Below are 133,271 nucleotides of genomic sequence, written 5' to 3'. Positions count from 1 at the left end.
AATGCATGAATGTGAAAAAACAATGACTTTATTGCCTCTGCAAGCGGTGCTCGAATTGGGGAGGGGAGGGTGGGGTGGGGTAGTTGGTTTACAGGGAAGTAGAGTGAACCGGGTCGGGGGGGGGGGTTTGGAGGGTTCATCAAGGAGAAACAAACAGAAGTTTCACACAGTAGCCTGGCCAGTCACAAAACTCGTTTTCAAAGCTTCTCTGATGCGCACCGCGCCCTGCTGTGCTCCTCTAACCGCCCTGGTGTCTGGCTGCGCGTAATCAGCGGCCAGGCGAGTTGCCTCAACCTCCCACCCCACCATAAAGGTCTCCCCCTTACTCTCACAGATATTGTGGAGCGCACAGCAAGCAGCAATAACAATGGGGATATTCTTTTCGCTGAGGTCTGAGCGAGGTCTGAGCGAGTCAGTAAGCTGCGCCAGCGTGCTTTTAAACGTCCAAATGCACATTCCACCACCATTCGGCACTTGCTCAGCCTGTAGTTGAACAGGTCCTGACTCCTGTCCAGGCTGCCTGTGTACGGCTTCATGAGTCCCTTCCTCCAGCTTTCGAAACAGAGCAGAGTTCCTGAAGACGCGAGCATCATGTACCTTTCCCGGCCATCCCACGTTGATGTTGGTGAAACGTCCCTTGTGATCCACCAGGGTTTGCAGCAGCATTGAAAAGTACCCCTTGCGGTTTACGTAGTCGGTGGCTTGGTGCTCCGGTGACAAGATAGGGATATGGGTTCCGTCTATGGCCCCGCCACAGTTTGGGAATCCCATTTCAGCAAAACCATCCACTATTGACTGCACGTTGCCCAGAGTCACTGCCCTTGCTATCACCAGGTCTTTCATTGCCCTGGCAAATTGGATCACAGAATGGTCCCCCCAAAGATTAAACTGAAAACCCTGGGCTTAGCAGGCCATTGATTTCACGGAGGAAGGGGAAGCAAATGAATACAGAACAAATCTATTTTTTACATCTTAAGCTGGCAGCCGACGGTGCAGCATGAGTGATAGCCTCTCCAGTACGATGATGGATACCAATCATAATATACCATCGTCTGCCAAAAGGCAAGGGGCTGCTGCTGTGTAGCAATGCAGCCCCACGTCTGCCAGCCCCACGTCCGCCAGCACACAGCATCGCCCTCGGCCTCTTCTGGGTGCTTAGCAGACAATACTGGGCAATTGGCAGAAAATAGTATATTACGATTGGTAGCCATCATCATCGAAACATGTCTGCCCAGGTGGCCATGATTGACAGCCACTCCAGTATGATGACGATGGGTACCAGTCATAATATACCATCGCCTACCAAAGGGCAAGGGGCTGGTGCAATGCAGCCCTACGGCTGCCAGCCCCACAGCTATCACTCATGCTACACCGTCTACCGCCAAAAGGCAGTTAGCAGCTGCTGCTGTGTAGCAATGCAGTCCCACGTCTGCCGGCACCCAGAGGACATATGGTGACGGTGAGCTCAGCTGAGCTGAGCGGGCTCCATGCTTGCCGTGGTATGTTGTCTGCACAGGTAACCCAGGTAAAAAGGCGCGAATCTATTGTCTGCCGTTGCTGTGACGAGGGGGGAGGGGCCTGACGACATGTACCCAGAACCGCCCGCGACACTGTTTTGCATCATCCGGGCATTGGGATCTCAACCCAGAATTCCAAGGGGCGGCAGAGACTGCGGGAACTGTGGGATAGCTGTCGGATAGCTACCCATAGTGCAATGCTCTGGAAGTCGACGCTAGCCTCGTACTGTGGACATCTCCCCTCTGAGGCCCCAGTTCAGGATTTAAGCATGAGATTAACCTTTAAGAACGTGCATAAGTCTCAGTGAAATCAATTCAATTTAAACATATGCTTAAGAGATGTTCTGAACACTATCTCAGATACACTACCACAAGCAGTCTCTCTCTGAAATGACTTAAAATTGGGTACACTGTATGGCTTTCATAAATAAACATGCTAGTTTTAGGTTCTCTCGGGAGACACTTGGCATCTTGCAGCTTTGGCTATTTGTTATTAACAGTAACATTACAAGAAAACTGGACAAGTTGTTACTGACATTGCTGTAGTGCTTAGGAGGCCTGGTCGTGGGCCAGAACCCCACTGTACGAACAGAACTAAAATATGGTCCCTGCCCCAAAGAGTTTGCAGTGGGATACAGATGGAAAGATTGGGGAGTAGACCATACAGGTCAGCATGACAGTCAGTGGTCTCAGCCCACAAGTAGCCTATTATGTTTTTTTGTAGGCATCCTGGCAAAGGAGAGCTTTAAGTTAGCTAAGAAGGTAGTTTTGCAGATGTTTATGGGGAGTACCTCTAAGGCATGATGGTCAGAATGAGAAAAAGCACAAAGGTGTTGTTTTGAAAACTCAACAAGTGGGTGATTGGATTCTGGCATCATGGGCAGATTAGAGGCAGGGAGTCAACATTTTGATACCAAGTATCAGGGGGTAGCCATGTTAATCTGTATCCACAAAAACAACGAGGAGTCCGGTGGCACCTTAAAGACTAATCGATTTATTTGGGCATAAGCTTTTGTGGGTAAAAAACCCCCTTCTTGATGGAAGTGGGTTTTTTACCCACAAAAGCTTATGCCCGAATAAATCGATTAGTCTTAAAGGTGCCACAGGAATCAACATCTTGATAGTGAGAGATAATAGGTAGGGTGGGATTAAGCCATAAAAGGCCTTGAAAGTGAAGATGAGCAGCTTATGTTTGTGATGGAGAAGGGGGAGGCAGTGGAGGAATTCGAAGAGAGGGGTGAGAGGGCTCTCATGGAAATTGTTGAGCCACCAGACGCTACAGGATGCCGTGAGGTGTGGTTTGTTTATAAGGATGTGAGTTTGGAATGGCTACATTAGTCACAAGAGGTAAAGAGCTCAACCAGCTGGGTGCGCCAACCCAAACAAGTACCAGTAAAACCTTTCTACTGCACCACAAGGGCCTCTATTTTTTAACCCCATATTTTATAGGGGGGGGGGAAAGTACATTTCAGACAGGTTTTAGAATCTCATCTGTTTCACCGGTATTAGCAGCATGCAAAAAGTGTCAGTCAAGCCAGGTGCTTTGCTGCTAAATCCAGTCAAACTGTTCATTTCAGTTTATTCCAGAAATGCATCCCTGCATTCGATTTGCAAATTGTCCACAAAGAGATCAAGCTGAATTTTGTTCATTATTCAGATATTTAACAACTGATTTTTAGAAACCTCTCTGAGCTATGGGTTGTTCACCAGCAGTTTGCAATGAGCCAGGAGGCACAGCATACAGCTACACCATAAAGTCTACAATAATATTACAGAAGAAAAAACAAGTAGACAGTGTTACAAGAGTCTGGCTAAGAACACCTCTATCATCAATGAGTACATCCGACCAATGTTGTAAACACTTATTGCTACTTACATAGGGACCAATTATGTACTTTGCTGGCAAGCCTTGGACTGAACAAACTTTCCTTTCAAAGTTGCTCTGAAAAGGCCAACCTCTGAGTTTAGACTCATATCAAATATAAACTTGTGTTTCTTTCATCAAAGCTGGAAATATTCCTTCAAGGGCTTTACCTTCCTCAAATCCTGACAATATTTATTAATGATGCAGCAGAAAATGTCAGCTGTGGGGTTGTTACACTTTTAAATTATACCAGAAGGAAAGAACATACATTAAAATTGCAGAAGGAGCTAGCAAGCTCAATGAAATGGGCAGATAATATAAAAATGTGATTTTAATATAGATAGAGGTAAGCTCTGGGGAGAAATAATTACTGGAGATACAAAATGGGGGACCGCTATTTAGAAAGTAGTAATGCAGATAAGCTGTGGGAAACTGTAGATAATCAATTAGATGCTGTGTGAGAAATTAGAGTGTGCTAGCTAAGATCTAGGCAGCACAGTGGGAGTTGGGGAGAGGAGAGTTTAAAAAAAACAACAACAAAAAACCCCAAACTCAAACATGTCAGTGGTGGGGAAGAGATGATTATGAATTACAGCCTGATTGCAAATGGGAGTAGACACATCAGTCATTGTATGTCTCCGCACTCTCGACATTTCCTCTAATACCAGGTGCTGGGATGGCTGTCACTACCAGGTGTCTGACATGGCACTTCCAACTGGCAAACAGCATTGGCTGCACCTGCCTTCACCGTCAATCTTTTCTCTCCAAAGTTAAAACACTGAGGCTGGTCACCGACCTATCTGAAGTGCTGATACAGATTCTACCTGCCTGACACCCATCCTGGCTTCTCTAACACATGCCTGGATAGTGACTGGATTGACAAAATGTATGTTATAAGAAGCCCTGTCTTTTTTTTCTGTCAGCAAAGAACATCTTGTGATAATTTTAACAGCTCATTTCGGAAAAGCATCACTGAGTGATGAAGTTAGTTTGGCCAAGTTCATCTTGGTGTAACCCCACTGAAACCAATGTCACTCCACAGGACTGAATGTGAACTAATACGTCCAAAGGACAAGACATTCTGTTCTCACAGACAAGGCCTGTTATGCTAGAGGAGGATGCTGGGAGGGGGCAGAGAGGGAGTAGGCAGGAAGAATATATGTCATGATGTGAAAACTCGGTAATCCTCTTATTCAATATATATATTTCAAGTCAAAGTCCTAGGCAGACTTTATTGGACCCCAGCCAAGATACATTTGCCTACTTGTATAGGTGCTGATGGCTGGAAATGCCATTTTTCACCAGCTTCATTATGACACATCCTACATTCACACCAAAAGATGTCCACTGGGGTGCGGGGAAGGAGGGCACTGTGCAAACGCCTGTCAGAAATTAGCTTTTCCTCTCCTGGAATTGACACCTCCTCATCTATTATTGGGAGTGGACTACATCCACCCTGATTGAATTGGCCCTGTCAACACTGGTTCTCCACTTGCGAAGTAACTTCCTTCTCTCCATGTGTCAGTATATAATGCCTGCATCTGTAACTTTCACTCTATGCATCTGAAGAAGTGAGGTTTTTACCCACGAAAGCTTATGCCCAAATAAATCTGTTAGTCTTTAAGGTGCCACCAGACTCCTTGTTGTTTTTGTCAGAAATTATGTGGTTTTTTTACCTTTCTCTTTGACCTTTTAGGGTTATAGACAATCCAATAGGGTTAAAACATGTTCTAACAGCCCTAGCCCTGTACAGGAGAATTCCATTAAGTCTGAACTGGGAAGATACCAACTCTTTTCCTCTGTCACAATGAAAATTGTTAATAGAATTCTAATATAAGATTTCATGGCCTGATTCACCACTGTATTACTCTAATTTTAAATCAGTGTCATTGCATTGGAATCTGTGGCGTTACATCAATGTAGAACTGGTGGAAAGCAGTGGTGGATTAGGCGCTCTATGGTATAGCTCTTGAAAAGGCAGACTCTTTCTGACGGTGAAACTTTTGGGGTATGTCTACACTGCAATTAGACACCTGCAGCTGGCCCATGCCCACTGGCTCAGGCTTGGACTAATGGGCGGTTTAACTGTTATGTAGACATTTGGGCTCAGACTGCAGCCTGAGCTCTGGGACTCTCCCACTTCCCAGAGTTTTAGAGCCTTGGCTCCAGCCTGAGCCTGAACATCTACACCACAATTAAACAGTCCCTTTGCCTCAGTCAGCCAGCACAGGCCAGCTGCGGGTTTTTAATTGCAGTGGAGTCCTACCCGGTAAGTCTATTCTTTCCAGCTTTTTCCCAGTCTAAATTACCCATCAACCACTCCAGGCTGAAAGTGCTAGTGGTAGGTGGACTTTGCTCAGAGACAGCCCCGCTGAGCTCACCAACATCGCTGCTACTTATCGGAAACGAAATCCGTGCCTTTTAAAATTAGAACTGGCCAACAATTCCAGGTTGCAGCAACATTCAAGGTCTCAAAATATGTTGTGGAGCAAAACCTTTCCAGTGTTTTTGTGAAAACAGAATCCTGTCCAAATGTCCATTTTCAGATTGACACCTGAGCTTTTCAATCTGGAATGAAGGTGTGTTTGTATGGGGGTGGCCTGATGGATAGAGCAGTGACCTTTGGTCTCTCATGTCTCAGGCTAGAGTGTGTGAGGGTTTCTGACCCACCTTCCCCATGAAAATGTTGTCCAAACTAATATGCGTGGACTCTGGTGAAACAGTAAGTTCCAATGAAAACTTCATTTCAGTGTTCCTGACAGCGCTACCTAAAATATCCCTGGGATTACGTAGCATTTAGAAGAACATAGCTACTACAGAACACTTGTAGACATTTTCCAACCATCAGCATTACTGCCCAAGTCCTATAAAAGATGACCTGGTGATTTACTTGGAAAAATTAAGCACCTTATATAACCATCTCCATTCACTACTTCTAAATCCTTGCTGAAATAATAGTTTTGTCTGTCAACAGAAAGTCCTGGAAGACAAAAGTCTAGAGCCATTTGTTTCTAATATTTAATTATTTTTATGTGATATGTTATCCACCATTGCTGACACACAAATGACCAAAAGAGAGTATAGAGATTCCACCACTGGCAAATAGATATGGCAGATTTTTTCAGTCCAATTTGAGAACTGTATGGATTATCAGTGTAATGTATAGACGGGTGTGTGTGTGAGAGAGAGATCTCTCATCTACATTATTTAGACAGATCAATTATAAGACAAAGGTGGCTATTAATGGCATTTCATTCTTGTTATCCAATAATTGGAATACTGAAGAAGTTATTATAAACTTATTATAAAATAGTATCAAATCTCTTGGAGACGGTACAAACTTGATTGAAAGTATTGACCTAGGAACATCCATGCTGGATCAGATTGCATCTAGTCCAGTAGCCTGTTCCCAACAGTGACCAACACCAGGTGCTCCAGAAGAAGGTGCAAGAAGCCCGGTAGATGGCAGTTACAGGATAACCTGCCTCCATGGAAAGTTTCTTTTTAATACCCATTAATTAGCTCTGATATGCCTTGAAGAAGTACGTGGGTTTATATCCTTCCCAAAACCTTTTGTAGTTTTGCTTAAGGTTTTTTTTTAAACCTTATTATTGTAATAGTAACTATAATTAATAGACTATAAGGATATAACATGAAGTGATTGAAAATAAATTCATATATATTGGCTTAAAAGACAAAATATGGTGGAATATGATACTAGTGTAAAAAATTTGATGTGTGAGGGGGGAATAGCTTCCACCCCCAACCCCGCCCCCGCCCCATACATGTGAGGGCTAAAACCAGGCTTGATATTCTTTAAAGTAAGGAAAGAAAAATTGAATTTAGGTAAGGGGAAAACGTCACTAGATTAAGTAATGGAATAAATTGCCTGGCAAGGTCACTGACTTACCATCAGAGGACAGCGGAGCAAGAATGATAAATCCTAGCAGCATTAGTGTAGAAGAAGAGCCTCTCCAGATGGACTGGGCGACCCTATCACCCATGCTTCTGTGTTTATCCTAATTCTGAAACAATGGAAAGTAACCTTCAGTTAACCTGCATGTTAGTAACACTTGATGCATGGTTCCTGAACATTCTCAGAAACCACGGCCCTCCATGTCATCCGTTAGCTAATGGGTTGGAAAAAAACAGACAGTACAGACGGGCTAAAAGTTACTTACTCGATGTTATGGCCATCATAAACTTTCCTAGTGAAAACACTGGGCTCTCAGTGCCATTGTCACATATCACAGTTTGCCGTTTATCCTAACTGGTTCTGAGCAGGTCAGCACATTTGTGTCATAGGTAATCCGATTGGATCACTTAATGGATAATAATATGACTAATACCAAGGCTTAGAACAAGAGGCTGTTTTGTTTTGTAGTTCTGCTTGCAAACATAAGGATTTGCTGATATATTTTTTTCTGTGTTTTCCCACTTTTGCAGAGGCATAACAGTTCATCCTTTGCCTTAACTTTCTTGAGTTAGTGTGTTTTACTGTATGTTTAAGGGAATGTTCTAACCTCCCTTATAGCACAGATTTCCTATTGATTTCATTAGGTGTAAAACACCTAATGAATCATGGAGGGGGGGGCAGGGTGTGGCTTCAGTAATAATAGCAGTAAATGTAATAGCTATGGGCCATATCCCAAAGTCCTTAGTTTCTACGCACTCTTTTACTCAGGCAAACTCCTCTAGTGCCACAAAGTGCTTTAGTTAAGTCTCTTAACACCCCTAGGTACTGTATGGAATATAAGGATAAATTTACCTGCCGCTAAGGTAAAATGGAGCACCTCTTTAACAGTGCATAGCAATCTACCCAGTGTTTAGGCTAGGAAGGGAAAAATATCACCTACAATTGAAACTACATGGAGAATTTAAACCGGCAGAATACAACTTCCCAGGTTGGTCATGGGAACATGAATGAGCACAAGGGGGAAGAGCCTGTTTGCTGTCTCATCCAAATATGCCCTCTGCCTACAGTGCTGTCCTTAAATTCAGTCAGTTCAGCTAAGATCATCTGATAAAACAAACATGAATGCAAAAGAAAAATTAGCAAATATGGGTGAGGTTTTTAAAATGTTGAGTGCTGTTGAAATTTCCACCCCAGACGTGTGTCTGTGTGGATCTGCAGTACGTCTGCACATATCTCGGTGTGTGTATGTTGGTATAGTGTGTAGGCTCATTTTTTTCCCCTCTAAACTGCTGAGCGTGCATCCTCTGAAAATCGGGCCCCTTTAAGGTGTCTGGAAATGGGCATCCAGAATCACTAGTCATTTTCTAAAACGTAGGCCATTTGTGTGTGTGTGTGTGTGTGTGTGTGTGTGTGTGTGTGTGTGTGTGTGTGTGTGTGTGTGCGCGAGCATGTGGTTACTATTTTTAAAAAAATTCAAAATTATGAAAATAGCTGGGCAGAAGATAAAGAATGAGGAGTTGTTGTTGGAAAACCAAAATGGGGAAGCTGCCATTCATTTACATTTGTGTCCCAGCCCAATGAAGTCTGATTCCTGATGGTAGAAGAGGGCAGAAAGAGTTAACGTACTTTCCAACATAATGGTAAAGATTCAGAAAAACAGAAAATTCTCAGAGGAGGAGTCCTGCACCCAACACTAGGTACAATGCAGAACTAATACGTTACAAAAGGGGAGGGGGGGAGAGGACTAAAAGACAAAATTTGCATATATTAAAGCTAGTCACTATTTAACAGAGCCACAAATTCTTTTTTTGTCAGGGAGGCTCAGATGTTTAGGCTGCAGATGGAAGGGGTTAGAAAACCTTTCCTCTTCTAATTGATAAGGCACTTTCTATGGTATCAATCAGGAAGGCAAAAGCCTTGTAGATCAGATGCATGTTTTCTCAAAAGTGGAAATCCTGTAATGAAGACAGCAGGATCCCAGTTTCTGTGTCACGATTTCACTAGTATGACTTGTGGGCTAAATATTTCAGGCCAGTGCAAAGCCTATGGCAAGAAGTTGGCAAATTACCACCAGGTAATTGACACACTGTTGTATGAGTGGGAGAGAGAATTTCCAGATGACAGTTTGCCAAATGATATATAAAATATACATTTCCATAACATGCATTCTTTTTGGGGAAGTATTGGGAATAAGGAAAATGGTCTGGGGTTGTACAGAATTTATTTTTCTCTGAATCATTCTAATATTTATTAATATTAGAGAGCTATCTTATAAGCTGCTCTTTAACTCCTTTTTTGATGGCACTGTCTGCTCTGAACACTGGTTGTTATGCTGAAAGAAAAAAAACTTTGATAAGAAAATGGATCCGTATCCAAATAAGATTTCAAAATTGAACATTTCCAACTGGTTTTGTGATAAGGAGAGTCTGCTAGAAATGGAGTAAATATATATGGAGAGGCGCACTGTCCATCAGGAAATGTTGACATAATATATTGTTATGTATAATACATCACTCCACTCTTCCATTGTAGCTGCGGAAAAAGAACCTATTTGTAGGTGTTTCAGACTCAGTTCTGTGCCAGTGAGAGAATGTTGGAGCTACCTAAAGTCACAAAGTCAGTCGCACAATAGTCATCACCTGTACACCACTGTGCCGCAGAGACTTTCTATTTTCAGCTTTTCACTCCTGTACAAGTGGTATATCAAAGCCTAAAGAGGACTTATTGTAGACTCTCATGACCTCTGTTGTGTATCTTTCCTGTTTATGCTGCTCTCATTATAAAAGGAATTTCACATACAGCTCAAGTGTGGTTTTTATGTTGCTAAACTTTTTAAACGTATAATTTTGCACCCTTTTCAGCAAAATTTTGATTCCTAATGTACAGAATCCAAGTTCCCATGATTACCTAGAAAATGTACCTCTCATAGATGGTAAATAGTGCCCTCCATACCAACCATTAGGCTGTTGCTTTCTAGTCAGATTCAGAATGAATGAACATTGAACGAACGGGCATATGATACAAGTACTTTGCAGCAAACATGTTGCCTTTGTTTAAAATTGTTACAGATTTTAACTTATAAATAATTACACTACATAAAATCAGGGCCATTATGCATGAGGATTTTATATAGAAAGGAAGAATAAATTTCCTGTCTAATAAGAAGTCAGCCAAAGAAACAGTAGACAATCAATGATGCCTAAACCTAGCGTGTCTCAAAAAATAATATAGTTGAGGATATTTTCAAAAGGACTGATGCCTGTAGTGGTCATTTGTGCCTGTAAAATTTGAGTCTCCTTGAGCAATATTTCTAGTCAGGCACACAGATTTGCACTCCCAATAAATGGCAGGCACTCTCAGGTATTGGACATCTAAATGCAGTGGTTTGCACTTGTCACTTATTTAAACTACAATTTTATAAATTTCCTAAATTAGAGGCCATTGAAAAATATTTGGCCATCCATGTCTGGTTAGTTAGCCCTGCATTTATATAACATATATTGCTTCAACCCTGTATCCCATATTAGCTCTTTCCCTTCTCCCCTTCATATTGAAATGAAGTGCCATCTGATGGAACCCACTGGGTGGTTGTTATGCCCTTATGATTTGCTTGTCTGTCCTCATGTATCCTTTTGCAAAACCCCAGTCTGTTCCTATAATTTGAAAAGCATCTTATCAACCAGTGTCACTCACCCTGGAGGAAGAGTCTCTAGATGGGAGGCCCATAAGTTAGACCTCCTGTATAAATAAACTTGGTCTGCACCTTGCTCCCCCACCCTTGCCAGCATTTGCATCTGCCACTCTTCTGGCCTGGGGTGGATGGGTACATAATGTATGTAGTAGCTATATCGATATCTTCCTTTTTTAAAAGGTTAGATTGCTTTTAACTTATCTACATTTTGTTGGGCATATTATTGCTGCTATTTTATGACACCAGACTTCCCTTTATTCTGACAGCAGTACAGAAATACCCATAAGCTACAACATGATTTAAGCTATTTGTGACTGTTATGGTTAGGGAGCTCTGTAGAAAATGTTGATTTCATTTCAATCCAAAGATTTAACATTTGTACAAATCTCTGGCTATGTGGAGAGGGGTTCTTTTATTTCCCCTGTCACGGTGATCTGAAAGACCATTATTAAACTCGAAGGCATAGGCGACAAATATAACAAGACGTATGTGATGTTATATTTTATTAAGACCTTTTACTGGCAGTGAAAAGAAACAGCATAGGAGACAGGGTATCTTTGCACTTGGAAACTGCAGTCAGAAAAATAATTGCCCATTGTGTGAGCTGCTATCCGTTAACATGACAAGCGATGTGCAAATCTCATAAAACTTGGAGTCTGGGTTCAGTTAGGAGAAGAACATAATCATTTGGACTAGAGATGGGCTCAAGCAGCAATATTCAGCTATGGAGCCAAATTTGGAGCTAACTAAATTTCAGGGAAGCTCTGACTGAGGTGTGTTAATCAGGTTATTACAAAGAGATGGGCTATTTGAAAAATCCAGACTCTCATGTTGAACTCTCCACAAGGTTTGAGATGTTCAGATCCAAGGGTTTGTTTCAGCCCCATCTTTATCTCGGAAATTCAAAGCTTCTCAGTATTATCCAAAATGGAGAAATAAGCAAAAAATGATTAAAAAGTCAATGGACATTGGGTACCTCCTCTTTATGTGTTTGAAAATCTTGCCCAACTTTTTTTTTTTTTTTAACAACTCAAAAGAGGTTTGGTTCAGTTAAAATTTTGTGAGAAGTGTCAGTTACCAGTAGTTCTTATCCCTGGACAGATTCATTAAAACCAGCACCTTGAATTGCACCCAGAAAACAGGTGGCAGCCAATGCAATCTAACACTGTACCCATAAAGGAGAATTTTATGGTTCACTTGTCCCCAGAAGGCTCATGAGACATTACTTTCTTCTCCATTCAGGCAATATATTCCTTTCACTAATCTGGTATATGAAATATCCTATAAGTAAGAACCAGTTATTTTCATTGCAAACTCAAAATACTACAGTTTAGTATCCAGGTGCTTCTTAATATATAGGGTGAAATATAAGGCCAGCTCCAAGTTTTACTGAAGTCAATGGAAAGGCTCCCACTGACTTTAATGGGAGTTGAATCAGACCCTTCATTGACTATCTCTTTACTGCTGATTAAGATGGCATCTTGCATAATAGGGTTTGACCATTACTTTCTTTACCTGGCTTTGACAGTTACAAGTAACAGAATATAAGGGTGGAAAGTCCATCTCTAATGGGCATGTTCTCCCATTTCAGTAGATATCTTCTAATACATTCATGTCTTAAACTTATTTGTGCCCTCTGTCTCCATCATCTTTATGACAGACTGTGACACATGTTGGGATCTATATGAGGTCTGAAACCCCTCCCAATGTCTCATCCAAACCTTTCCTCCTCCTCTTACTTCCAGTGATGACCATAAGTTTATATTCCTTCCTTGTTGTAAAACTGGCCCTTTCCTAAATCCTTGTATAACCTCTCGTCTCTTAGGCACTGAATACAGTGATAAAAATGCCTTCTTTCCAGAGTCTTCCCATCCCCCCAGGGATGAACACATTTAATTCAAGACACCCATTCATTCTAGTGCAACTCCTATGAAACTTATGGAGTTACATCAGGCACAGATTTAGCCCCACGGAGTTTTTCCTCATGAAACAATCTTTCCATGCCCTCAGACTAGTATTTTGCTTTATCTACATTTTCTTTAACACTTGATACACTTTCAGCCTAGGTTACTAATAGGGAGCATAGTACTCTGTACCATCCTCTGGGCTTTACAGCCATAATTTCTTTTGATTTATAATTTGTTCTCTTATTTATACAGCCTAATACCATGTTAGCTTTTCTTCCTACAGCTGTGCTCTGGGCCTCTTATCTTTATAGACTTGCACACTGCAGTCCTTAAATCTCTTTCATACTTTGTCTTTTTCATACAAATCTCCACAGCTGCATCGCTCTACATTTTCCTGGAATTTAACACCGACTTCTAGGCCTCTGACCATTTATCCAGTTTTCCCAGATCCTCCTGCAATCTCGTATCTTAACCTGTACCAATTGCTCCTCCTTATCTACAAATCTGGAGATTACATAAGTGGATCTTTTTAAAAGTCTCTTGTATCTAAATAGAATTCGTCTCACTTTTATAATGCCTCACTTTTTCTGACAGTTATTTTTTAGCCCAGGCTCTACCAGCAATTACCTACACTTGCTCATTAGCTTCTTGTGTGGCATTTTTTTCAAAAGCCTTACTGAAACCCAGGGGCGAAAAGTCTTCTTGCAGTGTGTACATTGCAGTGCATTCTGTCAGGGATCTGGTGAAACATTAAAACAATCTACCATCCTTCTTCCTATATAGAGTGATTCATTAAAGCCATATTTCTCTGCACCATCCTCATAGATTGCCCTGATATGCAGATGACCTGTGACCCAGGAAACTTGAAGAAAGGTGGATAGAAGCACAGTCCCATTCTGAACTCTACTGACTGCAGCATAAAGATTTTTTTGAAATTCTCCAGTCACTGCCGTACTAGAGGTAAAGAAGCTTTTCTATGCGTTTAGGAATATATAAGTGCTTCCTTGACAAGGAATACTTGTTCACTGATTGGTTTGTTTTTATGGGCGGGGGAGGGAGAGGGTGAGTAGGTGGGTGGTACGTGAGTGGGCAGCTGATGGTTTTTATGTCACAATCTTAATATAGAGTACAAAAAAAAAGAGAGCGATGTGGTTTAGTGGTCAACACATAGACCTAAGAAAAAGGTAGTCTTAAGTTCTAGTTTCTCCTCTCCTACCAACTTGCTGTGTGGCCTTTGGCAAGTCACTTAATCTCTCTGCCTCACTTCCCCAATTGTTGTAAAATTGGGGTTGTGAGAATTCATCAGTTAGTGTTGTGTTGTTGTTTAAGATGACAAATTACATTTTATGTATAATGACAATAAAAGGCTATTTATCCACACAGATAACTTAACTACTGTAAATGGGACTATACGGCACAATAACGGAAATGAAAGCTACTGCCTGTTCTTTCATCACATCTCCAGAGTGAATCCATACAGGGTGGGCCAATGCTTCAAGACCATTTCCATCGCTATTATACTAAATGTGATGACAGCACTGTATGTGCTAACGTTACAATGGAAAGTAGATATTCTTTAATTAAGCTGTAGCATAATTCATTCTGACCGAAAATGTTATATTCCTTACCAAAGCAATTTATATAAACCTATTGAGTATACATCATTAGCAACATGGAAGCAGACACTTTGCAGTATTTCTTCCAAGTGAATGTTAAGCCAAATTGGACATTTTATTTATGCTTTAATTAAATCATTGTGATGCTATTTGATCTTTTCAGATCAGAATTTGGTTTGAAATTTTCTTAAAGAACTTACCCTTGGATATGTAGTTTTAATAAATCTGCAGAAAGATCCTCTAAAATGCTCTCAGTGTTGAGATCCTTATTGTCTGATCTTTGTAAGTGTTGTGCAGTAGAACAGATGGCTCATTTTACAAATGATTGATGAGTAATACAACCACAGACTGACGCAACATAGACTGTTGGAGTTGTATTAATTGTACATAATAAAGAGAGTCTGCTGTGGGGACAGCCTAGTTCCATAACTACCAACAGTGACTGGGTTTTGATTGTGTGATCAACTTTTAAAAAATGTTTTCCAAAATCAAACCAAGCAAAAAGGATGGTCTTGTGGACAAAACAGATCTGGTTTCAACAGACCTGGTTTCATCGTATCGCTCTGCCACAGACTTTTGTGTGACCTTAGACAAGTCACTAGGACTCAGGAGATTTGGGTTGAATTCCCCATGCTACCACAGATTTCCTGTTTGAGATTGGGCAAGTCGCTTAACCTCTCTGTGCCTCAGTTCCCCATCTGTTGTGACGTGGCCATAATAGTACTTCTTTTGTCTACCTTTCTGGTTTGCTTTTATGCTGTTTGGAGCAGGGACTTTCTCTTACTATGTGTCTATGTGGTAGTTTGTAGAATGGGACCCTAGTCCCAGCTGGGACCTCTATTCACTAATGCAATACAAATAATAATTAAGAAATACCTGATAAGGAACACTGTGATAAGAGCAATGTTTTTGTGAGTAAGCGTGACCTTCCATGACTCATCATGAGTAGACCTGAGTGGAGAACGGTTTTCCCATCCTGCAAAAAAAAAAAAAAAAGCTGTGATTTTGCATTGAAAGTGGCACCTTTCAGAATTGTTTGCAAAAAAACAGGAAAAGAAACCCAGGTGGTTAGCAAAAACAACGCAGAGTTCTTGTGGCACCTTAGAGATTAACAAATTTATTTGGGCATAAGCTTTCATGGCTAAAACCCACTTTATCAGATGCATGGAGTGGAAAATACAGTAGCGAGGTATAAATACATAGCATATGAAAAGATGGGAGTTGCCTTACCAAGTGTGGGGGGGTCAGTGTTAATGAGCCATTTCAATTAAGGTGGAAGTCAGCTATTCTCAACAATCCCTTTTGTAGTGCTAATGAGGCCAATGTAATCAAGGCTAGGTCTACACTACGGGGGGGGAGGGTCGACCTAAGATACGCAACTTCAGCTACGCCAATAGCGTAGCAGAAGTTGCATATTTTAGGTCGACTTACCTGGCTGTGAGGATGGCAGCGAGTTGACCGCTGCCGCTCCCCTGTCGACTCCGCTTCCGCCTCTCACTGCGGTGGAGTTCCGGAGTCGACGGCACAGCGATCGGGGATCAATTTTATCGCGTCTACACTAGACGCGATAAATCAATCCCTGATAGATCAATCGGCGGGTAGTGAAGATGTGCCCCAAAGTGGCCCATTTCAAACAGTTGACAAGAAAGTGTGAGTATCAGCAGGGGGAAATTAGTTTTTGTAGTGACCCATCCACTCCCAGTCTTTATTCAGGTCTAATTTGATGGTTTGCAAATTAATTCCAGTTCTGCAGGTGGTTAGGATAGTCACCTAGGATGTGGGAGACCCAGCTTTGCATCCCTGCTCTAAATTAGGCAGATCAGGGCCTTGAACCGGAGTTTCTCACATTCCAGGTGAATGACTCTAACCCAGGCTATTCAGGGGAGGGTCTCTCTCTCTCTCTCTGTCAAGCAATTCCATCCTGGACTCGAGACTTTTTTTGGCAAAACTGACCCTTTCCTGGGAAGTTTTTTGTTTTGTTTTGGCGAATCAATATTTTCCAATGCTGCAATGTTTTTGTCAGAAAAATCCTGATCCTCTGTACATGAGGGTTGTGTGCAGCATAACTATGCGTACCTTGTGAAACGGAACATTCCAACTGAATGCAAGAGTCTCATATTGCACTACCACCATTATATATCTGTTTTATACAACGTTTTACATCAGTGTAAGATCAAAATCATTCCTAAGCTCCTCTTCCCTCTCACAGTCTAGAAGTGGACTTGATGAGATTTCAGTGTATTTCTTACATCCTTTCCCTGGAAAAGATATTTCACCCAACTGATTATTTTCTGCTTTAGTAATATGGAAAATAATATATTCCTAAACTGGAAGCATGCTGACCAGATTGTCCCTACACCCTTCAATTTGAGCATGATTTTCAGTGATTGGCTTTTTTCCTAATTTTTCCTCCTACAGTATTACATTTTTTTTTTCAAAAATCCAATGCCTTCTCTGAATAGATTTTTTTTTCTCCTACTCATCATGGCCTTAAAATTGCAAAACAATAGTCTCTTTTCTAAATAAAATGTAACACATCACTGTGTCTCCAGTTTCTTAGTTTTTGTTTTGCTTCAGTGAATTATCATCAATCATGTGCTATACAGCCTTGGTTTTGCAAAGTAATTTGAGGGGATTTCTAAATTAGTGACTTGATTTTTTTTGTTTGTCTATTGGCCTAGCAGTAATTTCTTATTGTTTTTATAATTTGGCTTGGAGACAAACTACAAACTAACTGACTACAGAAAGTTCCATCTAAGGATGGGCAAACCCATTCATGAAAAATGACCTTTGCTTATCTCACAAGTTTCCACTCAAACTTTTTCAAATTTAGATCAATATGGACAAGGACCCCCCTCCCACCCCCCCACCCCCCACACACACCCTCTACCCAGTTCCCACCATGACTGTGACTGGCTTCCTTCCTTGAAGCCTTAAAAGAGGCACCAAATTCTCTTTCTGTCTCCGTAAACCTTTTAGCACATCTCAGATCCCTTCTTCCTGCCCGTGATTTATGTACCACCACAGACTCAGAAAATCCTTTTGCAGGGCCTTTCTGGGGTGCTTGCTGAATTGAAATCTTGTCTTCTCTGTGGCAACTCCCAGCGCACACATTTTGAATTGACCAGGGAGGCTAATGGATCCAGCAACAAGGACTTCAAAGGCATTGGAGAAACAAGGGCTAATGTAGGATCATAAGTTGGGAAGAGAGGTTGAGAAAGGAGTGTAATAGGCATGGAGGGGTAAGTCAGTGATATTTGGAGAAGATAAGCCCCCAAAAGTTTGGATAGTCTTTGGAAGTTCAGCCATTGCTAATTGCTGAATGTCATACTCAGGTCTAACAAAAACAACGAGGAGTATTTGTGGCACCTTAGAGACTAACAAATTTATTTGGGCATAAGCTTTCGTGGGCTAAGACCCGCTTCATCAGATGCATGGAGTGGAAAATACAGTAGGAAGATATATATACACAGTACATGAAAAGATGGGAGTTGCCTTACCAATTAAATTAAAGTGGGCTAGTATCAAAAGGAGGAAAAATCACTTTTGTAGTGGTAATCAGGGTGGCCCATTTCAAACAGTTGACAAGAAGGTGTGAGTACTCAGGTCTGGCTATTTGGCCTCTTCCAATCAACTTGTTAGGCCACTGTTTGCTTTTATCTGTTGCTGTTTTCACTGAACTCTCCCATCAGGGGATGCAATGAGACGCCCTAACCTTAAATTTTCTGAAGTGTTAACTAGGCTCTTAGGCTGGAATCTCACCCATTTACATGTCTTCTGCTGCTGCCTGCTGGAACTTGCAGGGCTGTTTCACAGGCCCCATGAACTCCTCAGGGTTAAAGACTTCCACCTCCAGCAGTTGCTGTTTGTTGTGAAGGGAAGCGACAGTTCCATCTCTAATTCATTTATCAGGCTGCTGTGAACTGGGTCCTTTTCTGCTTTTTAACTGTTTCTGGCACTGTCTAGAGTATTCAAGGCTGTTTGAGCTGGTCCCTTTGGTGGCACATAGCACCTCCTATACAGAAACTCAGGGAAGGCCGTATCAGACAGCTAAAGTAGAGCAGCACACAGTGTAGTGTGATTTTTTCCCCGTCCTTGCTACAAAGTACTGTGGGTTGGAAAGAGTGGGCATTTCCAGTTTGCCTAGATGAGAAAAATCCCCCACAGCTGGTGCGGCAAAGAACTGTGCCATTGTTGTGACTGCTCTGTTCCGCGAAGGAACATAAGATCTTTTGATATTCATCTGGTCCTGCTGCACGGTCTGCCAGCATTTGCAAAGAACCGCCCAGTTCTCATCTGTTCAGAATATTGCTATTCTTTCTGAATGCTGATTACTTAAGCAGACAGCAAGGCAGTGCCGTGTGAGTTCCAAAGGCTGTGGCAATGGAATAGCAGTAGCACACTGAAGTGGAAATGACATCAAGTGGGACAGGCAGGTGGCTTGTGCTTCACACTGCCCAGAGAATGCCAGGGAACAGCAGAAGGTATAGGAAGAACTCATTTCACAGAAATCTGTTGACAGTCTTGCCGCTCACCTCAGCTGATGCAGCAGGAGTTGGAGGTAGAGGTCTCAACAGACTAACTCAGAGGCACTACAGACAAATGCTTTGGGCCCCAGATTCTGGAGTCCTGCTCTAACTTCAGAATCTCAGCTTTCTTTTTTAACCTAAAAAAATATATGTACATTTCTAGCTCTCATGGTTTGAAAGGAAACCTGACCTGAATGTAACTGGTGCAGTGATGTCTACCTCAGTCTGCAGACAGCCTGAAACAATGGCTTCTCTGAGAGGGATGAAGTGCTTTTTTCTTCTCAATGGAGTATTAATTCTGATGCCTGCTGTTCTTGGAGCCTCTGGCAACACCACCCCAGCAGGGGCTTTTGTGCGAGTGGGTCCTTACTGCTGTCACCCCACCATAGCTCTGTGGGTGGTGTCAGTGGCCAACAGAAACTCCGCTGCTTGGTTGGTTGGGATCAGAATCCTCCATCCTCTGGGATGGATCCAGCCTAGTTGACAGGGAATGTTGGTCCAGCAGCAGGGCCGGCTCCAGGCACCAGCTTCTCAAGCAGGTGCTTGGGGCGGCCGTTCCGGACAGGGGCGGCAGTTCCAGGTATTCGGCGGCAATTCGGCGGAGGGTCCGTCACTCCGCCTGGGAGTGAAGGACCTCCCGCCGAATTGCCGCCGCAGATCGCGATCGCGGCTTTCTTTAGATCGCGATCGCGGCTTTTTTTTTTTTTTTTTTGGTTTTGGCTGCTTGGGGCGGCCAGAACCCTGGAGCCGGCCCTGTCCAGCAGGGAGCCTGCCCAATGGATAGTGATGAGACCCTGCTTCAATCCTAGCAGATGTTGGGGATTCCTGCCACTGCCGCCCCAAGGAAGGATAGGCCCACAGTGACAGGGGCCTGGCCATAGCATAGAGATGCGACCACTACATGGGGGGTACGTGCCTAGGGCTCTGGTTTGCTTCAATCTGACCCTGCTGAACACTGAGAACAGGATTTGAGATGTAGTGGGCAGGGCCGGCTCCAGCTTTTTTGCCGCCCCAAGTGGCGAAGCAAAAAAAAAAAAAGCTGCGATTGGGAGCATTTCGGCTTCATTCTTCAGCGGCAATTCAGCGGCAGGTCCTTCCCTATGAGAGGGACTGAGGGACCCGCCGCCGGATTGCCGCCGAAGACCCGGACATGCCGCTCCTTGTCATTGGCCGCCCCAAGCACCTGCTTGGTTCACTGGTGCCTGGAGCCGGCCCTGCTAGTGGGTCCTTTGTAATCCCTACTGCAAGGTAAATGTCAACCCGGAACTAGAGGGCTGCCTCTGTAGGGGAAAAGGGGGAAAACTAGTTTGAGCCAGCCTCATGTACGTGAGTCACAGTGCTGCTCACCCATAGTTTCACGCACTGATTTGTTGCTTTAGTTGGAATTTGTCTATGGCCTGATTGTAGAAATGATAGTAGGCTGTTGGTGTGCCTGTACTCATGGAAGGGCATAGGAATTGTGCAAAATAGGCTCTGGGTCATCCTGAGCTTGTAAGTGGTGGACTCTGGTTCGGGAATGGGATTCATGTTCAGCATCCAAGGAGTGTATTCTAGAGCTTTCTCTCCAACATCAAGGACTTTGTGCAGGGGTCAGTTTTGCTCTGGCTTCCCTAGCTGGAGATTTTGAATGAATACTGTGTACGCAGTTTTGTGGGAATGGGCAAGCCTGGACTAGCAGCAGCATAGAGCTGACTTCACAGCAACGCCTGACCAGACTGGCAGAGCTGATATCATGGAGCTGGACCAGGTAGCTACAACTTGGAGCAGACCTTCGTGGTGCAGACTTCTCTGGACTGGAACAGACAGATGGAGGAGAGCCCCTATGATGCCTCCCATCTTGCCCCCTGCCACTGCTGTGGCTACCACTGAGTCTAACGGGGGTTTTAGATGAATGGGGATTGTTTTGTGATGAAGTCTTGGACCTCAATAAACTGGATAATTAGTACTTGGAAGCATAGGGTTGTCCATACTCCTGACATACTGGTTACCTTTTACTCTTGTTGTATGTAAGCATATACCATGGTCCTTTTACCTGGGTTTCTCCTTTCCCCCCTAAATTAAAAGGTATCTGTGGTTTGGTGTTCCCTAGGACTCCGGAGTGGTGCTGAACCACCTGCCAAGGAGCTCAGGGAGTGTCCAATCTCCTTTGTTTCCAAGAGCTTGAAGGAGATGTTTTATTCATATTAGAAAGGATCCCTACACTTATTATTAAACTTGGCCCTTGTTGCTGCCCTTGGCATCAGGCAGGAGGGCTACATAAACCATAATTATAATCAATAACAATACTTACACATACATGAACTGAACCTGTAGAACTATGCTCATGAGGCTGGAGTCCTTTCCATTGCTGCAGGGAGGTACAAATTACACCCCCTGCAGCTGCAGTAGTCATTGTGCTTAAGGGGAAATTCTGCTATGGGAAGGCAGATTTCAACTCTCACCAGAGGCTCCATTGTAACCTCACAAAAGAAGGTGCTGTTGGGAGATACACCAGATCAATACTATTTCCAGATGCCATGGCCATGCAGCACTACCCTGCTGAGACCGCGCTGGTTAAAAAACACCTAGCCACCCCCAAAAACTCATCTCTCAGAGATGAACCTTTCAGCAATGTTAAAGAAGCCCAGCCTAGCTCAAGACTCCTGACACTTGTAGTAGCTAGATAACATCTTATTTCTATGACACTATTTCCCTTCAAATTGAAGGCTATAATTATTGTCTGGTAGATGAGAGCAGGGAGTGATCAACTAACAGAAGATAAAATGGAGGTGAGGTCTGGAACCTGTAAATTTGCACAGTTTACAATAAATGAGAAACTATACAGAGAACATGTTTAAATGACCATGTGACTCTTTCATAGATATTAATGCATCACACATGTATATTTGATCATGTTGATCTGCAAACACTAATGGTCAGTTGCGCTCTACAGAGCTTGAAATTGGCTAACAAATGAATTGCCATATAAATAGTGACATTGTGGGTGAAATAGAAAGCAGAAGCTATCTTAGAGTTTCAGTATGTCATAAACAGACCACAGTAAGTTTCTCCTGTAGAAAATTCATAGGAGCTTTCAGTAAAATTTGGGAACATCCAGCAAATTTAATGCATAAGCATCTTGGAGATTAGAAGAAATGGTTTGTTTTTGGTTTCCCCCTCTTCCCCTCCCCCCCTTCCCATCCCAACCTTTTATTTTCATCTCCTGGCTAAGACCAAATACAATGTCAGTTCATATAAATCTTCTCTCAGGTGCCACATCTTACTTTGGCAGGGAGAGGGTTGGGTTGGGTGATCTCTGATACAGTGCAAGACTCTTCCATGTCCAACTTCTATGAGCCTAGACAAGCTAGATGGGGGATGGTGATAGTCCAGGAGCATGTGTTATTCTTGACAGTGTAGTGAACCAGGAAAGAGACATAGGGAGGTGGCCAGCAGCGATACTAGCAGAAACAAGCAATTTCTGATGGCATCAAGGAAAGTTGGAGCGTGGGACTTTTTAAATCTCATTCTACAATACGGCTAACTACAAAGAAGACAAGCCCACCTCTCCCCCCACCCAAAGCAGAGACAAACTGTAGACCAACTAGTGATAGTGGGAATGTGCAGTTTCTATCTTAGGGAACACAGAAGTTACACAGTAACGCTGATGGTCGTAAAGTGCATGGATATTTCACAATAGATATAATAATAATTAATGGAGATATCCTATCTCCTAGAACTGGAAGGGACCTTGAAAGGTCATCAAGTCCAGCCCCCTGCCTTCACTAGCAGGACCAAGTACTGATTTTGCCCCAGATCCCTAAGTGACTCTCTCAAGGATTGAACTCATCAACCCTGGGTTTAGTAGGCCAATGCTCAAACCACTGAGCTATCCCTCCCCCACATGATATGAAGTTATCCTCATTTATGGCCCTGACAGCGCAGCCAAACTATCCTTCATACCCATAGGAATAATGAATGCAGATTACATGTGTGGCCTCCACAGTTTGGTATATTCCCATTTGCTGGAGTTGAGGCTGTTAGCACATCCACAGCTTAAGGGCAAAAATCTTTGCCAATGTTTTTGCCTGGGACTTTCCTTACTTTTTTATAATGTTTCAAATATTCATGCTCCCTGGGCCCCCGTGCAGCAGAGAAGAGGTCAGGAGTCCTTTGCTTCCTGGATGCCCCTGCACAGGACCAGACTAGTATCCCAGAGATGGGAAAGGCCCCTCATACCTCAGGATCCCTTTGTTCCTATGCCCCACTCTGGTGATCCTTACAGAGTTGTTTGGATGCCTTTTCCCTTCCCCTCTCCAGTCCCACTTCCTTTTCCCTTCCCACCTCTCTAGGGTCCCCTCTGGTCCTTGCCTCCCCAGGGTTGGTTCTGCTCTCCAGTCCCCAGAATCATAGAAGATTAGGGTTGGAAGAGAGTTCAGGAGGCCATCTAGTCCAATCCCCTGCTCAAAGCAGGACCAACCCCAATTTAATCATCCCAGCCAGGGCTTTGCCAGGTTATTCTCCCACAGTGATATTCCCATATTACAGCATTTCCCTCACCTTGTACAATGGCTTTGGCTAGGGCAGGGGCAGTGGAGGTGTGTTGACTTCCCCGTTTACACAACACTGATTAGACCACTGAGGGTTTTCATGATTCTGCCAGGTGCTGAGTGACCGTAGAAGTCTAGGTATGCACTTGAATGTGGTCATCTCCTTTCTATTTTTATCCACCTGGCTGTTGTTCAGAGAAGAAGTCCTTACACGCCCCGAGGACCTTCGTGAGAACAGCACCTTCTTTATGTGATGCTTGTGACCCGTTCCAGTTTCTCAATGACTTCTGCTGCAGTTTGCTGTTCTTTCCCAGCAGTTCAGTGAATTCATCTTGCAAGCAACTGTTCACCTTTGCCCCAAGGCTTGCATTGCATCTCTGGCAGCGCTCAGTGCATAGCAGGGAAAGGAGACCATCCTGCTGCCCCCCATGACACCCCTCTTCCCGCCCCCGTATTACCCTTTTACTTTTAAAGAAGCAGTTCTGTGAGGGGTGGTTTCTTCCCTTTTAATGAGTTCATCCTCTTGTCCCTTTCCTTTCCCTTTTTGGGGAACCTCTGCTTTCTTTATGCTCCAGTCCAGTAGGGTTATTCTTGGGGAATACATATCTCCTCAGTCTTCCTTCCCCCACAAATCCTCTCCCATGAGCTTGATCCTCGCAGTACTGAGCTCTTTGGCCCTATCCAGCAAACTCACCCACCCTAACTCTAAGCATGTGATCAGCCTCAGTGATTTAAGCGCTTTGCTGGACAGGGGCCAGAGTGTTCAAGTCACTGCAGCTTCTCTTCACTCTCTTCCGCAGAGTAGTCAGGCTCCCATTGACCCTACAAGTCTTACTGTTCAGCTTCTCCTGCAAATTGGGGGTCTGCTCAACTTCAGGTTTCATGAATCCCACAATCTGGGTCTTCCCTTATGTTCCCTCTGTCAGTCCCTCCCCATTTGCCTTCTCACAACCATATAATGCCCCTTCACAATGCTATTTGCAACCAGTTGTGATAGACTTTTTAAAAGAGTTTTCATCTGGTGGGTTTTTTCACAATTTTTTCTCTTCCCCTCCTAGATCCAGATCAGGTACAACTATCTCCTTCCCTTGCCATGGTCCTTAGCTGGGCCCTGATCATGATCTCACATCACGGTACACTGAGAGTAACCCCACCAAAGCTAATGGAGTGACATTGGTACAAGTGAGAGGAGAATCAGGCCCCTGTGAACATGCAGAGCCAGTCCTTTGGCCTTCAACTCCACTTCCACTGTGAATCATACATTAAGATTTTAGGATTCCTGGAGTCAAGTATCATGGGGCAAAATTTCTCAGTAGTGTGCAAAGTGAATTAAAATGTAGAAGAGGTTGAGGTGTGAAATGTTGTGCTCCGTTCCAGTTGGGATCATCATGGAACTGGGCTTTATTTTTAGATACATGCACATAAAGAGTTATAGTGTATTATTTATCAAGAGACTTTGGAGAGGTCATAGCACCCTGAGCTCATGGCTACTCAAACACTTTAGCATATGCATTTTTCTTTTGCTTTGATTAAACCACGGTCCGCTAAGTCTGATTAATGCTGGCAGACTCCGAAAGCTTGATTTGCTAGTAAGGAACTTGATGCCATTATTTTATCCCTGAGGCACTTCAGATTGCCAGAAAACTCTCACATTTTAGTTTAGGAGGCAAGAACAAGCCAACTGATTAATTAGGAGAGGTGTTTGATGCATCAGGTTCCATTTTTTCAGATGTTAAGGGACAAAAAATAACCTGTTTCTGTGCCAGAAATGGGTGTGTTTGTTCATATTACTATCTTCTCTATGGGCAGCCTAGGTATTGAATGAATGGGAAGGATGTCGGGGGAGATTTTCAAAGGCACAAAGGGCAGTTAGGCATCAAACTACCATTGAAAGTTTAATAGTTCGCCATATGTGCCTTGGAAAATCTTCCCCATTCATTTTAGTGGGACACAGAGGAAGCAAAGCCACCTTAGCCTGGCCAACCAAATATACTGCGAAGGGCTGGATGCAATAAAAAAGTTGTATATCTTTCACACTGTGGGAGTCGATGGAAGACACTGGAAAACCCAAGATGGAGTTGGAGGACAGAAGATTTTTCAGAGCTTGTGCTGCCTTGCCCAGAAGGTGGAAGGCCCTATCTTATTTATAGACATTAGAGGGAAGCTGAAATTGTTTTTGCAGCCTTCTTCCCTAGCAACCTCAGTACAAGTGGTGAAGGTTAAATATGTAAAAGGCATATGAACATCCTTACTATTTCTCTAACACCAGCCTAATCCTTTGGGCCACTCTATGCTCCATTTCCCCATGGACAGAAGTTTTTAGCAAGCTTACAAGGCTATTATTTTCTCATTACAATGCATTGGTTTTAACACCACAGCAGAGCTACAACCACATGGATGACCACTGTTAGAGACATCCCTCTACATAATTTCCATGCTGAGTACTGTGGATGCTTTGGGTGTGGAAATCAGCAGAGGGGGAAAACATGTAAACAATACAGCACTATAGTAATTGAAAGTAGTGGGATATACAGCATTACATCAAAAGCAGCAGTATTTGTTCATTCTCAATAGAATGACTGCCATAAATGAAGTGCCTTCATAAAATGCAAATAATATATATTATACACATACAATGAATGAAAATCAACAATTTAAAAAGCCCCCAAAGGGAGGAAAATAGAAATAACAGTAAATAATAAGATCTCCTGGGCCAGGTTCTCAGCTGGTGTTCACACCTGCTCAGGCTTTGACCCAACAGATCTATGTCAATCTACTACTATATGACTTAATATAGCAATAGCTAAAACATGATTTAAAATTAAACAAATGGCTCTGTGCTGTGTTGAGGCTTAAAGATAGCAGACTAGGAAGTTGTAGACTCATGACAATGAAAAATAAATGCAGAAAAAATGGAACACCCACTCTCTTGGTCTACCAGCTTGGGAAAGTTGGTTTCCATTATATTACAGAAAGGCGTCCAAGTTCTAATAGTCCTAAGGCCTGAGTCTTCACTGCCTTGTCCTTGTGTAGTCATTTACTCCTGCACAACTTGGGTGTAAATCAGTACCAGCTAAGAATTCTCTCCTCACACTAGTGATATCATTTTACACCCACTTTGAACAGGTGTAGGTGCAAGGCAATGGAGAACAAGGCCCTAAAGCTAGCTCCTCAGCTAGTAAAGTGTAGCTTTAAATGCTCTTGATCTGGTCTGATTTCCTGAATCAAGGCCCTAGTACATCATTGCTGTTAAGGACAGCATATAAGCATATGCTTATCTTTAATGGGACTTAAGTGCTTTCCTGAATCTGGGATTCCCCCATTCTAGAATCTGGTAGGTGTTACCTGCTAAAATCAAATACTGCCCAAAATAATTCAACATAAGAGCATGACAGTAGAGATTTAGTACAAGAACAAAACAAAACAACCCCATTCTGCCAGCTGTAGGCATAAATGACAAAGAAATACTCATGATTTGGAAAATCTGTTCTTTAAAAAGGACCTGAAAGAGTCTCATGGGGTAGGCCAACAAAAGCTAAAGAAAGCTCCTTTGTCAAGATCATTTTTCAAGCAGTTTGGTGACAGATTATTATAGATCTTATTCAGTGTACTAGGCATGTTATAAGGTGGAAGAACTAATTTTATTTGACTTACCTGGGACACAGAAAACAGAACAGTCAAGCATGTAGAAAATGGTCTTCACATCTGTTTCCTGAATATTCAATGGGCCAAATGCATAACTCCATTGACAATACACCAGCTGAGCAGCTAGTCCAATATCATGATATTTTTTGTTTTTCTTTTTAATGGATACTCTTACATATTAGAACAAAAAGACCCTGTAAACCAATGGGCTAAAGCATACCAGCCTGAAGAAAATCTGTCAGGCAGGAGGTAGAGGGCCCAGGAAATTCTTATGTTGTCTAGGTTTGAGTTTCCTTCAAGAGAAGGACAAAGGTTCAATTTATTTCTGCCCTGGTGTTGTATGTGTGTATATGTATGTACTGCATTCAACCTAGCTTTGCATTTGGAATTCAGACACAACATTGATAGTCCCAGGTAAGAAACTAGATAGATAAATAGATTATCCATCAGTGGGCAAGTTCCAGTCTAAGTTTTGCTCTGCTCTGCTCAGAGCCTTCTAAGGATTACTGCTCTTTCCAGCATTCTCCCCAAGAATATTCCAAGTGTACAGCTACATGCTTCTGTGTCATTCTTCTCTGTCAACTCCCTCTAACTCAGCACACACGTACAACCTGGTTTCCTGGCTTCTAATGGCCACTCTCTGCTTCCTTAGGTAGCAGGCTTGTTTGGCATGATGTAGCCTTTATGACTATACGTGGCCTATTGGCCACCAAGTTATTATCTAAAGCATCAGTTCTCCATGCCTTCTGTACTGGGATGGTATGTTACAACAAACAAAGTTTTGGGACCCTCTCCTATTGTTTTCATTATACTTCCCCTCACACTCCCCCAGTATCTAGCCATTAAGAAAGGGAAGGTGGTCACACCTCCTCCTTTTTACCTGTTTGCAACCCCCATGTTAGGAAGCCATGATCTAAATGTTTACAGATCAATCCCTTTTATTATTTGCCCTGATATTTCACCAGGTATTGAAGTGAGTCTCAGTGACTTGTACTCCCCTCCCCCGCCTTTTCATTTATTACCTACTTATCTGATAGTAATACCTTTGCTGTCCTTCAGTCCCCTGGCAACTCATCTGTTCTTAATGAGTTGTCAAAAATGATTGATAATGGCTCTAGTCCTCTCTGCCTGTTCTTTAAGCACCTTTGGATGAACATGAGCTGACCTTAGTGATCTGTAAGTATTTAATTCAACTATGGATTCAATCACCTATTGTTTTCTCAATCCTTTCCACCAACCTGACAGGCTCTTATTTAAGTATCTCACTGTCCCTCCTACTGGTTTAAAAGTACTTTCATTAAATACTAGGGCTGGCTACATTAAAGACTTCTACCACTATAGCTGTGTTGGTCATGGGTGTGAAGAGGTGTGATTCTTGACTGACAAATTGTGCTGGCAGAAGCACATGGGGTAGATGCAGCTGCACTTTTACCATATAGCTTGTTTTGTTTGGCAGCGGTGGGAAGATTTGCTGGTATAAGCTGTGGTATAAGTCCACAACTGAGAGTTCTTTGTTGGTATAATGTAGTGGTATAGCTATACTGGCAAAGTGCTCCTAGTACTGACTTGGACTAAAACAAATTCTGTGCTTACACTGCCTCCTCCCTTGTGAAATCCCACTGACGTCAATGAGATTGCACAGGGCAAAAGTCAAAGTAGAATTTAGTTTTAGTGAAAAATAATTTGTGTGTGGTTTAGTGTAGTACTCCCAACGAATTTGTGTAGGCCCAAAGTGAGCTTTGAACTGGTGCTTTCAACTGATGTGCTAAATTCTGGGTGTAACCTGGTGCTCCTATTGACTTCAATTAGAGCTCAGTTTAAGTATAGAAAGGCAGAATCCATATTTAGGATGAAATAATTGGTGGGTTGGATGCTATGGAGCATTGTACTCAGATGAAAAGATGCACTTATTTGGTTCCAATGTAACTAAGGGAATTCATGGGTGTGCATTTTGTGTTACTTAGGAAGAAATATCACCAAAGTTCTGTGATTTCAGCTATATTGCTTCTGATTCAGTCAGGATCCTGAGAAGAGCTGGTTGAAATTTTTCAGTTAATTTCATTGTTTCAACACAACTTTTCATCAACAAATTCAAACTTTGAGGAGGAAAGGTAATATATTTTTTCATGTTCCCCTGCTGTTGAATTGTTTGAAATTTAAAAAACAATGTTTTTGATCACAAAAACGTGCCTGGTATTTTAGCTTGCTGTGGTTAGGAGTTAGAAACGCATCTCCAAAACCCTCATTTTTCATGGAATGCATCAAAATGTCAGCTCACTGGTTTGTTCCAAACGACTGGGAAGGCCTTAAATCAAGGCACTGAGCCTCAGCAATAAGGTACCTGGTATACCTTTTACGAAGGGCCTCGGCTAGTTTTTGCTGAAGTCTCTGGGGCTCTTTTCATATAGTTTAATGGGAGCTGGATCAGGAATCCATCTGCTTACATACCTACCTAGCTAGCCATTTATACCATGCTTATCACCATGTTATTAGTGAAAAATAATTGGGTATATTGATCATGCCTGCACTATCTGGATTCACAGAAGATTGAGCTCCCAGAGTCTGTCTCAGTATGCACACTGTTTAGTGTAAAACCTGGAGTGGAATATCTGGAGGACAAGCTCTTTTTTGTCTATTCCCAAGTTGTGGTCAGAGTCTGGAGGGGATGTGTCCTGATCATCATTGACCCTCTGCTGTATTTCCTACATCTGTGGGAGAAGAAAGTAGCTTTTGTCTGTGGGAGATTACTATATAGTTGCTAATGCTCTTCTTGCCCTTCTAAATGGGGGAACGATAGTAGACTGTATGTGACTATTCCTGACTTTTTTAGCAGAGTTCTTTAGAAAATGATTCTCCCGAAACCTACATTTTAATACTGTTGCATGAAACAGATATTCACTGCTTTGCATTTTTCCTTAGAAATTGCATTGTGTGTGAAATGTCTCTTGTATTTTCTAAGCATGTCACCAGGTAGCCATAAAATATTAGAAAAATAAACATGGCACACCAAGAAAATCTATGAAGTACAATAGACAAACAATGCAGAAGGTGGTTCAAGTTTTTATCGACAAAAATGCACTAGACTTTAGAAGACACTTCACTTAACCATTTTAAGATCTGTTTCTATAGTTCAGATGGAGCCATGTGAAGAATATCTGTACATTCAGTTCTATTGATTTGGTCACATAGGGTCAAATTCACCCATCCCAAGAAACTGGGCTTTGTGTATGGATTGCTGCAGGGGCTGGGGGGGGGGGGAAATTCACCCCCTACCCACAGACAGGGCATGGGCCTGCAATGTAGCCACTTTACCAGTCTAAGGGACAGAATAATGGTTGTTACCTCTCCATACTGTGACAAAGTTCCTCCTCTCTCTTGGTGGGTCCTGCACTTATTGGCAGATTTTCTTGTCTCAGAGATTCACCATGTGGGTTGGGGAACAGCCCAGAGACCTTCCCCTCTGGAAGAATCCACAGTCCATGTCAATTGGGAGGTTTGGGGGGAACCCAGGCCTGCCCTCTACTCCAGGTTCCAGCCCAGGGCCCTGTGGACTGCAGCTGTCTATAGTGCCTCCTGTAACAGCTGCATGAAAGCTACAACGCCCTAGGCTACTTCCCCAGGCCTCCTCCAAACACCTTCCTTATTCTCACCACAGGACCTTCCTCCTGGTGTCTGATAACAATTGTGCTCTTCAGTCCTCCAGCAGCAGCTAGCTCGCTCACAACTCCTTGCACCTCTTGCTCCCAGCTCCTCACACTCCCACCACAAACTGAAGTGAGCTCCTTTTAAAACCCAGGTGCCCTGATTAGCCTGCCTTAATTGATTCTAGCAGCTTCTTCTTAATTGGCTCCAGGTGTCCTAATTAGCCTGCCTGCCTTAACTGGTTCTAGCAGGTTCCTGATTACTCTAGTGCAGCTCCTGCTCTGGTCACTCAGGGAACAGAAAACTACTCATCCAGTGACCAGTATATTTGCCCTCTACCAGACTCCTGTACCGCACTGGTCTGGGTCTGTCACAATACCTACTATATGTGTTGGTTTGGCCTCTGTAACCATATAATTCCACATGCTGTGCTTCTGCATCAAACCCCTCTAAATCACCCCACCATGCCAGCCGAGTCCCAGAGCCAGCATAGAGTGGCATCCAGTTTCCTGTATCTGCACATTCCTTGGGCATCCCTATTGGGATGCTTTAGTACAGACGGCCTTGCATGTGCACCCAACGCTAGAGTGAATTTCACTCACAGTATTTTTCCTCTGAATTAGGTGTTACCTGGAAAAGCACATTAAGATGTGCTTGGCAGGGTGCCACAGAAACAGTTTGCCAGATATGTAAACCATTTGGCATAAGCAGGAAGAACTGCCTGAAATCATCAGCCTCCTATTTTGTCATTTTATGAAGATGAATTTCACTATCATTATTCATATGTAAAACACACACCTTGAACATGCATATCTAGCAGTTTTTCAGGGCACCATTGCTCTTCATTAGTACAAAGATGTATCTAAATGTATTTCTGGTACATTAGCTCATACACATAAGATATTTAAGTGCAGACTTATTTCAGGCACTGTTGTTTCTCCATCAGATTTTTTTAAGTGCAGTGATGCACAAATGTGCTGTGAAATTAGTAAAGCACATACTGATGCTTTCTTTATTCATTTAAAATGTTGGTCGTGAACTTAGTAAGTTTTTGTTTTCTTTTTGCATGTGCAGATTGTGGTAGGTTATGAATAGATGAAATAGTCCAGATGAAATTAGAAATGGCACAAATCTACCGAAGTTAAGCTTTCCTGAAGTTAGAAAATGTTGGCTAAGTTTTCATTTTCTTAGTGGGGTTTGGTATCCATTAGATTTGGTAACAAACAAACAAAGCTGGAATGAAGAAAAGATTGTTTAAACAAACACCCAAACTTTGGATAATTTTGATTCATTTGCAGTCAGGAAACTTGTAAAAAAAGCCAATACTTCTCAGATACCCAGTTTAACTTCCAACCCAAAATTCTATGGAGAAGCATTTGAAATTTTGGGTGATTCTCCAAAAGACTGTGGTTCAGCCATTGCTAGCTGAGGCTTGTAATGGTTTCAGGTTCCATCTTCAAGATTTAAGGTCATTTTATTATATTGTGTGGCTTTGTTAAAAGGTATTTTGAAAAATTGAGCAGTCTATAGGGAAACCCAGTTTAAAATTCTCTGACTAAAATAGGAATGCTCAAGATAGTAACTCTGTTTTCCCTCTGAACCAAAGATGTTTCCATTGGAAAACAATGACTTTCACTGGCACCATTTTAGCTGAGTGACTCACTCAGACCCAATGTGATATTATTAGAATGATTGCAGTTCATGTATTGTGTAAGGCATTGTTCCCAGGAAAGTATCTAGTGGCAGAGGACTTCAATGGAACTATGACAATTTACAGCTGAGGAACTGCCCCTTTGTGTGTAGGTTAGCTGGGTCTCATTGGATGTTAATGAAGCCATCGACACATTCACTTTAGACAGGTATTTTGGAGGTGATCTGCTCTAGCTCTAAAACTGTTATGATTTTCTTGTAACAGATTATAAGAGTTGTTTAGGTACGTTGGGCTAGCTCAAGATTAAGAGGTGACTCGGTTTACAAGTGCCTACACAGGGTAAAGATTTCTGACAGTAGAGGGCTCTTTAATCTAGCAGAAAAGATGTAATGAAATCCAGTAGTTGAAAGCTGAAGCTACAGAAATTCAAATTAGAAATAAGGTGCACGTTTTTAACAGTGAGGGTCATTAATCACTGGAATGGCTTACCTAAGGACATAGATTCACCATCACTTGAAGTTTTTAAGAAAGACATCCACTCTTGATTCAAAGACATGCCATAGCTCAAGCACACGTTATCGGCTTGCTGCAGAAATTACGGAGTGAGTTTCTATGGCCTGTGCTCTGCAGGAAGACAGACTAGATTATCATACCAGTCCCATCAGGCTTAAAATCTATGAAACCTTGGGCTCTAGTACATCTCCTATACTAGAGGAGCAATAGACATTAATATAATAAATTCTGATAGCACATGTCCAGAACAAAAATATATTAAAATAATTGAAATAAAGATGATGAAATATGCTGTTTAAATTCCCTTTATATTGGACTAGTTTTCTTAATGAACATGCTCCTTTTGGGGCACAATTCTGCAAGGTACTGCTTAGCACCCTCAAGGCTCAGTTAATGTGAGTGGATGGTTGAGTTCAATGGAAGTTGAGGGTGCTCAACCGCACCAAGCGTAATTCAGCACCAGGCAGAATTGAGCCCTTAGTGAATTATTTGTGCAGTGATTTTTTTTTCCTCTGTGCAAACTCCAAGCCTTCCTCTGCTAATTGCAAATTGTTTTTTAGCTTTTGGCAGATTGCTGCTAGTGTGATTTTGCAAAAACAGACTGGAAATATTAGCAGAAAAGTAAATATTGCTGAAAAGGCGACTGTGTTGCCATGAAAGGACAGCATGTTATTAAACTATTTGTGTGACTGAAGTACTGTTGAACTCCAGCGCTTTCTTGTTTAATTAAACTTGCCCCTTTCAGCTATGAAGCGCAGTGATAGAAAGCAATTATTCAGATTTGCTGACTAGAAAAAAAGATTTCTTTTTCCATTCATCTTACAGTAAACCAGTCAGCCAGGATAAGCAGCAGTGGTGAGCGTGAGGGAAAAGAAATCCAGTAAGTGAGTAGCTAACATGGTGGTATTGCGAGGGCAATTCCTGGGAGACCTAAGCCATAAGAACACAAGAACGGCCATACTGAATTAGACCAAAGGTCCATCTAGCCCAGTATCCTGTCTTCCAACAGTGGCCAATGCCAGGTGTCTCAGAGGGAATGAACAGAACAGGTAATCATCAAGTGATCCATTCCGTTGCTCATTCCCAGCTTCTGGCCAACAGAGGGTAGGGACGTGAATGGCCGTCAGGTAGCCCAGGTAGGCTGGAAAATGACAATGACAAGCTTTCTCTCAGAAGCTCAAAATGATCCTTTATTCCTCTATTATGATTATCATAGCATCATAGAAGATTAGGGTTGGAAGAGACCTCAGGAGGTCATCTAGTCCAACCCCCTGCTCAAAGCAGGACCAACCCCAACTAAATCATCCCAGCCAGGGCTTTATCAAGCCAGATCTTAAAAACCTCTAAGGATGGAGATTCCATCACCTCCGTAGGTAACCCATTCCAGTGCTTCCACCACCTTCCTAGTGAAATAGCGTTTCCTAATATCCAACCTAGACCTCCCCCACTGCAACTTGAGACAATTGCTCCTTGTTCTGTCATCTGCTACCACTGAGAAAAACTGAGCTCCATCCTCTTTGGAACCCCCCTTCAGGTAGTTGAAGGCTGCTATCAAATCCCCCCCACTCTTCTCTTCTGCAGACTAAATAACCCCAGTTCCCTCAGCCTCTCCTTGTAAGTCACGTGCCCCAGCCCCTTAATCATTTTCATTGCTCTCCGCTGGACTCTCTCCAATTTGTCCACATCCTTCCTGTAGTTGGAGCCAAACTGGACACAATAGTCCATATGTGGTCTCACCAGTGCCGAATAGAGGGAAATAATCACTTCCCTCGATCTGCTGGCAATGCTCCTACTAATGCAGCTCAATATGCCGTTAGCCTTCTTGTCAACAAGGGCACACTCTTGACTCATATCCAGCTTCTCATCCAATGTAATCCCCAGGTCCTTTTCTGCAGAACCGCCGCTTAGCCAGTCGGTCCCCAGCCTGCAGCAGTGCATGGGATTCTTCTATCCTAAGTGCAGGACTCTGCACTTGTCCTTGTTGAACCTCATCAGATTTCTTTTGGCTCAATCCTCCAATTTGTCTAGGTCACTCTGGACCCTATCCCTACCCTCCAGCATATCTACCTCTCCCCCCAGTTTAGTGTCATCCGTGAACTTGCTGAGGGTGCAATCTATCCCATCATCCAGATCATTAATGAAGATGTTGAACAAAACCGGCCCCAGGACAGACCCCTGGGGCACTCCGCTTAGGTGCCAACTAGACATTGAGCAGTTGATCACTACCTGTTGAGCTCGACAATCTAGCCAGATTTCTATCCACTTCATAGTCCATTCATCCAATCCATACTTCTTTAACTTGCTGGCAAGAATACTGTGGGAGACCGTATCAAAAGCTTTGATGAAAAGCGTAATAAAGCAGTATCTTTAGCAGTTTGATTATGGAGTGTTGTCATGTCCTATCTCTACTCCCTAATCCAAAGCCCAGTGAAGTTAATGAGAGTCTTTCCATTGGCTTCAGTGGGTCAGGGCCTCTGACCAGATCCCCTAGGAATGAATTCTGAGAAACAGGCTGTGATTCATAGTTGAGATACTCACCCTACCTTTGGGATTAAGCCGTTTATTTTGGGTGAGACATGACTGCAAACTTTTTCATGTAGCTATGAACCCATGAGCATGTAAGGGCTATTTCCCATCACAGATGGAGAGCAATTGATGATTTAAACTGGACTGGTTCCTTTTAACTGGAACTGGGGGAAATGTCTTGTTGGAAGACTGTTATATTGCATACAGTGGTGGACTTGCAGTTCAGAGAAATCATGGTAGTTAAAAGTATTGCTAAAGGATTTCTTTAATATAAATTTGTACTGTAACACTATAGGGGAATCAGAAATGAGATGCTGTTCCTAAGTATGTCAATATTGGTACAGTACTTCAAGTTCTCCTATCTTAAAGCATGAGGTCCACAGCTGTCAATGGGAACAGGATTTTGGGTCATCAGGCTTTTAAGCCATGCCCACCACCATGGTATCACTACTCTGTTTGGGGATCCAGACAAATTAGATTTAGGTTTGCAGTAGCTCAAGCTCCATCATGGGTTGTAACATGCAGAAATGAGTGGGGCACTGTCAAGCAGAGCCAGGCTTTTAGCATATGCTGGGACCTTTTTTTCTGGCTAAGACAAAACAATGAAGAACCACTGTTTTGCAGAATCCTGCTTGACTTCTTAATAGCATTAAATGTAGTGCAGCCCGTTCAAGGGTAGTAGTCAGGATGATATCCTGTTTCAAGAAGAGTTTTCTCACCACGTATCTCCGTGATAAATCAGATGTGAATTCCTTCGGAAATATATGTAAAACTAGTCATCCCCATGATAACAAGTTTAATTTTACACTGACACAGGTGCTTCATCATTTGTTTATTTTTAAAGGATAAAAATACAAACAGTTCTCTAAGAAAAAAACATTACAATGCACAAGTATAGTCACCTCCTACAACATGTGAGACAAACAAACAGAGAAGAGGTCATATGATAAACAATAAAGGCATCTCCCCAGAATCCTGTTTTGGTATTAATCAAACACTGCACACTGGAGAGTGTTAGTTCTAGATGTTCAAATCTGATACTGTGGGCCAGATTCTCAAAACTGAGTCTCTTTGAAGGTCAGATGCCCACTGCATGCCTCTCACATGGCTGGCCAATTCTGCTGGCAGGTGATTGGGAACGGGGAACAAGCCATATCCCTGACTGCTTCTCACCTCCTTTGGCACATTTCCCTGGGGAAATGGGGAGTAGGGGAATAGCGTGGTGCAGCCCCTGAATGGAGTAAAGTCTGCCTGTCTTTACATGGAACACACAAGCTGGGATTTGAGAGAAGGAGAGGCTCTTTATGTACTTCCCTATCACTGGGCATGTGTGTAGGTGCCAGGCACAATTCAACCTACAGTAAATATTTGGCTTATGTCAGTTGATGCTAAGCTATCTCTTGCTTGCTCCGTATTTAAAATGAGAAGACAACTTGCCATTAGTGATACTTTACATTTTGAACAGGATCTCTTGTTTGCTCTGTGCACTGATCAACCCATCTAACAGCGTATCTCCTTTGGTGATCGCTGCTCCATCAGTCATCTCAAAGGGATCAAGGGTCATAAACAGAGATTTTAGGTTAAATCAGGAAATGTTGGAATGAGATGCAGTCAGAATTAATGGCATGAAACAGAAAGCAGTTACTGTGAGAAGCATACAGAAAACAGCAGAGACAGGAACTCAGAAGAGACTAGGATATAAATAAAAGGACAGGTGTTCTCTTCGGTTGTGTAATGTGATGGAAACTCAGTAATTGATCTATAAATAGAAGAGAACAAAAGCAAAACATTCAGAAAAGTAAACTAAGGGCCAGATCTTCAGTTGGTGTAAATCCATGGACGTCAGTGTTATTAAGTGATTTACTCTGGCTGCATATATGACCTTGCAAATTTACGGTAAGCAGGGACAAAAATAGCATTTGTCAGAAAACATTCACCAAAGCGCCTAATGTTATGGACTACACTCTGTGGACAGAGTTGTGATAAATTGATGATGATAAAAGAAATAACAAATGCAGACTATACCTGGACGACTAGCTTCTTTAACAGTTTCTTAATTAACTCATGTATTCAGTGTGTGTCACAGTTACAGACAATCCTATAAAAAGAAGGGGCCACGTTTATATTTTGCTTCATGGGTGTATTTTTGGAATGCCAGTAGCTAAATCAGTACAAATACTGAAGTCAACTAAGCTCAGCCTGAGAGATATCTGATCAGGTTACAGTGGTCACCCTTCAAACTTGGCACATTTTGCTGTAAATATAGTTACCTCAGTGTTTGTAGTACTAAATAACATTCCTTTAGTAGTTTTTGATGGCAACTGGCAAATTTTTAACAGTGACCATTTTACATATTGTGTAGAAAAATGAACCAAAATGTCAGAGTTAAAATCTAAGTGAAAATCATACTTCAACTCTAAGACCATCTAAGTCTAAATTTTAGCTTCAGTGCTTTAAAGTGAAATGCTAGTCTCAATTTTTCCTGTTTTCAAACCCCTCTTCTTTCCTTTTTACTGAGCTGAGGCTGGGCAATTTTCACTGAAGTGATTAATTCAACTGTATCTTTTTAAACATAGAAAATGAGGCGATCTAATTTTTTCTTTTGGTAGAGCGCTTACACCAGTGAGCAGTTTCATAAATGAAGATGGACTCCGTTTGTGTTCCAAGATTAGGAAGAAAACTCGTGTGAGGAGAAGAGCACTTCCTGGTTTTCCTAGGCCAACATCATTGTTGAATCTTATGCTTTAAGAGCTGACATTTCACTAAGCAGTCTAAAGTAAAAACTGTGTTTTCATTTGAAACTTATCATCTAAAAGCTTTGGATCCTGTGTGCAAGTCAGCTTAAATATTCATGTCTATTGAAGGGAGTAATCACAGGCTTGGAGCTTTTCTGCACAACCCACTTTCATGCAATAGCTGTTATGTACATATCACAGAGCCAGTCTCAGTGTTATCATTTACCTTATTGTCAAAGACTAGGGGGTCTGATCCTCGGCAACTATAAATCAGCACAGCTCCATTGACTTCAAAAGAATTACACCAATTAAAGTCTGCTGAGGCTCTGGCCTTAAAACTCTCGCTTAGAGCAGGATCTTTCCACTTGTCAAGTGGTACTAAAATAACTGCAGTTGAAAGTGTTTTCCTCCCACTGTTGCTAAATCTAAAACCCCGTAGAGGAGCTTGCTTCAGATCTATTGGTGTGTCTCAGCAGCTATTGTTCACATTCGCAGGTGAGCAGTCTCCTAGAAGCCTAATCTTTACAAAGCTTTATATTTTAGTACAGCACAATAGTAATAAATAGGAAGATCTTTATTTGTATTGTGGAATAGTTCTACCTGGCTAAGGAATGATTTCTGCAGCACAGACAATACACATTGTTTAATTTAAACTTATTAATAGCTTTGGAAACATGTATATTCACAAAATTGAATGCCAGTAACCTTCCTGAGGATAACTGCAAGCCACGTGAGTGCATTATTTTTGAAGGACTAGCAGAGTCAGAAAGAGTTACATCACTTTACATGGTATTCAATTAATTTATAAACCAGTTAAAACCACCCCTTTGGTACATCCTGCCTGTTTTGGAACTGTATAGACTAAAATCCAATAAAACTAATGTAAACGTCTTACAGGTTAGTAACTTATGGGTCAGTTTACCAAAAGAGCAGTAATGCAACATACAAATTCCCATAATCTTTTTCAAAAATGGCAATGTAATATACTTTGTCATAAATGACAACTCCTTAAATTTGTATCTTCATCAATGAAACTAGTTATGATTAACAAGGTTTGAGCTAGTTGGAAAAATGTTCAAATAACTTTCATTTTTTTAATTTTTGAAAAATGTCAATTGCATGAGCTGTTTAAATAACAGCAAAAAGTTTTGCACAGCTGTACCCAAAATGCTTCATGAAGAATATACCAAGATCAAGTCTGAACTGCAATATAGTGAAAACCCACTGGAACAGGGATAATATATTAATAATGATGATCTTTTGCACTTGTGTAGCACTTTCCCTAAGACCCGTTTGTCCACCTCTCCATCCAATGGCTTAGTGCTTTCTTCCATGCTGTCCCTTTTGCATGAAATGCCCTTCCTGTGCTACTCTGTGAAACCACTATCTTGTCCTCTTCCAAATTCTTAAGATCCACTTCTGTTGTGGGTCCCCGTAGGAAATTACCAAGTGATACGGCCAGTAGGACTGACTTGTACCTATTTTATTTGAATAGTTACATCATATAAACCATCTAGCTATGCACATAGCTGGTCCATATCACCACATGTTCCTATCACTATTCCTCTTGTCCTCCTTCTCCCATTCCATCCTATTATCTGTTATATCCACTTGTTACTTATTGTCTGAAACTAGACTGTAAACTCTTTGAGGACCGGGCTGTCTTGTACAATATCAAGCAGAACAGAGCCTGGGTCCTGACTGGGGCCTCTGATGCTAGCCTACTACACATAATAATCAATAATCTGAGGATCTCAAAGTGCTTTGGAAACGTTAATGAATTACATCTCACAGCATCTCGGTGGCCTGTGCAATTATTATTCTCATTTTACAGATGGGGAGTCTGAGGCTTAGAGAAGTGATATGCGATTAGAGGAAGTTTGTGGTGGAGCCAAAAATAAAATCTAAAGCTGGGCTGAAAATGTGTCAATATTTCAATAAATAACAAAACAAAAAAAAGTTACTAAAATGGCTGCAAAACACTTTTTATTTTCCACCCAGTTCTACTAGAATCTGCATCTCTTGAATCACAATAGTATCATTTAATAATCACCAGGCTGTGTTTCCTTCATATTGACAGTAAATCTGTCTTAAGTGTTGACAAGGGACTGACACAAATAGGTTGCCTAACAAAGGCGGATTAATAAACATGGAGTAGAATTGTACTCAGTGTGTTTTGGGGTGGTTTCTGAAAACAGGAGATTTGATTGATGGCTAGGGTGTTCTCTTGTACAGATCTCAATGTACTGGATGCATTACAAATAATGCCCCTGATTCGGAAATATTTAATTCTGGCTAGTGGGTCTTGCCCACATGCTCAGGATCTAACTGGTTGCCATGTTTGGGATTGGGAAGGCATTTTCCCCCAGGTCAGATTGGCAAAGACCCTGGGGTTTTTAGTCATTTTCTGCAGCATGGGGCAGAGGCCACTTGCAGGTTTAAACTAGTGTAAACGGTGGCTTTTCTGTAACTTGAAGTTCTTAAATCATGATTTGAGGACTTCAATAATTAGCCAGAGATTAGGGGTCTATCACAGGCGTGGGTGGGGGAGGTTCTGTGGCTTGCAATGTGCAGGAGGTCAGACTAGATCAGAGGTTCTCAAACTGGGGGTCATGACCCCTCAGGGGGTCGTGAGGTTATGATGTGTGTGTGTGGGGGGGGACACAAGCAGTCAGGCTCCACCCCAAACCCCACTTCACCTCCAGTATTTATAATAGTGTTAAATATATAAAAAAGTGTTTTTTAAATGTATAAGGGGAGTCACACTCAGAGGCTTGCTGTGTGAAAGGGGTCACTAGTACAAAAGTTTGAGACCCACTTGACTAGATGATCATAATGGGCTCTTCTGGCCTTAAAGTCTATGAGTCTAATTCCTTGCGTTTGTTTAAGATGCTGTTATGCATAGCGGGATGTTAGGAAATCAATTTTTAACTACTGTAACCAGTACAATAAAAGAGGAGAGGAGGTATTAATGTACTTAAAAAACACAAGATAAAAATAAAATCCCAAACGCATTAATAAAAAAAAAAAAAGAATGAGCTTCCAGCTTTCTATGGTAAAATATCTTTAGAACCCATACAGAACAGCATTCATCCCATGTACATTGACTGTATCCTTTTCTATGTAGAATACAGAACCCACACTAGGCAATGATGCTCTAATTACCAGTATTGGAATGGCCTAATGCACCCACAACATACATTCCCAGCACTAGCAGTGTTCAGGGGATTACATACAGTCCAGAAGGTTGGCCATTCCACTGAAATGAGTACTTTAGTGCTACAGGTGAATACAGTCAGAACCAATACATCCCTACCTGTGACTTGCTGTTGAATGTGCTTTCTGACCTTACTCCTTGATTCCCCCCCATGGAATGGAGAAGAGGAGATGATATGGGTGGCACCTCACCTGCTCCACTTCAGAGGCAGCAAACAACCCTTACAAGTTTGTTTCTCTGTGAGGTGGCACCAAGTCATTCCACATATGCAGACTTGTCAGGCATGTGCAAAGTTTGCAAATGTATCTGAAACTTCCTGCTGGATTCAAAGGGCACAACTGAAATCTTTTTCAAATGTTACACAGCTCTAGTGTGATACTACTTGATTTGTCTGTCAGGCATTTAAGGTATGCAGTGTTGTAGAGACCTGAAGAGCTATGTGGAAACTCTAAAGTTTCTCTCTCTCACCAGCAGAAGTTGGTCCAATACAAAATATTGCTTCACCCACCTTGTCTCTCTCAAGATATCTAATGTACCTTCCTTCAGAGTATGACTGCAGACAATGAGACCCTCATTTTCAAACCTTACTACCCTACATAAGACACCAAATCCATATTTAGGCAGTTAAATAAGTGGCAAAACTTTCAGAGCTTCTAGGACCCACAGCCCTCACTGAAGTTAGTGATGCTTTCCCCCTAAAGCCAGGTCTGGGGCACTATGCTTTAACGGCAGTACGTGAAGCTTCAATGTGTATTATTCAGACAGTCTGTTTTTCAGGATATTGCTTTCAGTCTTGTGCCTCACAGCCCAGTAATCCACTAATGCCCACACCTGTGGCTTTCTGTGAAGAGAAAGCATTGCAGAAGGTACTGGTTCAGCTGCTCCCAGATGTGGCAACCAACTGGCACCATTAACAGGTGTACATTGTTTAGAATGCGGTAGCACCCAAAGCGCACAAAACGCTTTCCAAACACAGATGGAGACAGTGCTCTGAAGAGCATACAAAATATCTGGTGATGTGCAGTAGCTGTTTTTGACTGCATGCAAAGCATGCTACAAGCTTAGCTTCTGATGGGAATTCTTGACAGCTCCCCAGCACTGATCTGCACTACACTTAGTCCAAGGGCTTCAGATTCTGCTTTCAATCCCTGAAGATAAGGACTGACAGAGGGAAAAAATATGACCTCCATAATAAAGTACGATATGAATAGTTATTATAGAACCCAACTGGGGTTCACTGTGTGGAAGCTAACAATTGGCTAGATTGAACAAACTACACACAGCCTTGCTGCCTGGTGTGCAGAGAGATTGCAAAGGCTGCACCTCCTACCCCACCCATCCCCTTACACTGGTGGACTCTACTACTCTGGTTGCACTGAACTGATGAGGAGGGGGAACAGAGCTGGGGCTTTGCTATCTCCCTGCCTGGTTTAGTGTGATATGAGCTCCCATCAGTACAGGTAAGGAGCAGCCCCCATGGGCCCCTAAAGGCAGAGACTGTGTTTGTGATCAAGCTTTGGCAGCACATTGCAAAAGGTAGAGAAGGCTTCCTGGGCAAGACCCACTCTCCCTATCAGGCTTCATATTTTTAAAATGGGGGTAGCCATAAAAACGTATACCACATTTTAAGTGGCTTCACTTCCCACTGCAAATGTTACATTGACAAGGGACTACTTTTTTCCCTTGTAATATATGATAGTGAATTTCAAACCCAGGGCGAGAAGTCTTCAGATTTTCTTCATTGTTTCTAAAATAATTTGGAAACACCTAATACATGATGCAGTGTGAAAACTGAAATGTGTCTTTTTAATTTAAATCTTTTGATTACTGCACGTCTGCCTGCGTTACGTATTCATTTTCAAATTATCTTAAAGTCTTAATTTAGACAATCTGAAGTTCTCTAACCCAGGTTTGTAATTCCCAATAGTTTCAAGCTGATTTGAGTAATCCATCTATAAGTCTCTGTATTAGGAACAGATTTAAAATACCTCAATCAAACTTTAAATCTGGTCCTAATACAGAGACTTAGAGCTGCAATTCAGATCAGCTTGAAATGCTTGGGACTTCAAACAAACATATGTTCAATAGAAAAACCTTCTACACAAAACATGCCTTCCCTTAAAGCCGACCTGCAAAGAATTTCTTTAAAAGTGGGAATTGTGTCCTTTCCCCTCTTTTATGACATATAAAGTGAGTGATATTTTTTTTAAAAGAAATTCCTGATGGTTATTTACATTTAGAACTATCAGAGAGAGTTTAGTCTTCCCTGGTTTTGCTGAATAACTACCGGGAGGGCGCTGAGATGTTTATTTTGAGCTTTTAACTGAAGGGTGTTGAATCTTTAACAATAGGGATCCTTTATTAAATATGTCAATTAGTCATTGAAGGAAAATAGATGCTAAAAAACAAACCCCAAAGTATAAAACAGTCCGACTAAAAATCCCTTTCCCCCTTAATTGCTGATCATTCACTTACTTGGCTTACATTATTTCACTACTTCTCCTGCCATCATAGAATCCTGCAGCCTAGACGGGATCTGAATTTCTAGTGTGAAAAAACAAAAGGAAAACACAAAACAAAACTTTTTTCAAACACTTTTTCAGGCATCCTTTATAGACCAAAAAGAAAAAAAAAAAGAAGGGAGGGGAGAGGGCAGGCATAAACCTAGTTTATTTTCCTTTGCAGAGGACCTTTATCAAAGTATATTTATTTAAAAGGTAAGCAACTCTTTTTGAATGTGCTTTGTCCCTCATTTTACCAGGAATTTCACATTTGTTGATGTCATATTTGGTAGCAACAAGACTTCACATCCATGATATTTAAGTTCAAGAGTGACAGGTTCCTGGAAGAGACTGTTTTATAATTATTTCTGGTCTGTCCTCCATTATATTTTCAGGGACTCCTGTAACAACCACTTGAGAGAGACATTTATCTCCTTGACAATAAGCATCTCAAGCATGGCTAGCCACTATATCTGACACAGGCTATGTCATCATTGCAAAAAAAGGGGTGAAACCAATGGGAGTTAGCTGTCTAAATAATGCTGAGGATCTGGGCCTGTATTTTTACTGTCAGAAGACTAGGCAAGGTCAAGCATGGACAGTACTGACCTTGCCTACCTACCTCACAGTAAAAACGACACGTGCCTTGTCTCCACTAGGATTTTGCAGCAGGATAGCTAATGGTGTGTTAGTTTTCCTGTGGTTAAAACCAGTTAAAAATGCACCTTTTTTGAGAGAGAAGACAAAACCCAAGAGAGCTTATGAAAGAGTCTATGATGAAATCTTGCTAAGCCAAGTGTCCTGACACCCTAAGAACTGCAACGACTGACAGTGAGGGTATGTCTTCGATAGACTGTTGTATCTAGCGTTAACTGATTGCCAGCTAACTTGAGGTAGCTAACACATTTATAAAAGCTAGTATGGACATTCCCCACAAGCTTGATCCAGATTACAAAGGTTGGTTTCTTCCCTAGGGTAAAGACACACGTTAGCTAGCTCAAGTTAGCTGGCAGTTAACTCTAGGTAAAAGAGTCTAGTGAAGACAAGCACCCAGAGACTATGCATGAGATGAGAGAAGCACTTGATCTCTGTGAGAGGACAAGAAAACATGGATTCACTAAAAATTACAGCAGGCCTAGTGCTGATCTCCCTCGACTCTCACTGACTAATCAGAGTTGTGTACTTACCCTTACCCAAGGGTCAGATCTTAAGGCCCTAGGTGTGAATTTTCCAAATTCCCCAGAAATATTATAGTTTACCTGATGCCTTTTCTGAACAATGTGAAGTTGTAGCCTCACCAGTCCTCCTTGGCCAAGGCAGAAATATTAAAGGAATGAGGAGAAGCACTATAATGTCATAGGACTGGCAAATATGGGTGACAGTAACCCCAGGCTGAGACTTAGGGGGAGTGAACTGGACTGGGACAAGTACCAACCTTTCCATTTTAATTTTCTATAATATGTTTACTTTCTTAAAATTTATGTAGTGAGAGGTTGTTGCTAAGCTGAATTCCTGGGGCAATTACTTTTCCCTGGTAGAGGCTTCTAGGCATTGCTGAAATACAAATAATAAATACTAATCACCTGGGCTAAATGTTTCTCCCAATAGCTATGGTCATTTTTTGCTTGTAGAACTCAGTCAGAGGGTGCTAGAGCCTTCTATCTAGATGCAGTACACTAATCCTATCACCTTTAGGATGTGCAATCAAGCTAAAAATCAAACCTGGGTCAGATTCTCAGCTGCTGTAAATTGGTATAGTTTCTATTGGAGCAGCAGTGATCTACACTACTTGACAATCTGGCCCTTTTTTCTGGAACATATCCAGGAGGACAGTGCAGAATGAGCAGCTTGGTCTCATTGCAGCTGGACATTTAAGAGAAGGGAAAGCAAAGGGAGAAGCAGGAAATGATGTCTTCATTAGCACAGCTCCCACCCCCTTCCCTACACATCTACCCCGTGTTTCTAAAAACACAGACAGCCAGTTTAACACACTGCTGCTGGAACACTGGAGCGTGAACATTATTCTTCTGAGCCAGAGCTTTTAAAACAATGCAGAAAAATATCACTTCTCCGAAGGTCAGTGAGGGAAGAGACTGCTGCAGAAGTAGTGATGTGAGGCAGCTGATTAGCTGTGGCCTTTGGAGTAACTCCTGCTTTGTCTAAGCACTAAGCAAGAACTTTACCTTCCCTGCCAAGTCGGAGGCAGGAGAGCTGCTGAGGCATTTACTGTATTACTGGCCTTGAAGTCCAGAGGCCTTGGATTCATCATCTTGCTCCTCAGAGAACTAGCCTAACAGTTGGGTGGGAAAGAGAGCAGCAGCTGAAGTGTCATTTGCTGGAGTGTCAGCCTTCAGGCTTGAAGAAGCCTCAGAGTTGCGATGCTGGTCAATGGAGCCCTGGCCTAATCACCACCTAGGCGAAGCTGTTCAATGGAGCCCTGGCCTAATCACCACCTAGGCGAAGCTGTTCAGAGAAACCAGCACTGCCTCAGTGCTAGGGGGAGGGGTTGGAGCTGATCTGCTGAAAGAAAGGCACAAATCACCCATATACATGGATGGAGGGGGCTCACAGGAGAAACACTCTCTGAGGTATATACAGGCCAATGAGCTTGTGGGTCTGTCGTGTTAGCGGTGTTGAAAGCCTCCCTGCCAGCTGAGCAGCTCTGCTGAGGTGCCTTGGCTAATGGAGAAAACAAGGCTCTCTAACTTCAAGTGCAAGGCATTGAGGCAGTCTAGGAATTGAGTTAAGTAAACTGTCAGGTGCCCTAGGGCTTGTGGTAGGTAAAATTGTTTTTCATTATTCTGAGATGTCATGTGTTCGGGATTGGGTATGATGTTCTCCTCCTGCATTCCCACAGCTGTGCTGTAACCTCACACATGCTGCAGTGACTTCCTTGTAATCACTACTCCCGACCACTGCACTGGATTGCTGGACATCTCTACCGTATCCGAGGTAGAAACAAAACTTGAACGCCTTAATGGGGCTAAGTCGGGAGGACCGGACGATCTTCATCCGAGAATATTGAAGGAATTGGCGCGGGAAATAGCGGGCCCGTTAGCGATAATATTTAATGAATCTGTAAACTCGGGGGTGGTCCCGTTAGACTGGAGAATAGCTAATGTGGTTCCTATTTTCAAAAAAGGGAAAAAAAGTGATCCGGGTAACTACAGGCCTGTTAGTTTAACATCTGTAGTGTGCAAGGTGTTAGAGAAAATTTTGAAGGAGAAATTAGTTGAGGACCTGGAGGGTAGTGGCAATTGCGATAATTTACAACATGGTTTTACGAAGGGCAGATCGTGCCAAACGAATCTGATCTCCTTCTTTGAGAAGGTAACGGATTTATTAGATAAGGGAAATGCGGTGGACCTAATATACCTGGATTTCAGTAAAGCGTTTGATACTGTACCCCATGAGGAATTATTGGTTAAACTAAAAAACATGGGGATCGATTTGAAAATCCAGAGATGGATAAGGAATTGGTTAATGGGGAGAATGCAGCGGGTCGTATTGAAGGGTGAACTGTCAGGTTGGAGGGAGGTTACCAGTGGAGTTCCCCAAGGTTCGGTTTTGGGACCCATTTTATTTAATCTATTTATAACTGACCTCGGAACCGATTGCAGGAGTAGGCTGGTAAAGTTTGCGGATGATACGAAGGTGGGAGGCGTTGTAAATTCGGAAGAGGATAGGGATATCCTGCAGGGAGACTTGAATGAGCTTGTGAATTGGAGTGTCAGAAATAGGATGAAATTTAATAGTGAAAAGTGTAAGGTGATGCATTTGGGGATGACCAATAACAATTTTAGTTACAAGATGGGGACGCATTGGTTAGAAGTAACGGAAGAGGAGAAGGACCTAGGGGTCCTTGTAGACCGCAGGATGACTATGAGTCGACAGTGTGACGTGGCGGTGAAAAAAGCCAATGCTGTCTTGGGATGCATTAGGCGAGGTATATCTAGTAGGGATAAGGAGGTCCTGCTTCCGTTGTACAAGGCGCTGGTGAGACCTCATTTGGAGTACTGTGTGCAGTTCTGGTCTCCCATGTTTAAAAAAGATGAACTCAAACTGGAACGGGTGCAGAGAAGGGCCACTAGGATGATCAGAGGAATGGAAAACCTGTCGTATGAAAGGAGACTAGAGGAGCTTGGGTTGTTTAGTCTGACCAAGCGAAGGCTGAGGGGTGATATGATTGCTATCTTTAAATATATTAGAGGGATTAATACAAGGGAGGGAGATGAATTATTCCAGCTTAGTACTAACGTGGATACGAGAACGAATGGATATAAACTGGCCGTGGGGAAGTTCAGGCTTGAAATTAGACGAAGGTTTCTGACCGTTAGAGGGGTGAAATATTGGAACGGCCTTCCGAGGGAAACGGTGGGGGCGAGGGACTTGTCTGGCTTTAAGATTAAGTTAGATAAGTTTATGGAGGGAATGGTTTAATGGTAAAACATAGTTGTCAAGAAAAACCAAGCAATGGTAGGTAAATAGCATAATGGCTAAAAGGGGTCAGGATGGAGACTCTTGCCTATATGCTCGGGGTCTTACTGATCGCCATATTTGGGGTCGGGAAGGAATTTTCCTCCAGGGCAGATTGGCTGAGCCTCTGGAGGTTTTTCGCCTTCCTCCGCAGCATGGGGCAGGGATCTCTAGCAGGAGGGTCTCTGCCGATTGAAGTCACTAATAACAGGATTGGGGACTTCAGCAGCAGAGTCCAGGGAAGGGGCGGAGATGGTTTTATGGCCTGCAGCGTGCAGGGGGTCAGACCAGATGATCATAATGGTCCCTTCTGACCTTAAAGTCTATGAGTCTATGAGTCTATGAACTCTTGCAGGCAGACTGTGGCCATGTGTACATGACAAAGTTTTCCCAGCATTGCTATGGCAAGTTCGGCATGTGAAAACCATGCCCCTAAATGACACAGTGATGTTGGAAACCCTGTTCTCTCAACCCCCACCTCCCCCCCCCCAGCACAGCTTATCCTAGCAAGAGAGTTCTTTTGGCAGCACAGCTGATGTCATACAGTTTTAACTATACCAGCAAAAGAACTCCCTTTGCCCATATATACTGTGTCTCTAGTAGGTGATGTTGCTGGTACAACTGCACCAGCAAAGCCTTTCTAGGATGTACTAGTGCAGGTTCTCCTCTAGTCTCAATGCTCCTTCTGGATCCAACAGCATGCTGCAAAAGTCACTCTTTATCATGGGTGAGGAACAGATTGGGGGGGGGTGAAATAGTGCTGAAGGGGGACTGCTACAAAAGGGGATGGGTGGGGCGGCAGAGATTACTCCTGGCCTTGCTCAGCCGATCCAATGACACTGGTTATGTCCTCAGGCTCTCCTGCCCCTTCTCCTCTCTCTCAACCCATAAACTCCTAGCTTACCTTCCCGATGGGCTGCCTAGATTCCCTCCAATATCTTGATTCTGACTGACTTCTCCAGTCAACCCTGGCTCCCACAAGCTGCCCCTCCTTCTGCCCAGCCGTCCATTGCCCTCTAGTGAAGTATGAGTTACAAACTTCTGCTAGCCCCCACCCTGTCCAACTGCTTGGGGGACATGGTGATGGAAAAATAAGTGACTATTTTCCACTGATGGGAAATGTTGTACATGGAGCTGCACAAAATTTGACAGATTTAAATTTGAGTGGTTTAGAAGGACCCTGTTGCCATGAAGGAAACAAATCTGCCAGTGATCCAAAGGATGATTTAGTCCCCAAAGTAAGAATAATGGGTTTGGTTTTAGAGACAGATTACCCCTATGTAGAACAGGCAATTGTGGCAAATCTGCTTGTCTTTTGGTAGCTGAAGCTATTACATAGTGCGGATGGAATAGCTTGGCAGGCTGAAGCAGAGGCATGATATGCAAAACTTAACTTAGCAACTAAGTACCTGTGTGTTCCAGGAATGTTAGTAATGGCTTCATTTCTGTGCCATCACTTCCACCTACAGAACACATTTCAGCATTACACCATTAATTAAAGAGCATGAAATACAGATTTAGATTGGAATATCTAGAACCGCTTAAACCACTACAGGAGTTTCAGGCTTTTGTAATTAGTATACCCAGCTTTCCCTCCCTGACACACCTCTATCCTGGATCCCCTCCTCTTCATTTGGACACATACTAACCCACGTTTGAGGCTGCTTGGTTCCCAAGGTCATGATCGTAAGATAAATTGCATTGTTAGAGCACACACAATTGAATGAGAGGATAGAAGAGCTGAGGGCTTAATCTGGTAAACCAGTGCAGTTAAAAAAAAAAAAAAAGTTAGGAACCACTGTCAAATGTTCGCTAGGAGCAGCTCCATCAGGTCTGCTAGTAGGAAACGCTTCTCCAAATCTTCAGGCTAGGTTGCATATGTCCTTTCATAGACTTCTGTTTGTACTGCATTCTGGGTCCTCTTCTTTGGGTTTCAATCCAACACCTACAGCAGAAAGAGCATGTGTGTCAGGCACCTACTGTTGTACTCAAATTTTATATAAAAAGCATCTGAATAGTCATAACCCTTACACTTTTACCAGCTAAAAACTGACTGCGGTTCATGCCTGCAATCACTCCAATGTTGTTGTGTCACAACAAATCTAATGGTATAAGAAAGAGAAGCAGTTCAGTACTGAGTCAGGATTTACCCTGAGGATTTTACAAATATAAAGCATTTTTTTAATCATTGCAAGTTCTCTCTCAAACCATCAATGAGGTATTGACGGACTCACTCTTCGAAGTCAAAATGATGTGGTCAATATTCATGTATACATGTGATTTATTAATGCAATGAATGTAGTTTAGCTGAGGGAATAGTATCTGGGTACCAGCTAGCTTCAGGTTTGCAGTTCAGTCCTTCTGCATATTTAATTTTACCTCATCTTTGCTAATTAATTTGAACTAAAATGCAGAGGTTATGATGAAGGGTTGTCTCCGTGCAACTTCCTCTCTTTCAGAGGAAAGCTTGAAAATACCAGAGCACATTCCTTCAAAGGCAAACTATGCTGATTTAGCTCACTCCAGCAGTATGTTCACAAAAAACAAACAAACAAAAACCAAAACCAATCCCCGGCTGCTCAGCAGCAGTGACTGTGAAAAATACTGGAGATTACAAGTATTTAAACAATAATGGCTGTTTTTCCTAGTCTCCTGCTGGCTGCCACAATTCTACTGAAAAGTGACTGTGTGTGAGCTGCTGACTAAACACGCTCTAGTCTTCTGAAGAAAGCGCTTTATAAGAACTGCCTACATATAACTGTAATGTCGGTGAGTACCTACCTACCAAAAGAGCAGAATTTGTCCCTTATTATTTATGCACTGCTTAAAGTGTACACAAATAAAGTGCTATCATGGTTATCTATTAGAACACTGAGAAGTAATCGCCAACTCCTGATCTAGTTTTCCAAGAGGGCATGTCTCAAACCACCTTTTTCCAGCAGGCATAGAGTTTTCTAAGTGTGAACCCAGTATTAACCTCTTAATTCCAGCATGTCACCAGAAGCTCTCTGAATACGTCTTGATGCAACAATTTCTTTTAAAGAGCACATGCTGTGGGTGAAATCCTGACCCCACTGAATCAATGGCAAAACTCCCATTGACTGCAGAGGCGCCAGAATTTTCACCCCCAGGTACTTTTTAAACAAGGTACATTATGATCAGTGTACCTGGTACATTTGGCAACAGCACTGTGATTAAAGCTGAATTGAGCCTTTTTTTCCAGGAATCTGAAATTGATTGTGTTGTTTCACAAATGATGCCTAAAAATGAGGTGCTGTCTGCTGGAGTTTCAGGATTGCCAACCGTAATAAAAAGAAACGCATGGTTCAGTGAACTTCCAAGTTTGTCCTTTCTAAGAATGGTTGTTAAATTATGAACTTTTAAACTGATGGGTTAAATAGGTAAAGTTTTCTTTCATATGCAGAATGTTAAAGTAAAATACAGTTATTTTCACCTGGCTGTTTTAATTCAGTAAGCATTCTGCTTAAGAACGTTTCCGAGTGTATGCTTCAATTTATTTATGGAATTTAATGTATCATCTGATATAAGGGCCATGTAAAAACTCAGAAAAAAAGTGGGCATCAAATATAGCTTCATCTATTTACATATTTCCCAATAAAGTCCATAAACAGCAACACGAGAAAAGTGGTTTTAACAAATGAGAGACAGCTGGTCGAAGATTAAACATGTGTACAGCTAAGAAAGTTAAATTAAAAGGTTATGCAACTTAAGTCATCAAGACAATACTAAACACCAAAAACAGATTAAGGTTATAGTGCAGCTGGAATTAGCTGGGGAAGAGGGGTGGGAAACAACCCCTAAAATATTTCAGGTATAGCTGACAAACAACCTTAACTGATGACTAACTGAGAGCCAGATTCTGGTTCAATCCCCACAATCTTGCTGCAAGAGTCTAAAACTTTAGCATGCTCATCATTAAAAAAAAAAACAAATAATTTCCCTCTTCAATATATTTAATTACTTAACAATATACAGTTTAGAAATATCACCAGCAAAAGAGAGATCATTTGTTGGTTTCATAGTTAAATTTCATCTAACTATTTGAGTCACTTTGGCTAAATCCAGAATAAATGGATTCTCGTCTACTGGTACAAGTAAATGCTGTGTAGAACTACATTCATAAGAGCCTGTTAAGGGTCCTTCCCCACTCTGAATTCTGGGGTACCTATGTGGGGACCCGCCTGAAAGACCCCCTAAGCTTATTTTTACCAGCTTAGGTTAGAAACTTTCCCAAGGCACAAATTCCACCTTGCCTTGAACAGTATGCTGCCACCACCAAGTGATTTAGACAAAGAATCAGAGAAATGACCACTTGGAGTCCTATTCTCCCAAAATATCCCCCCAAGCCCTGCACCCCCTTTCCTGGGGAAGGCTTGAGAATAATATCCTCACCAATTGGTACAGGTGAACACAGACCCAAACCCTTGGATCTTAAGAACAATGAAAAAAAATCAACCGGATTCTTAACTGAGGAATTTTAATTAAAGAAAAGGTAAAAGAATCACCTCTGTAAAATCAGGATGGTAAGTACTTTACAGAATAACAAAAGATTCAAAAAACACAGAGGATTTCCCCTCTAGGCAAAACTTTAAAGTTACAAAAACAGGGATAAACCTCCCTCTTAGCACAGGGAAAATTCACAAGCTAAAACAAAAGGTAATTTAACACATTTCTTTGCTATTACTTACTATTTTTGCAAGACTAGATGCTTAGTTCAGATATGGCTTAGGGAGATGTATTTTTCCTGCCCTGTTTCCTTATTGACTCCGGGAGACACAGACAAAAAACCTTCCCCCACAGATTTGAAAGTATCTTCTCCCCTTATTGGTCCTTTTGGTCAGGCGCCACCCAGGTTATCTGAGCTTCTTAACCCTTTACAGGTAAAAGAGGAATAACCCTTTACAGGGTAAAGAGGGATTTTATGCTACCCTTAGCTGTATGTTTATGATAGAGCCCTTAGAAAAAAATGAAAGCAACTTTAAGATGAGAAATAAAGCACCCGTAAGTCAAGAAATGCAGTGTATAGGATAAAAGCTCAGCCTCAAAAGGTGACCAGCAAAAATGGCCATTTTGTTTATTTGCTTATGATGTATGTGTAAGCAGGAACTGAATGAATGCTTCCCTGACAGCTAGCTGGGTGGGATAGAGACTTTGGGTGTGTTTAAGCAGGGCAGGAGCAAACTGTATTTACATAGATATTGAGCAGATAGAGCGGTGTCAAAGTAATCAACTTTGGCTGGTGTTGGGTTACAAATCACCTTAGTACTGAATGCAGGGGTAGTGAAATATGGTTACCAATGTTATAATTATTGTAGGAATACAGGAAAGCAGGACTATGCTTAACCTGTCCCAAATAAGGGGGTCCCCCTCAGCTGAAAGAACCTGGTTAAGCCAGGGGCTTGAATGCCAGAGCACTGTGATGATAAGAGGGGTGGGGGGCAGGTGTTCTAACTAGGAGGCTGCAAACCCTCCCTAAGGGTTCTTCCTAGACTAGTTAAACCTGTTCCTCCCCACTGCTTAAATAGGCTTCATTAGGAGTCTCTGTTATTTTAAATGCTCAATCACAGCTGAAACCATGTTGTGGTAGGACTGTGTTTCTGCCCTGTCTTCTAAGAGCTTAAAAATCACTGAGAGCTGAAATCACTTGAGATGGAGCCTGCAGAGAGCTGAAAATTACTAAGAGACTGATGTGCAGAGGTCACAGCATAGAGGCAGGTGGCAGCAGAAGATGACTGACAGTCAACAAGCAAACAAGTGTCTGGTGAGGCACAGCATGCAGCCAGCAGGGCAGCTGGTGGAGAGGCGTGGCCAGCAGAAAGGACCAGAGCCCCACAGAGAGGGGTGGTGAGTGAACGCTCGAGCAGTGGAGGGAGTAAGGTGCTTTACCTCCCCTCAGGGTGGGAGGTGAACTCTGCAGATGCACATCTGAACTCTGGGTCTGTACTGCTCAAGGACAGCAACTGTGAATGGGGTGCAGAGAACAGTCAGGCATGTAAAAGGGACTTTTGGGTTGGTGACCTTGAGAGGAAAAGGACACTGCCCAACTTACTGGGGGGTGGGTTTTTTTGCTTATGGTTTACATTTATGAACCCCGTTTGCAGTGTTTTCCCAACTTAACACCCGGTTACTTGCCTCCTTTTATTAAAAGTTTCTTTTCTACACTCAGACTTGTGCGTAGGGAAGTATTGCCTCTCAGAGGCACCCAGGGGGTGGTGTGTCATTTTCTCAGGTTACTGGGTGGGGGCTCAAGCTGGTTTTGTGTTGCATCGATGGAAAGGAAACCCTAGATATTGAACCCGGCCCTGGTTGCTGCTGGCTCCACCTGGCAGAAGGGTTACATAGGGAGACTGCCTGAAATGTCTGGAGTTTTTCTCCTTCTAAAATTTTTCCCTGCTGGTTGTTTTTTCCCTATACAAGTTTACATCCTATTGTCCACCTTGGAGGACGCTGTGGCCTCTAAGGAAAAAAGGTGCACTTTCAACATGTGTTGAAATCCTTGCATAGACAAAGCAGCTGTAGTTTAACACGTTATCTGGTTGAGGTAAAACCTTGACCAGCTCACACGTGTTAAAACTACAATTGCCTTGTGTACAGTAGGATTGTAACATGTTTGTGTTAACATTAAAAAAAAAACCCTACCATTTCTCCCAGTGAAGACAAAGCCTATGATTACTTGAGAATGCCTCATATTATGACATCACAAGAGCAAGTCTAACAAGCTGAACAACTCAGAGGGGTAGAGATATTTAGACAGACTACTTAAAACTCTGATTTTTTGATTTTCTCAACATCGACTTAATTCCGTCACTATGAGATGCTGGGGACTCAAGTAAAAATTCAAGTTTACCCATTCAGTTAGGGAGAATGCTCACAATAGGTATTTGAGACCTCAAATACATCTTCCATACTAAGACTCAAAATCCTCAACTACTTGATCATTTCTTAAATTTATCTGCAGTGGGAAGGACTTAGACTCTCATCTCTAGCATTCTAGAGCTTGTTGAGTTTTATACTTGTAAACTGTGCTGTATACCTGGGTAATTCAGAGCCATTGCAACAAAAAACAACATCCAAACTATTTTTATTCCCCCAAGAGGAGAAAGGAAAGAAAAAGCCTAACATCTTACAGTAGACTATATCACTGAGTAAAGAACTTGCGTCAAAAAAATCTACCCTCTGACAAATGCAAAAGAAAAGAAAATTGGTCCACAGATACTATTCATAAATACATTTTTGCATCCCCGAGTTTTCATAAGTAGGCCCATATTCCAATTTTTTTTTAAATTAAGTTTAAAAAGGGTCCGTACATTTCACCTAGCAATTTTTTCCTTCTAGTAAGTTGTGTGCTTCTTTTCAGAACAGCAGTAGTATTTGGGAAGCTCTCTAATAATTCAACAAGATGGCTAGAGGGCTGAACTCAGGGACAGAATAAGCCATGCTGGTGACCTGTTATCTTTCATGGCTCACCCAATATGTCCGGACCATAGGAGGGCAGTCTGAAAGGATATGGATGGAAATGTACTAGGTACAGCAGCTGCATGCATAATGTTTACAAAGCAAAGTGGTTCCAAGGCTGAATGGGGAAGAGAGAAGTTCCATGGAATATCGAGTGGTTTGTGTCCTGTAGATATATACAGTAACCAGAGGTAAGTATTAAGTGTAGACGAATGAATGAAATAAGTATGTACCTATTCAGACATGCACACAAACACCTATGGTACAGCATATACATAATATATCCTATACTCATTGATTTGATTTGACTGTCAAGCTCATTGACTGACTGAAGTACAAACAAAACTAAGGACACCTGCACATTTTTTCCATGACAACTGACAGAAGTACTCATTCTCTCTCTCTCTAAATCATCATTGTTTAAAGCTTAACAATTCCCATTTTCACTAAAAACATGCATTTAAGCAAAAGACATTTCCTTGTGAAAAACCAAAACTTCAGAACTTTGTAAATACTTATAGAGAGACTCCCTCACTCTTTGAACAGACCATAAACATGGTCAACATGAATGATAAAAATAAAGCTGCAACATGCCATGTATCCATGGGGAGGTGCATAAGTAACCTTGTCATAGTGAAGTGATGAAAAGAATGCAGCCATCGTATCTGGATGATTCACAGTGGTAACTGATAGTGTTTTCCCCTGTAGTTAGCACTGTGAATCATTGAGAAGCCACTCTAACCACAAGATGCCGTGCTGCTGGCCCTGGGCCTCATGCCCATTCCACCCTTTTGGAGTCTCCTTGTCCACCAAAAGATCTGCTGCTGCTTCAGGGGGCGAGAATGAGGCACAACTGTTTCTACCAGGAGACACCTCTTCTCACTAACAGTGTGGTCTGGGAAGTGAATTATTTTTCCACCTGTCAAAAACATTAGGGAGAAGGGATGGGCTGGGGTGGAATTAAATTTAAAACAATCACAAAGCCTCTCACCCTGGCAAGAATCTAAGCTGTACCACCATGCCTCCTTTCAGCAGTACCAGTGCCTTGGCAGCACCACAGCACTGGTCAATTAACCTGCCCCTTGACAGGCTCTAACATGAGGGGCAGGAAATCAATAACCAGTCATCCTAGCATTCAGAATTAGTATCTCTCTAACATTAATATTGTCACATCCAGCTGCAAGTTGCACAGTAAAGATGAGCTGCAAATCAAGTTATCAGAATTCCATCCACTTCAGTAATATATACTGTATGGTCCCCTCAGCCAGGGAGGGACTCAGTCAGCACATACCACCTAGTAACTCTCTCCACCCACCATCTGCAAGTTGTTTTAGCTAACTGTGAAATGACAGCCCCAACTCTGCTTGTGACCTCATGGCCACCATGGAACTCAGCTGGAGCCAACCAATAAGGGAGCATTTGCATCGAGCCATGTTTACACTACGGAAAAGTTCCGTAAGCATGAAATAGGAGGGTGGGTTTTGGGGTTTTTTTTTTTTGCGTAATTGTCGGGTATACGTTTCCAATTTACGCAAAATTCAAGTTACGCAAGGCATTCCGGAATGGAACGCTTGCGTAAGTCGGGGAGCATCTGTACAGTTTTCCATAATTTTTCTTTTCAATATTATTTTAGACAATTTTTTTTTAAAGGAATGAGCCAAATTTAGTCCACTTTTATCCAGAAAACACATTGAGCTTAATCAAAATGCCTCTTGGCTCTCTTGAAGAGACAATAATCCCCCAAAAGCTGTGGGTTATGTCTGAAGCACCGATTTTCCATACATGTCAACATTTAGATTTGACCAGGAGGCAAAAATATTTTTAATTAAAAAAATTGAATCCAAAGATTCCTCTGCCAGATAATTTTTAAAAAATGCCCTGTGCTATTTCCTGCAATGTAGCAGTTTTAAAAAACATAGAACTCCACTCGTCACACATTTTATACAATAGAAGTGAGAGTGTACAAAAATAACTTGTCAGTGGCAACAAATTATGTTCTGTAATAATAAGAATACACAATATTAGCCTACACTATAGTGTCCCAAAAGGACTGATGTAGTTGTCATTATTACACAGCATCAGCATTAAAAAATAATCCACACAGAAAATAATCACCAGTGTTAAAAAAAAAATCCCTTAAATTATCATGCCCCTCAGAGGTAGAAGGTGGTTACAAAATTTAGAGGAGAGAAAAATTAGGCGTCTGAATAACCCTTCCCCTTTCCAATAACAACCGTCCTGAAGCTACAAGTAAACCAGGTTTTTAACAACTGAGCAACACTATTCCCTTAATTCTCATGTTAATTAAGCTTCAAAGCCTCCCACTTTCCTCACTCACTGAAGTAGAGTCTTGATGGGTCTCTTCCTGTAAAAATGGCAACCTCTAGTTTCTTTACTCAGTTTTTTTATGTTGTGTTAAATACTGTTAGAAATCCAAGTTAGTAATTTTGTGAACAAGACGGAATTTATGAATTAAAAAAAACGGGGGTAAAATCCTGCCTCATGAAAGTCAGTGGGAGTTTTGCCAGTGACTTCAATGGGCCAGGATTTCACCCCGTAAATTTTCCTTTACAAGACATTTTTAGTCAAAGAAGTGATTATGTAAAACCATCATCTTCTTTACTCAACTGATCTGCTCCTTCCTTTTGTGTTTCTTTTCAGTAAAGTAACAGTTGTGACTCAAATTTTTAGGAAGACTGGCAGCACCTGGCCTATACGGCTACTGAAGAGTGACCCGGATACTTTTCCTTGCCAGCTAAATTGTAATTGCAATATTTGTGTGTGTTAGTGTAGTGGTCTAAGAGGCAGAAAAAATCCTGCTTTATTTTTAGATTTTAAGCAGAGATTGCTGTGCTGGCAGTTAAAAGAAATGACCCTTTTACTTGTAACAAGACTAAATTAAATACAGAATCAATTGAGGGTGTACGAATATGAGATTATCTGTACAAAAATCTCTTTTCAAAACGCAGTTTAACTTCATTTTCATAGGTTTGGGTGGGTTTTACAAACAATGAGACAGATCCTGAGCTGGTATAAAAATCATTGTAGCGCCAGAATCTATAGCACAGCGCTTCAGCTGTACATACTGGAAAAAAAATGAAGAAATGATGTAGTTGTCATTATTGCACAGCATCAGCATTAAAAAATAATCCACACAGAAAATAATCACCAGTGTTTAAAAAAAATTAAATTATCATGCCCCTCAGAGGGGTTTATTAATTTATTTTAAGGGGGGGGGGGCAGAGATTAAAAAAAATATGATTCCAATGTGCAAGAAATGAGGGACTCTGACAATTGCCAAGGAGACTTTCTGCTGTTAAAATCATATCTAGTCATAGTCCGTCTACACTGTGTAGTATATATTTATAAATAAAAGTAGAGCTGAATAATATATCAATTCTGTGTCAGCAGTCCGTTCCTTTTTTCTCTCCAAAAAGAAATAATATATGTTTTAGGATCCAATATACTGCTTGGCAACACAGTAATAGAAATATGTCAAAAAATTGGTTCCTAGAGTAACTCTACTGAAGTCAACAGAATTACACCAGGGCTGAATTTGGTCCAGCATATATAAAAGGAATACAGATGGTGAGTCTTATGAAAGACATGTCCTATTTCAACGTATTTTTGTATTTTGCTGCTATAGTATATAATTTTCTGTTCTCTTCAGATTCTTGATTTGAAATTCACCCCTCTCATTGGAGGCTGTTTCTACAGTCTACTCTGAGAGTTGGTAGCAGTGTTGGGGGAGAGAGTGGAACCTTTGAGTAGTCTGGAGTCTTTGCAAAACATTTTCTGAAGAAAGAAACCAGTAACATCTAAAAGCAACAGGATTTGTGCACATTAACACCATCCCACTCCCTAAAAGCCTTTTTACTTGAAAATCCATTGAAGAATCGATTTCTTTAGCTCAACAGACAGCAGATTAATCTTTTGGCCAGCGAGCAAAATTTAGAATACCTAACAATTCTCTAGCAAGACAAGGTGGGTGAGGTAATATCCTTTATTGGACCAACTTCTGTTGGTGAGAGAGACAAGCTTCCAAACCATACAGGGCTCTTATTCAGGTCTGGGAAAGGAACTCTCAGGCCTTGGCTACACTTGCAAGTCACAGCGCAATAAAGGACCCCTTGGCGCCCTAGCTCACTCCCCATCCACACTGGCAAGGCACGTAGAGCGCTCTGACTCCGCAGCTACAACACTCCTGGTACTCCACCTCGGTGAGTGGAATAACGTTTGCTGCGCCCCTGCTGGAGCACTGCGACACCAGTGTGAACGAGGTGTTGCGTTACTGCACTGTGATCAGCCTCCGGAAACGTCCCATAATCCCATTAAGTCAAGTGGCCCCCCTTTCATTGTTGTGAAATCGGCTGCAGGAATTTGGAAATGCCCCTTCAAAGCTCCGTTTCGGAGAAGCCGGCTGCTCATCAACTCCAAGAAAAAGCAAACATTTACTGTTTGCTTTGAGTGAGTGAGAGAGGGAGGAGAGGTCTGAACTTACAAGATAGCATGCTGACACTCTCAGCACCCCAAAAACCCACTCTCTCTCCTCCCACATACACACAACACACTCCCTGTCACACTCCACCCCACCCCCCACATTTGAAAAGCACATTGCAGTCACTTGCATGCTGGGATAGCTGCCCATAATGCACTGATCCCAATACAAGTGCTGCAAATGTGGCCACGCCAGTGCACTTGAAGCTGTCAGTGTGGACAGACTGCAGCGCTTTCCCCACTGCGCTCTACGAAGGCGGGTTTAACTCAAAGCGCTTTACATCTGCAAGTGTAGCCATGCCCTCAGCATCACAGCAAAATGCAAAGATTGTTTAGCATAAAGAACTTAGCACATATTGTAAGAGTCCATTCAAGGCAGAGAGGCCTGTCAACACCTCTGCAGTCACAGGACAAAAAGAGGGGGTTAGTGGTTTATATATTGTTGTAATAAGCCATAAATCCAGTGTCTCTGAGCCCATTTAGCTGCGACACTCAGAGTTCCTTTCCCAGACCAGAAGAAGAGCTATGTGTAGCTTGAAAGCCTCTCTCACCAATAGCAATTGGTCCAATAAAAGATATTACCTCACCCACCTTGTCTCTCTAATACCCTGGGATCAAAATGGCAACAACTGCACTGCATATAAAAATTCTTTTAACTTTCCAAAACTGTTCCATTAAAGAGTACCTAAAATTTATTAGACCAAATACTGTGACTTGCTGAGTCCATGGGAATAGCAGGTACACAGCGTTTGGCCCATGAAGATCACACAAAAAGCCATTCTTACCCACTTTCTGAATACATTTAAAAAAAACTAGAAGTTCTTTTCTTCATTTGGAATGCAATTAGCTATTTCCAACTTCAGTTTATTTTAGAGATTACTTTCTTTTGTATAGCAATCCAGATAAAGAGAATTAATAAACCCACACAAAAGGTGTAAAACAACCTTGAGCATTCCATAGATTTTAAAACACTATTGACATTGCACCCCATAATGCTTTATAGAAATATGCTAGATATGTCATGTAACATATCTCTGCAAAGGTTATGATCTACTGAATATATTTATCCTATTTGTATGCATGTATCATTTTTGTATTAGAAGTTATGAATATTGGCTATGTACTTGTTTGATTTTAAGTAGCCTCACTGAAGCATTTGGTCAGCTTCTTGAGAAAAGACGATTCTCAGTAAGTGCCCAATCAAGAAAGACTTAAGATGACAATGGACTTTGAAAGACACCAATCCACATCTGAGCTTTCCTGGGAACGGGCTAACAGTGTAAACCATGGCGTCAGCCTGTAAAGAACTGAGTCATGCATGGACATGTGACTTGCCCATGTGACTCCAAAACTCCATCTTGTAGCTGATGCTGCTGCATAGGAAAACACAAGGGGTTTCCACCCACAAGAGAGAGACTATATAAAGCCCTGGGAAATCCCTCCATTTTTCTTCAGCTGGCACAAAAGATAGCCTCTTCACCCCAAGGAGATGCCTGAAAGAAACTGGAACAAAGGACAGTAACTACAGGGGTCTGAGTGATTGCTGGACCCACAGTAAGAGGAAGTCTAGTCTGTCAAAGAAGCTTATTGGAACATCTCTGAGGGTGAGATTTACCTGCATTTAGTTCCTTACTGTATTAGGCTTAGAGTTGCGTGTTTTATTTTATTTTGCTTCATAATTCACTTTGTTCTGTCTGGTTTCAGAGTAGCAGCCGTGTTAGTCTGTATCTGTCTGTTATTACTTGGAACCACTTAAATCCTACCTTTTGTATTTAATAAAATAACTTTTTGCTTATTAATTAACCCAGAGTAAGTATTAATACCTGGGGTGGGCGGCAAACGGCTGTTTATCTCTCTCTGTCAGTGTTATAGAGGGTGAACAATTTATGAGTTTACCCTGTATAAGCTTTATACAGGATAAAATTGATTTATTTGGGGTTTGGACCCCATTGGGAGCTGGGTATCTGAGTGCTGGAGACAGGAGCACTTAGGCTGTTTTCATTTAAACCTGCAGCTTGTGGGGGTCGTGGTTCAGACCTGGATCTGTGTTTGCAGCAGGCAAGCGTGTCTGGCTCAAACAAGGCAAGCTACTGGAGTCCCAAGATGGCAGGGAAAACGGGCTCGGAGGAAATCCCAGCACATCAGGTGGCAGTCCCAAAGGGGTTTCTGTGACCCAACCCATCACAACTATACATGTGCTTTAACAGAAGTAACTGATGTCCTCATAATTGTAAGAGAGATTATTGCTATTTTAGTTTTTTTTTTAATTTTTATCCTTTAACCCTTGCTTTTCTAAAGCACCTGTTTGTAAACACTTAATCACTATGGCCACAAAACATTCCATGCTCAATAAAACTGAACCTATATGAATTCTTAGACAAATATTGTTTTATCATGATGACAGCAGAAATGCATTTCAGTGCATTTGTTCAATCTGAAAAGAGAAAAACATCCTGTTTTTAAAGAAAGATTATGGTCCCTTAAAATGTTTAATTTATATTAAAGGCTGAGTCTATCTATACGACTGTCTTATTTTTCATAAACACTTAGCAATAAAACCACCTAAAAAAACCTTATCAGTCCAATATGTAGTAGGACATGCGCTATCCACACAATCACTTTATAGTGCATGTCCTTTAAACACCATGGCCAAAATTTTCATTCAGTGACATTTGCATTTCAAAAAACAGGCCATTTTTATTTAAGTTCCTAAATATAGATTTAGGAGGCAAACTTTACATACTCATGTCTGAAAATTTTTGCCATTGCTATCAGGATGGATTGATTTAGATCAAAGTAATTTAAATGAGCAAGCAGGAATCCTTGATATAAATAACTGATTTTAATCTTCTTTTGCCTTTATAGTTTTTAGTTATTTTCCTAAAGAAATGTTGATTCTCTTTGGTTGGTTGAATGACCAACCATTAAAACATGTTGATCTTAAACTAAAGATAGTCTTTATATTAGTTACGATACTTCTTTGTTGCTAACCAGAAGGATACGCTATATATATTTTAGCAATTATATGCCTTAATATACATTTATTCAGATTTGAAATTTTTACATTTTTATCATATATTACTGAATGAAGAATTATGCATTTCTTATTTACTATATGAGTAATTTTTTTACTCATGATTTGTATCCAGCTGCATTTGGATGAAAATTGGAATTCAATTAAATGCACAAAAATAGTTATTTTAAAATTATTAGTTAAATAAAAACTACCTTAAACACATAAGAAAAAATAAGTCTATTCAAACAAAGATTTCTATCTAAAACTAACTGATTTATTAAACAAAAGTATTATCTGTAGTTAGTGAAGTGAATGGATTACTTCTGGTCACCATGTCCTTCAAGATTTTAGAACTAGTAGATCTCATCTTCTCAGACTTTGTTTTATTCATAGATTGGAAGAGTAAAACAAGGTTTCCTGCTTTTTCAAATCCCAATGTGTTTCTCAACTTTGAATGAACTAGTCATTGAACTAATCTAGTTCAATAAACTAAAATGAAGATAATATTCTCTCTGTACTGCAGAAGAGTCTATTACTGTCAAATCTGGTCCAGCACTTAAACTCTGGCTTCAGGTGCTTATCCAGTGACTTCTACCAGCTCAGTGGTTTGACTATCCTTAAAACTGGCAGCAGACATGTACTGCTTGAATGTTTTTATTGAATGTATATATATTAATATATAATAAGTTTAGGACATAATATAGGTTGTCATAATTTCAAATATAATTTTAAATGGGTTTACTTTTTAAAAGAAAAACATTTAATTTAAATTAAAACATCCAATTACATTAAAAATCTGCATTTTTTTTTAAATCATCAATTTTTATCCATGGTACTGGATTTTATTGGTACTGTGGTGTAAATTAGAGAAAAATTAGTATTGTATTTGGAATTTTCACAGGATCTCTGCTTACAGTATTATATTAAAATTAGGGCTGTCAAGCGATTAAAAAAATTAATCGTGATTAATCGCACTGATAAATAATAGAATTCCATTTATTTAAATATTTTTGGATGTTTTCTACATTTTCAAATATATTGATTTCAATTACAACACAGAACACAAAGTGTACAGTGCTCAGTTTATATTTATTACAAATATTTATATTTATTACAAATGTTTTTCAATTCACCTAAGTACTGTAGTGCAATCTCTATCATGAAAGTTGAATTTACAAATGTAGAATTATGTACAAAAAAAATCCACATCAGAGTGTTGTTCTTTTAAGACTTCTGAAAGCATGCTCCACACCTCATTCCTCTCAGATTTTGGAAGGCACTTCAGATTCTTAAATCTTGGGTTGAGTGTTTTAGCTATCTTCAAATTTGACAAAATGCAAATAAGATACCAATGTGAAATTTCTGAAGTGAAAGTGTTCTTTAAACGAACAACACGTGCTGGGTCATCATCTGAGACTGCTGTAACATAAAATATATGGCAGAATGCAGGTAAAACAGAGCAGGAGACATACAATTCTCCCCCATGGAGTTCAGTCACAAATTTAATGAACACATTTTTTTTAAATGAGCGTCACCAGCATGGAAGCATATCCTCTGGAATGGTGGCTGAAGCATGAAAAGGCATCTGACTCTTTAGCACAGTTGGTATGTAAATATCTTGTGACACCAGCTACAACAGTGCCATGCAAACACACCTGTTCTCACGTACAGGTGACATTGTAATTAAGACGTGAGCAGCATTATCTCCCGTAAATGTAAGCAAACTTGTTTCTCTTAGCGACTGGCTGAACAAGAAGTAGGACTGAGTGCACTTGTAGGCTCAAAACAATGTAAAACTTTAGTTTTTGAGTGCAGTTATGCAACAACAAAAACTACATTTGTAAGTAGCACTTTCATGATAAAGAGATTGCAATATAGTACTTGTATGAGATGAATTGAAAAATACTATTTCTTTTATTTTTTACAGGCAAATATTTGTAATAAAAAATAATATAAGTGAGCACTGTGAACTTTGTATTCTGTGTTGTAATTGAAAGAGATATTTGAAAATGTAGAAAAGTCATCCAAAAATATTTAATAAATTTCAATTGGTATTCTATTATTTAACAGTGCGATTAATCACGGTTAATTTTTTGAGTTAATTGCATGAGTTAACTGCGATTAATCGACAGCCCTAATTAAAATATGGTATGTCCTGCATATTATCACAATTGTACAAACTGTATACTGTATTTTGGGTGGTTGTAGCTGGTAAATACACTATTTTTCCCCCAACTATTATGTGAAAGTCTGCAGACCTGTGCAAGTTAGTAAGTGGGTGTAAGGTTTAGATCAGTGGTTCTCAAAGCCGGTCCGCCGCTTGTTCAGGGAAAGCCCCTGGCAGGCCAGGACGGTTTGTTTACCTGCCGCGTCCGCAGGTTCGCCGCTCCAGGCCAATGGGGGCTGCGGGAAGCAGCGCAGGCTGAGGGATGTGCTGGCCGCCCTTCCCTCGCCTGGAGTGGCGAACCGCGACCAGTGGGAGCCGCAATCGGCCGAACCTGCGGACGCAGCAGGTAAACAAACCGGCCCAGCCCGCCAGGAGCTTTCCCTGAACAAATGGCGGACTGGCTTTGAGAACCACTGGTTTAGATTACTTCCCCAGGCACACTGGTTTAGATTTGTTGGCTGGAGTTTTGAGTGGAGCAGAGCAAAGTCTTTGTCTATACCCCATCCTGATCTGCCCGAATGCACAGAAAAGAGAGTAGCCTCAGAGGCTGCTCACCTCTTTGCACCTTTATGAAATGCAGGTAGCTTCTCAAAGGGAACAGTGGGCTTCTCAAAATAACAGTCTGGCTCCTGATCTGTTCCCGCTACCCCTTGCTCAGGGCTTATGACAAAACCATAACTAAGCCATTTATCTGCAGGCTTTTCAAGACAAGGACCACATCTTGTCTTTTTCACTTGGCAAAGCAACTAGAATACCTGTGGAAACAGTACACATGCTCAATACGGAGTATGAAAATACAGACTGCAGTGGTTACAGGTTTATAAGCACATGGTTTTTCGGACTGTATTACTGCTTACATTTAAATTCATTTTATCAATCCTTAAGGTTTGGTTTGACACGATTATTCCCATCTCTCATTGGTACTTACAGATCTGTCCAATTGGCTGTGGCATCCTGAGGTACGGGCTTCCTCATGGCTGCTGCTCCTTAGCTCAGTTGAAGTGCTATTCAGAGCTCCATCATATCTTCCGTTTCTTAAGCCCACGGGAACTTACTGCCTACCTGCTCTCCCAACCTCCACTCCCCTTTCCTTTTGAAAGGCAAACAACAAAAGGGCTACTATTTATCAGCTCTTCATTTGATTTCCTCCGAGTAAATCAAGAGCAGCCCCTGGCTGTGAACTGGAGTTCCCGGGATTTTATGAGTGTTATGACCCATGGTATTACTACTATTTTTAATCTCATTAATATTGACAAACCAAACAGGTTTAGTCACTAGACAGATTTCTGATCAATAAATTACTCTGTTTAACATGGTTCAAAGTTAAGCTTTTATTTGGTTTTAAATTAAAAAAATAAATTTTGTTATTAAATGGGTCTAACTAATGTTTACATATTAGTTTACTTGCTTTAGAATACCACCAGAGAAACAATTAACGTATACCACCCAAACAAAAACCTTTGTTAGAAAGATCAACAGTGGCATAATTCAGTTAAACTGGAAAAAAAAAAGTCTTAAATGTTTACAATGAATGTTAGAAGTAAACCTCTGGTTTTAGTGCCATCCAAATCTAATTGCCATCTCAAAGTCAGTTGTATTCAGGATACTATACCACAGTGCTAATGTCATCAGCTTCTTCTGGTTTCTTTTGCCTGCTTGGCAGTGATTTTAAGTACTCAAGGTGCCTTCTTGCATCCTCTTGATTTTGCCGCACATAATAAACTACATAGGATATCACCATGGTGAACCAGCCAAACATGGTGACTAGCATGGCATAATCAGTAGTCTTTTTAGGAAGGTTACAAAGATCTGCATCATTGGCAGCATTGAGGAACGGTCTCCCAGCATGTTCATCTAACACAGAAGTCTTGCAGATGACGTTGTTGGCTGTTTCATGGTTGGACGCCATGCTCCTCAGGACCTGCTGCAGAGTACAGTCACAGTGCCAAGGATTGTTTGCAATTCTGGCTCTGGCTTTTAAGTTATTGAAAGCATTTTTGTGCACACTTTGAATCCGGTTGTCAGACAAGTCCAAAGTCTGCAAGGTTTCTGCCACTCCTTTAAAGGCATGTTCATCTATAAATTCAATACCATTTTTTGATAAATTGAGGACTCTCAGTTGATGCAAGTCCTTAAAAATTTCATTTGGGATGGATGTTATCTGATTGGAGTCCAAATAAAGTAAGACTGTTTCAGGAGGAAGATCTCTGGGTATTTCCTTGAGATTTGCATTGCTACAACTGACATTTAAACCTCCAGAATGAGAACAAAGGCAGCCTTTTGGGCACATACTGGCAGAATGAAAGCACAGTATCATGAGGACAAAACTTTGTAAGAGCAGACACATGGAGAGGGAACGAGTTAACCACAGGTCTACCAAATGCATGCTGGGATGTCAGCATAATCACAGGACCATTTCTCATTTACCCAACAGTGGTGGTAAAAGATTCTGTACAGCCAAAGCGTAGCTTCATTTTCTTCAGCAAAATTAGCAAAAATGGACTAATAGGTGGACTTCCTCATGGTCCGTATTCTTCTTAAAAATATACCTAAGGAGAGAAAAAAGGTTCCTTAGATCGTACAATACAATCCAGATTAGTTCATTTAAAAGGAAATATATGTAATCTAACTGAAAAGTAATGCACAATGGTCTATTATCCCATCAGCGCACAAGGGATTTACTCATTTAACTCCTATTAGCATTAATCTCAGTTTAATACTAAAATTGCAGCACATCTTTAAAAAGATAGACCACAACAGTTCTGAACTGCAGAGGTTTGGGTTTAATATCAGACAATTATTACAAGAAACAGTAGTTTGTTTTTATCACAGACTTACTAAAATAACAGCCATAAAACATAATTACATTTTCTAAGTTACAATAGAAGGCACATTAATAGGATTTACAGTTTAACACCAGCAAGAGTGACAAATAACGCCAGTATTTTTGTGGTTAATGACCTCAAAATGAAATATTTCCTATTTTAAGTCCAAATTAGAGAATTTCCTTGAGGAAACATTTTTCTGAATGAATGCACTCATTATAAAAACAACTGAGACAAATATTGCTGGAAGGCACAGCACAAATCCATATTTCATGTGTGTATTTCCCCCCTCAATTCCATTTTTGCTTCTGAATGTTTTGAGTCTTCTAGTTCACGGAATGTTGCTAGAGATTTCTGGAGAGTTCTACAGAAATAAATTTCATCTTCCATTTTCTGTCTAAAAAGATTTATTGTATATAAGTAACATACAGAAAACAGAAATAAAACAAGTACAAACAAAAGAGACTCACAGTACCATGTCTGTGCAATAAACAAAAACTCACTCGAGGTATACTGTATCCCAGTGGAAGATAAGAAAATGATTAATCTCTCTTAAGCCCTCTTCAGAGGGGAAAAGATGGAAATATGCAGAAGCACATTCCTTTAACAGAAACACAAATTCGGACTATGATATGTTGACCTATAAGGATTCACAGACCACCTCATTATTCCCCCCTCCTCCCCATTTGCTAAACCATGAATTGCTAATCATTCCAAGCCCATTTGTTTTTATTCACACACTTTCTAGTCTTTTAGCAGCTCATACATTTTCAAGCCTTCTGAGTCATATTTACATATACATGATATTTAACATGTAGGGGAGTCCAATGAAAACTGAAATCCCTATAAGGAGGGATTTGTTAGATTCCATGGGGAACAGAGGATATCTATATTGCAATCACTTCTGATTCTCTTTCTCAATCAACAATCTCAGTGCATGGTATTTTGTAAGAATTAATGACTAGCTCATTACAATGTTGAGCCCTTTCTGAGGAGAAGATGGAACAGGGAGGTGCTAATGTTGGCAGCTCCATAGTGTGGGTCTGCCACCATGCCTGTGGTGGTGGTGGGAGCTGCTGCAAGAGTAGGGTTACCATACGTCCTCTTTTTCCCAGACATGTCCGGCTTTTCGGCAGTCAAACCCCCGTCCGGGGGGAATTGCCAAAAAGCCGAACATGTCCGGGAAAATGGCGGCTCTGCTCCTCCCCGACTCTTCGGCTCTGTTTAAGAGCCGGGCTGCCCGAGCGCTACTAGCTTCGGGCAGCCCCCGTGCCTCCGGACCCTGCGCCGCCGGAGCCCAGGAGGGGAAGTGCCCGGCTGGGGGCGCAGAGTCCGGAGGCATAGGGGCTGCCCAAAGCCCGAGCGCTACCGGCTTCACCGTTTGCCGGGCAGCCTCCAGACCCTGCGCCCCCGGCTGGGCGCTTCCCCTCCCGGGCTCCAGCTGCGCTGGGGAAGCCCCGGCTGGGGGCGCAGGGTCTGGGGGCTGCCCGGCAAACCCTGAAGCTGGTAGCGCTGGGGCAGCCCTTTCCTCCTGGCTGGGAGTGGGAGGGAGGAGGGGGCGGAGTTAGGGCTGGGAAGGGGCGGATTTGGGGTGGGGCTAGGGGTGGGGAAATGGGCGGGGCCAGGGCCCGTGGAGGGTCCTCTTTTTTTTATTTATGAGATATGGTAACCCTATGGAAGAGGAATTCTTCTCCACTAGGTCAGTCAACAACCCCATGGTCCCTGCCAGCTACTCCAGCAGCACATGAGGAGGTGGACAAGCTGCTACTGCACTGAATAACTGCAGCCCTCCTCTCCCCACCAGAGCCTGCTTGCCCAGCCCCAGCTTGGAGCATGAAGAGTTGACACAGGCCCTGCACACTACTAAGGAAAAACCGGCTGCCCTGACCTTCCCTGCCCACCCATAAGTCAGGGCAGACCCATTTCCCCACCACATAACAGGTAGGAGAGATTTATGTTCCTTCATTTTTTTGTCTGACCATAGGTTGAATTAAAACCTATACAGAGAATTCCCATCACAGCAGTATTTGGGCTCAAATTAAATTAAACAGTGCAAGAACATTCTCCAAAAATAGGGAACAGGTGCTGATTCTTAGAATACACCCCAGTCTTCACGAAGTACCTCACCCCTCACAGAAACAGGAGGATGCCAAAGAAAGAGAACCCTATAAGCAGTGGGACACTAACACACACAGTCAGAGAAAATCCTGACCACAAAGCGTGGCCTAGAAGTGGAAAGGCTCAGGCCCTACCATGCACTATATATCCTTTTCACTGTGAACTTGTTTCTTCCTGCCAAGTATTTCTTAATAATTAAAATGACTGTTTCTCCACTCCTTCCTGTGAGCCATACCATGTACCATAAACAAGGTCACTGGTACTGACATTAGGTCACTGATCTGGCTCAGCATCACAAAGGTGATAAACATGGTCTTGCTACCTACTGCTCATACACTGCAACTTTTTACTAATAAGTAATACTGGAATCCTTACTACAGGAATACCCAACAGCAATAAGACTCCCCCCTCAAGCTGTTTCAAGTGGCCTGCAGGCATCTCAGTTGCTGATTTCACAGTAACATAAGCATTATCATTGTCCTCCTCACCAGGGCCTGAGGCTCAAGCAATACATATATTAGCCTGTATTGAAATGAGTATTCAATATATCCTGGTGGGAAAACAAAGCATAAATTGATTGTTGGCATATACCTGGATGTACAGCTACAACAGTGTTTTCCATAACATGAGTTAATATCAATAATATGGTTATGAAAGTGCAAGAATTAGCTTTATGAACTGTGAAGCATTTGATAGTTATCAATCCAATGAAAAATAATTTGTCAGACAACAGATGCATGGCACCATATTCTAACATGATGTTACCTGACTACTGTTTAATGAATGCAGAATATTAATTATAATGGTAATAGTCTGCAAGCAATTCCACTTACATAGCTCTCCAAAAGGATTCCTGCTATGTCTCCATGTCTAAGATCCTGAGAGTCGTGTACAGGAAAGTAAGAAGTGGGTGACACATTTCAAAGAGAGCTGGAGTCCACCCAAGCAAACAGGTTCACAAATGCCATGCTGAACTCCAAGAATGCTGATAAGCATCATGGTGCAGAATAGCAGCAAATGTTTCTACTTTCCTGCCCCCTGAACGTTACTCTATAGTGACTCTGGCCAGAGTGGTCACAACCCTACAAATTGCAACTTGAGAAATAATGTGATCGTTATTCTAAGCTCAATGTACTCTTGAGACTGCTGACAAAGGTTATGCAGGAGGCCAGTTATGACTACTGCTCGTTGTGCTAAGATATGCTTGTTTTAACTTTACATCCTCCACACCTCTTTCCTCACCACTTAACCCCTCATTAGTCCATTTCATCCACCAGTTATGTTCTTTTGTAACCTACTTTGTAAGCTCTTTGAAACAGGTACTGACTTTTTAAGTATTCTGCACAGTGTCTAGCATTATGGAGGGATGATCTCTGATTGGAGTCTGCCGGTGCTATGGAAATACAAATAAATAAATAATAATAAAGAAAGCATCTAATCCAAGTAGCAGACTGATGTAAAGGACATGAATGCTTTAGAAATGTCCTAAACTTATTAATTCTTATTACATTATTCATACAAAGAATTATCCTCACATTTGTGTGTTCTTCATTGTCAGCCAATAAAAGCAACAATCAGCAATCTCAGTGCATGGTATTTCTTAAGAATTAATGACTAGTTAGGGATGACAGTCCTTAGCTGTACCTTTTCCTCCCCTTTCTCTTCTATACAAATGCTACAAGTCTAAATACTCAGATGGGTGAACTAGACTGCCTGGCATTAAATGAGGACATTGATAGAATAGGTCCATCACAGAAACTTGGTGGTATGAAGATAATCAATAGGACCAGTAATACCAGTGTACAAAATATATAGGAATGACAGAGTAGGTCACATTGCTGGGGGAGCAGCACTGTGAAAAAAATGTGGAAAATTAACAAAAGCATAGAGTCAAATAAAGTAAAAATATTAAATGAATCAAACTCTACCACAGAATTTCTATGCTTAAACAATAAGAGTATAACTGTAGGAATATACTTATGACCACCTGACCAGGATGGTCAGTGATTGTTAAATGCTCAGGGACATTATAGAGGCTACAAAGGCAGGCAACACAATAATGGGGGATTTCAGCTATCCCCATATTAGCTGGGAAGGGATGCATAGATAAAATTTCTAGCCACCATTAATAACTGCTTCTTGGAGCAGCTAGTCCTGGAACCCACAAGGGGAGAGACAATTCTTTATTTAGTCCTAAGTGGAGCACACAGAATGTAGTCCAAGAGGTGAATATAGTGGAAAAACTCAGGAATAGCAACCGTAAAGTAATTAAATTTATCATCCTTGTTGGGGGAAAAATGTCAAAGAAACCCACCTTAGCAGCATTTAATTTCAAAAAGAGGAACTAAACAAAAATGAGGAAGGTAGTTAAATAGAAATTAAAAGGAACAGTCACATGGGTGAAATGCCTGCAAATTGCATGGAGACTATTTAAAAACACCATAATAAAGGCTCAAACTAAATGAATACCCGAAATAAAAAAGAAAAACAGTACAAGGATCAAAAAATGCCACCATGGCTAAACATAAGAGTAAAAGGGGCAATTAGAGGCAAAAAGGCATCGTTTAAAAGCTGGAATTCAAATCCTAGTGAGAAAAATAGAAGGTAATATAAATTCAAGTATAATAAGGAAAGTATAATAAGGCAGGCCAAAAAATAATTTAAAGAGCAACTAGCTAGGGACACAAAAAAACTAACAGCAAAAAATTGTTAAAATATATCAGAAGCATAGGCGTGCGCATGGGGTGTGCCGGGTGTGCCCAGGCAGACCCTAATGCAGGGGTGGGCAAATGGCTCCACTCCCCGGCGCGACAAGCCGCAGGGTCCGCGCTCCTGGGCCGGAGTGCCCGGCCAAGCGCAGCAAGACGCCGGCCCCTCCCCCACCTTCCTCCCTCCCCTGGAGCCATGCTGCCGCGCACGCAGAGCTCTGGGGGCCGGGGCTCCATGGGTAGTCAGACACGCTCTCCCCTCCCCATGAGCCATGCCGCCACGCGCACAGTGCTCTGGGGGCTGGGGCTGTGCGCTCCCATGGGGCAGTGTTTGGCTCCACGGGAAGGCTAGGAGCCTCATCTCATGGTAAGAGGTCCGGGGCCAGGGGGCTTGGATAAGGGGTGGGGGCAGTCAGGATGGGTTGGATAGGGGGTGGGATCCCGGGGGGTGGGGGTGGTTAGGGGCAGGGGATCTCTGGGGGGGGGGCAGTCAGGGAGTAGGGGAGATTGGATAGGGCATGGGAGTCCCGGGGTCTCTCAGGGGGTGGGGGGTGGATAGGGGTCAGGGAAGTCAGGGGACAGGGAGCAAGGAGGGTCCTGGGAGGGCACTTAGTTCGGGGGGGGGTCACTGGAGGGGATGGTCAGGGGACAAGGAGCTTGGGGGGGTTGCATGAGTCAGAAGTTCTGGGGGGGGCTGTCAGGAGGCAGGGGTGTGGAGAGGGGTTGGGGGAGGCAGGGAGTGGGGGGGTATGGGTCAGGAGTTTTGGGGGTCCTGTCAGGGGGCGGGGAGCAGTTGGATAGGTGTAGGAGTCCCGGGGGTCTGTCTGGGGGCAGGGGTGTGGATAAGGCTCGGGGCAGTCAGGGGACAGGTAGGGGGTAGGATCCTAGGGGGGCAGTCAGGGGACAAGGAGCAGGGAGGCTTAGGTAGGGGGTGGAGTCCTGGGGAGCAGTTAGTGGCAGGGGTCCCAGGAGGTGGTAGTCGGCGGGGACAAGGAGCAGGGGGGGTTGGGGATTCTGAGGGGGGAAGTCAGGGGGCGGGAAATAGAAGGGAGTGGATAGGGGCGGGACTAGGGCAGGGCTTCCTGGGTGCACACCCTAATGAAATGGGCTGCACACATCTATGGTCAGAAGCAAGAAGTCTGCCAAATGATCAGTGGGGCCACTAGACATTTGAGGTGCTAAAAGAGCACTCAAGGAAGACCAGGCCATTGCAGAAAAGCTAAATGGATTATTTGCATCGATCTTCACTGCAGAGGATGTGAGGGAGATTCCCAGACCTGAGCCATTCATTTTAGGTGACAAATCTGAGGAACTGTCCTAGATTGAGGTGTCAATAAAGGACACTTTGGAACAAAATGATAAATTAAACAGTAATAAGTTACCAGGACCAGATGATATTACCCAAGAGTTTTGAATAAATTCATATGAAATTGCAGAACTAATAACTGTGGTATGTAACCTATTGCTTAAATCAGCATCTGTAGCAGATGACTGGAGGGTAACTAATATAACACTGATTTTAAAAAAGAGGCTCCAGATGTGATCCTGGCAATTACATGCCAATAAGCCTAACTTCAGTACCAGGCAATTTGATTGAAACGATAGTAAATTATCAGACACATAGATGAACACAGTATGTTGGGGAACAGATAACATGGCTTTTGTAAAAGGAAATCATGGCTCGCTAATCTAATAGAGTTCTTTGAGGTAGTCAACTAGTATGTGGACAAGTGTGATCCAGTCAATAAAGTGTACTTAGACTTTCAGAAAGCCTTTGATAAGGTTCCTTATCAAAGGCTTTTAAGCAAAGTAAGCATTCATGGGATGAGAGAGAAAGTCCTCTCATGGACCAGTAACTGGTTAAAAGATAGGAAACAAAGGATAGAAATAAATGGCCAGTTTTCACAATGGAAAGAGGTCAATACCAGGGTCCCCCAAGGATCTGTACTGGGACCTGTGCTGTCCAACATATTCATAAATGACCTGGAAAAGGGGGTGAACAGGGAAGTGGAAAAATTTGCAGACGATACAAAATTATTCAAGATAGTTAAGTCCAAAGCTGACTGCAAAATGTTACAAAGAGGTCTCACAAAACTGGGTGACTGGGAAACAAAATAGCAGATTAAAGTCAATCTTGATAAGTGCAAAGCAATGAACATTGAAAAAAAAAAATCCCAACCATACATACAAATTGATGGGGTCTAAATTAGCTGCTACCACTCAAGAAAGAGATCTTGGAGTCCTTGTGGATAGTTCTCTGAAAACATTCGCTAAATGTGCAGTGGCAGTCAAAAAAGCTAACAGAATATTAAGAACCGTTAGGAAAGGGATAGATAATAAAACAGAAAACATCATAATGCCTCCATAGACATCTATGGTATGCCCAGACCTTGAACACTGCATGCTGTTCTGGTCTCCCTGTCTCAGAAAAGAACATTAAAATTAGAGAAAAAAAAAAAAAAGACAGAAGGGCAATGAAAATGGTTACAGCTTTCATTTGAGGAGAGATTAAAAAGACTGGGACTGTTCAGTTTAGAAAAACAAACAACCATGAGGGAATATGAGAGAGATCTATAAAGTCATGAATGATATGGCAAAAGTGAAAGTGAATAAGAAAGTGACCTCTGCATATAACACAAGAAGTAGAGGTCACTATGAAATTAATAGGCAGCAGGTTTAAAACAAACAAAAGGAAGTACTTCTTCTCACAATGCACAGTCAACCTGTGGAACTCTTTGCCCGGGGATGGGTTGTGAAGGCCAAAACTACAATGTGAGCTGGTAACATGGCTGTGATTTCAAAAATTACCAATGATCATCTCATGTCTGTTGAGATCCTCTACAAAGTAATAAATAGTTAAATCTAACAACTGATAAACTAAAACAATCTCAAATGAAAACTCACAGCGTACATTAGAGACAGCCTAGAATCAGGAGTGCACTAAAACACTCATTTTGGTCTAGTCTCAAAACTTACTAGTTCCTTAGGTGATGAGCACCTAAATTGCTGGGGCCAGGTTAATTAAAATTAATTAAAAGAGAGGAGTAAAATACACCATTCTGGTGGGTTGGCCTGGAGAAGCAGCTTTATCTTCTACTGGAGCTCCAGAGGAGTTCTGAAGGTGAAAGCCACAGTTGGGAGGTGCCAATCCAAGTACATTCCCTAACCACACTCCCTTCCTGGCTAACCTGTTTCACTGTCTGCCATGATACAAGGGATGTTTTGACCACTTTCACATCTCCTGATGGGTCTTCTACCAGCAGGGAACTGTGCCAGGTGCTGTGCTGGTGCTCTGGGACAAACCTAGCCCCCTGGGTCAGATTTTGCCTTTGTTTTACCCATGAAATGCAAATTACCCACCACTTACCTCAGTGAGTTCAGAATTTGGCCTTAGGAGCAGTCGTAATTATGAAAATTTGGGTTCTTTTTGTTCCAAATAAACCAAAACACTTTCCACCTAAAGGAACAAGTTGAATGAGGTCACAGGAAAAGCTAGTGTATCTTCTTATCCTGCCCCCAATACTCTCTCCAAGGAAATGGAAGATGGCAGCATCCATTTCAATCTCAGAAACTTTTCAGCAGATATTGCACATAAGTGAAAAGCATAAACACAGTGATATCCATTTGAGACAGTTCAGATTATGAACTTATTCAGGGCCCTTTCACCCAATACTAGAAACATATCCACAGTGTTATTAGAGATGAAAACGTTAAACACAAAGCACTAAGTCTAAGATGTATTGAACTTAAGTCATGCCACATGCAAACAATACTTGATACTATACTTGTGATAGACATATAACTTGTATGGATCATACTTATGGAGAGAAGTCCCATGATCCTCATATCAGTTCTGTTTTTTTCTTTTCTTTTCAGTAATGACTAGAATACTCTCCGCCCTTAAACCTGTTTCTACCGAAGAGCTAAATCCTAAGCTGGTGTAAACTGGTGTAGCTCCACTGACTTCAAAGGATCTGGCCCACAGCTTTTATTTGTTCTTACTGATGTGGAGATTGTTACTGAGATCTGAGTGGAATTTCTTATTGCTGACGCTTATATGCTCAATTACTGACAATACCTCAGTTTCTATAAATTCATCATGAAATTCACAATGCCCCAGTGACTAACGCACCTGATTTGGAAAGAATTGGTTTAAATCACTGATTTAGTGGTTTAAAAAATTAAACCATTTGATTCTAGACACACTTTTAAAAAACTTGAAAAACAACCAGATGCTTTGCTGTTGCTAATTTTAGACATGGTACTCTAAAAAGTTCTACATGGAGTTCCATGTTTATTATGGCTCACTGATTCCATATCCAATTTCTCTAGTTTGTAGGTTTTTTTTGGTTTTGTTTTTTAAAAGAGTGGGTTTCCTCCTACAACTGATAGCCCTGAAAGAACAGCCTTGTGCTCCAAATGTCAAGCCAGGTTCTTTCCTCCTCACACATTACCACCACCAGTAATAGAGATGTTGAAGACTAAATTATGCCTTCAGTTTTGCTTGGACAACTCTTCTAAACAGAACCTCAGTTACAGCTGTGCACCCCATTAGCCTTCAATACAACCTAAAGGACCCAGCTTGACTTTTTAGTCCAGTCTGAGTTTGCAGCTGACATTTAGAGAAACTATCCTTTTATTTATCAGAGGTGTAGCCGTGTTAGTCTGGATCTGTAAAAGCAGCAAAGAGTCCTGTGGCACCTTATAGACTAACAGATGTATTGGAGCATGAGCTTTCGTGGGTGAATACCCACTTTGTCGGATGCATGTAGTGGAAATTTCCAGAGGCAGGTATAAATATGCACTCACTCTTGCTTGCATATTTATACCTGCCTCTGGAAATTTCCACTACATGCATCCGACAAAGTGGGTATTCACCCACAAGAGCTTATGCTCCAATATGTCTGTTAGTCTATAAGGTGCCACAGGACTCTCTGCTGCTATCCTTTTACTTGTAAATTAATGTTGCACAAAAACAAAGAATTCCACAATCTGATTTTTTACAGTCATTTTTCAGAGCAAACTAGAACTTAAAATAAAACAACAAAAAATGGCTGAGATAACACATTAAGAAGGTAGCATAGTTAATAAATTTACTGTTTTACCAGATTTCCAAGTGATAACTGAAATGCTCTGTGTCTGATGAAGTGGGCATTCACCCACGAAAGCTTATGCTCCAATACTTCTGTTAGTCTTAAAGGTGCCACAGGACCCTCTGTTGCTTTTTACAGATTCAGACTAACACGGCTACCCTTCTGTTACTTGAAATGCTCTTCCAATTTTAAAAAGATACATCATGAGTTTCCAACAAAAAGGCAGAAAATTGGATATATTGGTAGATAGAAAAGATATGCTCATTAATGAATCTGGCCTATTTTCCTCACTGACAAAAATGGATATTTCCCATTGTTCTAAAATTGCCATATTACATTTTTTAAAGTTAGCTCAATGGAAAAAAAAGTGTTATTGAACACAGCTCCAGCCTCGTGATGTGGCTATTTTATAGCAAGCACACCGCATACCCATATTATCCATATCCAAAGAGATTTTGTAGCTTCACTTTTCTTTTATGTCATTAATATTCTTATAAACTATACATACTATCATATCTCTACAAATACTACCTTGTGAGTAGTACTGGTGAGAGAGAACCACCACATGTAGCTAAAACTCAGAACCTGAATTCAGTAGGGAAGAGCAAACAGAGTTCACCCTCCCCCGCAAAGTGAGATATTTACTTTACTAAAAAGAGTAAGGAAAATAGGACAAAAGGGGAGGGGAATTTATCCTTCTTAAACACTAGATTGTGGTTTTTAGGCCCTCAGGTGTATTGGTGGGAGCAGTACAGATTTTATTGCAACAGTGGTAGTGACCACAGACATCGTGCTTATGAGGAACCAACACAGGCAGAATGTCTGTGGAGGGACTCTACTGACAAGGGGTGAAGCTTACACTCCATCCTTCACCAGATTCAGACCACAAGCTGGTACACAGTGCCAAGGCCCTAGCCATGTTCCCGTCCAGCCACAATCCCTCCAGTGTGTGTGGTGCTTTGTGTTGTCCTGTAACTCTCCTATACTCTAGGTTTGAGGGCACAAACATCTGGATTCTAGCTGTCCCCTGAGCCTGTGCAAACGGAGAGGGAACATTTCCATGAACTTTCTCCCTACTCTGCTTGGGAATAGCTAGAAGCCGTCCACAGATGTTTAAAAATATTGGTGAGGAGATATTGAGCCTCCAAGTACAGGTCTGAATTTAGTCCAGGCTAGTAGTGTCCAAACGTCATTACCAACTAATGACTGTTCTGAGGTTAGCGTACATGAAATAAGTTAACGATTTTAGTTCAGTTCCTTGCAGACAGAGGTGCATATCACAAAACCCGTCATTATGTTTTGACAGTCTTAGAAAAGGCAAAAGACTGAGTGGGTACGGAGACTGCATTTCCTCTACGGTTAGGGATGATGCCTGCAAAATGGGAGTTGAGGATTACTGGCAGGATAGTGGAGAAAAGTTTGCATCACGATGTGCTTGTGCTTTACCAGTTCTGTGCCTAGCAGACTGTAGTCTTCATAGGTATCAATCTGGCTTCTTTCACAAGCAATACATTCACTTAAAACGAAAAAAAAAGTTTACTATTCTAAAAGTGCCTGGGTAACACATTCAGGGTAGATTTCTGAAGCAAGAATACAGTGTAAGGAATTAGAATCTGGTCTTCAGTCTCTGCATGGAGGGTTCTGGCAACCTTAGCTTTTGGTGCAGCTTTCCCTGGTGGTGGGTTCACCAAACATCATATTATTATTTATTTATATTACCGTAGTGTCTAGAAGCCCTAGTCATGTACCAGGTTCCCACTGTGCTATGCACTGTACTAACAGAACAAAGTGACAGTCCCTGCCCTCAGGAGCTTACAATCTAAATATAAGAGACAATAGATGGATATAGATGGACGGGGGGATACAAGGAATCGACATAATAGCTAGTGATCTCAGCACATCAGCAGCCTCACTGTTGTCAAGATTTTGTAGGCATTAAGGCAAAGGAGAGATTTAAGGAAGGATCTGAAAGTAGATAATGAGATCATTTTGCAGATGTTTGCAGGGAGCACCTCCCAAAGATGAGGGGCAGCGTGGGAGAAAGCACAAAGGTACTTGTTTGAAAATTTAGCAAGTGGGCAATGGAGTCTGGCATCACGGGCTGCTTCTAGAGGAGCATCAACAGCGAAGGAGAGAGAGGACAGTCGTGGTCAATCCCCACCCTACCTAGCTGATGGCACAAGTGGCTGATGGCTGCCTTGGAGGCAAGTAATCAGTAGTACTACATAGGGCAATCTTGAGAGAGATGCCAAGAGATACTTAGAAGGTGCTAAGTGCCCTAAGCTCCCAAATGAAAGTCTATGATGGTGGAGTATTTTCAGCAGCTTACAGAACTAAGCCCTTATGCAGTTAGAAAAACCATGAATAAAAGCTAACAGCAAATGAGGTAGGAGAAATAAAGTGCAGGAGAGATCACTGATTCAATGAATAATAGAAATGTCATGATTAATCAGTGTGAGCCTGAACTTCAATTACATAACAGATTCATTATCTAATGATATACCTAATGTACTCCACCATAATATTCTCTTAATACAGGACTTGAAATGCCAATGGACATTCTCAGTTCTTCAAGACTTCCATTATAAACATTTTTTTTTTTAACACCACATATCTGTCCACTAAACATTTTTAGTATAGAGGTATCTGTTATAAGAAACAGTTAATAGATCATAGGGTATGAATACTATTTCTTAACAATTATGGAGTAATAAAATAGTTAAGGAGAGCCTGCATGAACATTTTAAGCTATAATTACTTTCTGATAGCGAGATCACTGAATGTATTGCTCCTGAACAGATTAACAGCTTACTTAATTATACTGTGTGGGCAAATGAATCAGCACTTTTAGACTGATGGGTTGGGTTCATGTTAAAAATGTATTTGACTTTTCTTTTTTTTCCCTCTTGAAGCCAGAAATTAATTTCATAACTCTGAACTGACAAATAATTGTGTGAAGCAAATACAAGAAAAGCTCAGTATGGAGAAAAAAGCAATTACCTCTTTCTTCCAGGCTTTGTATGTTGCTTCTAATCTTGGAAGTGTTTTGTGGAAAACACATAGGTCAGAATGAGAATTGGTTTTCATGGGAGAAGCACAATAAAAAACAAAAACAAAAAACCAACCACCCAACCGAAACAGCTGCCCAGGGTTGCTGTTAGGGATCTTTGAGTCCTGGCAAAGATTGAAAAGGGCTTTATTTGATTGTTTTGCTGCCACCACCCTTTACTTTGTAAGCTATTCAGTGATATCTACCTTTTCCTGATTCTCTCCTGTATCCCTTTCTGATGGTTTAGATCAGGGGTGACCAACCTGAGCCTGAGAAGGAGCCAGAATTTATCAATTTACATTGCCAAAGAGCCACAGTAATATGTCAGCAGCCCATTAGCTCCCCCACCATGCTCCCAGGAGCCCCGCCGATCAGCACCTCCCGCTCCCTCCCCACACCTTCCGATCAGCTGTTTCATAGGGTGCAAGAGGCTCTGCGGGGGAAGGGGGGAGGAGCAAGGGCACGGCAGGCTCAGGGGAGGGGGCAGGAAGGGGTGGAGTGGGGGTAAGGCCTGTGGCAGAGCCAGGGGTTGAGCAGTGAGCACCCCCCAGCACATTGGAAAGTTGGCACCTGCAGCTCCAGGCCCGGAGTCGGTGCCTAAACAAGGAGCCGCATATTAACTTCTGAAGAACTGCATGTGGCTCCAGAGTCACAGGTTGGCCACCCCTGGTTTAGGTGGACCATAATAGGCTAATCATCTCTCTTATATCTCCCACAAGCAATATATTCAATAGATGAATAAACATAAGCAAGATTTCATATGCAATTTGACATAAAAACAGAAATATTATGCAAGGTGAACTTTTAATACAAACTGAACTCTCACTAAATAACTAGGTTTTACAAGTGTAACTCTTTAATTACCAGGATAAATTTTCAGACACTTCAGCAATTATTTATGAAACAGACTCTAAAAACAGGTTTTCACTAGTGTTCAGTCACATCAGTAGGGTTCTTTCAGGTGATGAAGAGAAATGGCCCATTATTAACAATGATTATAAGCGAGTTTTCTGTTCCCATCTCAACTGCTTCGGAGGACAGTTTCATTGCTGTAGTGTAGGTGAGACAAAAACATTTTCAGTACCACTACAGAACTCGAGACTATGAGGTCTCTATGACAGGTTCGGTCACAGAGACCCCCTTGAAGCTGTCACCTGACGTGCTGAGATTCTCTCTGAGCCCATTTTCCACTGCCAGCTTGGGACTCCAGAACCCTGCCTTGTTGAGCCAGACACGCTAGTCTGCTGCAACAGAGACCCAGGTCTGGTCCATGCCCCCAAAGCTGCAGGCTGAAAACCAGTCAGTAAGTCACCTATCTCCAGCACAGAGACACATATGCCCCAACTCCGTGGGTGCTCTGGGGCTGGAGCACCTACGGGGAAAATTAGTGGGTGCTCTGCATCCACGGGCAGCCAAGCTCCCCTTCCTCTCCCTCACCCCTCCTCCTAGTTTGCCCCCCCCCTTGAGCGTGCCGCTCCTCTGCCTACCTCCCAGCTCTTCCCGCCACCACCAAACAGCTGTTTGGCGGCTCCAGGAGGAAGGGGGAGGAGCAGGAACATAGCACAATCAGGGGAGGAGGTGGGGAAGAGGCAGGGCCGGGGCAGGGATTTGGGGAAGGAGTTGGACTAGGGGCGGGGGGGGGCGGCGGAGACTTTGGGGAAGGGGTTGGAATGGGGGCATGGCAGGGGTGGGGTCAGGGTAGGGCCAGAGGCAAGGGGGAGGTTGAGCACCCACTAGCGGTAGCAGAAGTCAGCGCCTATGCCCAGACACTCAGTTTCCACTGGGATCCAAACCCCAAATAAACCTGTTTTACTCTGTATAATGATTATACAGGGTAACCTCGTAAATTGTCTGCCCTCTATAACATTGATAGAAAGATATGCACAGCTGTTTGCTCCCCCAGAAATTAATCAATCACTTACTCTGGGTTTACTAATAAACAAAAGTGATTTTATTAAGTATAAAAAGTAGGATTTAAGTGGTTTCAAGTAATAACAGACAGAACAAAGTAAGTTACCAAGCAAAATAAAACAAAACATGCAACTCTAGGCCTAATACAGTAGGGAACTAAATGCAGGTAAATCTCACCCTTAGAGATATTCCAATAAGCTTCTTTCACAGACTAGATTCCTTCTTAATCTGGGCACAATCCTTTCCACTGGTACAGTTCTTGTTAGTTCCAGCTCAGGTGGTAACTAGGGGTTTTCTCATGACTGCAGCCCTCTTTGTTTTGTTCCACCCCCTTTTATAGCTTTGGCACAAGGCGGGAATCTTTTGTGTCTCTGGGTCCCCCCCCCTCCTTTTAAAAGGAAAAGCACCAGGTTTAAGATGGATTCCAGTACCAGGTGACATGGTCACATGTCTTGAGAGACCCCAAGCCTCCATTCTTTCCGGCCTGACTCACAGGAAGGCTTAAAAGTAAACAGAGCCATTTACAACCAATTGTTCTAGTTAATGGGAACTATCAAAATCCTAAGCCACCCACACTTTGCATAGTTACAATGGTACTTCAGAGTAATACTTCATGTATCTAAAACTAGAAATAAGAATGATACATTCATACAAATAAGATGAACACACTCAGTAGATTATAAGCTTTGTAATGATACCTTACAAGAGACCTTTTGCATGAAACATATTCTAGTTACATCATATTCACCCTTATTAAACATATTTCCATAAAACATATGGAATGCAACATCACAGTCTCAATCACATTTTCTGTAACAATGCGGAAAAAGATTTTGTCCCAGCAATTAAACCCTTTTCAGCAGCATTCTTTAGGTCCATCTACCCTAGAAAAATGACAAAATCCTGAAACATTTTTTTCTAGTGTAGATGCACCCAAATACCAGTTCCACTCTCACAGCTGGTCTGAGCTGGAAGTATCTGTGATAGCTAGCCACTGAAGCAGGTTTCAGAAGGATCCGATAAACATTTTAGACATAAAAGGCCAACTTCACATATTTGCTTAGCTACTTCTCCTACATGATACAGGAACATAAACGCCAAACTGAAAGAAACAAATGGCTCACTTAATCAATACCTGCTTCTCATACTGGTCAATGGTGGATGCTTCAGGAAATGCATAAGTCCTCCCATAATGCACTTAATTCTGCAAAACCATACCATGAAAAATGTCTTCTTGACCTCAGATGGTGATCTGTGTATACATAAGCATTGATAGTCCTTGCAATTTTATCCTAGCTAGTGACTGCAGATGCTGTTCTTGTCCATATAAATATCTAACTCTTTCTAAAATATGTGGTGAGAAAGGCATCGTCCCAAACGGATGGCTCTGTAAGTATATTTCTCTCTGAAGAGAAATGAGAACCAGATTAAAAATGAGATAATGCTCTCTAGACAAAGGCCTTCTTCATCCTGTCATGTTCAGGCCTACCCAAGCCCCCTCCAAATGCTGCAGAATCTTATTAGACAGTGAATAGGCTACAGTAAAGACTTGTACAGTTTAATGTATGGTTAAACTAGGGGACTCCGCATGACCATTTTTTAAGAATGCATTTAAATATGCTATTGATAATTTTCACCCAAGCATGCCATGGTCTCTTCTCCCAGATCATCATGCAGCCACTACACCCAGGCTTCCTCAGACACCATCCACAGTGGAAAAGAAGGCAAACAAGGTAAAACATATATAAGTAAAATGAGACAGGAAGAGTAATGAGGTACAGTCTATGTTTAAGCACCTGCTAGACTAGTTAGCACAATATTTATAAAGTGGGACTATTTGAAAAAAGCAATGAACAGCACGTATCAGTTACTTCACTGACAAAGGAGAAGAAAATGAGAAAAAGCATTATTATAATTAGGCTGGGGAAGCTGTGCTGATAGTCAGTGAGGCAGCCATCAGCCCGCCAACCTGAAGGGAATATTCAGCAAGGAACACAGTAGTGACTACATAAAACTGACTACTGCATAACAAAGCTTCCAGAAAGCAGATTTAACAGTCTACTTCAAGATTTCCAAACATGGGGGAATTGGCATAGGCCCAGTGTAATAGACCCCACTGTAGAAAGCGTGACTGGGGGGAAAAGGAAGCATGGTCAGGAGCTGCAACATCTACCCAATCCCTGACCACCATGACGGGTACTGATACCAGTCAGTGCAACCGAAAGCAAATAAGGGTTGTTGTGACAATTGGGCCTACAAATTTACCCCAACTGTGAGCTCAGCTGTAAAAAGAATGTTAAAGTTCCTAAGATGTTACAATAACCTATAACTACAAATACTGATGGGAAAAAGAACAAAAGGGAGGCAGAATAACTGAATTAGTTGATCCTATTAAATAACTGCTTGTTAAGTTATGCTTGTTAAAAAGGGAAGCCAGAAGTTAATAAGCCAAAATTAGTATGTCAGACATTAACCCTAACTGGAAATCAAAATAATGAGGGGATGGGCTACTCCACCCATCTCTCCCTTTTTGGGTCCTTAAAAGAAAACAGTTTTTATGGAGGAAGTACATAAGAACAAAAGGAAGAACAAATGGAGGCTACAAATTGTCAGGCTCAACGGGTAGTGATCAATGGCTCCCTGTCTAATTGGCAGTCGGTATCAAGCGGAGTGCCCCAAGGGTCGGTCCTGGGGCCGGTTTTGTTCAATAGCTTCATTAATGATCTGGAGGATGGCGTGGACTGTACCCTCAGCAAGTTTGCAGATGACACTAAACTGAGAGGAGTGGTAGATACGCTGGAGGGTAGAGATAGGATACAGAGGGACCTAGACAAATTAGAGCAGTGGTTCCCAAACTTTAACCACCTGTGAACCCCTTTCACTAAAATGTCAAGTCTCTCAAACCCCCTCCTAAAAACGAGTATTTCCAGGGATTTTCTCCTTTACCTGAGTATAAATTATAAAAGCAGTGACCTTGGAAATATAAAATTTGTTTTTATGACATGCTTTTTACACACTATTTATTATTAGTATTATTTATTACAGTATTTTTATTACATTATGAAAACAGCAACACTCTTCCAAGATCTCACTTTCATAGCTTGTATCATTTTGAACAAGCCTGTTATAAGACAAGGCTCCTATGTTTCATCAAGGAGTATCAGATGTGAAACAGCATGAAGGTATTTAAGAAACCAACTCAAAGAGCTCCTCCTACACAAGCATTGAGGTCTTGAGTAGTCCAGGCAAACAACGCATGTTACATCAAAGCTTAAACTTGTTCTTCATAATAATTTTAAAAATAATACTAGCTACCTATTTAATTTTTAAAAACAGCAAAAAATATCCAGCTCCGTTTCCATTTCTTATAAGGAGTCTTTAAGTTAAATCTCCTCGGTGTGATAGATATGCTTGTGTTGATTTGCTCAGGGGTTCCGGGCTGCTGCCCCATGCTGCCCGGGGTCCCTAGGGACAGCTCTGTCTGCCATTAGGGAATTCCCCCCCCCCGAGAACCCCCTATAACATTTCATGAACCCCCAGGGGTTCACAAACCCCAGTTTGGGAACCACTGAATTAGAGGATTGGGGCAAAAGAAATATGATGAGGTTCAACAAGGACAAGTGCCCCTGCACTTAGGATGGAAGAATCCCATGCACTGCTACAGACTAGGGACCAAATGGCTAGGCAGCAGTTCTGCAGAAAAGGACCTAGGGCAGTGGTTCCCAAACTGGGGTTCGTGAACCCCTGGGGGTTCACGAAATGTTACAGGGGGTTCTCGGGAAAAAATTCCCTAATGGCAGACAGAGCTGTCCCTAGGACCCCGGCATGGGGCCAGCAGCCCGGAGCCCCTGGACTTCCAAGAGCTAAGCAGATCAAAGCAAGCATATCTATCACATTGAGGAGATTTAAACTTCAAGACTCCTTATAAGAAATGGAAACGGAGCTGGATATTTTTTGCTTTTTTAAAATTAAATAGGCAGCTAGTATTGTTTTTAAAAGTATTCTGAAGAACAAGTTTAAGCTTTGTTGTAACGTGCGTTGTTTGCCGGGACTGCTCAAGACCTCAATGCTTGTGTAGGAGGAACTCTGAGTTGGCTTCTTAAATATCTTCATGCTGTTTCACATCTGATACTCCTTGATGAAACATAGGAGCCTTGTCTTATAACAGGCTTATTCAAAGTGATACAAGCTACGAAAGTGAGATCTTGGAAGAGTGTTGCTGTTTTCATAATGTAATAAAAATACTGTAATGATTAATAATTAATAATGTGTAATAAGCATGTCATAAAAACAAATTTTATATTTCCAAGATCACTGCTTTTATAATTTATAGTCAGGTAAAGGAGAAAATCCCTGGAAATATTCATTTTTAGGAGGGGGTTCGCAAGACTTGACATTTTAGTGAAAGGGGTTCACAGGCTGTAAAAGTTTGGGAACCACTGACCTAGGGGTTACAGTGGACGAGAAGCTGGATATGAGTCAACAGTGTGCTCATGTTGCCAAGAAGGTTAACGGCATTTTGGGCTATATAAGTAGGGGCACTGCCAGCAGATCGAGGGATGTGATCATTCCCCTCTATTCTGCATTGGTGAGGCCTCATCTGGAGTAATGTGTCCAGTTTTGGGCCCCACATTACAAGAAGGATGTGGAAAAATTGGAAAGAGTCCAGCGGAGGGCAACAAAAATGATTAGGGGGCTGGAGCACATGACTTCTGAGGAGAGGCTGAGGGAACTGGGATTGTTTAGTCTGCAAAAGAGAAGAATGAGGGGGGATTTAATAGCTGCTTTCAACTACCTGAAAGGGGGTTCCAAAGAGGATGGATCTAGACTGTTCTCAGTGGTAGCAGATGACAGAACAAGGAGTAATGGTCTCAAGTTGCAGTGGGATGACAGCTATTATCATTTTTGATACCATCAAAGACACTGTCAAACAAGAGGGTTTTTCCTTTTAAAAACTGTGTACAACTAAAGGGAAAGGGAACAAGAAATGTAATATGAATTATTTTGACCCTTCAATTAAGTTCCAGCCAAAACATTTCTACAAGAGGCATTTTTTAGTCCATAAGTCCATGCATAAAAAATTCAAGAGTTTAGCTAGCATTTGCAAAAACATTACTTAACATGGTTTATCCATGCATGACTTTATAAAGTAAATGAGATTCAATTTTTGGTAAAGAAAAGTAATGAAGTGCAAAATCATTTCCCTTTAGAATGACATGTAGAAGGCCTACTCTATTTGTTAAGCAGTTTGCGGTCTTTGAAGACATTTTTCTCCACTTTGTCTTTCTAAAGATTTTTATTTAATATTAAAGCAGACTTTAAAGCAGAAGGGTCACTTCATGAGAAACTTTCATTCAGACAACAGGACTGCATTTTGCTTTCTTATTCATGTTGTTTGTAACTAATATTTTAAAATATAGTTCAACTTCAAGAGTATGAGTATAATCAGACAACACATTTGTGTCTTTCATCAGAATATTCATTCATTGTATGCAACTAGTACAATCAAATTTCAGTGGTATTATATAATAAGATTAAACATGCTGGAGGTTTTTTAATAGTTAGCCCTGCCAACTTGCAGCATGGTATGACACTACTATTCTGTATGTACAAATTATAATATTTCAGTTTTCCAAAGAACACTTGGATGCTTCTCAATCACTCGTACAGAAACTTGAACTTTATGCCTCATGTTCAATTTGTGCACTCTCCATTTTTTTCCTTTCCAAATATTCTAAACATTTTTCCTACACGGATTCCTCCTGAAAGTCAATAGTGACAATTTATTTCTTTACACACCCACATACAGTATGCACAAGCTGCTAAACAGAATTAGTCTACACTTGGCTTTTATGTCAGGCACCATAGGTCAACAAAACTTTTTCAGCAGAATATCATATCTACACAATAATCCAATAACTTCATGGTTACAAAACCTAACTAAAAGCCTGACTAATAAGTAACACAGAGAGACATGTGTTGGTAGCAAAAATATAACATACAAATGTGAGACTTGGAAGAGTATCACTTTTATTTTGGTTTACAGGATTATAAAATATTCCTTTTTAAATCTGCAGTAGATATGGAGATAGATTCAGACCTTGATTTCTCCAGCTTCTATACACGAGACCGGACTCAAGATGAAGAAAGGTTTCCCCAGTGCAGAGCTGTGGCAATGCAAGCCACCTGTAATCTCCTGTATGCTGAAGGGAGAGGGTACATGAGGCTACCACAGCTCCAGAAATGGATGTCAGTGGTTTGTGAGGGAGTGTGACCACAGCATCTGGAGATGTGCTGAGTGGCTGCAGCAAATGGCTTCTCACTTGAGGATGGAGGGATTTTGCCCTGGTGCAGGGCCAGGAGGGGATGCAGCCTGAAAAGTCTGCAGAGTCCCAGAAGCCACAGGAAAAGCAAGGTAAGTCCCAGGAAAATGATGCAGGGAGCAAAGCCCTCTCTGGTGCTTCTTAACCTTATCCTTCCTGCTGGTAATACACCTCCATGAACAGCCATGCAGCGTAAGCTCTCCACCCACACCTTGTCAGTTTACCCCTTACTTCTAATGAGGGCAGAAGATGTATAGAAAATGGGCATTAACTCCTGTTGGAAATGTAACAAAGAGAAGCAGCTCCTTGGTTTCCACTCCTCCAAAACTGTGGATGGATACTGAACCAAGAGGTCTTCCCTTCAGAGGTACTTTCACAAGTTATGGGGTAGCATGCTTTGGACTGCACTGCAACTAGGGCTATCTTCTTCTGAGCTCCCCACTCCAGTTCCACATACACTGTCACCCTTCCCCATGCATACAGCAAGCGAAGGGGAACATCTGCTCTTAAGCTCCTTCCCATACACTGAAGTCCAGTGCATGTACAGTAGAAGAGATTAAAGTGGATCAAAAGTCTATATATTTTATTTTGTTTCAATAACACAATTTTTAAAGCAAGACAAACCTCTTTGTGAGATTACAAGAACTACATTGAATGCTGTAAACATTTCTTATTAGTACATATTAAAGCTTTGGTAAGGTAGAGACAGAATTACCTGCAACAATCCAGTGAAGCAAAAGAATGAGTCATCAGTCTGCAAGTTGAATAATGGGCCACATTGTAAATTCAGATGGAGGTAAGCACAGTAATGAATGAAAACCCAGTTCATAAAATTATACCTCTGAGAAAGCGTCTAGGAAGGTAACTCAAACATACCTATCTAGCCTAGAATTAAGCAGTTTAAAGGGAATCCAGTGGTCGGGGGGAGAGGCACTTACAGAAAAGCCCTATGGAATAAAAGGATAACCTTTCTTAAACGAGCCAATAGAATTCTATAGCAGGAATATAATTCTCTATTACCTGCTATAGGCTGGTTTACAAATTCTATTGAAAGAATGCATCATTCTGTATTCAATTTAGTAAATAATTTCTATGGAATTCTATAAATTTCATCCCTATTAACATCTGTACAATTTTTCCACAAAAGAGAAAAACTAAAGAAGGAAAATAACTCAAATATCCTCTATAATTCTGGAGTCAAGAAAAAATTACTGTTTTGTTCTTTTTGATTCAAAGTATTAACAGAATCTATTATGATAACTAATGACACCAGAATGTTTCTGACTAAACACACTGACAGAAAAAGGCTCAAATTCTGCTTTCAATTTCAGTGGTCTAAATATTAAGTAATTCCATTATTTCAGTTTATTACTCCAGATTTATCAATGTAACCGTTGTGATAAACTCAGGACAGACAGCTGCAAGGGGGAGGGGGTAGAAAACAGTCCCAGAAGGTTAAAAGGCCCTCCTCCCTATCAACTGAGGAGGGGTAATTACAGGTCAATCAGGTTCAGCTGAGAAGGGGTTACCAGAGAATCAATTAGGTTCAGCTGAGAGGGAGTTACCTGAGGTCAATTAGGATCAGCTGATTCCAACTAAGGGCTGCCTGAGACCTTTTTAAACCCTCCCCTGTCGGGGAGAGGGGGGAGAAGAGAGAGAGAAAGAAGGAGTCATGCTGCCAATAGGTTTGGAGCAGTGAGACAGCGAATCTCACCAGGAGGGGAGGCTGCATTCCCTCCCATATGGGAGAAAAACAAGCCCAAAAGACTGGTGGAGAGAAGGAACGGACTTCCCCTGTGCAGCCAAGAGGGGCTGTTTTACCCAAGCCTAAAAGCAGCAGAGACTGGTGAGACCGAGAAGGTGCCTTGCCACACCATGCAAAAAACTTAGACCAACAACAGGTTCTTATTTTGGTCACTGTTGGTCGATTTAGATAATTCAGCTCAACATTTCAATGGCACATGGAGGAGCAGAACGGACAATTTCAGAAGAGACAGTGCATGCTGGTTTCACACCTATTTAGAATTTACCTCTCCTCCCCCAAAGCATGAATCTTTATTAATTTGCTTAGGAGTTAAAGCTGCTTAAAATGCAAATCCCACAAGCACAATTGCTAAATAAATCAATAGACCACCATCAATACATTCCCTAAATATGCAAACCTCACACTACCCAAATACACTCAGACTCCTCACTGCCACTACAAATTAGTCTGTCCTTTCAATATCTAACAAACCACACCACTCATACCAAAATCCTTTGCTTTACACACAAATGCCACACCTTTACTCTGACCTCTTACTTTTCCCAGGAAGAAATAACTCATTTGACTTTACCAGTTTGTTACAATTCCAAGGTTAGCTGTTCCTTCGACCCGCTCACTCTCTCTCTCTCCATGGGCACCCTTTCCAAGTGGCAGGTCTACACCTGTAATTTTCTCAGGGTGGAATCCCCTTTTAGACTGGATGTCCTGAAGACCAAAGCTAACTAAGACTGGTTTAGATCTTTGTTACTTGTCAGCCAGCAACACAACAACCAAACCCCAGAAATAGAGACCCTTCAGAAAATTAATACAGATATCTCCCACATTCTTCACACCAGTATATAGCACGTTTCTCCTTTTATGATACTCTGATAGCACCACCAGAGAATTGTGGAACACTGGCTCCATGCCCTGGTTTTCTGCTAACTTATGATCACAGCACATTTATCATACAGAGACGTATACCATCCCTGCCCCACACACAGTTACATTCTACCAAACTACTACTAACCATCTTCAGTACAGAGCACATGGCAGGCTTTAACTTGGCATTTCAGAATACCTACAGTTCACTATATCAGAAGTGAAGCACCTGCAATAGTAAGAGTCTTTCTTCTTTTTATACCAAAGCATCTTTAAAGACACGGGGAGCAGTACAGGATTACCATTCATTCCTGTCCATGGCTTGCTCCTCCATTAAGCCCAGCCTGGTCATGTTCTTGTGAACTATGCCTGGCCTGTTTGTCGGACTGATGTTGGTTATCTTTGCATTATCTTCTCTGGCATGCCATCATCTGTCTGTCTTTGGTAGCATCCTCACAACTATGATCTTTTTGATTGTAGCCAACCCCGTTCCCTGATTTCATTTCCTACTCTCCTAACTTCATTGGTCTTTAATTAATTTCACTTTACACCAGCCATCTTTCAACGAACTCTCATCTCTACTGCCTCCAGATTTCTAATGTCTACTTCATTTAATACAGCTCCTTCCAGACCAGAGTGTCATAATTGTCCAGCCCTTGTGACCACTTACATACTTATATAAATTGCCTTGTAAGGACATTTCCAATTCTACAATTGAATAGAATAGATATCTAGGATCACAAAGCATATTAGCCAGAGTGGATAAAAATCAATGATTTAAAAAAAAAAAATTAAAATTTGGATTTTTTTTCTTTACATACATTTTTCTTTTATAACAAATTTATTTAAAATCAAATTTGAAATTATGACCACATCTAGGTCTAAACTTACTATAATCTATTAAGCTCATTTAAATTAATTTTTTAAAAATATTCTAGCAGTACATTTTTGCTGCTGAAGTTTTAAAGAAAGTCAAACCACACAACTGGTGGAAGTCACAGACAAAGCATGCACAGCCAGAATTTGTGAAAAGTGCTAAACCTGCTTTTGACGGTGCCAGCCTCTTCTGTGGGTGCCAAGAGAATATTTCTTCATTTCAGTTTATTCAATTAGATCAGTTTAAATGATAAGTTCATTCAAAGTTAAGAAGCAGGAAAGCTTGTTTTCCTCTTCCAATCTATTAATAAAAACAAGGCTAAGAGGATGAGCTCTACTAGTTCATAAATCTTGAAGGACATGATGACCAGATACAATCGGTCCAATTCATTAACTACAGAAAGTACTTCCTTTGTTTAAAAAAAAAAAAAAACATTTAGTTTTAAATGCATGTTTTGATAAGACTTAGGGTTTTTTCCTTATGTAACGAGCACATTTAAGATTATTTACAAGTTAAATAAAACTATTTGAAAGTGATTTTTTGTGCATTTTAATTAGATTCCAATTTACATCCAAATGCAGCTTGACACAAATTATGAGTAAAAAATTAGTCATCTAGTAAACAAGAAATTTGAAAATCACTATTTTCTAACATAATAAAAATGTAAAAATTAAGAATCTGAATAAGTATGTTAAGCTTAAATAAATGTGCATATATACAGTATCTTCTTGGTAAGCAAAAAAGTTTCAAATTTAGTAAAAAGGCTGTAATTAGTTGCAAATCAACATGTTTTAAGGGTTAGCAACCAATGAGACTCAACCTTTCTTTAGGAAAATAAACTAAAAAGTACAAATGGAAAACAGGATTAAAATAGATAACTTAAATCAAGGTAACCTTCTTCCTGATTCATTTTGTGATTCAAATTGGTGATTTAAATCAGTACACCCTGATATTAGCTGTAAATTTTCTTTTCACAGTACCTGTATTATGTAACCAAAAAAAAAAAAAGAGATCTCAAAGTGCAAAAGTAGAACATATCAGAATGACCATCAGTAGATCAATAATACCCTCTTCTATACTTTCTTGTGAGTTAATGACTGATCTACCACCAAGCACACAATGATACAACAATGCAGGTTTATGTTCCTGTTCTCTTGGAAATCAGTGCTATGTAAAGTGATATGATTAGTTTTACAACTCTCAGTAAATCTATTCCCTTGACATAGACAGAAAATGGAAAATAGTTTTAGCCACCTACAAATGCACAATGTTATCAAAAAAGAGCTTGAAATCTAGGGCAGGCTGCAGGTAATTTTTACAGTCTAGAGGGTACTGTCAATTATTTCCTCTGCATACTCTCCTCTTTGACATCTCTGTTTTGCTTTATATTTTGCCTGCTTCTTCAGCCTTTTGAAAATTCACTTCATTTGGAACAAGATGTCACATTTCCCCTGGATCAAAGTTTGTTAACGACAAACTGACAAATTCAAGTAGACACAAATGTATTAATTTAATGATATTCCTGTAATTAAGACTTTAAATTTGATTTTCCTCTACTCTAATATTTCCTTTTCTATATATGATTTACAATTTTCAGGATCACATGGTAAAAAGCTTTTCAGCTGCCAGGGTATAGTTTATGTCATTTTAGAGAAAGATATCCCACCTACCTCTTTCAAAGAAGGGATTCCTAAATTTTAGGAAAAAGGATTTGTTTTTGAGTTTCTTGTTGGATGCAATTAAAATATAATCTCCTTAAAACTTAATATTCTTCTTGCCTTGATTCCTTTGGATTTTAAGGATTTCTCTTCATCCATCATAGAATCATAGAATATCAGGGTTGGAAGGGACCTCAGGAGGTCATCTAGGCCAACCCCTTGCTCAAAGCAGGACCAATCCTGAGACAGATTTTTATCCCAGTTGCCTAAGCGGCCCCCTCAAGGATTGAACTCACAACCTTGGGTTTAGCAGGCCAATGCTCAAACCACTGAGCTATCCCTCCCCCCCAACAGATTTTTAAGATCTTGAGGAATAGTTTATCACCTGACCAGGTACTTGAACCCTGGACCTTCAGATTAAAAGTCTGATGTTCTCCCAACTGAGCTAGCCAGGCTCACTATTTCCCCCTTTTACCTGGCATTTCAATCTTCCTTCCTTTCAATCTTTCCCACTCTTGTCTCAGTTTCTTCACTTTCTTTTCTGAGTGTGTCTAGTGAATCTCCCCGTCCTCTCATTTCTGCCATCGATCCAATGTACACCAATGATCATTCCCCTATGCACATGGCTGGCCTAAGAATTTTGAGGCAGAGCATTGAGATGGTTCTTTATGATATACCTCAAATTGAGATGTGCAAATACTGCTGAGCACATCCAAACTGCTTAGGTAAATGGAGAAAACTTAAATGGCATACTTTATGTAAAATGTGTATATGTATGATCTTTACATCTCACCTGGTCTCCTGCTAGAGAAGTGGATTCCTATTTCTTTTGTTGGGATCCAAGCATTATTGCAAGTGCTTTACAAAGTTTTCTATGTGACAGCTGTCCAAATAAACAGAAGTCATAGGGCTACTAGCGTTTCAACCACTGAATGGTTCAGTACATTTCAGGGTAATTTTAGGATTTATGTAGCACTTTACAAGTGTTAACTACTTAATCTTCACAAAAGAAAGATTATTTACCTATACAGTAACCGGAGTTTGTCAAGATGTGTGATTCCGATCTATATTTCACTCGAGGCGTGCACGTGCACTCCATGAGCCTGAAACCATTTTTTTTTCTATCAATTTAGTTTGGAGCCCCTGTGCACTTCTCCTTCAGGGGCTCCAAACTGAGTGCATAAGAGACAGTGTGAACCGCCCCCTTCCCCACTTGCCTTTCTACCACAAACAGCCCAAGGATAATGCTTTGCAGCAGAGGGGAAGGAGGGTGGTAGTGAAATACAGATAGGGATCACACATCATAAAGAATTCCAGTTACTATACAAGATAAATAACCTCTCTTTCTTCTTTGAGTGATGGTCCCTATGTGTACTTCACTTGAAGTGACAAAGCAGTATTCATTGAGGAGGATGGTGCAAGGAACCCTACTGTATCACCTACTGCAGGACTGCCAAAGAATGTATCTGCTGTAGAAGCTTGTACTAGGGCATAATATTTTGCAAAAGTGGGAACAGACCCCCATACTGCTGCTCTACGTATCTCCAGAAGAGGGACATCTTGAAACAAAGCTACCGATGCAGCCTAGTTTCTGGTCAAGTGGGCCCTCACACCTTATGGGAGAGGGGTCACCGTTAACTCATAAGAAAGCAGGATGCAGCCCAACATTCATTTGGAAAGTCCCTGTGAGGAGATCACTTCCCCGCTCATATGTTCTGCAAAGGAGACAATTTCAGAGATTCCCTGAAAGGTTTTGTCCTCTGCAGGTAGAATGCCACAGATTGATGAACATTCAGAGAGTAGTTTCTTGTGCTTTTTTGATGGAGTGCAGCTTTGAATGGAGGACAGGGAAGTGGATGACCTGGTTCAGATGAAATTCTAAAATTACTTTGGAGATGAATTTGGGGTATAAGCTCAGGGAAACTTTATCCTTATGGAAGATGGTATAGGTGGATCAGCAATAAGGGCCTCCAGCTCTCCTATTATTCTGGCTGAGAGGATAGCACCAAGAAAGGCAACCTTGGGCAAAGGAACATGAGGTTAACAGTTCAAACTGAGCCTTCATTAATACAGATAGCACTAGCTTTAGGTCGCAAATTGGGGTAGCTTTTAGTATCAAACGAAAGGTTCTGACAAGTCCCTTCAGAATCCATACTGCAATAAGATGGGCAAAGATCAAGTGGCTGTCCAGCACAGGGGGAAAGGCGCTAATAGCTGCCAAGTGCACACACAAGGAGCTGATAGGCCTGATGTTTTTAGAAAGAGGAAGTAGTCCCGACAGTAGGGATCAATGGCACCCCTCTGAGTTGATTCAACAATGCTGGCACAAGGTAGAAAATCCTTTCCATTTTGCATTTCCTCGTGGAATCTTTCCTACTATTGCTAATGATGGGTTGTAGTAGCTCTGAGCATGACTCTTCCAGGTCAATTTCAAATCAGCCATTCAAACACCAAACTGTTAAATGGAAGAATGCTGGACTGAGTCAATATGTCTGTAAGAGGTGAATACTGATGCACAAACATGAGGACAGGTGGAGAATACTCAAGAACCAGAACTGCCTGGGCCACCTAGGAGCAATCAGGATCACCAATCCTCTATTTTGTTCAATCTTCCATGCGTGCCATAGGTTGCCTACCCCTGCTCTAATCAATCTTTTTTGTGGGGGATGAGGGATGAATGCCCCTCACACACACACACACACACAGTCTCCCTGTTCTCCCGCCAGGAGAAAGACGACAAAACTATGGGGGGGAAGTGAGATCAGTTTGTCCACGCTGTGCTTGCTTGGTACGTAAACTGTCCATAATCAAGCCTATAGACTTCCAAGATGAAGTTCTGTGAAAGGTGTCACAAAGGTCTATGAGGCCATGCGACCCAGAGGATGGGATAGATGCAAAGTGTCAACTGGGAGCTTAAATGAGGCTGAGTGATGAGCTCCGTCATAGCCAGGCCCAGGATGGGGAGATAGACAGATAGATAAAATAAAGGTGATTTATTTGAAAAAACAAATTTTAAAGTAAGATTTTTTTTGATTTTCTTAATTTCAATAATAGTTTTTCTTTTTAAAAATAAATTTGCTTAAAATGAAATCTGAATGTAAACATAACATATGTCAAGGCCTAAACTTATTAAAATCTCTTAAAACATTTAAATACAAAATAAATACCTGAATCCATGAGCCTTTTCTATATAAAGAAAGTCAGGGAAAAAATATTTAACTTTTGAGGTCAAACTTTACAACAAAATATCATTTTATCTATCTAATTTATTGTAACAAAATACCATCTAGTAAATTAAGTTTAAATTTATTGTTCTTCAACATTTGTGTCATCTTTTGTCGAACTGGGTCACTTATACTAAAATAACTGCTAATGAAGCTCACAAAAGACACTGTTGGATAAATTAAAAAAAAATGAAGCATAATACATTGAGGAATTATCTTTTCAGGATTGTGGGGTAAAAATCCTGGAATAAATGCAAGTTCTGAGAGCTTGAAGAGAGTATATTCACTGTAATTATTTCAGACTACATGCTGACTATAAGATATTAATATAAATAAAAATTGTTTCTGTAGATGTTTCCATTCTTACTAGCAAATCCCTTGAATATAGGGGAAAATAATTAAAAATGTAGGAACTCTCTTTGTACTAAGGCATTAGAAATCTTCTTTTATTCTTCTACACACAAAAGACTTCAGAGTAGAATAGTTTAAAGCAGTCTTTCATCTCTGGGACTGAAGGTTGGAGTAAATCTCTGTAAGAGTTCCCATACTTCTAGATCTGACTGTATTGCTTATGAAAATTTTCCACTTGCTACTAGCTACCTACCTCTCCTAGCAGTTTTTTGTTTGTTTTTTTAATCTGGATGGTACAAAGCTAAAGTCTAGAGTTTACATAACCCATAATTGGAACCATAATCACAGCATGGTAAACTTCCTAGTCAGTAGAGCTTTTCATATCCTTTCTCCAGCATTTACAACAACAAATTGGAAAAATAAATAATTCATTTCTACATTTCCTTTGCCCACTTCACAGTCCCAATTAAGTGCTGGTAAAAAGTCAAATACTCTCAGTTGATTCAACCTGAAAAAAAAAAATACACAAGCAACAAATTTTGTACATTTTCCAAAAATAAAGACAGATAAAAATTACTCATCCTGGATATTTGAGTAATGTATGCTGCATCTCATTAAAGCCTTTGCTCCACTTCATCACTTTTCATCATAACCATTGTTGTCTCAATAGGCTCACAATGGATGAAAACTAAGGAATCCAAATTTGGCTCAGAGCTGGGTTCTTTGAATTTATTTTCAATCTGTTCAAATTTACGAATATAACTCACTGGGAAAAAAGCAAAAACCTGCAAAGATACAAGACATTCAAACAAATAATAGTTTATAGTAGTTCATGAGCCTCACTGTGGGAGGTAATGAGTATTTCCCAACTTCTGTTGAACTCAACAGGAGCTGAAGGTGCTAAGTGTCTCAAAGGATTGGGCCTTAAATACTTAATACAGGGTTTAGATTAAGGCTTTGTCTACACTGGAAACTGAACGACAAAATCTTTTGTCATTCAGGCGTGAGGAAAAGACAGACCCCTGAATGACACAAGTTTTGCCAACGAAAAGCGCTGGTGTGAACAGCGCTTTGTCAGCAGGAGCGCTCTCCTGCCGACAAAGCTACCGCCGCTCGTTGGGGGTAGAAGTTTTTTCTCCCGCCAACAAACAGCGGCTACACTGTGCACTTTTTAGTGAGGTGGCTTTAGCGGCACAGCTGTGTCACTAAAAGGTGCGTAGTGCAGACAAATCCTTAGACAGAGACAAGAGGACCAGCTTTTGTTGGAGAGAGACAAGCTTTTAAGCTTCCAGAGACTTCTTCAGGTCTGGGAACCGTACTCAGAGTGTCACAGTTAAATACAAGATGGAAGAGATTATTTAGCTGTGACACTCTGTTTCCTAAATCTGAGGAAGAGCTCTGTGTAAACTCGAAAGCTTGTCTCTCTCACCAAGTTAGTCCAATAAAAGATATTACCTCACCCACCTTGTCTCTTTAATATGCTGGGACCAACACGGCTACAACACCATATAATACGGGGCTTTTAAGTTACCGTGCGGCAAGCCAGGGTGTGAATCTACAGCAAACCAATCTGCCGCACAGCAATGTCTCATGTGGACATTGCTATGGTTCACTGACAGTCCCGGAATGCGGCTACTTAAAAGCATAGTAAGCCCAACTGCACTCTGGGACTTTCAATGTCCACAGTGAAGCAATGGCCACATGCAGGGTGGATAAAAATCAAGTTTTTTTAAATAAAAAAAAAATGGATTTTTTTTATTTAAATCTGATTTTTTTGAGAAAATGCTTTTTAAGGAAAAAACCTATCTAAAGATAGCTTTAATTAAGATACATTATAGCTCAAAGATCTCTCATCATGATATAGGGATTATAAATTCTAATTCTATGGTATGAGACAGTATATTCATGTAATGTTTAAGAAAAGTTTGGTAAATGAGTTCCAATAGTTCATGGATTAGGGACCCAATCTTATGGGGTTCCAGGGGCTTCTATATAGATTATTTAGGTTAATCTTTCTATCTACTCAATGGGACTCAGTGCTAAGTCTAGACCAGGGGTCGGCAACGTTTGGCACGCGGCTCGCCAGGGTAAGTACCCTGGCGAGCCGCGTGCCAAACGTTGCCGAAGCCCTGGTCTAGAAGATACCACCAGAGATGTTGAGTTTTGCAGTTCTCAAACTGTGGGTTTGTGTCTCCAGAGATAACATGCTTATTAACAGCAAACTTATTAACAGCAACAATACATAAATAAACAACATATAGAGGTGAGAAATAACAGACCTCAACCCTATTGTCCCTCTGCAAATTTGTGTACACAGAGTCAATCCTTTACCTCTCTCTAAAAGTGCAAAAGTTTCAAAAAAAGTTCAATGAATAGAATGGGGGCAGAATAGATCTGAACAAGGAGAAGTAGTCTGGAGATAAATGTGAGAAGGGAGGGACAAGCATTAGTAACAAAAGTGAAACTGTTTAAGCAGCACATTCCAGAAGTCTTGAGGTCTTTCTGAGTGTAGCCTTCATTGAATTGAGATCTACCATATCATTCTCTCACTAGAAGGAAAAACCTATAATGGCAACAGGCGGTAAGAGAGACCCAGTTTGGGAATATTTTGATGAAGTTCCTCTACCTGTTGGTAAGATAGGCATGCGTGCAAAATGCAAACAGTGCAACAAAGAAATGCAAGGCCTGGTTGCCCCAATAAAACAACATCATGAGAAGTGTTCCTTCTCAGGAAGACGCTGCATTGAAGATGAAGAAAAAAACATGTCTGAACATGCAGGATCTTCAGGTTGGTAAACTTTTTTATTTCATACTTCTTTCTTAAGGACTGCCTGTCTTCCTTCTTGACTATTCTTGAATTCTCACGTTTGAGCAAAAAATATAGTTGTGATAAAAAACAAATAGCTGAAATAGGCAGATCTTCCTTTTACAATGTCACCTTTAAAGTAGTACTGAGTGTCAGTGAATGCAATGAGTAATACTAAATGAGCAGCATGGTAATAATAATTAAATAACTGCATTGACTTATTTTGTTTAGGAGAATCCATCCTCAACATACAGGAATCCCAAGACTATCCACCTTCAAGATCACCATCATTTTCTATAGTTTCAGAGTTATCTGCCAATGATAGTGTTTCAGTCACATCATGGATGTCACATAGCCACAGTATATCACCTGTAGCAAAAATATCTCCATCATCCAGAAACAACCATAGATAAGTTTGTGATAAGAACCAGCAGATTACAAAAAGAGGTAATTGATGAAAAAATTGCCTGGTATGTTTATGCAACAAACTCTCCTTTCCATATGATTGAGCACCCACACTTCATTAACATAGTTCAGTCATTAAGACCAAGATACAGTCCACCCAACAGAGTAGATGTCGCAGGCAAAGTGCTGGATAAAGTGTATAAAAGAGAAGTTGAGCAGTGTGCAAAAGGTCTAGAGGGTGAAATTGTTAACCTGAGTCTTGATGGGTGGAGCAATGTCCACAATGATCCTGTTGTATGTGCTTATGTAACAACAGAAGGGAATGTCTTCCTTACAGAAACAATTGATTCATCAGGAAATGCACACACAGCAGAATACTTACAAGAAGTAGCAGTAAAAGCTATAACAAACTGTGAAAAAAATTCAAATGTCTAGTACGCAGCTTGGTCACAGACAATGCTGCAAATGTATCCAAGATGTGAAGAAATTATGTAGAAGAGAGTGAAGAGAGTTCCAAGCTAACAACATATGGTTGCAGTGCTCATTTGATGCACCTCCTAGCCAAAGACTTCAGTGTTCCAGAAATAAAGGCTAATGTTTTAGAAATTGCAAAATACTTCCATAACAACCACTTTGCAGCAGCTGCTCTGAAAAAAGTGGGGGGGGGAACTAAGCTAAACTCTCCCACAAGATGTGCTATGGAACTCAGTAGTGGACTGTTTTGAGCACTGTATCAAGAACTGGCATAATCTGATGACAGTTTGTGAACAAAATTGTGAAAAAATGGATGGTGCTGCCATAGCCAAAGTTCTCAACATTGGGCTTAAGAGAAATGTTGAACACATGCTGAGTACCCTGAAGCCTATTTCTGTAGCCTTGAACAAAATGCAGGGAAATAGCTGTTTTACTGCTGATGCCATTGAAATTTAGAAGGAAGTGAGTGAGATCTTAAAAGGAGAAATATGCAATGACAGAGTTAAATTACAAGCATTAAAAAAAACGATGGGACAAGCACTTTCTCAATACTCGGTACCAGGGTCAAACTTTAACTGAAGAAGAGGAGTTGGCTATGACATGGACATCCAGCAATCATCCCTCCATAATACCAACTATAATAAACTTCAGAGCTAAGGGTGAACCATTTAAGAAATATATGTTTGCTGATGATGTTTTAAAGAAAGTAACACCAGTGAACTGGTGGAAGTCATTTAATCACTTGGATTCAGAGACTGTTGAAGTGATGCTCTCACTTTTACCACCAGTAGCTTCTTCTGCCAGTGTAGAAAGAATATTTTCTTCCTTTGGACTAATTCATTCCAAATTGAGAAATCATTTGGGACCTGAAAAAGCAGGAAAGCTTGTTTTTCTTTTCCAGATTCTGAACAAACAGGAAAATGAAGGTGAAGACGACTGAGTTACCTGCAGAAGCCAATATTTTAAGTTTCTCATGTTGACCTGGCTGACATAGTCTATTCAATTTTTGCTGTTTTTTAAAAAATATTTCATTTAACTATTTTAACAAAAACAAACCTCATTTTAAAAAACTTGAATGTTTAACTAAATTTAAAAAATCATATGCTTGTTTTGTTAAAATATTATGTTTTCTGTTGAAGAAAAAATTCAGAATATATAATGTTGTTGTTTTAGTTAAATAAAACAACTTAAATGTCTGTCTGGTGATATTCTCCTCCTAATACAGCATGGCAAGACAATCCTCCACATATTAATGATTAACCTGTTGAATTGGAGATAGTTCACCTCCCAATGACTTCATAAATATCTGCTTCAATTACCTTTGGTAAATGAAATAACAAATCATTCATTTTCTGATATAGCTGTAAAAGTAATCTGAATTTTTTTTTCAAAATAAATCACTTAAAAAACGTATAGTGTGTACCTTCTAAAAATGAAACCTACATCTATCTCTGAGTTGTGAAGAATATGTATTAAGGTTATAACAACCAAAAAGAATGCACTTTTATGTAGAAATCCATGATTATATCAAGTCTTCCTGACTAGTGATTTAAATCAATTTGATTTAAATCAAATCCATTCTGGCCACATGGGACGTTACTGTATGGCAAGCTGATGCATAACAGATTCATACCCTGGCTTGCTGCCCAATAACTTGCTATGTAGATAAGCACATACTATCTGTATAAGGTTGAACATTGTTTTATATCACACGGTGCCATGTATGACATGAAAAGGGTCACACAGACATACATTCTATACTAAGTATCACTTTCAAACCACCTATTATTATGTAACCTAGTACATGCCCCTTCACAGCCACCCTCTGGGATTGCTGTGAGGAGAATCCATGTGTCTGCAGTTTGTATCCTCTGGAATATGTTAAGCCTCTAGACTGCCAGCAGGTTCCTCTCTTGACCTTTCTGGCACATTTCCTAGGCCCTGCCTCTCAGTCAGCTACTCCTCTCCAAAATGGGGCTCCTCAACCCACCTGCCACAGGCCTCCAGGACCAGCACTGACACCCGAAATACCTCAGTTACATAAAAACACCCCTCTTCCAGAACTCCATGCAGCGGTTGTGAAGCAGTCAACACAAACATGCCCTCTTTGCACAAAACTAATACCTTTAGACTTTCTTATACTTAATCATGTAAAGCATAGGTCATACAAAACAAACATCTGAAACAGCAATACCCCTCACTTTCTATCACACTCTTCGCTTGTGAGTCCTCGGGGAACCATCTAGCGTGCACAGAGGTTTTGGCGGGCCTGGGGCAAAATCTGAAACTGAATCCCTCCACCCTTAAAAAAATAAAAAAATCATCATGGAGACCTAAGTTCCCTCTAAGCTGCGTGGCTGCGCAGCTGCCTATTAAGCCCCATGCAGGCGCTCAGGGCTGCGGCGGGGGAGAGATGCCTCTTCCCCAGTACGGACCTGCCATGGTGCGGAGAGGTGCCTCTCCTGACACCAGCATGGACCCTCCCCCGGCCAGGCCCAAGCCAGGCCCAACAGAGCTGCCGGGGAGAGGAGCCCCTCCCTCAGCCCAGCCAAGCTCCACTGAGCTGCTGCGGCCGGCGAGAGGCACCTCCCCGAGCTGCTGCGGCGAAAGAGGGCTGGGGGGGGGGGGGAAGGTCTCACTCCCCACCGCAGCCCCGGGGCAGCCTGCACTGCAAACCCCTCATCCCTGGCCCCACCCCAACCAGAGCCTGCACTCTCCTGCACTCCAACCCCTCTGTCCCCCGCTCCCACACCCTGAACCCCTCATCCCCAGCCCCACCCCAGAGCCCACACTCGAACCCCTTGGCCCTACATTCACCACATGAATTTTGTTATGTGCACCAATATGGAGGTGATGCATCACACATCACCTCCATATTGGTGCATGTAATAAAATTCATTCCGCACATGGACGTAAAAAATTAGAGGGAACACTGATGGAGACCAAAGAGGCCTCAAGGGGACGGGGGAGGGTGTCTTGGAAATCGAGCCTGTCCTCCACTCATCCACAGCAGCAGCTTCTGTCTTACAGGGTTGGACCCAGCTCCCCACTCTGGCCATCGCAACTTAGTGCAAGGGGTTGTGATGGCCACTCAGGTTTGGCCTAGGCAGGCCAAATTTGAGTAGTGTTATGACCCCGTGTGCTAGATCACAGTACTACTCACTCAAATTCCACGGGTTTGGGGGCCCCCTCAAATGGGGAAAGCCCACGGCAAACTGCCTCTTTTGCCCTTACCAGGGAGGCAGGCAAGGTGTCCTCACCTCAGCAGGCTGTTGCATGGTAGCTGGTCTCTCTCCCTTAGTGAACCTCTTCCCAGCTTCTCTGACAATGCTCTTTCCTGCCCCACACAATGCTTCCTCTTCTAGTCTGTCTCCTCCTTCCCTGGTATTTAAACCACCTGGCTTCCTCTGCTCTTTTGGGTAACTTTCCACTGCTCCTGCCTTCCCACTCCCTTCAGAAGAGGTCAACTAAAACTGAGGATGCAGCTTACCATTGTTAGATGTTCACACCTGAATAGGGTTCTGGAGTCCTAAGCACCACCCCATTTTATCTCTGTCTGGTGTATGCCTGCTACCGGGGTTGGTTAGCAATGACGGGGTCCACAAACATATAGCCCTCTGAGATGGAGTATACAAACTCCACACTAGGCCACTAGGGGTTAAGAAGCTGCTCTTGGCTCAGCCATCCCTGCCCCACCACACTGTGCAAGAGATGCACAGGGTGTAGGAGGAGTTAAAAGGAAGCAGAACAGCTCACTTGAAGACAGACCGGGGAACAGAAAGGACCTCTACCTTAGCTCCTGAGAAATTAAGAGGGCTGGGAAGGTGGGATCTCTCCCTCAACAAACACCTGAAGGTCCCTCCCTGAGAGAAGGGAGGACCTGCTTCTGTTATACCTGGAGAGGGAGGCATTTCCCTCTCTCACCTACTAGTGCAGTTTATTTGTGTTAATTCCCTGTGTGTTGTTTATGGACAACCCCTGAAGAGGAGAGACTTGGAACTGAACTGGCTGAAGGGCCAACGCATGAGAGGAGGCAGCTGCTGCCCCAAGAGAGTGAAAGCTGCCACGCCACTCCCGGCTGTGAAGAGGCACCCAGTAGTGACTGACCCCCTTCACAGCCTCCTGTGATAGACTGAGAACTTTGGACAATAGTGGGGTGGTAGGAAGTGGCCCAGGAAGGGCAGCATTAAGTGCTCCTGGATGTCAGGTCCTTGTGTCATCCTCACAGGTCAGTGGGCTGGAGCCTGGTGGAGTGTGGGGGCCCAGGCTCCCCTACACATCGAAGGGCCTAAGCCCTGACTATTAGGCAAGACTTCCCACAAGCAAAGACCATCACACACTCATGACACTGCAGATTTTCATATTACAATTTCACAATATCAATCAGAATTCATAAGTTGCACAAATATAGCTCCAATTCATCACCCTTGATGCCAAGTACAAACCCACCTGAAACCAGTAGGTACGTACTCAGCATGGCTAAGTCTTGCTACCGTGGCTATATTACTATTGATGCTTGCGCTACCTCTCAAGTCAACCGATCTGCGTTAGAGCCCAGGGCTTGAACCTCGACGCTGGATCTTAACTCTACATTGAGAATTTTTTAACCCAGGCTAGAACCTGGGGCTCTGGATGCCAAACTGCTGCACTGCTGCAAACCAACCATATTCAAGACTTCCTAGCTCCCTCCCAAAACGTGGCTGCTCTAGACCTTTGACCTACGTGCACTGTGGGAAAACTTTACCAACCACCCTGCACATTACAGCAATTTTGAATAGCCTGCCAACACATCCTGTCGAGCCACATGGAGAAAGCCCCTTTTCAAGTTCTCTTGCTTGCACTTTCATTCCTGTGTCGGGAAACGGGCAGAGTTTCCATGAGGCACTGGTGGACATTTGAGCAACGCTTTCTGACCCGCCAAAGGCACCTAACAGAGCTTCAGATGGAGCAGGAGGCAGAGGAGGAGGAATACCCAGGCAAGGCAGACTCTCTCTGATGCTGCTCACTACACTCTGTATAGCTGCTGATGCCCCCTACATAGGCTGACACTTCTGGTGCAAGATCACAAGCAGACTAGTGGGATCACATTGTCACACAGACCTGGGATGACCACCAGTGTGTTCAGGACTCTTGCATGAAAAAAAGCAATATTTTTGGAGCTTTTCAAGTAGCTTGCTCTGACTCTCCAACATAAAGACTCATAAATCTCATAAAGGACACCCTTGCTGATCCAGGAGCAGATTGCTATAGCTGTGTGGAAGCTAGTTACCTCAGACTACTACAGATCCATTGCCAACCAGTGTGGTGTTGGAAAGTTGACTGAGGGTACAGTGGTGGCAAAGGTTTCTAAGGCAATCAGGCAGGTGGTAGGCATAAAAGATATTCCTGAAGTAAATGCTGGATTTGAGAGAATGGGGTTTCCAAACAGTATTCGGGCCATTGCTGGGACTCACATGCCCATAGTTTGCCCTCCTCAAGGAGCATGAGTACATAGTCTGCAAGGGGTGCTACTCCCTTGTTATGCAGATCCTTGTGGACCACAGAGGTTGATTTATGAATGTCAAAGAGTGCTGCACTGTGAAAGTTCATGACGCCAGAGTTTTTTGCTGATCGGAAGTCTATGTTCATGGACAGACTGGGACACTACTCCCACCAAATAACATTGTCATAAACTGTTACTGTCCCCCACCATTACTTTGGGGGACCTGTATACACCCTTTGTCTTGGCTTATAAAACCATACCCTGATTTCAGAAACCCTGGTAAAAGACAGTTTAACTACACACTCAGCAGGTGTAAAATGGCTATTGAATGTGCTTATTGCAGACTGAAATCCTGTTGGAGATGTTTACAGACCTGTTTGGATGCCAGTGTCGTCAATGCTGTCCTCATTATTGTGGCTTGCTGTGCTCTTCACAATCTTTGTGATGCCAGAGGTGAGACATTTCACCCAAATGGACCAATGACAATGAGGGGCCATTGAATCAGTGCACTCAGCAAGAAAGTGCAACTACCACACCCTGACCAAAGTTTGCTCTGGGACCAGTTTTAGAAACAGAGTGACTTCATAGTCCTCACTCAGGCTGCCTTAGGCTGTCTCCCATCAATCCCTATGCTGGATTATAGGGCCAGCGGGACCACTGATGGTGAGTTGCCCGAGGTACAGTTCTGGTCCCTGGTTTTCTGGTACTCACTCTTGAGCCGCTTAAACTGCTCTCAGCATTGGTCACCAGTCTGGTAAATGTACAAAGATGCCAGCTGCTTTGCTACTTGCTGGTATGCGTAGTCGTTCTTGGTACTATTACTAAAGTCCACAGTTTTGCTGGGCTTGCACCAGAGATTCACCAAAATCTGGCTGTGCTCCAAGAAGCAGTGTTTTGGAAAAGGCTTGTTCTGGTCAGTCTTCGTTGCAAACACAGAAGACTCTCTGATGGTGCACTTGCAGATAGATGGTTAGAAGACAATGGAAGGGTTAACGCTGACTCCCTGAGCTGCTGCTGTACACCAAGGGGGGTTGCCTCCAGTTTCACTTGCATTGACTGGAGATTCTTGGGATAGAGAGGAAGTTGGCCCTTTGGATTTTGGGATACTTTTGAAGGACTCCCAGGACCCAAGTCAAGCAGTGCTGCGACTACACTGGAAAGCAATAGGGTTGGAACCCTGGGTTCCAGCTTGTCTTGGCCTCGCATCCTCCATTCCAGAAGGGTCCTAGGACCCAAGGTCTGATACGGAGAGATTTGTGTGTAGACGGAAGGAGGGTTCAGGCTCAGGGGTAGACACATCCTTTGATTCACTTCATTAACCACTGAAATGCAGTGGAGTCCAAGGGTCAAAAGCTGACACCATGCAGCAACAAAGCAGAACAGTTCAGGGCAGGAAGTAAAGATGAATAACCATTTAGCTTGAAACCTAAGGGGGAATTTGATTAGGAAGAATGCAATTACACAAGATCTTTAGAAAATAGGGTTCTGAAAAATAGCAGCAATAAGCAAAACAAAAGATAACTGCTGTTTTCTGCAAATGCATCCAACATTACTTCAGCAGAAGTCGGGTGGTTTTTGTAAACATGTTTAAAGGCCAGATCCTGCAAATCCCTTCCCATAGAAATAGTCCTTACTCAAAGAAGGTAATGCTCCAACCTCACTGAAATATCTGCATAGGTTTGCAGGAATGAAATGTGACCTAAACTTGTAATTTACATAATTTTAAGAGGGCTATGCTATTACAGTAACCTGTCATACTACAAGAGTACATACATTCAAATTCAATGCAATGCCAATATAGCTGTACATGATTATTTTTAAAAATGGATTTTTTTAAAAAATATATATATTTTTAAATTAAAAACCAAACTGTTTAAAGTAGGGCTGTCAATTAATCACAGTTAGTTCACACAATTAACAAAAAAATTAATCGTGATTAAAAAAATTAATCGTGATTAACTGCACTTTTAATTGCATTGTTAATCAATTGAATACCAATTGAAATTTATTAAATATTTGTGGATGGTTTTCTACCTTTTTAAATATATTGATTTCAATTATAACAGCATAAAAGTTGACAGTGCTCACTTTATATTATGATTTTTATTACAAATATTTGCACTGTAAAAATGGCAAACAAAAAATAGTCTTTTTCAATTCACTTCAAACAAGTACTGTAGTGCAATCTTGGCTGAACAAAAAGTAGGACTGAGTGGACTTGTAGGCTCTAAAGTTTTACATTGTTTTATTTTGAATGCAGTTTTTTTGGTACATAATTCTACATTTGTAAGTTCAACTTTCATGATGAAGAGATTGCACTACAGTATTTATATTAGCATTTTTCAATTTGCCTATTTCTTTTGTTTTTTACAGTGCAAATATTTATAATAAAAATAAATAGAAAGTGAGCACTGTACTCTTTGTATTCTGTGTTGTAATTGAAATCAATGTTTGAAAATGTAGAAAATATCCAAAACTATTTAAATAAATGGTATTCTATTATTGTTTAACAGTTCAATTAGTAATGCAATTAATTTCTTTAATCACTTGACAGCCCTAATTTAAAGTCAAATTTGAAATCATGGCAACCTATATACTAAGGCCTAAACTTACCATCCTCTGTTAAAGATGTTTGTATTAAATTTAAAAAAAAAATTCAAGTACACATTTGCTGATGAAGTTTTGAAGGAAGTTAAAGCACTGAACTGGTGGAAGTCATTTGCTAAGCACCTGGAGCCAGAGTTTGTTGAAGTGCTAAACCAGTTTTTGACTGCAGTAGCCTCTTCTGTAGGTGCAGAGGGAATATTTTCTTCATTTCAGCTTATTCAACTAGATCAGTTCAATGAGTAGTTAATACAAAGTTAAGAAACAAACTGGGATTTGAAAAAGCAGCAAAGCTTGCTTTCTCTTCCAATTTATTAATATAAACTAGGTGTGAGAAAATGAGATCTACTCGTTCTAAAAGCGTGATGGATATGGTGACCAGAAACACATCAATTTAATTCATTAATTAGAAATAATACTGCCTTTGTTTAATAAATCAGTTTTAGAACACAAAACCTGTTTTGTTGAACTTTTTGATAATTTTTTTCCCTTCTGTATCCAGCACATTTAAGGTAGTTTATTTAATGAACAAATTTAAATGCTGTTTTTGTGAATTTTAATTTAATTTGAATTTCCATCCATATAGAGTTTGATACAAATCACAAGTAAAAAATTAATCAGCTAGTAAGTAAGAAATGCATTGTTCACAATTTTCTAACATAATAAAATTAAAACTTAAAAATCTGATTAAATGCAAGAAACTATACAATTGCTTAAGTAAATTTATGTAGCTGTAGTATAGCCTCCTGCTTAGCAAAAAAGAAGCATCGAATTTATCATAAAGGCTATATTTAGTTACAAATGTATGCTTTAATGGTCACCAATCAATAAGAATCAACCTCTCTTTAGGAAAATAACTAAAAAGTATAAATGTAAAACAGGATTAAAAATCAATAATTTGAAAATCAAGGTTTGCTGCCTGCTAATTTAAATCGTGATTTAAATTATTTTGACTTAAATCAGTCTACCCTGGAAATAGTTATTGTGAATAGTTCCTATACTATAAATTAGGAGCATAATCTTGCTTTTAATAAAAAGAAGAACAGGAGTACTTGTGGCACCTTAGAGACTAACAAATTTATTAGAGCATAAGCTTTCGTGGACTACAGCCCACTTCTTCGGATCCGAAGAAGTGGGCTGTAGTCCACGAAAGCTAATGCTCTAATAAATTTGTTAGTCTCTAAGGTGCCACAAGTACTCCTGTTCTTCTTTTTGCGGATACAGACTAACACGGCTGCTACTCTGAAACTTGCTTTTAATAGTCCACAATAGCATAAAGAAATGGTGTGTATTCTTTTGGGGGGGGGGTTAATTATGCTTTTGTATAAGTATATCACACAATCAGACATCCCACACACTGTAAACTTAATTCTAGGATGAGTACCACCAGTTAAATATGATGTAACCTCACTGGACTCAATTTCTCCATTTTTAAGTAGGTTTAACTCAAAAACCAATGTGATTATCAAGACAGTAAAATATTAAAATTGGCAATAGAAATAGTGACCTAACCAATAACCTGATTGCCAGGAACACTTTACTGGATGACGGATTATCTTCCAAGATTTGTACCATATTCATTGCTGTGGTGTTCCCCCCCACCCCCCGGCAACTCCTCTGTACCCTCAGGTTCACCAACCAGTGTCGATAGTTTTATAGGAAGAGCGGAGCCATGCTGCTGCACAGAGGTGCTCTTGCTGCACTACCCACTTTATATACAGTTGTCTAGGAACACATATCCTATACAGTAGAAGTCAAGATGATGTACCCTGTGCAGGAACACAGTGCTTCTATTCCTCTGCAGCTGCAGGCCTTAACCTAAAAGAAGAAAGGAGTAGAGAGGAAAAAATGAGATTCAGAAAGAAGCAGAAATGAAAGGGGAAGAGACACAGACAGACACACACACACAAACGAACGAAAGAGCAACTAGGTTGGAAGCCACAGAAAGGAGACAGAGGAACAAAATTAGAGGTGGTCCAAAACATATTTTCCTTGGTACCTGACAATTTTCACAATGAGACTTGTGTGCCTACCAATGTTTGTTTTTGAGTAGCTCACTGTACTACCATGCTACAAAATCAAAGTGTTCATCCTGAATTAGGAAAGGTTAAAATCCCTCATCTGTCTGGGCCTTTTGAAGACATTTCTTCCACTGTGAGTTGAGTACAATCCACCTCCTTATTTAGAAAGACCATAGTATCCCTGAGGGAACGGGGGGATGGGAAATGGTCCACCACTCCAAAGACCTCAACCTGGCAGAATAAAGCAACACCACACATGTATTCCAGATCCATATTTTCATTATTGTCTTAACATCCTTACACTAAAGAAGAACAGGACCATAGTTCAGGAAAAACCTGAATTCCAAAAAAAGATTTCTCTGACAATTTTTGAGACTTCAGCCCTTCACTGAACAATTGCCACATGCAAAGGCACGTTGCATAGAAAGTTCGAAAGCTGTATAGCTAACTATGTGGGGGAAAGGTCAATACTTTTTCTTATCATGCTTCCAGGGACTTCTCCAAAGCCTTCAGCAATCTAGCATCAAAACTTTCAAACTTCATATTCATGGCAACTATGGTCGTTGGAAATAACTTTAACCCACAATGACAACATTTAGGCTGAAAATTCAAATTATATCTGAATTATGTGATAAACTTAATTTTAATTATGAAATGTTGCCGGCGCGTTAGGCTGAAAACTAATCAATGTGTTTCTCACAACCTAGCTCAGTCCACCTCTCTGGAAGGACACCACACAGTTGTGAGTGGACCGAACTGCTGGATCCCCTATGTGGTATGGTGAGAGCATCACTGTTCCTCACTCTGGGTCTCTCAGGCACAGTCCCAAGTGCAGACCTGTGTCTACACCCCTTCTTTGGCATGCAGAGCTCCTCAGCCCTGCCACTTTGACCCCAAAACCAGTGCCTTAACCCTCCTGAGCCCCCAGTTGCTTATACATGTTCTGTTAGAGTTCTATCTTGTTGCGGGCAATATGAGTTTCTTGATTAACCCCTTCAGGGACAGCATGGCAGGCAAGGAAGGAATACGGGCTTAACAAAGGAATTTCTTAACCACATGCACTTTTCTTCTAAATAGCACAAGAGAGTTATAGATCTTTAGGAATACAACACACTCCCCTCAGATCTCACCCCTCCTGTGAGTCATGGATGTGGCCAGCACCCATCAGCTAGGCAGCCTTTCTGCCTTCTCTCTCCTTAGCTTGGCCTTTTTGCATGGGGTGGTGATCTGGCCCCCTTTCACAGAGAGCATTCCCCTTACAAAAAGTAATTTTCCCTCTGTTGATATTCACCCTTTGTTGTCAACTGTTGGGAATGGGCCACATCCACCCTGATGGAATTGGCCTCATTAGCACTGACCCCCGACTTGGTAAGGCAACTCCCATCTTTTCATGTGCTGTATATTTATACCTGCCTACTGTATTTTTCACTTCATGCGTCTGATGAAGTGGATTATAGCCCACGAAAGCTTATGCCCAAATAAATTTGTTAGTCTTTAAGGTGCCACAAGGCCTCCTTGTTGTTTTTCCTTTAAACAGTCTTTGATCCTTTAGGCTGCATACCCAGGCTGAAGAATACCTGCCCCTTTCCCACAGCCAGGTTTCTGTACACAGTTCATTGTTCTTGTGGATGGGCTGGTAGTTAACAGACAATCACAGCTGATGGCCCTAGATTGCTCTGTCACAGCTTCTAACACATACCCAGGGAAAAGGCTATCAATACCCCATTACAAAATGAATGCACTAACCCACAAGTGAGGTTGCAATACAACATAAGGGTCACACTCCAACATGAAGGTTACAATACAAAGCGGAGCTCCTGAAACAAAACAGCGCTCTAAAAACAAACAGGGGTTCGTAATCTGATACAGACATACCTGACTACATCACAGTACCAACTTCAAGGTGTTCTGCCACCACCATGAACACACTGAAACCTTGGGCACACATTCCAGAACTAGGATCCACATCCATTAAGACACTGGAATCTCCAGCATACCAATGCAACACCTATGCTACTTGTTTCAGAGTAGCAGCCGTGTTAGTCTGTATCCGCATAAAGAACAGGAGTACTTGTGGCACCTTAGAGACTAACAAATTTATTTGAGCATAAGCTTTCGTGGGCTACAGAAGAAGTGGGCTGTAGCCCACGAAAGCTTATGCTCAAATAAATTTGTTTGTCTCTAAGGTGCCACAAGTACTCCTGTTCTTTATGCTACTTCTGTACAGTCAGGGTATCTATCTTTCAGTCTAAGGTGACAATGTTTTTTAGTCACCACACTATTTCCCATATCCTTATAGTACGATAAGGAGCATATTATACAGTGTTCTCCAATTTTCACAAAGTGAAGACTGGAAAATAAAGAAAGGTTTCAGGTTTTCTTTTAAAGTGTATTGCCAACCTGGCATCTAAAAGGGGGGGAAAAAGCCAAGTAAGTAAATTTATTTTACACTTCATTTTTTAAAAGTCTGAATGTACTACTGGATATGCTCACTATTAATTTCCTTATTCCAGGTAAATTCTTTCTTCAAAAACACCTTTTTATAGTTCTTTACTAAATTATTGCATTTTCTCCTGACTTATTCAAATCAAGCCAATTATTTTCAAAGCCAGTTTAGACACATTTACTAAAGTGTTTACCATAGTAAAAAAATACCAATCTAAAGAATACTAAATAAAATGGAAATGTGGGGGCCAATCTCTCAGACTTTAATGGAGCTACTTGCAGTAGCAAGCTCTTTATTGAACGGTATTTGTATGATTGGGCTCGTAAAGAAAGAACTACAATGTAATAATAAGGTTTATATCTGAGAATAGCAAACTACAATAGCAAACAAATAACAATACTGCTACTAAAGCCCACCTGATCATAGCCATAAAATTTCTTCTCCAAGTAAACACCTACCGTTCACAGTAAAGAGAGATTTCTATCACAGTAGTCAACCCAAGTTTACCAATATTGACTAAGGCTTTGTTTTTGTTTTTTAAATCAAGTAAACCCAGCATCATCGATTACATCAAATGTGCGTTACCTCTTGATAGTGTGATGGCAAAGACAGGGAAACTGTGGAGTATCCCAGAAAGTGGGTACATGGAAATGAAATGCTGAACCACTGACAGACTGAGAAGTCTCCCTGTCATTCCACAAATTAGTATTATTGAAACAAATGAGCAACCAAAGGCTCCAAACAGGAAAGAATAAAAACAGACAAACTGAAATCAGTATGCTGCTGAAAGTTGTCTTGGTTCTTTCACATGACTATCATTTTAAATTAATATCTAGCATGCATTCTAGTTCAGAAAGAATATATAGCTCCTATCACAAAAAAGAGGTGTTTATTATTAGTTTATTACTATTCATTAATATCAACAACCATCTTCAGCTATATATCTTGAAATGCTTTTAAAAGAAAGGTGTTACCAATATTCCCATTTTAAATGGGGAAACTGAGGTGCAAAAGAGTTAAGTGACTTCACACAGGAAGTAAGGTGTAGAGCAGACTATAGGGCTCCAATTCTGCAGACATTTATGCACATGCTTAATTTTACTACTGTGAATAATCCTATTAAAATTAATGGGCCAACAGAAAAGTTTCCACAATTTGTTTTTAAAAATCCCATTAAAATTTAGTTTTTAAATGTACACTTCTTTGGAGTATTTGATACCCAAATATTACAGCATTAAGAATTTGAAACTGAAATAGATTATAAACAAAAGTGAAACTGACTGCACTGATTTTCATTGTCCCAATGGAGAAATAAAAAAGGAAACAAAAAAACAGTGGCCAGTAAACTGCATTTCAATTTTATCTTTTATTAATCTAATGTAATATATACTTACATAATATATGATTTTTAATTTCAAAGTAACCTAAATGATTCAAAAATTTATGTTAGAGTTCTCTTTCCAATATACAATAACTAGTCTGTACCCTTCCTGAGGAATCCAAGTATAGGATAATTCATAAAAGCAATGATGATTCTGTTTCTTTTTAACATAATGTCCCCTATCAAGCTCAATTATATAAATTCATCTGAATGTCAAATATCTTTACTCTTTGCTAAATGCCATACCTAGGCTTTAAGTAATTCTTTTCAATTTATGCATAAAACTTAATTAAAATTATTTTGAGGGGGAAAGGCTGCAATATGCCCAAGCAATCTGCATATATGTACTCTCCGGGTTTAAAAAATTAAGACTCTTTCATGTGTCCCATTAGCCCCCAATAAAAAATCATTAATGGCTCAATCCCACAAGCACAGCTGTGAAGCACTGAGTGCTCTCAACTCCCACTATCTTTACACACAAAACCATTTTCAGTCACTTTCACAAATTTACCCAAATTGGAGCAAATCCTTTTTGATTAAAGTATTTCCACTGAAGACAATGGAACTACTTGAATGCAACTTCACTGCAACCTTGACATAACAGTATTGTAAACTGTTTTACAGTATATTTATTATAAAGTGCTGATGAAGATAGTTTTAACAATATCCATAAAAATATATCTTTAAGATGGCTGGCTACTAGGGCATGTCACTTTTAAAAATACATATCCCACTAACTGAGTTATGTGACCAACAGTAACTATAAGCAGAAATGTGACTCGACCCCCGACAGCAGAACATTCTGTCAGCCTTCCACAACATGACTGAAATGTGGGCCATCTGTTACTATGAAAGTACTGCAATTGAGTAAATAAGGTAACATTCTCCAGATTAAAACTTCTATGCATCTTTTCTTACTTTTCTTTTTCTCCTTCCACCCATCTTTTTCCACACATTTTCTTTCTACTACTTTTTTCTTTTTCAACTTTTTTATATTTTCTGGTCTCTTGCTGTTGGGTCTCTTTCATTCTGTTTCTTCGTTTATCTTTCCTTAATTAATACTTTTTGTTTTCTTGGCTGTTTTCAGGCCACAGCAGCATCCCATTTTCATGTTGTCTCTCACTTTCCTCTGTTGTCTCTATCACCTTTCCGCCTATCCTGCTATCTCCTTCCTGCTCCACTTCTCCCTCACCCAGCCACGACCTTATCCCTTGTATCTACACCTTTCACTTCAATTTAGCTGGCTGAGGTGTACTCTTCGTTTCCCCTAGGGCCTTGTCTAGACTGTAATAAATGGTGTATTTTGTTTGTTTGTTTAATGTTAGTTAACACATTTTTTAAAAATTCACGTTTAAAATACAACTTGCCCTGGCCACATGTGTTAGCTAGCTGAAATGGGAGCCTAGAGTGGACCTGGCCAGATAACTGAGGTAAAAACTGTTAACACAAACCTATACTAAGGAAAAGGACATGCTATATCTATATCTCTGGAACTTATATGGCCCCCATTACAGTAGCACCCAAGCACATCACAATCTTTAACATATTTTAGCCTCACAACACCACTGTGAGGTAGGGAAGTACACCTCCACCCTGATATAATGCAACCCAATATAACACAAATTCGGATAGAATGCCGTAAAGCAGCGGGGGGGGGGGAGGCACACTCCGGTGGATCAAAGCAAGTTCAATATAATGTGGTTTCACCTATAACGTGGTAAGATTTTTTGGCTCCCAAGGACAGCATTATATCGGGATAGAGGTGTACTATTATCCCCATTTTACAGACAGTGATCTGAGGCATACAAAGATGAACTAACTTTCCCAAGGTCACAAAAGAAGTCTGAGGTGGAGCAGGAAACTGAAGCCAGAACACCGGACCATCTTTCTTCTCTAAGGATTAGATAATAGTGTAATAAGGTCATAACCTCTTTTCCCAAACTAGACAACTCCTGTGATGTCTCTCACTTTCCCCTTTCCTTCGTCTTCTATTGCCGCGTCCCTTCCCCATTCCTCTCCCAGGGTACGTCTATACTTACCTCCGGGTCCGGCGGTAAGCAATTGATCTTCTGGGATCGATCCCGGAAGTGCTCGCCGTCGACGCCGGTACTCCTGCTCCGCGAGAGGAGTACGCGGAGTCGACGGGGGAGGCTGCCTGCCGCGTCTGGACCCGTGGTAAGTTCGAACTAAGGTACTTCAACTTCAGCTACCTTATTCACGTAGCTGAAGTTGCGTATCTTAGTTCGAAGTGGGGGGTTAGTGTGGACCAGGCCTCAGTCTCTCTTATCTTTCCTTCTTTCATCCTAACAAGAGAGTACCATCCAGAGACAGAACAGCCATTTTACTTTAGCTACGGCCTTTTCCTTGGCAACAGAATACAGAACTTTGGAGTTGTGCCCATCCTTATGGTGAAAGAGTTTTCCCAAGTCCACTTTTGAAATCAGTGTGAAAATAAACCAAGCTATAATCTCTATGTGATGTAAATACTCAAAAGAGAGCACAAGAATGGAAAAGACAAAATTCCAGGCTCCACCAGCTTTTTTGTGTGAACTAGCAGCAAATGCTATGCATAATACCTTTCAAGTTCAACCTAAGTCCCTATGTAAAATATGCTTGTGGTCCAAGTCAATCGATACTGTACAGAAGTCTACAATGAAAATCACCAGCTATACTTACAGACAACTATTACATTCACAAATCCTCATGAATCAACAGCATGCGCCTTAATCATTGTTAAATAAGGAGAGCCTCCCCTGTGCTGGGTTTGGCAATTACTACTTGTGTAAATGAAGAGCTGAAAAAGCGCTAAGGGAAAACTGATATTGCATCTGATTGAACGTATGTTTTGTTTTGGATGAGTTCATGTATGTGCTGCACATCCAGAACAAGCTTCACAAAGTGGCCACAAAAATGGAAAAAAGAAGAAGAAATAATTTACTTTATCAAATGCACTGGACTAAAGCCAACAAAATAGAGACTCAGGATCACCAGAAAAAAGTGTTCTACCTATGATGTGTTCTACCAAATTCAATAGTGTTCTACCTATGATGTATTATGTTTAAATACTACCATACAAGCATTCATGTATGTATTTACAAGTTAGCCATAATTTTTTTAAAAGTTTATTAAATTAGTTAGCAGGTTTCTTTAATTTCTTGCATGTAGTATCTGTGGACATGCTGACTTCTGGTTCACACAAGAGCACAAATGTTGTACCAAAGCTATATGTTCCACAAGTAACATTTTTAAAATATCAGAGCTTGTTTGGTAAAACTGTTCAAAGGAGGCCAGAATAAGTGACTACAAACTCCATGAACTCTGCTAATTCATTCTTGGTTCAAAGCAAAATGTTTAATCATGGTGTTTGAGAATCATACTATCATTTTAAAAACCAGATTCCTTTCTTCCTTTTGACATTTTGTTTTAGGAGTTTTATAGCTACAGACAAATATGAATTGCACAGCAAGACATTTGCTTTACATTTACTAACTGATTATACTGGGAAAAACAAAACTTATAAAGTATACATGTATATCAACAGTGGAACACAAATGAAGTTTCTTTCTCAAATGGGAACTGATCTAAAGTCCATTGAAGTCAATGAAGCTGACTACAATGGGCTACAGATCAGCCCATAATAAATAGATAAATTATCATATTTAAAATAATGTATATACCTTTAACTGATTCTAAAAAAATACCACCAACAGTTGTTCCTCTCACTCCATGAGGCAGTTAGTGATAACTAATGTTTACAAACATTTTGCATCTTCCTTTCATTCTCAGTTAGGTTTAGAATTTTTCCAAATTTACCGATAGTGAGCTAAATCATGCAAGTGACCCCCTTAAGTCAATTGGACCCACTACATAAGTAACACAAGCAGAATTTGGTTCCTCGATTACTTAAATCCATTTTATATTACATTTCTCTTGGTTCAAACACCAATGTTGACACTGACCACAGTCATCTTTCATTTCTAGATTTCAATTCTACGGTTTTGAGGTTGTTTCTTGAATTGACAAGCTATTTGAGCTTGCTCCTGATTGCCCCTGGCAATCTATTATGACTTCAATGGGAGCAGAACAGTACAGTTGGAATATCTCAAAGTCTAGTGCTGTGTTTCCTTTTTGGGTTTTAAATTAAACAACCAACGCAATATATGTATAACGAAACCAAAGTAAGTATATACAAGCCTTGATCTTGCTCCCATCAATATCAATGGCAAAGCTCCCATTGACTTCTGTGGTTTAGGACTGGGCCCTCCCTATGAATACATTCTTATTTCTTGCTAATTAAATGTCTTGTTTTTCCATTAGTCTCCCATTTGAGGCAAATCATGTGGCTTAAGAGTAAATATTTCTCACTGTCAAGAAAGCTACAGATAGGATATTTCTGCTAGTAAACAAAAGCTCACCAAGGGCTCAATCTTATCAGGCTCCGAACACCTCCTGCGAGGTGCTAAGCAGCCTCAATGCCACTAAAAATCAATGGAAATTAGCACCCCAAGGATCACATCCTGCTCACATTAAAGTCAAGGAAAGTTTTGCATCTGACTTCACTGGGAGCAGGACTGGGTCTCAATTCTCTGTCAGCAATATATGGACAAAGAAGAGAATGTAAGGGCTCAGCCTCAGTTCTGCTTCTACTTAAAGTCAAATGAGAGATTTCTCAATAGTTTCAACAAAATCAGATCCCTATTTAATACCACATCATAACTAGTTGACAATAGGCCCAATCCTTAGCCAAGTTATTAACCCTTACTCATGTGAATAACCCCACTGAAACCCAGGACTATCTGTGTGAATAAGGGTTACAGAGTTGTTCTAATAATTCCTTCAATATTACTGATACTCTGAAAAAGATTACTACTCAATTAGATCCTACAAAAGAAAATTAAGAAACAGAGTCACTTTGAGAATGGTGAAGGTTTTTGTGAGTTAGTTTATATCATAGTTAATTACTCTAGCCTCGGTCTCCAAATCAAACTATGAACTCAATTTGTATGTTTCTTTCTTTGGTGACATTATTTAAAATATCAAAATGTAAACTATGTGAACACTCTTGTACTCTATATCAAAGGACCACTCCCAACAAAGCATAACAGGCATCTTGCAATCTGAATTTATAAATCATTAAATGGTTTAGCACCAAGAAATTATTGTAGCCAATAATTTTTCAGTATTGAGATGAGATTTGTCCCATCCAAAGTTTTATACTCAAAGGTATGGTTTTCTCTTTTGGTGCAAGTATTTGGAGCACTTTTCCAAGGCTATTACTTTAAAAAAACAACATATTTTTAAAAGCAATAACCCAGTTGTCATTTTTACAGATATATAAATTGCTATATACTTAATTCCTGGATACCAGCCTCATATGCTATTTGACCAATTTCAATTCAATTGTGTAAATATTTGGTAAATTGATGTATTTTGTGCGCCTTTATTTTTATTTTGTAATCACACCATATCTTCTGTCTAGTAAAAGGGGCCATTTAGCAAATACTGACTGATAACTTGCAGTCCAAACTGCATGGGTATTTTTAAGAGATAATAAAAAAAAACATTTTTAGAATTATGGAAAGATGCTAAAAAAAAAAGGAAAGAAAAAATACTATTGCATTGACATAGTGTTGAGTTCCAGATTTTAAAGAGACAGTTTTGGGATATGTACATTGTCATCAAAGCAACAACATACAGAATAGTGTTATCAAATTTTAAACATACACACACTATTTTCCACATATTGATCTCTGTACCTACTTATTACAAATAGCCATGAAATTTCTATCTAAACATTAAGCTTTAAGGTCACGACAATGTCCTGCTCAGGGTACTGCGCTGCCCTATTATTTTACTGCATCACAGAGACCGGGGTACATATCAGCCAGCACAAACTCCCCTCTCTTCCCTTGGCTTTCCTGTACAAGGGGGTACAGTGCAATAAGCAAAGAGCAAAAGAAGCACTCACAAATCCCTTGGTCAGCCACTACTAGCCACAGACTAACCCCACAGGTTAGGAAATGGGCTCCCAGTTCAAGTGCCTTAGGGGGTAAGGGGTTGGGGGTGAATCAGAAGCAGAATGGGAGGCACACGCATGGAAAGCTGCAGCTTGCAGCCTGGAGCCTTTGCAGCTCACCTGGGAGTTGCAGCTGCTGCTGCTGCAGCCCGGCCACAGCCCGCTGCCATTTGTTGCTTGTATTCTGAGGGAGCTGCAGCCCAGTCATTTAGAAACAGCCTTTCCTCATCATCACAACCATCACCGCCTGCTTCATGCTTCGTAGCAACTGGTCCTGGTAGGTTTCAAAGTGGAAAAATCCCAAGGCAACACAAACAGCTTCTTCCCATCTCTCTCCCTCTCTCTCTCTTTCCCCATGCACCATCCTCTCAGCTTCCACTGCCAGTTGCACGCGCCTCTCTCACTTCACTTTGCTCACTCATCGCCACTTGAATGCTGATCAGCTTGACACTCTGCAACCCGTGCGTGCCATCAGCTTGCAAAAAATGAAACAAGACACGCCTTGAAAATGCTCCCTTTGCTCTAGCACGGGAGGGTGTCAATCGCTTCTTGCTCCAAAGCCGGTGGTGGGTGGTAGCCCTAGTTCCTACAGCCTCCGCTCCTTTATTCAGCCCCACCCCACCCTTTCAGCCCACCTACCGCCTTCGGGCCCTTCCGGGGAGTTTCTACCCGCAGCCCCAGCTAGCTGTGGGAAGCAGCAGGCTCCGCTCCGCTGAGCAGGGCTCCGGCCCGGCTGCGGCAGGGATGGCCGGGGTTCCCGCTGGAGACGCGCGGATGGCTAGTTAGGTGGCACGCACAGCTGCAAGCTGCACTAGTCGGCCAGCGGGTGTCTGACTCCACCTGCTCCGCTCCCCAGAGCCTTTCACTCCAGGTGGGGGGGGATGTGCCCTCATCACCCCTCCCAGGACACGCTCTCCTGCCCCCTTCCCCTCCCCCAGCCGCTGCTAGAGCTGGGGGGAGGGGGCTGCTGCCCACCCACTCCCACAGCCCCGGGCTTCGCTCTTCTTCCCTCCAGCTAACTCCCGGAGTTGCTCTTCGCGCCCCCACAGCCTCCTCCCCGCCCAAGCCAGCCAGCCAGCCAGCCCCCCTCCCCCGCCCAAGCCAGCCAGCCAGTCACAGAGCCCCGCTCCCTGCTATTGCCCCCTTCCCCCGACACAGTCCCCGGCTCACACGGGTGCAGCCTGCCCGGGCTCGCCTGGCTGCTACTGGTGAGGACCGATCGAGCCCTCCTAGCCCTTGGCGAGGCCAGCTCCATTTCCTTCAGCGTCCCCCTGCCCCGCCCAGCCCTGAGCATCCAGCACTGGGTTCGCCGCCGCCTGCCCCAAGAGCTCACCCGCCCCCCGGAGTTGGGGCAGGGCTCGGCCACATCCAATTAAGAAATAAACAAAAAGCAGCAGCGGGGGGAAGCGCCGCCCCGGGGCCAGCGGGCGCAGCGAGCCGAGCCTGCCTGCAAAAGTTCCCGGAGTTGCAGTGCGAGCGGCCCCCCGCGCGCGCTGCGTGCCCGGGGCAGGGCACAGGACTCCCGGGAGCAGGCGGGCAGCCAGGCGGGGCAATGCAACAGGCGGCGGCGGCGCCTTACCTCGCCTGACGCGTCCGGTGCCTGCCCAGCCACGGCTCCATAGGAGCGGCGGGAAGCCGGGATGCAAGGGCCGCGCTCGGACTGCCCCCGCGGCTCCCTCAGCCGGCCGACAAGCGTGGCAATGCGGGCAGCAGCCGCGCTGGCATCTTGGAGGGAGGGGAGCTGCCGCCGCCTGCGAGCGAGCGAGCGCTGCTGCCGAGCCCGGACCGGGCAGGGAGGAGGAGGCGGCGGCGATGGAGAGGAGCCTTCCTCACAGGCTGCGGGCGGACTGGGGCGGCGGCGGGCAGCACGCGCTGCTTGCCCCCGCCTGCCACATGCCAGCGCCCGGCTGGCTTTGGGGGGTGGGGTTTGCTGTTCCAGGCTCCCGAGGTGATCGAGGTTGCCGGGAGCGCCCCCTGCGGCTCCCCTCTCCTGCGGTTCCCCGGGGCCGTGCCAGCCTCCACCGCAGCCCACCCCGGCTCAGGAGCGCCGGGAATCACCTCCTCCGTGTCCCCCGGGGGCGGGGAAGGGTTTCCCCGCTAACCTCACACTGCCGTGCAAATGCGGAGTAACTCCACGAACGGCACTGGTGTAAAAGCGGTGCAAGTGAACCCGAGCCCTGGAATTCATCCCCCTTCCTGAGTCCCTTCCCGCCTGGGATGATTTTCAGTCCTAGCTCCTGAAGATACTTTGAAGGGCATTATTTTTTCCATTTGAAGTGCACCATGGTCCATCACATGGCATGGCTTACCAAAACACTGTGCATTTTTTTCTCTTGTTCTCTGTCCCTAATAAACACTTTATTTCTCCCTGACATCTGCAAATTATTACTATGTACCGTGCAATAGAAACCTCATATTTGCCATGTTTTGCAGCCTGGTAGGAAATTTTGTTGTCTGAGGCTAGTTTATTGCATCTCCCTAGAGAGGGTTGAAGAAGATGCTTTTTTTTTAAGTGTGCTTTTCACAAAATGTTACATAAAGTAAATGGAAAAGTTTTAGTTTGTATACATACTTTTGATTGCCTCTAGTCTAATTATATAATAATTGCATTAAATGTATGTAGACCACTGTTGAGAGAGAGGATGCTGGAGTAGATAGACCACTGCTATGCCAATTCCTATGTTCCTGCTGACTAGAGGACAAGATATCCCGGATGTTAGACCATATGAACTGGATCTTCTCTCTTCCTTCATCTGGTTATTGTACAATTTAGAGGTTACTACTGCCAATCTTTACACAAGTGAGTAGTCCTTCTGAGTTATCTGAGCAAGGGTTTGCAGGATCAGGTCTTTAGATTGTAAATTCTTTCTGTCAAAAGCTGTGGAATACATACTTACTTTACTCTTGTGAAGAGTCCTAATGAAGTTCAAATTGGCCATGTGTCATCTCTTATGTACACTAAAAGTAAATGATAAATAAGAGGGGCATTGATATAACTTTTGTCAGCTTGCATGAGAAATAAGAAATAAATTCTTAGGTTTTCTTCACACTCCTTGCCTTCATTTATCCTTAAAAACGTGCCCAGTATAAAAAATACATGAATATGCATTCTCATTTAGAACTCTGTTAGATTTTGTCTATTAAAACTAAAATGCTTTGGGGAATGCCTATCACAAAGGGCTATAGATCCTTTCAACCTTCAATTCACCTCTTCAATCTTTGTTCTAGGCAGGTAGTGACCAAAAGTGGTCATCATTTGATTGGGAAAAAAAATGTTTAGTTAATTAAATGTTAAATGATTTTCAGACCTGCCAAGTTGCACTCATTTGGACTGAGACTTACTGATTTTTGATCGGTTTTTAAGACAATCTTGAAAATATAGAAATATTAATCAAAATGGAGAACAACAAACCGAAAGCTAGTATACTGGGACAATTGCACCAAAATCCAGCTTGTGTTTATGTTTTCAGTCTCCAGGATATGGGCACTGGACAAATGTGCACAACACCCATTATGTATGTATGTATTCAATTGGAATGCCTGTTCATGCTCACATCCCTGGTATTCATATCATAGATCAGTGGTTCTCAACCAGAGGCCCAGAACCCACTGAGGGGCCTGAGCAGGTTTCAGGCGGTCCGCCACGCAGGGCCAGCATTAGAATTGGTGTGGCCCAGGGCAGAAAGCTGAAGCCCCTCCGCATGGGGGCCCACACCAAAGGGGGCCTTGGGCAATTGCCCTGCTTGCTACCCTCTAACGCTGGCCTTGCCTTTTATTTGCAGAAAAACAGTTGTGGCACAGGTGGGCCTGGAGTTTTTATAGCATGTTGGGGGGGAAGGGGGGATTCTCAGAAAGAAAAAGGTTGAGAACCTCTATCATAAATATTTCAAAACTCTATTTTAGTGCGGCTTAGTGATAGGCTTGGCAGAATTCAATTTGTATTTTTTTAAATAATTTTGACAGATAATATCAATGTTTATATTTAATTTTTAATCATTTTTTATCAATTTAAATTTTCACAGTTGTGAAAAATGGGGGGGCAGACATTATTTAATGACAGACATTGAGATTCAAAATAGTAAAGCTTTAACTATTAAAACACAAATTGTCAACATTCTAGGTCAAATTTTAGCCTTAAATCAAACTCTAATAAGTTCTCAAGTAGCATTTTTCTTACTCTGCCTATCTGTAAATTTTGATCATCAATAAAATATTTGTTGGTTGGTTTGTTTGTGTATAGTGAAATTGACGTTTGACATTTACCAATAAAAAGCTAATCCTTCCAAGCCTACTTACTGTTGAATATTTTAAGCGGAAGCCCTTCATTGTAAAGAAACAAATCATATATGCTCTTTGCTGGCTGAAAAGAAATAGTTTCTTTGAATGGTAAAAATATAACTTAGCAATGTGGCTGTGGTTTCAAAGTTTCCCTTTGAAACTGGGACACAGATTAGATTGCAGTATGCTGCAATCTAATCAACTTTTATGATTTTTTATTTATTTATTTATTACAAAATAAGTGATGACACACCTGATCCTGCAAAATTTGACTCACCAGATTAGCACTCATACAATTAATTAATCCAGTCACTTGAATTGATTTTATTTGCATGAGTAAGGACTTTTCACATGAGTAGAAATGGTCAAAAATAAATTAATTATTTCTGCTTCTGTTGTTGAAATTTCAATTCAGAGAAAATGTTCTGACCATCTCTACATGAGTGTAGGTTTCTCAGGGTTGCACTCCAGGACTTGCTCCTGAAAGGATCTGAGCATTCTAGCTTGAGTTGAAGTTGATGAACATTCAGCACCTCTAGAGAAAAAGGTAATTTGGGGAAATTACTACAGTGTAAGCACCAGAGCTATCTGCTGCTAAAAATATCATACGGATTTTTAGTAGTTAAATATGGCCCGTGTCATGATCCCTCCTTTGGCACTGTATGGAATAGATGGAATGTGCTGTTCTTTTAGGCAGAAGAAAATACTTAATTTTTAAGAACATGATCCTCAAGTTGAGCCTCTTGTAAGATTTAGTTCATTAGCGCATCAGCTAGTATGTTAATTTTATGCCATTGTTAGAGGTGAAAGGATTAACCCTCTATTAAAAAGAATATAAGTTTAATGGATCAGGAGAAGGTCATTTGGCTTCTCTCAGCACAGGAAGAAGCTGTAATACATGTTGACTTCTGCACACATACCTATGAAAATTAGAGGATAAAATAATAGATGGTACCAGATGGTTCTTTAACTTACCTCATAAAATAATTGTGATTGCTGTTTATAAATATTCAAGGATCCAATCCTGCAAACCCTTGCTCATGTAAATAGTTCACATCAACAGGACTACATGTAAGAAAGGATTTTTCATATGAATATGGGTTTGCTCGATTGGTCCTTAACACTTTATAAATATTAACTAAAATTATTTCACAGGGTAAATTAAGGAACCATCTAGTACAATCTATTCTATTAGCCTCCCAAATATTCATAGCTAAGGGTGCAGAAGTCAGCAAATAATACAGCTTCTTCCTGTGCTGAGAGAAGCCAAATGACCTTCTCTTTATTCATTAATTTATATTCATTTTTAATAGAGGCTTAATCCTTTCACTTCAAACAATGACATAAAATTCATATTCTAGCTGATGCACTAATGAACTGAAACTTCCAACTGGCTCATCTCTAGGAACATGTTCTCAAGAACTTGGTAGTAATATCTCTTCTGCTTAAGGCCAAGATTGGGGCTCTTATGCCACAATCCTGTACAGGTGGCAGTGCAAAGCCACAGTGTTCCAGGAGAAGCACCACAGAGATTTTGCCTAAGATGGGCACAGAAGGGTTTGATCCTACACTCCAGCTTTAGGTGCCTAAATCACGAGGCATGGTGCCACTGCAATCCATTAAATTGCCACTTGGCTGCCGCCTAACCCTGTAGGTGCCTAAACTCACTCAGCACCTACTGTTCCATTGTAAAATTTCCCTAAGGGCCTAAGTTTTAGGCTGTGGGGCACAGGCAGTACTGCCTCACTCTAGATGGTTAGACTTCTATTTCCTGCCTAAGCCCCAGATTGATTCACCAACTGGGAGAAGACAGGCATTCAGCTGCCTAAGTTATTTGTAAGGCCAAGCTGATAGGCCTACATGATCAGGCCCCAGTCCAAATCTGTCCAAAGGAGGAGCTGATGCTGCCCACGTAACTTTTAGCCTTTTAATAAATCCCTTCTCCCACTCTGGCAGAGACAGTAAAATTGAACCTTGGTGTCTCACATCCCAGGCAAAGAGGTCTAACCATGGGTCTAATAATGTGGATTGTGGCACAACCACCTCCTCCTCCTCCAGCCATTTTGTGTAGAGCAAGGCATGCACCTAAGTCATTCCTGCAAGAAGCAGCTTTGCCAATTCTCCAGGTAGCAGGTTCCCATTTGTGGATCGCAAGCAGACATAGACGCCTCCTTGCAGCCTGGACTTAAGCACCTATCTCCATGAAAGTGGGCTTAGCACACACCTCGGTCATCAGCATCTCTCATTGGCTAGCTTAGTGGCTTCATGGCTAGCATGCTGGTTTTTGTGGCTCCTATTCTAAGGCATCCATCTCTCCCCATTCACTGTATATGGAGCCTAACCAGGCTTTGTGGATCACACAGTGTTGTACCTGTGATTGTCTAGGTGCCTAAAAGTTAAGTGCTAGGACGCTCAGCATTGTAACTCCTAAGTCCTTTCATGGATCCCACCCAATATCCCTAGGTGCTGCTCCATTTCCTAGGGCCCTGGCCTACAAGAATAACAAACTCCGTCTGCTCCATGCCAAGCCATTAGAGCAAGAACCACAGAACGTTGTAATACTGGAATGCTAAAACTCCTTCTAACACTTTTAATGACAAGTAGTTGTGGTGCCTGCATTGTAGCCATTTTCCCAAATAAAATGACTTGGATGTCTGCTCCTGAGAGCTGCTCTCTAACTAGGCTCTTAACTCACAACCATAATCATGGTATCTGAACATTCATTTCCCTGGGAGCTACAAGTGCTCCGGACTTCTCAGGACCAAGCCATTGGTCACCAACCTTCAAAACCCTTTCATGTGGAGATGGTCAGAAAATATTCATTCAATTCAAATTTTTCCATAAAGGAGCAATAAAAATTGCCTTGTAATATTGTCCATTTTCTGACCAGCTCTACTCAAGTAAGTGAGATTAATCCTATGATGTTAGCGGGGGCTGATCCTCAGATGGTATAAATCCTAATGGAGCAACGATAATTAACACCAACTGAGGCTCTGCCCCAGTAAGACTAATTTTGAACAAAATCCACCTTTGCAGAAGGCCAGCACAAATCGTCTACAATACTCAAATCTCACTTAAGCCTTGTGCTGGGCTTTTGCATAAGGATGGATTCGACTCTTACTTAGTAAGGATGGGGCCCTAAATAATGTTTCTTTCCAATGTACCAATTGCTTCAATTTTTGCTCTATAATGAGCACATTTGATAAGCCCTACCATTTTGAAAGATTTTGCTGTTTTCCCAAATACCCCTTATCTGTACAATGAGGATTTCACCTAAAAAATGGAAAAATCAGCACATATATTTATGTGGGATCCATGGCATTATGGAACAGTATTTCTGTTTTATATATTAGAAAATCCCGAGATTGTCTATAATTAGTTAACTCTAATGGAAAAACAAAGATACTGTAAATAAGTGCTATTTCTTAGACACACTTATCTCAGATGTAAGAAAAACTTAGATGGGTGATGTACCTTTTTCAGCTATGTGCTTTAAAATTACTTGAAATCAGTGTTTTGGGCTGCTTTTCAGGGATTCTTCCACTTATGTGATGAGGGCTCTATATCTTCACAAGGCATAAAAATGTGAAGCTTGTTCAAAGGATAATAATAATGGTGCCTAATTTTCAAATGCCACTGGGAGTACCATCAGGAGGTCATTGACAAAATGAGTCACAAGCCCCAAATAATCTACAGATCTACCAAAAAGGGACAAACAAAACCACAGGGACACTCAAATAATGAAACAACTTACACAAAATGTAGAAAGGGAACAAAAAAGCACCGAGCTTTGTCCACATGACTTTGGGCTTATTTGAAAGGGAAGAATATTCTAGAATTGTTTGCCTTACATCCCATTTCTAAAGTCTGTTTCAGTACAGTTCACAGACCCTCTCCCACTGAACTCAGCTGTGGTGATGGGACACAAGGGGACAGGAGGTCCCTCCAACTGTCTGGTTCTATATTATTTAAGACTTTAAATAGTAAAGGTAAAACCATGAAGAATTCAGGGCCCAATACTATGAGATGTTGAGTGCCTGCTGTGAGATGCTGGGTGTCTTCATTACAGTCAATGACAGCTGAGCGTGCTCAACAGTTCAACATATCTTGATGACATTACTTACACTCTCTTGGAGAAAGCATTTGAATAGAGGCTCTTGTGTTTTGCTGTGGCTGCAATCTACAAGTAAATGGCAGCCCCAAATAAAGCACATTACAACGTAACAAGCAAACTCTGTCCCTGTATTTATACAGTTAGTGAATGCTATTTCTAAAAGCCTATCTACAGGATTAGAGAAGGGGAAAAACAGCTCTGACCTGTGAAATGATGCAGAGAAACAGCTAAACTAACACCAATACAGTGGGACACCTAAATGACTCATTACTTCTGAATAATATATATGTGTAAACAGTGCAGAATTGTATTGGTCATTAACCACATTAAGACACCGTAAATAATGAATAATAGTATGTAAGCTTGAAAAACGTTTTCTTCTTGGAGATCACAGTGAATGGTATATACAATTTGATAAAGCTCAACACCACAAAACTCATTCAGTATCTTGCTTTCAAAGGGTATAAGTCAGGCATAAATTATCAGCCTTCACTCAAAAATCTGAAGTGAGGACATTAGGTCAGAGTTTATTTTCAATACAGGTTTATTTTAAAACCCACTTAATTTTGCTGCCTTATCAGCAGTCAGCATGACCCATGCCATTATTAGGTACTTATTAACTGAACTATTTTTTTTCCATTTATATATTCCCTAACATGATGATATTCAGTAGATCTAGGTTGTTTTAAAAACAAAGAGGTATACTGAGGATTTTCCCAATGACAATGGCAGCTGGGTTTTCAATAACTACTACAGGGGTAGGATTTAGGCCTCTCTAAGGCAACTGTAAAAATCTACAACTACATGTTCACTTTGAGTGACCCAGGAAATGGCATGTATATTTAATAAAGAGTCCCTTGTAAAGTTCCTTGGATAATATAGAGAATGCACTGTCCTGCTATAACATTAATGAATCCCATCTGAAAGGTAAACAAGGAGCTATTCATGTTTTCATGTATTCATGAAGTTAAATGTTCAGTACAACATATAACTCATGGAACTAGGCTGGCAGAAAAGACAAATCCAGTCACTTTTCCTGGTAAATCAGTGTAGGTCACCAGGGTCTTATAAGAGGATTTTTTTAGGGCAGTCAGAATTTCAGACCCTGAAATGGAGGTACCTGGAATGCTATATTCCACCTGGTTCTTCGGGCAATGACTACACATAGTTATTGCTATTTATATATGAACAATATTACACCTCATTTCAGTGGATTTCTAGGAAGGACCAGAATATAGACCACAATTCAGGAAAGAATCCTTATTAAGAAAAGCACTTAAGCATATGTTTAAGCCCCACTAAAGTCATACTTAAAGTTAGCATATACTTAAATGTGTTCTTGAATCAGTGCCATAATCAGGATGCTTTGTGTATTGTACGTAGAGTAGACCTGAACTTCCTTCTGAGGCTTGAGTGAATATATGAATAACTTTGCAAATACAGTTCATCTTGCATCTGCAGTCCTTTTCCATGCGAATTCAATTTTGCATAATGCTACCTGTTGTTGTCACCCAGCTCACAAAATATTTGTTTAAAGAGCCATTGTTTATGATGTGAGCTGTAAGAAGCAACCAACTGTGTCCCAGAATTATCGTGCAGGGCATCTAGGTGATAAATGAGAAAATAGATTTAGTATGTTTCTGAAACAGAAAAAAAAGCCTTTAAAAAAGTGAAGGTCCACACCAGTTAATAATAACAAAAAGCTGTTGATTCTAGACCTGTACATCTGAGACATTGTTTAGAGGAAACTGAAGATTTATTACTTTGTGTGTAATATCAAGAGGACTAGCAAAACCTACAATTGAGCAGGCAGAACTCCTATGGTACCCATGGTCTATTTTTGTCTGTCTTCTCAAATCAATCAAGTTGGTCCTATAGCATTTTTTTATTCCAAAGTTTAATATTACTCAGAGAACTATTAGCCAACCACATCATTACACAATTGTTCTCATTTAAGAGGTCTATATTGCTATACCTTTACATAGCACATTACACACAGAGAAAAAGATGTCCCTGACCTGCAAGAGCTTACAACTTAAGGGCCTGATCCTGCAAAGACTTATGTGCTTAACATTATAGAATCATAGAAATGTAAGGCTGGAAAGGACTTTGAAAAGTCATCTAGTCCACTCTCCCGGGGTGAGGCAGGACCAAGTATACCTAGACCATCCCTGACAGATGCTTGTCTAACCTGTTCTTAAAACAGGGATTCCACAACATCCATTGGAAGCCTAGTCCAGTGCTTAAGTATCCTTATTGTTAGAGATTTTCACAATGTCTAACCTAGAGCTCCCTTGTTGCAGGTTATGTGCATTACTTGTTCTCCTATCTTCAGTGAACATGAAGAACAATTGATCACCATTCTCTTTATAACAGCTCTTAACATATTTGAAGACTGTTTTCAGATCCCCCCCCCCCCAGTTTTCTTTTCTCAAGACTAAACATACACAGTTTTTTTAAAAAAACTTTCTTCATATGTCAAGTTTTATAAATCAGGCACTGAGGCCCAGATCCTCAAAGGTATTTAGGTGCCGACTTCATAAGAACATAAGAATGGCCATACTGGGTCAGACCAAAGGTCCATCTAGCCCAGTATCCTGTCTACCGACAGTGGCCAATGCCAGGTGCCCCAGAGGGAGTGAACCTAACAGGCAATGATCAAGTGATCTCTCTCCTGCCATCCATCTCCACACTCTGACAAACAGAAGCTAGGGACACCATTCCTTACCCATCCTGGCTAATAGCCATTAATGGACTTAACCACCATGAATTTATCCAGTTCTCTTTTAAACGCTGTTATAGTCCTAGCCTTCACAACCTCCTCAGGTAAGGAGTTCCACAAGTTGACTG

The 133,271-nt window shown here is 41.4% G+C and overlaps 1 protein-coding gene and 1 non-coding gene across 6 annotated transcripts; both read right to left on the bottom strand.

The window, feature by feature from the left end:
* Positions 1–36,365: 36,365 nt before the first annotated feature.
* Positions 36,366–123,075, bottom strand: LRRC3B (leucine rich repeat containing 3B). 5 transcript variants are annotated; one of them, XR_010598337.1, is made up of 6 exons: positions 122,150–123,075; positions 66,560–68,180; positions 50,530–50,577; positions 50,125–50,420; positions 43,974–44,042; positions 36,366–37,305 (listed from the first exon to the last, which is right to left on the bottom strand). XR_010598337.1 is itself a non-coding variant. In XM_065583505.1 (6 exons), exon 2 carries the CDS (start codon positions 68,015–68,017, stop codon positions 67,238–67,240), a length of 780 nt encoding a protein of 259 aa, XP_065439577.1. In that variant the 5' UTR covers positions 68,018–68,180; positions 122,150–123,066; the 3' UTR covers positions 36,366–37,305; positions 43,974–44,042; positions 50,125–50,420; positions 50,515–50,577; positions 66,560–67,237. The 5 variants fall into 5 exon arrangements, 3 of the variants coding, with proteins under 3 accessions (XP_065439577.1, XP_065439578.1, XP_065439576.1); XR_010598338.1 differs by having other exon boundaries at positions 43,983–44,042; XM_065583505.1 differs by having other exon boundaries at positions 50,515–50,577; positions 122,150–123,066.
* On the bottom strand, positions 95,202–95,274 carry TRNAK-UUU (transfer RNA lysine (anticodon UUU)). The gene has a single exon. It is a non-coding gene; the product is annotated as a tRNA-Lys (tRNA).
* Positions 123,076–133,271: the final 10,196 nt, after the last annotated feature.

The sequence above is a fragment of the Chrysemys picta genome, chromosome 2, assembly GCF_011386835.1.
Source record: "Chrysemys picta bellii isolate R12L10 chromosome 2, ASM1138683v2, whole genome shotgun sequence".
Classification (NCBI taxonomy): Eukaryota; Metazoa; Chordata; order Testudines; family Emydidae; genus Chrysemys; species Chrysemys picta.
This window is presented reverse-complemented; position numbering and strand designations above follow the sequence as displayed.

Coding starts and splice junctions, on each gene's coding strand:
- LRRC3B (XM_065583505.1), bottom strand. CDS start 68,017: ATGCATTTGGTAGACCTGTGGTTAACTCGTTCCCTCTCCATGTGTCTG.